We start from the raw sequence: 144,179 nt of genomic DNA on the forward strand, positions 1-144,179 counted from the left end.
CTCAAGAGTCTTCTCCAACACCACAGTTCAAAAGCATCAATTCTTCAGCACTCAGCCTTCTTCACAGTCCAACTCTCACATCCATACATGACCACTGGAAAAACCATAGCCTTGACTAGACGGACCTTTGTGGGCAAAGTAATGTCTCTGCTTTTGAATATGCTTTCTAGGTTGGTCATAACTTTCCTTCCAAGGAATAAGCGTCTTTTAATTTCATGGCTGCAGTCACCATCTGCAGTGATTTTGGAGCCCAAAAAAATAAAGTCTGACACTGTTTCCACTGTTTCGCCATCTATTTGCCATGAAGTGATGGGACCAGATGCCATGATCTTCGTTTTCTGAATGTTGAGCTTTAAGCCAACTTTTTCACTCTCCACTTTCACTTTCATCAAGAGGCTTTTGAGTTCCTCTTCACTTTCTGCCATAAGGGTGGTGTCATCTGCATATCTGAGGTTATTGGTATTTCTCCCGGCAATCTTGATTCCAGCTTGTGCTTCTTCCAGCCCAGCATTTCTCATGATGTACTCTGCATAGAAGTTAAATAAGCAGGGTGACAATATACAACCTTGGCATACTCCTTTTCCCATTTGGAACCAGTCTGTTGTTCCATGTCCAGTTCTAACTGGTGCTTCCTGACCTGCATATAGGTTTCTCAAGAGGCAGATCAGGTAGTCTGGTATTCCCATCTCTTTCAGAATTTTCCACAGTTAATTGTGATCCACACAGTCAAAGGCTTTGGCATAGTCAATAAAGCAAAAATAGATGTTTTTCTGGAACTCTCTTGCTTTTTCTATGATCCAGCGGATGTTGGCAATTTGATCTCGGTCCTTCTGACTTTTCTAAAACCAGCTTAAACATCTGGAAGTTCATGGTTCACCTATTGCTGAAGCCTGGCTTGGAGAATTTTGAGCATTACTTTACTAGCGTGTGAGATGAGTGCAATGGTGTGGTAGTTTGAGCATTCTTTGGCATTGCCTTTCTCTGGGATCGGAATAAAAACTGACTTTTCCCAATCCTGTGGCCACTGCTGAATTTTCCAAATTTGCTGGCATATTGAGTGCAGCACTTTTGCAGCATCATCTTTCAGGATTTGAAATAGCTGAACTGGAATTCCATCACCTCCACTACCTTTGTTCGTAGTGATGCTTTCTAAGGCCCACTTGACTTCACATTCCAGGATGTCTGGCTCTAGGTGAGTGATCACAGCATTGTGATTATCTTGGTCCTGAAGATCTTTTTTGTACTGTTCTTCTGTGTATTCTTGCCACCTGTTCTTAATATCTTCTGTTTCTGTTAGGTCCATACCCTTTCTGTCCTTTATCGAGCCCATCTTTGCATGAAATATTCCCTTGGTATCTCTAATTTTTTGAAGAGATCTCTAGTCTTTTCCAGGTCTGTTAAAACATCGATTGTTGGGCTTCTCCCCCAAAGTTTCTATGTCAGTAGGTCTGGGTACAGCTGGAGAACATGAATTTCTCATAAGTTCCTAAGTGATTCTGATGCTGCTAGTGTGGGAGCCACACTTTAATAACCACCAATGTAAGACTTTAAGATTGCAAGGTCTTATATTTGTAACTAATTCAGAAACCAGCACATAACACATTTGAAAATACCTAGCAATACAAGGTAACATAAGGGTCCAAATAAACTACAGTGTGTGATACTGAGAGAGAGGAACTCTGGGCTGGCAGGATTTGAGCTGAGTCTCAGGTCTGGATAGAATTAAGATCATGAGAGGAAGATGGAGGGCCTTTTAAGAAGGGTAGATTCAGAAGCAAGATAGGTAGAGATAAGACTAGAGGGATAGGTAGGGACCAGTTTGTGAAGAGCGTTCAATGCCATTCTGTAGAGTTCAGATTTTAGAGTTCGGCGAGTAGAATCCAGCCCCCGCCCCGCCCCGCCCCCTCCACACACACAATCCACACATTATTCCTCCTGTGGCAGACAGGCACGAGGATCCAGCATACTGCAAACTTTTAACCTTCCCAAAGACCTGTTCAGCAGAGGTGAGGGGGAGAGTAAAGGTTTTAATTTGTCTTTGGTGTTGGGCGAAGATACGAATTGAGATTGAGAGGTGGATTATTTGCTGTGTTGAGTCAATGTGTTTTTCATAGGTTGCAGGAATGGGAAAGCCGGTAATTTTTGGATGACAAACACAAAGTTAAGCTTGTTTCACTACGAACTTTGGTTGCCGACAGGAAAAGGACAAACCTTGGTTGTCTGGGGCAACTTTGGCTCTCGTTACCAGAGGGTCTGCAGTGGGCAACACTGGAGTTCAGTGCTTTTCAGTCTTCAAGGTGCACGTGTAGGCACCCCTCGTAACCCTTCTTAAAACGCAGATACTGATTCAGCACGCCTGAAATGGCGCGTTTCTAACAGGTTTCCAGAGGACACTGATGCTGGGGACTGTAATTTGAGGCAAGGTACCAGGGACCATCCAGTGTGAGTTACGGGTAGAGAGGCCCGCGGGACAGCCCTTTCGAAGGAAAGAGGATAAAGGCGATCCTTAAAGAAAGGCCCCTCTCCAGTCACTCAGGAGAGTGGGACAATGGTGTGGAAGGAGGAGGGCCTGGGCAAAGCTGGAAAGGTGGCAGTCAGGGAAGGCGGCGGCGCCGAGGTGCAGCAAGTGCTAGCGTTCGGGTAGCGGCGGTCCGGGAGGCACGTGGCCGCGGCGAGTCTGCGCCCGCCCCAAGCGCGATTTCTGGTCTTTGGGCCCTCGGCGGCTCCCATCGCGGCTCCCGGGCGGGCTGTGGGGACAGCGGCGGCAACCGCAACCGGTCACTCCACCGCGCGGGCGGGTGCACCTACCCCGCCGGCCCGGCGCTCTGGCTCCGGAAGCGGAAGGGGAGCGCAGGCCCGGCTGGGCGGCGGCGGCGGGACTAGAGAAGGAGGAGGCGGAGGTGAAGGGGGAAGAGCCGCCTGCAGCCGCGAGAGCAGTAGCGGGGAGAGCGAGCCCCCGGCGCCGGTGAGTGTGTGCAGGCGCGGGAACGCCACGGCAGCCCGGCGCCCGCCCCAGCCCCGCGCCCTGCCCCGCACGCTGTCCCCTGCCCGCACCTGCCTTCACCCCCGGGTCTTCTCCGTGCCCTGCCCCCCTGGGGTCTGGCCTTTCTCCCAGCATCTTCAGCCAGGGAGCTGCAGCCACCCGCCAGCTGCCCCTCCCATTACTGGTAGTTTGGTGGTTTCCTGTTCCAGTGTAGATGGTTTGGGGTAGTTTTTTTGTTTGTGTGGTGTAAAAAATCTGTGCCCTGAGCTTCTCACGTATGAACTCTAGTTTCCCGTCTCTGTACCCACGCCCGGAGACCTGCTAGATATCTGGGATTTGTTCTTGCCATCACAGCTTTTCATTCATTCCCAGATCGCTGGGTTGAGGCTTCAGAGGATTTGCGGGAGGAGAAACAACTTGCTCTTTTGCTGACCTTCTGCCTCCCTCCCTTAGATCCAAGAGTGGTTTTGAGAAAATGGCTTGTGGATGGCAGCAGTTTGCACTTGTTACCATTCAACTATAATAGGCCACTGAATTTTAACCATTTAATGCTGTGGTCTTTTTCAAGCTGTATTTGGGTCATGTATTAAGATCCTTTGTGAGTCAGTGGAGGATGTCTGTACCTCTAGGGCGAAGGGAACCTGACCGGTTATTATTTGAAAATATTTCAGTATAGCCATCTATAAAAGTACAAGAGGAAAAAAAGTCAAGGTCGTTGTGGGCGGGTCATAAATCATAGTGTAAAGTTACAGTATAAAATAAAGACCAGTAAGTATAATTAAGCACGCAGGTTAAAAATATTTGTCAAATGGATCCAAGATCTGTTATGCTAATATGTATACTTTAAATATTCACTACCTTCCTTGAAGTAAAAAGTAATAATGATAATTTTCATTTGATGACTGTTCAGTACGTGCCATTCCTTGACTAAAGGCGTTTTGGTGGAATGTCTTGTTAAATCCTTCCAACTCCTCATTTTTTTTTTAAGAATAAAATCCAGAGAGTTGCTTTATTTTGGTTTAGGTGTGCTGTGTTGTCATGGCAAAAACTACTTTTGAAAAGATGAGAAATCAGTTGGAAAGAAAGAACCAAATAATTTGGTGTTGTGGAAAGAAAAACTCGGTCACTATCTAGCTGTGGTTTCATGGGTAGGTCAGTGACCAATGACATTTTTCATCTACACAACCAGGTGAAGTGAAGTGAAGTCACTCACTCTTTGCGACCCCATGGACTGTAGCCTGCCAGGCTCCTCCATCCATTGGATTTTCCAGGCAAGAATACTGGGGTGGGTTGCCATTTCCTTCTCCAGAGGATCTTCCCGACCCAGGGACTGAACCCTGGTCTCCTGCGTTACAGGCAGACTCCTTAACTTCTGAGCAACCAGGAAGTCGGGCCAAAGTCTTTAAGCCTTATTTTAGCTGTCCCATGGTTATTTGAAATATGCTAAGTTTGTAAATAATTTAAGACCGTTTAACATGTTAAAGATACCCGAAGGAGTACTAGTAAAAGTATATCAAAATAGAACCAAAAATGTATAATTCCATACTTTTAGCATAATATTTGGTGTAGTACTATTCCAGAATTCCTCATTTGGAGATCAAACAATAGGGTTATATTAAGTCCTTTCAAACTGTTGTGATTTCTGTTTAATTTAACATACTTTTGAAGCCATAGTTGGAATAAATGAACTAGCGCGTATTTTAAATGAAATGATAACTGTGTCACATTGCCTACCTCTGGGGTGTTTTGCTTAATGAAAGAAATTTAAGCATTTTAAAATGCAAACATGGAACCATCAGCTTAACAGGTAGGTTCTTAAGAAGTAATCAGTGAGTCATAAAATTTTTTACTTCTTATGTACTCACTGCCTGATTTCTCTAATTCATAGAGATGGATTCAGAGCCTGTGGAAAAGCACATGGGTAAAATAATATCATGTATTAGTGAAGAAATGAATTGAGAAGTCTAGTAATGTCTCCATGGAGCTTTTTTTTCAGGAATTGTAATTGAATGTGAGTCAATAAAATCTTTCTCGGTGTACAAGACTACATAGTGATGTTATCAGTTCTACCAGACATAACAGGGAAGGCAAAGGAAAAGCTATTTGTATTACCAGGCAGTTGTCCCCTAAGCTCAGTTTTACTTTTGTATTAAGAAATGAAGGCATTTTATCTTACTGTAGTGAAACATTAGGACTCAGTTTCAGTTTCTCAAACACATTAAAAATAAATGGCACTTTAGCATTGAGAAAAATCAGTGCATTAATACATCTTATTAAAGTTGAAAATGTTAAAAAATATAGGTGAATGACAAGAAGAAATGGAAAAACACATCTTTTTTATTATTAGAATATTGATTTTTTTTTTTTGTTAAGAACCTGGTAAGTTGAGTTTTCTGAGTGTTGAGCTTTAAGCCATCTTTTTCACTTTCCTCTTTCACTTCATCAAGAGGCTCTTTAGTTCTTCTTCATTTTCTGCCATAAGGGTGGTGTCATCTGCATATCTGAGGTTATTGATATTTCTCCTGTTAATCTTGATTCCAGCTTGTGCTTCTTCCAGCCCAGCGTTTCTCATGATGTACTCTGCATATAAGTTAAATAAGCAGGGTGACAATATACAGCCTTGATGTACTCCTTTTCCTATTTGGAACCAGAAAGTGAAGAAGAACTAAAAAGTCTCATCATGAAAGTGAAAGAGGGGAGTGAAAAAGTTGGCTTAAAGCTCAACATTCAGAAAACTAAGATCATGGCATCTGGTCCCATCACTTCATGGCAAATAGATGGAGAGACGGTGGAAACAGTCGCAGACTTTGTTTTTTGTGGCTCCAAAAATCACTGCAGATGGTGACTGCAGCCATGAAATTAAAAGACGCTTACTCCTTGGGAGAAAAGTTATGACCAACCTAGACATCATATTAAAAAGCAGAGACGTTACTTTGCCAACTAAGATCCGTCTAGTCAAGGCTATGGTTTTTCTGGTAGTCATGCATGAATGTGAGAGTTGGCCTATAAAGAAAGCTGAGTGCTGAAGAATTGATGCTTTTGAACTGTGGTGTTGGAGAAGACTCTTGAGAGTCCTTTGGACTGCAAGGAGATCCAACCAGTCATTCGTAAAGGAGATCAGTCCTGAGTGTTCACTGGAAGGACTGATGTTGAAGCTGAAACTCCAGTACTTTGGCCACCTGATACGAAGAGCTGACTCATTTGAAAAGACCCTGATGCTGGGAAGGACTGAGGGCAGGAGGAAAAGGGGACGACAGAAGATGAGATGGTTGGATGGCATCACGGACTCAATGGACATGAGTTTGAGTAAACTCTGGCAGTCGGTGATGGACAGGGAGGCCTGGTGTGCTGCAGTCCATGGGGTCGCAAAGAGTTGGATGTGACTGAGCAACTGAACTGAATTGAAATTGAGTTAGCCTAGTTTGAAAACCATATCTTAATAGATACAAAATAGTATTACTTGCATTGGTAGCTACCTGTCCCAAAGTAATGTGATGGTAGTTTATTAACTTATTTCCTTCTTTTGATGTACTCTGGCAAAAAAATGTGATATTTGCAAAGTTTGTCTTCTGCCTTTTAGACCCCTGTTTCCTGGTGATTTTTCTCTCAAGTGGGTTAACTTTGTCCATTTAAGAACTGAATAAGTTTCTGCTCTCTGTCTGTTGCTACCACTTCCACAAAAGGGCAGGTTAGGTAAAAATTAGTATTTTTCTACTCACTGATTCATTTAATTTTAATTTTAACTTAACATGCTCCACTGTGGTCTCAACCTGACTTCTGATTTTAAGCCTTTTATCAGTAATTATGGAATAAATACCTTTTTTTTTTTTTTTTAACTGTTGTAGGATTTTCAGCTTCAGCAAGCAAGGAGAGATATTTTTTCTTTCAGTATTATTGGTGTTAAATCATGTCTGCTTTGGTAAAGCCTGGTGTGAAGGAAATGTAATTTAGCCTTTTGGTATTTTTTTTTTTCCCCAATCTGCTCTTGGTGCAGCAGGTACTAGATAGGGGTAAGTAGCTGACTTGCCTTTCCTCATGGAAGAACATGCCTAATTCACATCCAGGAAATGCCAGAGCCTTATTTCTGGCTTTTCTTGTAGCTGAAGGTTTTTTCCTTGTGCTGTTTTTTTGAGTGGAAGTTACCTGTGTTCAAAGGTAGGGAGCTTCTGTCCCTACCCTGCATTTAATACCATTTTTTTCCTGGCCGCCCTGTCCCTCTTCCTAAATGAAGAGTCCCACATAGGCTGTTTGTACTGACTGAAACAATATTAGCTAGTCTTTAATTCATATCATCACACACCTTTTAAGTTATTTTTGTTTTTTTGTTAGGTTTGTTTTTTGTTAGAAGTCACTGTATTGCAATACTTTTAATAATGTTATTAATTTACTTTTTTTTTTCACCTATGAAGCAGATATACAGAAGAGCCTCAGCTTATGTTAAGTTCTGCCCAGAAAATAGTGACTTAAAGACTTGTTCTAGGAAGTGGATTCTTGAAACCATCAGTGGTACAGGTTTGACACTTTGTTCACCCATATTTTCACAGGGTCTTGCTGGAGACCTTAGCAGATGGGCCAGAATTTCCAACTATAATTCTGTATTTTTCCTTAGCTTTTGAAATCAGGTCCTGATTTTCTCTCATGCTTCATTCCTTAACTCACCAGGCCTTGTACTTTTACCTGAAAAAGAGTTAGCTCAGTCACTCTATTTTTAGATCAAATCTCTGGTTTTGGTTTTTTGCTTGAAGAGACCTCATGCATGCCTGCCTGGTGGAAATACAAGCTCCCTACGTGTTTATAGTATGATGCGAGGGAAAAGGCTGAATACTGTCTGAGGTTTTACATCCCTTGAGAAGTAGTTCTCAGACTCTGGTGTTAGAAAAAGTAGATGGCTGGGTATAGTTAAATTGTGTGTGCCTCTAAGTCACTGCAGTCGTGTCCGACTCTTTGCAACCCGATGGACTGTAGTCCGCCAGACTCCTCTGTCCATGGGATTCTCTAGGCAAGAGTACTGGAGTGGGTTGCCATGCCCTCCTCCAGGGGATCTTCCCTACCCAGGGATTGAACTTGCGTCTCTTACCTGCCTCTAGCACCACCTCAAATCACTGCTTTAATGATGGCAACCCAGAAACATTGTTTCATCTTGGAGTTTTTAAGACTAGATGTAAAATTCATCTTTAAGTCCTTCCTTCCCTTTACAAACTCCCATTTAAAATTACCATTGTTGGAGGTGTTTCTTATTTGCCAGGCAATTTCTCCTTTAGGTATGACAGTCACCTTGTGTGTTGATATTTTAATCACCATATTAGAGATGGTTAAACTGAAGCTTGAAAAGAAACTGAAGCTTGAAGAGCTAATAAAAGGCTCTGTCATAATTTGAATGTGACTCTCTTAAACATTTAAGATTAATTTCCTACTCTGTTAAAATAAACTGAATACCTCTGTGATATTTAAAAAATTGCATGACCTATTTGGCTAATTATTAATGACATCTATATCCTGATATTTTAGGTAGAATTACTTGACTAGTTTCTCAGAGTTGATAAAATTGGAATTTAAATAGCTATATAAATATATATAGTTATATATGTTTTTAAGATTCATTTAAAGCTGCAATTATAAGGTTTAAATTTTATATATTTGTATAATATGTTAACCATTTTATTTTGACACTTTGGGGGATGATATTTTTTTTTTTTTTGGTTTGCCATGTAAATCATCAATTGCAGTCTTTCACACATAGCGATGTTAAAAATAATTAACATTTTGTAGTTATAGAACTTTGAGATATTCTTTGCTGTCACAAAATTTCTTGGATTTTTAAGACTAGGATTGCTTTTATGTCACATGGGTGAGATTTGATTCTACAATAATGGCCATGCTGAATAGATAAAATGCTTATCTCATTTTCAGTGCTATGGCTGTGATGTAGTTCTAATACCTGTAAATACAAAGTAGGATTTTTTCCCCTTGATTTTAAGCTGGTGAATGCCTAGGGTTTGACTCATGGATGGTTGACTTGTGCTGTTACCTAATGTTACTGACAGAAACTACTGTTTTGCTATAACGTTAAGAAGCCACCCTGGAGTCGTAGCCCTAGCAGAATTACTGACTTTGGCCATGTTTCAGAGCACTTCCTTGTACCACACGTAATTCTGTTTGAGGTCTTTTCTAGAAGATGAGTTCATTCATTGCTGTTAGAGTAACAGCTCCTTTGCTAAGTCATTCTGTATTTTGTCTCTGAGAAGCAAATACGCAGCCATGGAGACCACTCTAGCAAGCTAGAGTAGAAACAAGTTACATTTCACAATCAAACAATCATGATCCATAGAAAAAGTGACCCTGGGAGAAAAATGCCGTTAAAGTCTATAAAGGGAATGAAAATGCAGTGATAATAATTTTGATATTTTCTTCCACATCCTCTATATGTAATAGGTTCCTATTGCTATGGTAAGCAGCATGCATAGCAAACTCACAACTTGTCTTTTATTCCCTTTCTTGGGGAATGGTACCACCATTCACCTAGACCCTAAGCCAAAACCTTGGGAGTCGTCCTAGAATCTGCCCTATGTGTGATTGACCACCGAGTCCTGTTAGTTTTCCTCTTAAGTTCTTATTCTGCCCTTTTCCAGCATACCTCCTGTCTTAAGTTTTCCATTCTCACCCCTACTCCTTCCTACTTCCTTTAGAAAGTACTGCTTTTGGGGTACTTACCATATGCCCTCATCTCTCAACTGAATAACCAGTAAACCTAGCTTATTTCATATAGTCAGTCTTGGAGCTTTATCCAGCCACCCAAGTTTGTTCTTCAGAGTGTTGCTCTTCTTTCTAAAATGCACATTTCATCATGTCATTCTTTTGCCTATAATCCTTTAGTGTTTTCTAAACTACTGTCTTCAGGGTGAAGTACAAACTCATTGGCATGGTTTAACAGTGTTTTTTACTCTGTCTACTTGTAGGTCATGAAATCAGTCTAGTAGGCTGTGACCAACATTATATATTTTCATTAAAGTGAAATACAATAAAATAGTGCAGTATGTTTCACATATAGTCTGGATAAATATCACTTTATTAAACTTTTTCAGTTATATATTTTATACATATAAAATATATAATCACATATCTTATGTATTTCTGTATATTTACTACTAGATGTTCTGAACTGTATTTCTTAAAGATGATTGTTCTCAAAAGGTTTAACATGTTTTATCCGATTCTTGCATATGAAATGACTCTAGTCATTTCAGTGTATTTAGATTTTCTTTGCCTGCCTTTATACCTTTGCTTACTTTGCTCTTTTATTCAAAAGAGCCTCCGTTTTTCATTTCACAGGTTTCACTTGCTCCAGAAATCTTTTCTTGGTGGCAACACCAAAAGAAATAAAATTTTCACTGTAGCCTGGTGGACACATACATGTTCACATGCCTGAAACAAGTCCCATGAACCAGTACCCTTCCTCTATGAGACACATTCTTGCCCCATTGCCCGCTATCTTACTTTGTCTTGGTTGGTGTTGATCACGCCTGTTTACTAGTTTGTCTCTGTTGAGAATAGGGCTGGTCTCTTTTCTTTTTTAAATCTATATGCAGTGCCAAGGCTTGGTATATAAACAACAAGAAGTGATTGAATTAGTGAACTTCTGAATCACTATGTTTTCTAGAACTCTTTACAGTAACTCTTAAACTCTTACTGTTTAAGCCTGAACTGCAGAAATTAACTTTAATGATTCTCTTAATGATTTCATTATAGGAGGATAACTTTGTTCCTTAAAACATTTAAGTGAATATGTGCTTCTATTTTTAAACTCTTTATTTTACATTTATCAATTGTGGTTAGATAGTCCTAGCCTAACATCTTGATGGATATTACATTGCATTTTGTCAGATCAGTGACCTCAGAATCTACTGTTATTTTGTGATTTGTGGTCTGGAAGTTTGATGAAGCTAAATACTGGACACACAACACTTACTTTGATTTTATGGGAACTGGGTAGTTTCAAAAGAGAAAACTTTAATGTATAATGGCAGTCAGATAAAGATTTTTGGGGGCTGGCGGGATTAGATATGAAGACAGAATTAAGTGGAGTTGGATCATTTTATTTCTAAATTTAAACTTTTGTAATTGGTGATTTTTCAGTTAGAATATTTAGTTGTTTACAGTTTGTATCATTGTTGTGAGATCATTTTTATTAAACCATTAATAGAGTCTCATGGAGAACTGCTATTGAGGAGAGATCCATTTGTTGGGATGCAATTAAAAAAAAAAGAATAATCAAGATAAAACTGCTAAAGCCAAGTACCAGAAAAATTACAACACATCTCGGTGAATTTGCAAGTGGTAAGTGCATTTAATTTTAATGGGAATATGTTTCTTAGTTCTGTGGCATAGTATCCTTAAAGTGTTATGAGTTAGATGAGTTTTAACAGTTTTTCATTTGCAAAAAATTAAAGTTACTTTATGTAAAATTTTTCATATTAAAATTTTACTACACATTTTCTTAAACAAGGCTTTTTCCACAGAGGGAAAAAAAAATCTGTAAATAATACTGAAACATCTTTCTGAATTGTATGTCTTATATGGCTTTATTGCTAATGCTTCTGTGCTACATTTTTAAAGATAGTAATTTGAAAAACATTCCATATAAAGATAATGCGTAGTGATAAAGAGAGGCTAAAATGAAAATTTTTGGTGGGCATGGCAACGCACTCCAGTATTCTTGCCTGAAGTGTCCCATGGACAGAGGAGCCTGGCAAGCTATAGTCCATAGGGTTGTAAAGAGTTGAATACAACTGAAGCGACTGAGCAAAAGCACACTTATTTCTTAATAAGCTTCAGTTCAGTTCAGTTCAGTCGCTCAGTCGTATCTGACTCATTGCGACCCCATGAATTGCAGCACGCCAGGCCCCCCTGTCCATCACCAACTCCCGGAGTTTGACTTACACATAAATATATGCACAAAATGTGATGGCATTCCTTCTCTCTATCCTTTCCTTCCTCAGCCCAGTGATAACCACTGTTAACAGTTTCATAGGTGTATTTTCTTCCACACATACAGAAATAACTTACACATTATTTTTTTTTCTAACAAAGAATCACATTACATAAACTTTTCTGTAACTTTCCCCTCCAGCATTTAATTATGAAAGATTCTAAGCAGAAGAACTGAAAGAATTTCATACTATAATACCTTCATACCCATCACCATAATTCTACAACTAATGTTTTACTGAACTACATCAGAGATGCTCATCCATCTCTGAGTCCATCCATTAATCCGTGTTTTTTGGGATCCATTTGAAAGTAAATTGCAGTCATCTGTGCACTTCCTTCCCCCTCTCCCCAATACTTCAGTGCACATATCATTAACTAGAGTTCAGCATTGGTTTAAAGAATTTTTTTTTTAAAGGTCAATTGACATACCATGAAACGCACCCATATTAGGTGCACATTTGCTGGGTTTCAACAAATTTATAACCTATATATCTCAAATTTGTGTCAAGATAGAGATCTTTATCAGCACCCCAGAAAGTTCCCTTATACCTTTTCCTAGTTCACCTCTATCCTGCCCTCCTTTTAGGAAGATATCCACCCCCCATAGATTTTACCATATAACTCTCTTCTTTTCACTCAGCACTTGTGTGGGTAGCCATATGCAAATCTTGATCAACTTGCTTTTCTTCTTTAAAAATTGCAATAGCTTGGAAATAGTCTATGCTGTGGATGTACTGTGATTTACAGTATATGACCATTTCCCTCTCTCTGTATGGGCATTTGTTGTTGTTTAGTTGCTAAATTGTGTCCAGTGTTCTGCAACCCCATGGACTATAGTCCACCAGATGCCCAGGCAAGAATACTGGAGAAGGTTGCCATTTTCTCCTCCAGGGAACCTTCCCAACTCAGGGATCGAACCCCTCCCTCACTTATGCTTGGCAAGCGGATTCTTTATCACTGAGATCACTTGGGAAGCCCCTATCTGTGTATATAGGTTGTGTCATATTTTTGTGATTATAAAAAGTGCTACATAGAACATCCTTATGTGTATACTTATATGTACATGTATACCTGTACACTCTAGTGAATGATTTTATAGATGTGACTAGAAATAAAACTGCTGGGTCAGAGAGTTTGACATTTTCATAGATAACTGCCAAATTGCCCTCCAAAGATGATTATATCAGTTTACATGCTTATCAGCAATGAATTGCAAGTGTCGTTTTCTCTGTGCCCTTTCAACATTGGGTGTCATCTGTCTTTCTAAAATTTTGTCAATACAAAGGATGAAAAACACAACTAGAGACTTCACATTTTTCTAGTCAGCAGTGATTAACCATTGGATTTTTTTTGTCCTTTGTGAATTGCCTGTCCATGTATTTAATGACTCTTACTAATAATATGGTATATTCTTTTTTCCAAAGATGCTTTGTCTTTTAATTTTGTTTCTGCTGTGTTTTGAGCTTCAGAAATTTTAATCTTCATGTGATCAAACATGGCTGATGGGGTCTTACTAAAAATCTTTCTCATTCTAAGATTATAAAATCACTTACTATATATATTTTTCTGTTAGTTTTTCTTTTTATTTGAAATTTCGAAGAGAAAGAGAAATTCACTGTGAACTTAGGTGCCAGTAAAAAAATTTCATATGGAGAGTGAGATTCAAATTAACCTTGAAGTATGAGTTGAATTTGAATAGAGCAGACAAAATGGCAGGGACATTTTGGACAGAAGGAATGAGAGAGGTATATATATTCTTATTCATGGAACAATAATAAGACCACTGGCTGACATGGTGAGTCGTATAAAACTGTGAATTTAGAGATATTCATTTGGGTCGATTTCTTGTAAATTATTTTGGCTCACTTTTATCATTTTCCAAAATCTGCATTCTGGTGTTACAATTTTCCGTCATAGTTTTCTGTCACTTTTCGTAGTGACTTCAATATTCTTCCTGGAGAAAATACATGGTAAAATTTAGTTGCCTGAAGAAGGCAGAAAAGGAAAGGTGGTTTCCTACCAGAGTAGGTTGAACATTGTAAATATTTACATGGTCTAGTTTATTAGAGTTGAATTATAATTTATTTGAAAAAAAAAGTTGTGCTGTAGTAATTTATATTAATGAAGTATTAATAATTATTACTTATTAATAAATTATATTATTAATGAAGCTCCCAAGTATAGTTACCAGATAGCAATCTTCAAAAATGTTGAAGTACTGGTGTGTCTACTAGTTACATCAAAGAGTTATGAGCTCATCACCTAATACACAAATTAATGCATTGAATTCTCTAGCTGATGAAAGTATTTACAGATGCCACCCTTAAAACCATGTAGCAACATAGTGTTCAATTTGGTTGTTGCTCAGGATGTGTAATAGTTTCTGTTCAGCCGTGAGCCACGCCTGGTAGGTATTAACTGAGAGGCGCCATCCTGCAGCCCTACCGGTTACATGTTTCTGGCTGTAATCTGATTTGGAGCTCTTGGAAGGCTACTGTTTTTGTCTCTACAGTCCAGTTGTAAGGATTAAGTGGCACTAATTTTCACTGATCAGGTATTTTTTAAAAAAATATTCAACATCTTACTTGTTCATTCTTATATATTTCTACCCTTAGCTCACTTTTCCTTGGGGATTCTTGTTCTTTTAGAGCTTGTTGTCTGTGTATGATTATATCCAGGAAAAACAGACACGTTTTAAACTGTGCTGTGGGCTACAATCCATGGGGTCGCAAAGAGTCGGACACGACTGAGCGACTTCTGTGTGTGTTCTGTGTGTGTTGTGAGGAATGTGTTGCAGTGATAAGAAAAATTTGTTATTCTCTGGTAGAGGAGAGTGAAAATAGAGTTTAAAAGTGTTTGATAATTTTGCTACTTGTTTTGCTGGGTTTTATGCATCTCTGTTTCTGATACTAATGTATTTAGAAATAAGTAATGAAATGACTCTGTTCTATATAATTATTGAAATTCACTGTCTGTTTTTTAGTTCTGAATGGAACTAAAACATTAAAAGAAAGAAGATGTGTGAAGTTAATGATACTGATAATGTTGAGAGACAGACTTCTGTCATTTCCTTTAGCACTTGATAGTTGGCAAGATTGTAAAAATACACATTCTTTTTAATGTTTCTCTTTTTTAGGTATGTTGATAGCTTATCATTTGCATTTGAGTTCATTGACTTTTTAAAATAATGATGCCTAGAAAATTAAATAGCATGCTTTATCCTCTGTGGCTTTCCTTACATTGATGATACTGATAGATCTTTTAATTTTTTAGTTAAAAGGTAATGAAGTTCAACCTTTACTTTTTTAAAGGTCTAGGCATTATTTCAATTTTAAAATTCATGCGTAAATACTAAGAGATCAAATCTGATTTAAAGAGTTGGGTGGTGTTGCATTTGAGTTCTTGTCTTTTTTTTTCCCTGCATTTCCAGTGTTTCAAGGTTCTAGGGATAATAGGATAAGAGTGTTCTTTAAGAATTAAGTAATCCTTAATCTTTTTTTTTCTTTGTCCTGGTAGCTTTGTAACTTTAAAGAACATTGGCAAGGCCTCTGAAGGGTAGTTCTGTGAGGCTCTTCAACTGATGATAAATTATTCCTAGAATGAAGTAGTCTGATATATGTTAGAAATCTGGGAGATACCCTCCAAAAGCGTACTGGTTTGATCCTACAACTAATTTCTCCAAAACTAACTTTGACTTTTGTGTTCTCTTAACCCAAATGAGTCGTCGTCTTTAATTTCATCCTCCACACCAGAGCTTTAATAATTTATTTAAAGTATAAACCTCACTGTGTTACCCTGCCCCCATGCTTTAGTAGTTTTCCAGGAATTTGTCTTTGAGTGGCATCTTTGTCTTAGTCTAAGAATGGCATCTTTACACCCACATGATACAGCCCCTTACTTCTTCCCGCTTGCTCTCCCCTAACAGGTTTTAGTCTTAAATGCCTCCTGCACTTCCTTCTGTTTCGAGTGCTGTTGTCACTTTTCTTTGGTCGGATAACTTTTACTCTTCTTTTAAGATTGAACTCTGCTTCGGGGAGTCTTGTCCTGATTTAATTAGTCCCCATTTGTGCCTACAGGAATATATTGTCCACATCCCTGGGTGTATATCATATTAAACCCATTTTATGACTTTTTCTTCCATTAGACTGTTAGTTCCTACAAGCAAAGATCATGTCTTATTCATCATTGTATTTACAGTGTCCAACAAGTGACTGGTGTATGGTGGAGGCTCATTGAATATTTGTTGAACTGAGTTCAACTCATTGCTCTACATTTGAAGTCATAGTGAAGCTCCTGGATTAGTGGTTCCTGGATACCAGTCAGCTGTATCAGAGACACCTGGAGACCATTTTATCAACAGAACATTTTATTGGTTTTTGGGCATTACTCTGTAAAGGATTATGATTCAGTAGATCTAGAATGAGGCCTGGGAATAAGTGTTTTTAAAAAGCTCCTCAACTGATTCCCGCTTGCTTACAGGTTTGAGAAATATTGAACTAGTTTATTACTGTATTATTCCATTGTATTTTATGTAAAAAAGTTGCCACCTAGACCTTACATGTATACTCAGTCGCTCAGTTGTGTCTGACTCTTTGCAACCCTATGGACTGTAGCATGCCAGGCTCCTCTGTCCATGAAAATTTCCAGGTAAAACTACTGGAGTTGGTTGCCATTTCTTACTCTAGGGAATCTTCCTGATTCAGGGATCAAACCCATGTCTCCTGCATTGCAGGCAGATTCTTTACCACTGTGTCACATGGGAAACCCAGACCTTACATAGTAATTTATTATTGAGGGTTTATAAGTTGTATCCACTAAAGGACGTATTTTAAGTCACTTTTTCATACCTGTGTAGAAATATCTTAACTTCAACCATCTCATTGTGAGACGTATTAGCATTTTGTTAACACCGAACTGAAAAAAACCCACATTTTAAGCAGGAGTCTTCTTGAATTGGTAGTATTAATAATATTAGTTGGGCTTCATTCCATGAACTTAAGTATTTCTGGCAATTTGTATTTACTTTTCATTTTTTATTATAATTTTTCAAAATGATTTTTAAGCATTTTATTATGATTTAAGAATTAAATTGAACAAATCTTAAGTGTATTGCTCAGTGAATTTTTACATATATGCATACCATAAAGCAACAGGTCAACATATAGAACATTTCTAGCTCCTCAAACTTTCCCCTGTGTCCCTTTCCAGTCAGTAAACATGCTTCCCACCATGAGATGGGTACTCTTGACTTGGATGACCATCAGCTAGTCTTATGTACAAGATTTTTTTTGTAGTTTTAACAATATCTTTTGGTGAATATATGTACTTATGTCCCTTGAACTTATACATGGAATTGCTGAGCTAAGGACAGACTTGTGTTTAACTTCAGAAGGTAATACCAGTTTACTCTGTGATCTCAATCCATAATGAAAATTGAAATTAAATTATTGGAAGCTTATGGTGAAATTTGAATAGCCTAAAACTTCCCTTTGTTTTCCAAAGGGTTTTATATTGTCAAAAATATATGTACAAAGAAAATTGGTATTATTTTATAGTTGCCAATAAGGTAGTTTTGTTTTAGTCCGATAATCTTTCCTATGTAAGTAATTTTTCTCTTCTTCCCTTTCCTTAGGTTCATCTTCACTTGTGGATTGGTAGGCAGTCGTGGGGCTGCAGAATGGGTCTCCGGATTCACTTTGTTGTTGACCCACATGGTTGGTGCTGCATGGGTTTGATTGTCTTTGTCTGGTTATACAACTTTTTTTTAATTCCTAAGATTGTCCTCTTTCCTCACTATGAAGAAGGACATATTCCAGGCATATTAATAATAAGTAAGTTTCTAAATCTTTATTTTCTTGTATAATTAAAGATTTTTTCTCATTGTGAAAAATTTTGGAGTGTAATACCACTATAATAACCTTCCTTTTAATATTATTCAGTGCTATTAATATGAAATTATTTACTCATTTTAAAAGAATGATCTTTATATTTTTTGCAGGGTAAGGTAATTGGCATATCTTCATATCTAACTCTACAAAATCTACAAATACCATTTTGTTTAAAGCTACACTGGCACAATAGTTCTATTTATGTAGGTGTGTGTATATTTTTAATGTTTCTGTTATACAATTTAAATTTAGATAATTAAAGTACATGTATAAATGTATATAATTTGAAGTTTTATTCATTGTAAAATACAAAAGTTACTAAATTCTGTATTTTCATATTAAGAATCTCAAGATCTATTGAAAAGAGCAATTGAACATCGCTAATCCAATGTAATTTTGAAGCTAGCCAGTTAGAGTTAATGAAAAAGTTTAATTGTAGAATAGTTTAAAAATGCTGCTTTGATTCTATCAAATATAGTATATGTAGTAATTAAAACAAATTAATTTCTGTTAATTAATATACCATTAATTTCTGTTAATAAATAATCTGATTTACAACACGTTTATCAATTGTTATGCAAAATAACTATTTAAAATTAGTATATTTTAGAAAGTCCTCTTGGCAGTATTATTTGATGAATGAAATGAGTTAATTGTTTTTCCATCTTATCTCTGAGAATTTAGGCTGATGCTGTTAATTAAAATATACTTTTAGCCTTTAAACATACTTGTCAAAAAACATTTTGAAGGGTAAATACTAATTTTATTCATTTGTTTATTTTCAAGTATTCTATGGCATTGCCATGTTTTGTCTGGTTGCTTTAGTGAGGGCCTCAATAACTGATCCAGGAAGACTCCCTGAGAACCCAAAGATCCCACATGGAGGTATGGTGCGCTTCAGATTCATCAGTTTTACTATGTCAGAATTATCCTCTTTATTAATGTATATTATTGCCTTTAGTACTTTAATTACATATGTCATCTAAGCACTTTCGTGTGTCTTCTCAAGTGTTTTCTTTCCAGATTTCTCAATTTAAAGCCACAAGTCCCAGCTTACTCCTCGTATCTGCCGTCTCTGGCCCTCCTTTTCAGTTTAGTTCTTTATTTGTCTCTCACTACTCCCACTCTAGATCTGTATCACCTCTGTGAGGGTGTAGATTTTTTGTTTTGTTTTCTTATTTTGTTCAGTACTATATCTTTAGGGCCTAAACAGTCTCTGTCACTTAGTAATAATTGCTGGGTAAATATCTGTTGAATGATATTATCTGAAAAATTACATCTTTATTTAGTAGAGGAGTTTTGATGGTGCCACTTACCTCATGATATTATAATATTGCTTACAATGTATTTACAAATATTTACAAAATAAATATCTGTTGTATTATAATGCTATTGCTTGTATTTCTCCAAGTTGGAACAATTCAGTGAAAAATTTGAAAGCCTTTTGTTCTAGTGTCAATAGAAGTAATTTTTGGTCACCTTATTGCATAGTAACCATTTAGATCACAGAAATAAATTAAAAATGTATTGCTTGCCAGATATAGTAAACCTCCCTTAGCCTCTTTCCTGAGTTTTGCTTTTGAACATTTGCTATGTAATTTTTGAGAACCCTGTACTTTCTTCTAGGAACAAATTTATATGTCTTTTTTATGCATTGTAGAACCAGAGAATTTTTATAGTAATTCAGTAGTTCCTGAACTTGCTGTACATTAGAATCACCTAGGGAGCTTTAAAAAACCTCAATGTCCAAATCACATCCCATATTAATTAAATCAGAATGTCTTGGGGTAAGAGCCAGGTATCCATGCTTTTGAAAGATCCCAGGTGAATCTAATGCATAGAAGGTTGGAAAGCAATGTAGTCATTCTTTGCAAAATTAGTTTAAGTGGCAAGTCATTTAGCCTCCTTAGAGTTCGTGATTGTTTTTTGAGATCCATGATTTTGGGACTTAATAGACCTTGCACATTTAATGATTAAGGGGGAATGACACTAATATTTATGTAGCTGTAGACATTTCTGAAAATAATCTTGAGTATTTAGCTTTTATTAATTTGTAGAACAGTATCACTGTCACTTAACGGTTATTGTGTGTGTGTGTGTACGCCTGTGTTTGGGCAGGGAGGATGGCAGTCTGTAATTTGTATAGAATCTCTCTTCTCAACTAACCTAAAACAAAAGACTGTCTGAAATATTGATACATGTATTTTTCTACTTCAACTCTAAAACCTGATGTTCCCAGAAAATCAAGGAAGCAGGGTTTTCCTAACTCAGGACTCATTTCTGATGAAAACTTCAGTTTGCTGTGGTCAAATATTCAAATGCCTACATCTGTCAGATAGTACAAATCAGTGAAAGGGGCCAGGGAGGAACTATTTCACCTTGAAAATCTCCTATCTTATCTAAAGGAAGTGGCACTCATCAGCTACACTGAAATTGTCAGGCAGGACGGGTGTTTTTAGATCTTGGAATTTTTGAAGAGAAAACACAGAATCTCAATTTTTATGAGACATTTTATGATTTCAAAAAATATTAGCAACAAATTCAAAATTTTAAAAGCATTGTTTTTAATGAATACCAAACAGATTATACCTGAGGGCCAGATTGAATCCACCTGAAGCTGCTGTGTTACCTTTAATTTATAGGCTCCAGTGAGGAGGACACCATGGCATCTTGCCAACCTTTTGATTATCTGCATTATATCTGCTCTCATTGACATTTGGGCTGTTTTTCTTCAGTGGAGAAGTCCCCTTTGCCCAACCCCCCCCCCAAAAAAAAAAAAAAAATCCACACATTTATTTATCACATTTTGATGTTTCTGAAGTCTTTTGGTATCTCCTGTCATATGATCCTCACGGTGGTTGTATGAGGTGGGTAGACTGGATAAATCAGGAGCATGGATTGTCCTTCCCAGGTCATACAGTAGGTTGTTAGAGTTGCTGTGAAGCCCAGATCCTTGTCTCCATCATCTTTTTTACCATGAATCCTCTTACAGATGAATTATCTTACCTCTTTATTCATCTTTACTTTGGTTTGAAGGAAATTAATTAAAACTATCCTGTGCTTTTTGCTCAGTTACTTGATGATTGTTAGATACAGTTTTAACTTAGTTAAAAAAATAAAAATTTAATAGTGAAAAATAATGACTAAGGTGTTGGGGTCTACAAAATAGTGACCTTTATTCAGCATTGTTTTAAGGGTGAGCAGTTTTCCTTAGAAAAGGAAACTTAAACCCTAATGCTTTTATTATTTTAGCTACTTTTAAAAATTTTTACATGCCTTTCTGAAATATTTTACATGCCTTTCTGTATGACCCACCAAGTATGAGGCAATTTGAATATAGGAGAATGCTTCCGTGTGAAGATCCCCAAAATTCGATTTTATAAACTTTGGGATATGTAGATGGAATAGTCAAATGAAACTATTAAATGTCTATTTAAATTACATGTGTGTTTGAAATACAGAAATATTACTTTCTGTAATTTTTGAATTTTATGAAATGATTTTATTTAGTCTCTTAACTTTTAAAAAACAATTTTGAGTGTAATTCACACATCGTATAATTCACCTGTTTAAAGTGTACAATTTAGTGTCTTTTATATATACACAGATTTGTACAACCATTACCACAGTCAGTCTCAGAACATTGTCATCATTAAGCTCTTAACGTGCACGTTAGACTTCCGTTTCTGTCACCACTAGTGCCGCTTTGTTTTTATTTTTTATTGTTGTGTACACCCCCTGTTGTACCCCTGCATCCCTGTGGCTTATTTATTTTATAGCTGAAAATTTGTACTTCTTAGTCCCTTTCACTTATTTTGCCCCACTCCCACCCCTCTCCCTCTGGCAACCACTCGTTTGTTTTTTGTTTCTTGAGTCGGTTTCTGTTTTGTTTGTTCATTTATTTCTTGCATTGCCAACCAGTTCTGCCAGAAAACCTCTAAATAAATAAAGACCCAATCCTTGTATTGATTTTTGTTAGTTTCAGGTTATATTTTTCTCCCCAAAACATTACTTTGTGATCTGAAATATAGTCATTGAAAAAAGTCCCCCTAATATGTGAGTCTTTCGAAAGACTCAAATGGAAGGTGATTTGTTCCTTTTTGAGGGATAAACCAAACCAAACTGTATCTGTCTTTATAGTCTTTCATGCAATTACAGCATTAATAAGTTTCCCTGTTAAACCATATGATACTGTTTGCTGCTGCTGCTGCTAAGTCACTTCAGTCGTGTCCGACTCTGTGCGACCCCATAGACGGCAGCCCACCAGGCTCCCCCATCCCTGGGATTCTCCAGGCAAGAACATTGGAGTGGGTTGCCATTTCCTTCTCCAATGCATGAAAGTGAAGTCGCTCAGTCGTGTCCTACTTTTAGCAACCCCATGGACTGCAGCCTTCCAGGCTCTTCCGTCCATGGGATTTTTTTCCAGCCAAGAGTACTGGAGTGGGGTGCCATTGCCTCCTCCGATGATACTATTTACCTTATATTAAAGAGGATCATTTATAGATTTTACCTTTTTTCTTTTGTTTTATGTTTTGATTTTTCTTTCCTTTAAAAAATGTATCTTAATTTTTAACTTTCTATATAGCTGCCATAAATTAGCAGGTGGATACTGTCTCCCATAGGCTTTTATTTTATTTTGTTAGATGGGTAGTGCAAAAGTCTTATAGGTAATCATCAGACACCAGAATGTATCAGTCACCAAGATCCTATTAGGACTTGAATAAATCCTGAAGAAGAAAAAAGGGAGAAGACTTAGAAATGGTTTCTGGATACATAGGGTAGGTTAAGATGGATGGCTTTTTTCTTGTTCTGCAAAGCAAAAAACATAGATGATACTTTAAATTTCCAAATTTTAAAAATAGTGATTTTTTTTCCTTTCTAAAAACATAAATGTGTGTGCTGTGTGTATAAAATGTGCATCTTCATTTTAGATTTTTGTATCTTAAATTGAGCATTAAGTGACTCAAACTCTTTGTTTGAACAAATTTATGGTCCAGACCATAGGTCAGCAAATTCTACTGTAGCGTTAGTGCAAGATAGATATTTTTAGCTTTATGAACCATATAATCTCTGTCACAACTCCTCCGCTCTGTCATGGTAGCCCCAAAGCCAACATACATAGTATGTAAAAGAATGGGCATGGCTGTGTTTAAATAAAGCTTTCTTTATGGACATGGAATTTAAATTCCAAGATTTTTACAAGCCACAAATTGTTATTGTTATTGTTATTGTTATTGTCAATCATTTAAAATTGTTAAAAATACTCTTAGCTCACGCGTGCATGTTAAGTCGCTTCAGTTGTGTCCGACTCTTTGTAGACTGTAGCCCTCCAGGCTCCTCTGTCCATGGGATTCTCTAGGCTAGAATGCTGGAGTGGGTTGTCATGCCCTTCTCCAGGGAATCTTTCTGACCCAGTCATCTCTTACATCTCTTACATTAGGCAGGTGGGTTCTTTACTACTAACGCCACCTGGGAAGCTCATGGATCACCCCAGAACAGGTGATGGCCTGGGTTTACCTGTGGACTGTAGTTTGCCAACCATAGTTTACACCACAGAATGAATTACAGTCTTTCTCTGACTATAGCCAAATTCTCTCTTTTTTCCTGAGAGTACAGCATTTTAAGTATGAAATAAATGATTTATTCTTTGGAATATTATGCTGAAATTGCCAATAGTGAATACCTCATATTTATTTTTTTAAGGAGCTGGTTTGAGAACATAGTTTTCATGTTGTCTTTCAATGAAAATGGGCTTACCTTCACATATTTCTTGAAATATGTGAATTCAGAGTTTTAACTTTGGGATATTGGGGAACATCTAGTTACGTGGGGAAAAAAAGTGATATGTATGTGACATTGTATTATGCTACATATGAAATGAGTTTCTATTTCACCAACAGTTAAATAACAGTAGTTTAATTGTACCTAAATTAAGCTTCAATATTGTTGCTCTCTCATGTAGTATGTTTTCATTAAAATAAGAATTGTAAGTAAGAAATGGAAGAGAATTTTATTTTAAAATGAAATATTTTAAATGTAAAAAATATCTCAACTTTCATTGAGAGCAATTAATTTGTTATAGCTGTTATTCATGCTTTATTGATTTCTCCAGAGATGTTTGTAGCAGAATGTTTTTCCAACACTTTACTATAAAATTCCAGTATATTGATCTTACTTCTGGTCATTAAACTAGAAATAATGGAATTAAAGTAGGGTATCTTTTTAAAAAATTGAAAACTATATACTCTTCTCTTTTGTTACTTATGTTTAGAATCTTTCATTAAAAAAAAATTAAACTTGTCATGTTTTAGCAAGGATTTAGTGACTATCTAAGGTGTGCTCGGTCACACTTTGCATATACTAATATTCATTTGGAGTATTGAAATTAGGTTGATTTTACTATACCCATAATTTTAGTGAGGTTAGGGTATAGTTGTCCATAAGTGATACAAAGTTTAAGAATTGTTATAAAGGTAAAATTCCATGTCAAGAGATATTAAGATTATATATTCTGTATAACAGTTGTCTTGGTAGATGACAGTCCCGTAGAGTTTTTAATGGCTCTAGCTAGAGCAGTTCTTAATGGAAATAAATTACTTTTTCCTTTATTCCTGTAAACTTCATGTTTTTAGCACCAAGCCTAGTTGTGTGCTCATTCACAGCAGGCTAGAGGAAACTTACTTGGTGGTAGGATAGAGTTTTGTAAAGGACTCCTTTATTTCCATTAAAGAGTAATTTTCTTGTAATCTTCTTCACTTCTGAAACTATTTTAGTACCTCTTAAATGCATCTGAACTGTTTTTCAATCCCTTTGTCATAAATATTCCCAAATAAATCCATTCAAAAAATGGTTTTGTGTGGGAAGTTTGGGGGGATGCTGTCTCTGTTTATGCAGTTGATTTTGACTTACTAATCTATGAAACCAGTACTCAGCATTATCTCTTCTTTAGAACCATTAGATAATAAATTTCTAGAAATTAACTTGTTTCAATAAAATTCTGTTTTAACGTAATAATTTGATTCTAAATAAGAGTTTTGTCATTAGATTTTACTTACAGCAATATACTTAAACCCAAATATGCTGTATTTTTATCCCTTAGTTTGACTGTTAACAGTCTTATTTTATAATGTTTAAAATTATAAATGTACAAAATAAAACATGCAGAGAATAGAGAAGCAATGTTTACGGCAAACATTTACAATAGAGACTTAGGCACATGTCTTGAAGACTTCCTATAACTCTTCTAAACACTTGTTGCTAAATTTCAACATTACTCATGTTCCTTTACTAAATGAATTTTAATTTCCTTGTCTAGAAAGGGAGTTCTGGGAATTGTGTAACAAGTGTAATTTGATGAGACCGAAGCGTTCCCATCACTGCAGCCGCTGCGGCCACTGTGTTAGGAGAATGGATCATCACTGCCCATGGTAAGAAATGAATAATTCACTTTTGAAAAAAAAAATGTAGTAAAAAATAGATCTTGGTACTTAGCAGATTTAAACAAAGGTTATATCAGAGTTATACAGTTTAAGAAAGCCTTTTTATAAGGAGACCTTTAATTGATCATATGGTTCTATCAACTCCCAGGGTCATTTTTTCAGAGATTTTTCTAACAAGGAGATATTTGAGCAGAAAACTGAAAATTAACATGCACCCAAATATACAAAAGAACTAAAGTGGTCTTATTAAATGAGGCAGTATAGGTAAAGCATTTAGTATAGTATAAGACATATAGATAGTACTTAAATTTAAATATAGTAGCTGTTATTGTTTCTAATTGTAATGTAAACCATATACATCTCATTGTTTGTATTTCCCTTCCAATTTAATTAAAGAGTAACATTTCATATACCTTATACCTCATTTCACTTCCTTTCAGCCTTTTTTTCAGTGTTCTGTGTTAGATATAGGGATTAATATTACATGCTAGCTAGAAGCAAAAATGGCAACCCATTCCAGTACTTCTTGCCTGGAAAATCCCATGGATGGAGGAGCCTGATGGGCCACAGTCCATGGGGTCGCTAGGAGTCGGACACGACTGAGTGACTTCACTTTCACTTTTCATTTTCATGCATTGGAGAAGGAAATGGCAACCCACTCCAGTGCTCTTGCCTGGAGAATCCCAGGGACAGAGGAGCCTGGTAGGCTGCCATCTGTGGGGTCACACAAGAGTCGGACACGACTGAAGCGACTTAGCAGCAGCAGCAGCAGAAGCAAAAAAAAAAGTGGGAGTTGATTCTGCTGACTGCCAACATTTTTGGTCAGTAGGGGGCTCTCTTGTAATATTTAAAGAAAATGTTCAGTTGAGAAACAATATTTGAAAACATGCTGTGAGAGTTCTGCATTGTATCTCATTTCAAAGCTGTCACAAAAATCTGTGAAAAGATATTGTATTTAATTCTGTTTTTCTAGCATGGGATCTCTGCATAAATATTTAAACTGGTATGGTGTAGCACTTTATAAATATATCTATATACATGTATATTTATGTTTATACACACATGTATACAAAGTTAGCTGCATAATAATCTTCTTAAATTTATAACTGCATTTATCTGAGGTTGTCTCAAGGGTAAATTTTAGTTTTGTCTAGTAATGCTAATCATTTAGAGCTTCCTTTATTTTTGATAGCACAAGTTATCAGCAAGCTTTTAGTGGGAAGATGGTTTTCACTATAAAATGATTATTTGACTAGAAGATAATTTCTTGAAATTCAGAAAAAATAAGAGCACTGTGTTACTATGTAAAAAGGTTTAAAATTCCATCACAAGATAGTTTAGTATATAACATACAGTTGGTGTTTTAAAAATGTGCCTGGAATTTATTCAGATTAATTCTCAAATGATTTTATAAACTTCAATGATCTGTTTACAGTTACAATAGCAATAGGGTTTGCTTTTAAAAGCTGTGTGAAGTATTCAGGTAAGTGATAATCACTCACACTGAAAAACTCAGTATTATATAATTTTTTGGGTTTTATATATATAATATATATATATAATTTGTAGCTCTAAGAATTTATACATACTTTTGAATATATGTTTATTTTCAGCCACCAAGGGTTAGACTGTAAAAGTGAGAAAAGTTGTGAATGCTTAGCAGTGTGTCAGAATGGCAGGCTTAAGTTACTTTGCTTCGTATCATTCAACTTGATCTCCATAGCTTGAATGCTGCAGTGAAAGAGCAGCGTACAGAAGAGGGTTCTTGTTCTCTTGACCACGGTCTCTCCTAACTGTACATCCTCTGGCAATTGTCCTAACTCCTCTGTTCCTCTTTTGTATCAGTGAAGCAAGGAGATTGCCATCTGTTCTTCCTGCCTCGCTGGCTTGTTGTTGAGTTGAATGGGGAATCATATACGGGACTTCTTTGACAAGTAGAATGTGCTTTACAAATGTGAGATGGCGTGTTTATGTCATGTCTTTTCTTATATACTCTTTGCTTTTAGGTTTGAGTGGATTTGGCTTATCTCTATGAACTTAAGCACTTAAGAAGTTGTTTGTGCTTATTTCTAGTTTTACCATCCTAAACTTAACATCTTATTAAAGTTTGAAATATTTTTTCTTTTTTCTTTTTTTTTCCTTCAGGATTAACAATTGTGTTGGTGAAGATAACCATTGGCTTTTTCTGCAATTGTGTTTCTACACTGAACTTCTTACTTGCTACGCACTGATGTTTTCTTTCTGCCACTATTATTACTTTCTTCCGCTAAAAAAGCGTAATTTGGTAAGAAATGTTTATATCCATTAATGTTAGAACAGCTGTAGTATATAGTTATTAACATGCGGTGCTTTTAAAAGTGTAGAAAATCGAAAACAAGAGTAATGAACATAAACCCTCAAATTGGTGCGTTTTAAAATGTATTGGAATTGAGAAAATGGACCTATTCTGATATTGCCTTTTAACCAAATCTATTTATGATTACTTGCTGGTGTCAAGTTCTTTAAAAAGTGACATATTAGATCTCTCAATGTATACATATTTTCATTTTAAATCTACAGTAATGAAAAGCAAAGTGAAAGAGGTTAGCTTCTTATTTCTTTTCAGGAGTAAAAATAGACTTGTTTAATTCTTAAAAGTTCTCAAAGGAACATTTTAAGAAAAGGATTCGTTCCCCCGCACCCCAACTCCAACGTTTAACATTGGTGATAAGATGAATTTGTAGATGCTTTAAAAAGTTGTTGTTATATATCCGTTTGAGGCAATGCTTTTCCCACTTTGTAGAGGAACTACAATATATGTTAATAAGATTTGCCCAGAACGGTGGTGTTAAAGGTAGTAGTAGTAATAGCATCAACCAGGAGTTTTAAGTCTTGACTGTATTGTCAGCACTGTGCTATGGACATGTGATTTTAATTCTCCCTTAAATGCTCACCACAATCACATGAGCTGGGTATGATTTTTCCTCCACTTTTTATCGATGAGGAAATAGACTAACAGTGGTTAAATAAGGTAGTTACCGAAGGCACAAAGCTAGGAAGTGATTATTCACCTGGTTTTAGTTGTAGACTGGAATTTGAATCTGGGTTTGTGTTTTCTGAATTGTGTCTTTTGTGCTTTGTTTGTAGAACTTGTATTTCAGCCTGATCCTGTGTGCCGTTTTGACTTAGATTGTGTTTTTAGAATGCACTGTGTATGGGTGTGTGTGTGTGTGTGTGAGAGAGAGAGAGTATGTGTGCTTACAGGAAGCAAGATAGGGAAGGAGACAGGGAAGAGGAATAGAATTTCTGATGAAGAAGGGTGTTTTTTTATTTCCTATTTAAGTCATTTTATACTCTTTAAGTCTTTTCCATTAAAAATAACAAGCTTAGTGATGGCACATACAACTAAATTTTGTAATAATGGAACAGTTGAGAGAAGGTCTTTGAGTTCTGTGTATTTAGATCTTTTTTGTACGCATGATCATTTTGTGTAATTAAAAGGATATTTACTGTTGTTGCTTGGTTGCATATATTAGTGGGCCTTGTCAAGGTAATTCTACGTATTAAATGCAGAATGGGCAATTAAAATTAGATGCAAATAACTCAAAAAAGTTTAAGGGGGAGAACTGTAAATATAGGTGTTTGGCATTTATCACACTGAGAATTTAGTGCATACTAATACTATAGTCTTAGAAATGTTTTATCTTACAGATGAATTTCTTTTTTATGCTCTCTTATATTTTAATTTTACTTTCTGATAAAACCAGGTACAAAAAAATGGTCACTCAAAGCATCCAGATCAGAAGCCCTAAAACAACAGCAGTTAATATTTAAAGAGTCATTTAGGGTCAGCAAAGTGCTTTCTGCACGTGTCATTTCTTATAATTCCTACACCATGTGAGGTGGCCTAGATGTGAGTGTGACTTTAAAGCCAGACTCCTTGGGTTTGAATCTCAATAATAGATTAATTTCTGATGTATTTGGTATTGTAGTTAGAACATGTAAAAGGTTATATGTATTTTCCAAGTAACCTGTTTCAAATATTCAATAGATTGAGCCTAATAAGCGCTTTAAAATAAAAATGTAGCTGTAAGATTAAGATCAGAATGTTTTAAGAATGGAGAGAGAGGTAGAATCTAGTGGTATTAATGAAAGGCTAGTAGAGTTTCTCGAGGAGGGAATGCACCGTGGCACTGTGGGGGGATTGGCACAGTATGGGTGCTGGGATAAATTTGACCCGCTACCTGTTTTTATTAATAAAGTTTTGTTTGAAACATAGCTACTCTCATTTGTTTATGTTTTGTTTTCAATTGCCTTTGTAATCAACAGCAGAGCTAAGTAGCTGTGACAGAGGCATATGTCCTGATAAGCCTAAAAGATTAGGTATCGGGCTTTTTATCTTGCATTTACCAGCTTCTGGTAGTGGAAAGATCTTGATTTTATAAATAGACACACCTAGAATTAAGCCTGGCTTTTCTTACTGTGAGTATAAGCTTTGACACATCCTTTAACCTTTCTGAATTATAATATCCACTTGAAAAATGTGAATAGCAATGAGATTTAATGAGATAACACATGTAAAAGTTCTTGGGAGATAAGAGATTTTCAATTTATGTTACATTTGATTTTGGTGAAAGCTCTCAGAAGAAGGGAACAGATTTTCTTTGCCCTTTTAATTTTTATGAACATTTAACAGACTGTTTAACAATATTACTAGGAGATCAATGACAGAATGAAAAAGTTCCAACACTCAAATAAGAATATAATGGTAATATTTAAGTGAAGGATTAAGACATTACAAATTACAAACTGATTTGTCTCTCCAAACGAAAGATAGAAACTCTGGAAAAATTACTATCACTTAGAGGAAAGAGCCCTTTTTTTTTAAAATGGAAAAACTGATTACAGATGATACGATATACTTAGAAACATATACATAGACATGTATTTACATGCATACTGACGAAAGACTAGCAGCGTAGTAAAGGTTTATTAAGAAATGTGAAGTCCAGGATGAAAATATAAAAAGGCAGTACAAGTTGGGTTTTAAAAATTCAAACCTGAGTTTCTTTAGAGCAATCACTTGTAGAAACAATACAGATAATTTAAAAATTCTTAAAAATCAAAATTTTTGTTAGTAGGATTACCAGATGAAAATCAAATAATTAGCTCTATCATATTGGTTGTAATAAAGCTACTTTGGTAATAGCTGTAAATTACAGATAGTTTTAGGGACCTGACAGAGTTTTAGCTAGTAGCGCTGAGCAGGAATTGTTCAAGGTTTATAGTATCCTTGTTGTATTAAGTAGGATGTTTTTATAATTACCTTCATGTTAGATATAATGAAATTGAAACCCAAAGGGTTTATGTTATGATATTTCTGAGAGCACTTGGCATCCTATTGAAGAATCCTTTGTGTTTTAACGCTGTTTATGGTGTATTTTCTGAATGAAGTGATTCATAATATTTTTAAGTTAGGTAATGGAGAGGAGAATTTTACCATAATGTTATCCAGTATAAGAAAAGACTATTTTGTTTGACTACTACTGTTTTTATATAGTATGTTTATTATTGGTGTCTTTAACCTACTTAAACTTACTAGTGTGTTAGTTGCTCAGTCGTCTCCAACTCTTTGCGACCCCATGGACTGTAGCCCACCATGCTCCTCTGTCCATGGGATTTCCTAGGCAAGGATACTGGAGTGAGTTGCCATTTCTTTCTCCAGGGTATCTTCCTGACCCAGGGATTGAACTTTCCCTTCAGATCCTTGGAATATATAGCCCTAAATATTCCAAGGATCTGAAGGCAAATGAATATTCAATAGTACTTAGCATTCATTGAAATGAATTCTAATCATTTCATTGATTAAGATGTTGATAATTTAAAGCTATGTTTCCAGGTACATAGGGCTTCCCAGGTGGCGCTAGTGGTAAAGAACCCACCTGCCAATGCAGGAGACCTAAAAGACTCAGGTTCAATCCCTGGGTCGGGAAGATCCCCTGGAGAAGGGTGTGGCGACCCACTCCAGTATTCTTGCCTGGAGAATCCCATGGACGGAGGAGCCTGGTGGGCTACAGTCCTTTGGGTTGCAAAGAGACACGACTGAAGTGACACACCAGGTATATACAATCTTAGAATTCTAATACTGTTCTAATGAGTTTACTCTGGTATCATTATAAATTATACCTTTTTATCTGTAGTAATTATTCTTGCTTTGTCGTGTTTTCTGTTATTAGTTTGGCTGTATTATTCTTTTGGTTAGTATTTTCAACTCTTTACTTACAACCTTTATCAGTTGTCTTTGTGTCTTGTAGACACCAAATATTTCTCTTGTTTTTGAAGTCTAGTTTGATAATCTTTGTCTTCTAATTGAAATGGTCTATTTCATTTATTTAGACTGATATTAATCCTGTCATTCTACTGTTTATTTTTTACTTTACCCCTCTGTTCTTTGTTTCCATTTTTCTCCGTTTCTTATCTGCTTTGAAATTTTCAAGTAAAAGAAATTTCCAACATATCCCTTCTGAGGCTTTTACTCTTTTAAAAATGGTTTTCCCAGAGATTAAAACATTCTTCCTTGGTTTTCTGAGGTTTAATATAAATTGGTACTTTAAACATTACCAAGATAATAAATGGAGTAGCTTTAGAACCCCTCCTATCATCATCATTTTTGGTATTGTGGGGCATAAAATAGATGTAGAAATAAAACTCATAATGATAAGATTTAATTTTCATTTATAAATTATGTGTTATAATACATATATTATATAAAGTCAGTATTTGTTTAGAATTACTGACATATTGATGCTTTGTTGATCCTTCATGACTTCATAAGTTTTCTAAGCTTCTTTCTGAGAATATTTTTTCCTGCCTTTTGGTGGAAATGTACTGAAACAAATTTTGCCAGTTTCTGGTTCACCTGAAAATGTCTTTATTTCTCTTTCATTTTTGAATGATTTATTTGCTTGGCATAGAATTATAGGTTAGAGTTGTTTTCAGGTTTTAAAAGATACTATTTCCTTGTCTCCTGGTTTCCATCATTTCTGCTGTAAAGTCAGTTGTTTTATAGTTCATTCATTGAAGTAATGTGTCTTTCTCTCTAACTGCTTTTATGATTTAGTTATTTATATTATTTTGGCTTTGTTGAGGCATAATTAATGTATAAATTTATAAGATACTTAAATTGTGCATTATGATAATTTGATGTTTGTATACACTTTGAAGGGCTTCCCTGGTGGCTCAGCCGGTAAAGAATCTGCCTGCAATGCGGGAGACCTGGGTTTGATCCCTGGGTCAGGAAGATCCCCTGGAGGAGGGCATGGCAACCCACTCCAGTTCTCTTGCCTGGAGAATCCCATGGACAGAGGAGCCTGGCAGGCTACAGTCCATGGGGTCGCCAAGAGTTGGCCACGACTGAAGCAGCTTAGCACAGCACATATACTTTAAAAGGATTCCCACATCTAGTTAATACATCTGTCGCCTTACATATTAATCTTTTTTATGAGAACATATAAGTCTTCTCTCTCAGTGAATTTCAGTTGTGCAGTATGGTAATAAAACAGTAGTTACCATGTTTTATATTAGGTCCTTAGACCTTATTCATCTTACACCTAAAATTTGGACCCTTTTACCTATCTCTCCCTTTTACCCCAACTCCAGCCCCTGGGAACTTTTCTACTTTCAGTTTCTAGAGTTAACTTAAAAAAAAAAATCCACAGGTAAGTGATACCGTTTGGCTTATTTCACTTAGTGTAATGCCACCAAGGTATATCCATGTTATCAGAAATAGCAGGATCTCCTCCTTTCTCATGGCTGAATAGTATTCCATCGTGTGTGTGTGTGTGTGTGTGTGTGTGTGTGTGTGTGTCTGTGTGAAACATCTTTTTTATTCATTCGTCCATTAATGGATGCCTCAGTTGCTTCCATATCTTGGCTATTATGAATAATGCTGCAGTGAACATGGAGGTGCAGATATCTCTTTGATATTCTGTTTTTATTTCCTTTGCATATATACCCAGAAGTAAAGTTGCTGGGTCATATGATAGTTCCCTTTTTAATTTTTTGAGAGGTCTGCTTACTGCTTTCCATAGTGGCTAGAGCAGTTTACTTTCCCACCAACAGTGCAAAAGGGTTTCCCTTTCTCCACATCCTTGTTAACACTTACCTTTTACTTTTTGATGATAGCCATTCTAACAGGTGTGAGGTGATATCTCAGGGTTTTGATTTGGATTTCCCAGATGATTAGTGATATTGAGTACCTCTTCATTTCCCTGTTGGCTATCAGTATATCTTTGGAAAAGTGTCTATTCAAGTACTCTGCCATTTTTTTTAATCTTTTTTTTTTTTTTTTTCTGTTGAGTTATATGAGTTCTTTATGTATTTTGAATATTAACCCCATATTAGAGAGATGATTTGCAAATATTTTTACACATCACATAGGTTGCCTTTTCATTTTGTTGGTAGCTTCCTATGCTGTGCAAAAGGTTTTTAGTTTGATGTAGCCACACTAGTTCATTTTGCTTTGGTAACTTTGTTTTTGGTGTCAAATCCAAAAAATCATTGCCAAGACCAGTGTAATGGAGCTTACCCAAAACCCTTTCTTCCATGAATTTTATGGTTTCAGGTTTTACATTCAAGTCTTTGATTCATTTTGAATTGATTTTTGTGTGTAGTATAAAGTCTGGGTCCAGTTTCATTCTTTTACATGTTACTGTCCAGTTTCCCGAGGACCGTTTATTGAAGGGACTGTCCTTTCCCTGTTGACTCTTCCTGGCTTCTTCATCATAAGTTAATTGACCATGTAAGAATGTTTTTTGTCTTCTTTTTCTGAGCTGCCTGTTCAGTTCTATTGATCTCAGTGTCTTTTTATGTCAGTATCATACCATTTTGATTGTCATAGCTTTGTAATGTATTTTCAAATCAGGAAATGAGATGCCTCCAGCTTGGATTTTCTTAAGATGACTTTGGTCATTTGAGACATTTTGTGGTTCTATACACAGAATTATTTGTTCTATTTCTGTGAAAAAAGTGAAATCAAAATTGTGATAGGGATTGCATTGACTCTGTAGACTGCTTGAGTATTATGGCCATTTTAAGAGTATTTAATTTTTCCAATCTGTGAGCCTTGAAGAGCTTTCCATGTATTAGTTGTCTTCAATTTCTTTCATAAGTTTCATCAACAAACAGATCTTTCACCTTGTTGTTTAAATTTATTCCTAAGTATTTTATTCTTTTTGATATGGTTATCACAGGATTATTTTCTTAACTTTCTGATAGTTTATTATTAGTTGATGGAAATGTGAATGATATTTGTATATTAATTTTGTATTCTGCAACTTTATGGATTTATTTAATAGTTCTAACACTTTTTTGGTGGTCTCTAGGTTTTCTATATGTAATACTATGTTCAGTTCAGTCCAGTTGCTCAGTCATGTCCGACTCTCTGCGACCCATGAATTGCAGCACGCCAGGCCTCCCTGTCCATCACCAACTCCTGGAGTTCACTCAGACTCATGTCCATCGAGTCAGTGATGCCATCCAGCCATCTCATCCTCTGTCGTCCCCTTCTCCTCCTGCCCCCAATCCCTCCCAGCATCAGAGTCTTTCCCAGTGAGTCAACACTTTGCATGAGGTGGCCGAAGTACTGGAGTTTCAGCTTTAGCATCATTCCTTCCAAAGAAATCCCAGGGCTGATCTCCTTCAGAATGGACTGATTCATTTTGATATTTGGCAAAACTAATACAATTATGTAAAGTTTAAAAAAAAATAAAAAAAAAAGAATGGACTGGTTGGATTTCCTTGCAGTCCAAGGGACTCTCAAGAGTCTTCTCCAACACCACAGTTCAAAAGCGTCAATTCTAAGGCACTCAGCCTTCTTCACAGTCCAACTCTCACGTCCATACATGACCACAGGAAAAACAATAGCCTTGACTAGACGGACCTTTGTTGGCGGAGTAATGTCTCTGCTTTGAATATGCCATCTAGGTTGGTCATAACTTTCCTTCCAAGGAGTAAGCGTCTTTTAATTTCATGGCTGCAGTCACCGTCTGCAGTGATTTTGGAGCCCCAAAAAATAAAGTCTGACACTGTTTCCCCATCTATTTCCCATGAAGTGGTGAGACCGGATGCCATGATCTTCGTTTTCTGAATGTTGAGCTTTAAGCCAACTTTTTCACTCTCCTCTTTCACTTTCATCAAGAGGCTTTTGAGTTCCTCTTCACTTTCTGCCATAAGGGTGGTGTCATCTGCATATCTGAGGTTATTGATATTTCTCCCGGCAATCTTGATTCCAGCTTGTGTTTCTTCCAGTCCAGCATTTCTCATGATGTACTCTGCATATAAGTTAAATGAACAGGGTGACAATATACAGCCTTGACGAACTCCTTTTCCTATTTGGAACCAGTCTGTTGTTCCATGTCCAGTTCTAACTGTTGCTTCCTGACCTGCATACAGATTTCTCAAGAGGCAGATCAGGTGGTCTGGTATTCCCATCTATTGAAGAATTTTCCACAGTTTATTGTGATCCACACAGTCAAAGGCTTTGGCATAGTCAATAAAGCAGAAATAGATGTTTTTCTGGACCTCTCTTGCTTTTTCGATGATCCAGCGGGTGTTGGCCATTTGATCTCTGGTTCCTCTGCTTTTTCTAAAACCAGCTTGAACACCAGGAAGTTCACGGTTCACATATTGCTGAAGCCTGGCTTGGAGAATTTTGAGTATTACTTTACTAGCGTGTGAGATGAGTGCAATTGTGCGGGAGTTTGAGCATTCTTTGGCATTGCCTTTCTTTGGGATTGGAATGAAAACTGACCTTTTCCAGTCCTGTGGCCACTGCTGAGTTTTCCAAATTTGCTGGCATATTGAGTGCAGCACTTTCACAGCATCATCTTTCAGGATTTGGAATAGCTCAACTGGAATTCCATCACCTCCACTTGCTTTGTTCATAGTGATACTTTCTAAGGCCCACTTGACTTCACATTCCAGGATGTCTGGCTCTAGGTCACTGATCACACCATCGTGATTATCTGGGTCGTGATGATCTTTTTTGTACAGTTCTTCTGTGTATTCTTGCCACCTCTTCTTAATATCTTCTACTTCTATTAGGTCCATACCATTTCTGTCTTTTATCGAGCCCATCTTTGCATGAAATGTTCCCTTGGTATCTCTAATTTTCTTGAAGAGATCTCTAGTGTTTCCCATTCTGTTGTTTTCCTCTATTTCTTTGCATTGAACGCTGAAGAAGGCTTTCTTATCTCTTCTTGCTATTCTTTGGAACTCTGCATTCAGATGCTTATATCTTTCCTTTTGTCCTTTGCTTTTCGCTTCTCTTCTTTTCACAGCTATTTGGATGGCCTCCCCAGACAGCCATTTTGCTTTTTTGCATTTCTTTTCCATGGGGATGGTCTTGATCCCTGTCTCCTGTACAATGTCACAAACCTCATTCCATAGTTCATCAGGCACTCTATCTATCAGATCTAGGCCCTTAAATCTATTTCTCACTTCCACTGTATAATCATAAGGGATTTGATTTAGGACATACCTGAGGGTCTAGTGGTTTTCCCTACTTTCTTCAATTTAAGTCTGAATTTGGTAATAAGGAGTTTACGATCTGAGCCACAGTCAGCTCCCGGTCTTACTACTATGTAATCTGCCAATAATTTTACTTATAATTACAAAAATTTATAATAATTTACAGTTTTACTTCTTCCTTTCTAATTGAATATCTTATTTATTTTGCTTGCCTAATTATTTTGATATCCAGTGTTGAATATTCATGATGAGAATGGTTGTTCTTATCTCATTCTTGCTCTTAGAGGAAAATCTTTCAGCTTTTTATTGAGTGTGATGTTTCTGTGGGCTTGTCATATATGGCCTTTATTATATTGAAATACGTTCCCCCCTATACCTGGCTTGTTGAGTTTTTATTGTGAATGGATATTGAATTTTGTCAAGTGCTTTTCTGTGTCCTTGGAGAAGATCAACCATTCCCATAGAAAAGACATGCAAAAAAGCAAAATGGCTGTCTGGGGAGGCCTTACAAATAGCTGTGAAAAGAAGAGAAGCAAAAAGCAAAGGAGAAAAGGAAAGATATAAGCATCTGAATGCAGAGTTCCAAAGAATAGCAAGAAGAGATAAGAAAGCCTTCTTCAGCGATCAATGCAAAGACATAGAGGAAAACAACAGAATGGGAAACACTAGGGATCTCTTCAAGAAAATCAGAGATACCAAAGGAACATTTCATGCAAAGATGAGCTCGATAAAGGACAGAAATGGTATGGACCTAACAGAAGCAGAAGATATTAAGAAGAGGTGGCAAGAATACACAGAAGAACTGTACAAAAAAGATCTTCATGACCCAGATAATCACGATGGTGTGGTCACTGACCTAGAGCCAGACATCCTGGAATGTGAAGTCAAGTGGGCCTTAGAAAGCATCACTACGAACAAAGCTAGTGGAGGTGATGGAATTCCAGTTGAGCTATTCCAAATCCTGAAAGATGATGCTGTGAAAGTGCTGCACTCAATATGCCAGCAAATTTGGAAAACTCAGCAGTGGCCACAGGACTGGAAAAGGTCAGTTTTCATTCCAATCCCAAAGAAAGGCAATGCCAAAGAATGCTCAAACTCCCGCACAATTGCACTCATCTCACACGCTAGTAAAGTAATACTCAAAATTCTCCAAGCCAGGCTTCAGCAATATGTGAACCGTGAACTTCCTGGTGTTCAAGCTGGTTTTAGAAAAAGCAGAGGAACCAGAGATCAAATGGCCAACACCCGCTGGATCATCGAAAAAGCAAGAGAGGTCCAGAAAAACATCTATTTCTGCTTTATTGACTATGCCAAAGCCTTTGACTGTGTGGATCACAATAAACTGTGGAAAATTCTTCAATAGATGGGAATACCAGACCACCTGATCTGCCTCTTGAGAAATTTGTATGCAGGTCAGGGAGCAACAGTTAGAACTGGACATGGAACAACAGACTGGTTCCAAATAGGAAAAAGAGTTCGTCAAGGCTGTATATTGTCACCCTGTTTATGTAACTTATATGCAGAGTACATCATGAGAAATGCTGGACTGGAAGAAACACAAGCTGGAATCAAGATTGCCGGGAGAAATATCAATAACCTCAGATATGCAGATGACACCACCCTTATGGCAGAAAGTGAAGAGGAACTCAAAAACCTCTTGATGAAAGTGAAAGAAGAGAGTGAAAAAGTTGGCTTAAAGCTCAACATTCAGAAAACGAAGATCATGGCATCCGGTCCCACCACTTCATGGGAAATAGATGGGAAACAGTGGAAACAGTGTCAGACTTTATTTTTTGGGGCTCCAAAATCACTACAGATGGTGACTGTAGCCATGAAATTAAAAGACGCTTACTCCTTGGAAGGAAAGTTATGACCAACTTAAATAGCATATTCAAAAGCAGAGACATTACTTTGCCAACAAAGGTCCGTCTAGTCAAGGCTATGGTTTTTCCTATGGTCATGTATGGATGTGAGAGTTGGACTGTGAAGAAGGCTGAGCGCTGAAGAATTGATGCTTTTGAACTGTGGTGTTGGAGAAGATTCTTGAGAGTCCCTTGGACTGCAAGGAGATCCAACCAGTCCATTCTGAAGGAGATCAGCCCTGGGATTTCTTTGGAAGGAATGATGCTAAAGCTGAAACTCCAGTACTTCAGCCACCTCATGCGAAGAGTTGACTCATTGGAAAAGACTCTGAAGCTGGGAGGGATTGGGGGCAGGAGGAGAAGGGGACGACAGAGGATGAGATGGCTTGATGGCATCACTGACTCGATGGATGTAGTCTGAGTGAACTCCGGGAGTTGGTGATGGACAGGGAGGCCTGGCGTGCTGCGATTCATGGGGTCGCAAAGAGTCGGACACGACTGAGGGACTGATCTGGTCTGATCTGATTAATGTAGTGTATTGATACAATCAGTCATTGATTGATTTGCAGATGCTGAAGCATCTTTCATCCCTGGAATTAAATCCCACTTGATCATGGTGTGTGATCCTATTAACATATTGTTGAATTTGGCTTGCTAATATTTTGTTGAGGAACTTTACATCTTTGTTCATCAGATATATGGGTCTATACTTTTAGTGTTACTGGTTTTTACATCTGGTTAATACTGGCTTTGTACAATATTTCTCAATGTTAGAATTTCTGTTTTTTCATAGATCACTTCTCTGGTGAAATTCTTCTTTTGGCATTAAATTTTGAACATTTTAATGCAAGTTCTTTTAATGTTTGTGTCTGATATCTTCAGTGTTGAAATCCAATTATGAGTCTGTTACTGTTGACTTTGTTCTTCTCTCTTTTAGTTTCAGATATTTGTCCTTTTTTCTGATACATCTGATAAGTTTTGTTAGATACTAGGCATTTGGTTGATGAAAGCACCTGGTTGATGCTTTCTTTTTCAAGTTATGATTTACTTGTCTTTGTGGGCAGTCAGTAAGAGAGGACTCATCTTGATCCAGCCAAAAACTTGTGTAATAAATATTTCTAAGGCTAAGTAACAGAACAGTGGTCTTAATACAGCAGTTATTTTGAAGATGAAATTTACAACATTTGTTGAGACTTTGTAAGGGCTTACGATTTGGGTTTTGTCTTCATGAAGAACTAGTTTCCGTTTCTACGTTCTCTTATGTTGTAGCCCTTCAGGGCTTCTTCAGCTGGAAACTTCACTGTGTACAGTGGCTTCCGCCGTGCTGTTTCCCAGCGCTGGGGGAGTGTAGACGGCTCTGAGCCTCCACTTCTGCTTGACCTTTTGTACAGTCCTGTTTATGAGTTGACAGTTACCTTTAGGTAAAAAACTGTGGGATGTAGGACTCACCTTAGTGCATTTCTACCTTTTCTGGGATGTTGGTCGTTTATGTCCTGGCTAATTTGGCTGCTTCTCAGTGTCTTCAGTCAGCTGCTTATTTGCCAATTAATTGGGTCTTATCTGATTTTTAGTAGTGTTCTTATTGGTAGGGTTATTCTCATACAATCTCCTCTTTCATAAGTATCATTGGCATACAGTTTTGTTTAAAAATTTCTTCCCTAGTGATTTTATCATTGCTTCCTAACTGCACAACTCCAGGAGACAGCCCTCATATCGTAATCTGTGTAAACAGTATCCTTTGGAGTTGTACAAAAGAATGCTCTTGTAACTGTAAGGTTTGAGAGCTGTTATTGTACTGTAGAGAATTAAGCTGGTGATGGACTTTATAGTATCAGTAGAGTTAAACCAGATGGAGAAATGAAGGAAATTGTTGCTGGACAAGAGAATAACAAAAGGCTAAAAGGCTTGAGGCAGTTAATTGGAAATTGGTTTTAAGGTCACATTTGTTCTAAGATACTGATAAACTCTATAGAAAATATTCTTAAGTCTAAATAATAGAAAACTCTCCTTACTATAGCAGGTTATTATTATTATTATTTTGGTAATGACATTTATCGTATTTTCTATAAAGGTAGAAAACTACCAGTAATTTCAGTACAAAAATCACTGTTGGTGTTTTTTATAAAGTAGTGTTTTGTCGTGGAATATTCTTCAAACAATCCTGCCCCGTCCATTTTTTCCTAAGCCCTTGCCTGACTCATTTTTCTCTAAAACAAACAAAAAAGGTATATCCAGCTCTTTGTTTTGTATGTAAAGTTGTTTTGATGGTATCAGAAACCTTCTTCATAAAACTTGCTGTTCTTTCTGTTATTTGGGCTGTGGTATAAAGATCCCCAGATATCCCTAATTATCTTTGGAGATCGTGTTACTGGTTACTGTGCTTCTTTCTTGTGGAGAAAAAGTACAAAGTATGCCATGGTCTTTGACCCTGTATTCTGTCAGCCAGAGGAAGTGAAAGCTTTAGTCTGTATTTTCTTTATGCCCCTTCAGGTAGATAGATGGCAGCATATATCTTTTCTAGACCATCTTCAGTTCTAAAGCTGAGTGCTTATTCTCTAGGTGGGAAAAGAAAGTGTTAACAACTCTTGCTTAGGTTTTTGTTTCTTTTTTTCTTTTTCTTAAATGTGAAAGTATTCATTAAACAAGAGAAAAAGACTCACTTTTAAACTTGTGGTGATGTTACTTAACCTGTATTTAGGAGAAAACTGGTAGATTATCGGTTAAATGCACAGGAAAGAAAGAATTGAGAGAAAGCAGGCCGGTTCACAAACTCTGGGAAGTAAAGGGTTTGGAACCTGATTTTCTTCCATTTCTCTCTTTTCTTGGCTTTGCCTTTTGAGGAAAGTACATTCTCTGCTGGATTGTTTTAATAGCTTTGCAATAACCCCTTTGTTTTTGAGAGTAACTTAATGCTTTTTAGATTTCTTCTTAATCTTTACTTTTAAAATATCCACCTATCATGGGCTTCAAGGATTTATGTGTTTTTACTATGTGAAGTTTTAAGGAAATGCTTTAATATATCCCTTAGTTAGAGAAAGGGGTAATAAGAAAAAAGGAAGACAAGAAATTTATTCACCGTGAATTAGTGCCCCAAATCAGGATTTATTTTTGTGTTGTAAATATTGATTTATAGCCTAAGTCTTATACTAAAGAAGGCCTACAAACCCAAGAAGAATTAGTATTACCATCTTCTTTGTGAATAGTAACTAAAAAATCTCTAAATTCTCAGGTAATATTAAGACAAAAATTCATATTTAGAAAATTGCAGAAACATAAGTAATAGGTGTCTTTCTAAATAAATGGGGATAAATAAAATATTTTCAGTTAGAATCATAGAATCCAAAATTAATAAAAATTATAAACTTGGAGATATTTGTAGGAGTTTTTCAAATGTTAGATGTCAGATTAATTCAACCATCATTTGTATTTATCATGTGACTATAATGTTTTTATTTAAAATCCTTTTGAAAATAATGTCTTCCTTTAAGTATGATTGGAATGAAAATCATCTTAAAGATTTTAAAACTTCTACATTGGGGAGCAATTTGGCATTTTAAATTAATAAAATGGACAGATATTAAAGAAAATAAATTTTCTTTGGTCAGAGTCTGTATTTGACTATTTTTTACATTTTAAATAAATTTTAAATGTTTATAAGCAAATGTCTGGTCATTTGGCATCTTGTTAAATTATAAAAATGTAGTTTAACTATTTACAGAATAAATTACAAAAATGTAGTTGATCTTATTGTATGCTAATTGTTTACCAAAACCGTTATTAGAAAATTATAACATTTTAATTAAATATGAGGGAAAATATCACTATAATTAGGGAGTATGCTTTCTATAGTTCATTATTTATTGATCCATGAATATTTCATTCATTTATTTCAGAAATTTTACTTTATATTTTTCTTGGTTTGTAACAATTGAAGTAGTGGAAAATGTCAACTCTCTTAAAATACCATGAGAGGATAAGTAGTGTGGTTCCCATTGTACAGAAAAGGTACTGAGATTCAGAGAGGTCCAGTAACTTGTCTAAGCAGAGAATTATCCCACCTGGCAGAGGTGTGTTTGGGTCCATTTCTGTCTGTCCCTGAGTGAGTATTCTTTCTGTACTTATCAAGTTACTATTTCACTGTTTGCACTTTACCCTGAGGAAGATTTTTCAGCAGTTTAAAAAATAGTCAAACATCCACAAAATCTCCAGAGAAATCTTATTGAATCTCCTGATTGGTAAATTCATACTTGGCTGTTTTCATTTTTAATTGAATCAGCACATTTTTAGTAGTTAATCTAATGTAAAGATTGTCAAAATACATGTTATAAAAGCATTATAGAAAGTTAAAAATATTTTAAAAAATATGTACATGCTGACAATCACACATTGTAGGCAGTACTATCTCTATACTTTCTATGTGAGAAAATAAGAGATTATTTTCTTTCTTCAATAATTTGTAACTATTAGCATAGAGTTTATGCAACTAATCATTTCTGAAGTAACATCTTTTAAATTGTTTTTAGATGAAGTAGATTCAGATAATTTCTAGTTGATTCTTTTGTATCTATTTTTATATGAAGGGCAAAAACTAATATATTAACTGCATTTAAGGCTATGGGGTAAGTGGCAGAAGTGGGAAAGGATGGGAGAGAATTTCAATAAAGGACATGTTGCCAGTATTCAGGAGAGGAAAATAAATAATGTTTAACAGTCCAGCCAACTCTTCTGCTAGGAAGATGCTTTATTATTATTCCAATTAGCTCCTATCTAATAGTGTTGCTAGGGATTGATGTCAGATAGAACCTTGCCATGGAGTTATTTGCATAGATTTTTGGCTAACAAAGAATAGAAGTAGCTAGAGGACTTGGTTGCAGGTAGCTTTGAGTATTAATAAATCTCTTTATAATTTAGTTTAATCTTCTTATATAATCAATCTTAAAGTATACTGAGTACTTCAATTATTTATTGCTATTTTAAAAAATGATTTAGGCTTTACTCTATATTTATATAGAGTCATTTAGTGTGGAAATTTTAGAATGAATACAATTTCTGGAAATATGTATTTAGTTTATTTTTGGCAAGAATAGCCAAGAATAGTGTGAAATTGAGATAAATATGAAATGAAAATTATTTCATTAACAAGTATAGAGATAATTTGGGGTTTTTTTTGTCTCTTTCTTGAAATGCTAGTCGAAGTAGCATCTCTTGGTAAATTTTTCTTTCCTTGTTTTTTTTTTTTGCTTGGAAGGTATGGTGTCAGATGTGTAATTAGTTAATATATGTAAAAAACAACTATATAAGAATACCCTACTGTTCTAACAGTTGTCAGTTCTGTGTGTCGTATATCCTTGTGCTTTTACCGATAGGTGGAACAAAGAAACCTTATACTAAATCTTGACCTTGCCTTGCAGTGCCAGGTGTCCTGAATGTATGTCCTCATTAAATTCTATATAGCTAATTACTTATGAATATTATTACACTTAGTGTAAAAACTTAGCAGTTTTATTTCTCTGTGAGAATATTTCAGTCACTGTGAGTTTAAGTGGTTAAATGCTGACGGCAATTTTATAATCTCACTCATCTCTCGTTTTTTATCAAACACATATAGCAAGAAAGTATGGTATCCTGCTTTCTTACCAATTTGCTCTAACTTTTCTAGAGTTTTTCCTGCTAAAAGATAGGAAGGCAGACAAAATTATTTTTCTGAGATATTTTACCCTCAGTCATGAACCTGGCAGTCAGGTGCCAGTGAAATTTGCTCCCTGAGAAAGCGGCATTTATATCTGTATCCAAATATATAATGTATGATTCTGATCACTCAGCAAGAGCCTTGAGAGTGATTTTTTTTTTCCATTCAGATATTAATTTCCACTAGGATTTAACAAAACTGAAAAGTACATTTTACCTGGGGACTGGAGGTGAGAGTACTGTACAGTATAATCCTGTAACTTCTTTGTGTGTGATTTTGAATGTAATGATAAAATTGAAGCTGAAGCCCATTGCAGAAAGTGCTGCTAACTGTACATATATGGTAGGATTTTACTTTATGCAAAAGCAAGTGCCACATGAACCTAACCTCAGCATGTGAAGTTGCTTATTTAGCCATTTTCAAAATTAAATCTGTATATTTTAGATATCTTAGTTGTGATCTTAGCTATTTTCATTTTTGAAAAACAGAGAAAACAAACCCCTGCCAGGAGTACAGTGGGGAAAGAAGGGAGAGTTTGATAAGGATATCTGGAGACACTTGTGATTGTCACAACTGGGAGAGTGCTACGGGCATTTAGCCGGGATGCTGCTAAATGTCCTGCATAGTGCCATCCCTTATAAAAGAGGATGATTTGGCACAAAGTGTAGTAATGTGGAGGCTGACAAACCCCTTCACAGTAGCAGAAAGATCACAGATACCTCTCATGTTAATTTTCAGGCTAGTCTCATAAAAACACAGAAAATGGGGACTTCTGTGGTGGTCCAGTGGTTAAGACTATGTGCTTCCACTGCACGGGGCACAGGTTTGATCCTTGGTTGGGGAACTAAGATCCCACATGCTAGGCCAGCAAAAAAAAAAAAACCCCAAAAACAGAAAATAACTTACAAATAATCAAATCAGATCAGTTGCTCAGTCGTGTCCGACTCTTTGCGACCCCATGAATCGCAGCACGCCAGGCCTCCCTGTCCATCACCAACTCCCGCAGTTCACTCAGACTCACATCCATCGAGTCAGTGATGCTATCCAGCCATCTCATCCTCTGTCGTCCCCTTCTCCTCCTGCCCCCAATCCCTCCCAGCATCAGAGTCTTTTCCAATGAGTCAACTCTTTGCATGAGGTGGCCAGAGTACTGGAGTTTCAGCTTTAGCATCATTCCTTCCAAAGAAATCCCAGAGCTGATCTCCTTCAGAATGGACTGGTTGGATCTCCTTGCAGTCCAAGGGACTCTCAAGAGTCTTCTCCAACACCACAGTTCAAAAGCATCAATTCTTCAGCACTCAGCCTTCTTCACAGTCCAACTCTCACATCCATACATGACCATAGGAAAAACCATAGCCTTGACTAGACGGACCTTTGTTGGCAAAGTAATGTCTCTGCTTTTGAATATGCTATCTAGGTTGGTCATAACTTTCCTTCCAAGGAGTAAGCGTCTTTTAATTTCATGACTGCAGTCACCATCTGCAGTGATTTGGAGCCCCAAAAAATAAAGTCTGACACTGTTTCCACTGTTTCCCCATCTATTTCCCATGAAGTGATGGAACCGGATGCCATGATCTTCGTTTTCTGAATGTTGAGCTTTAAGCCAACTTTTTCACTCTCCACTTTCACTTTCATCAAGAGGCTTTTTAGTTCCTCTTCATTTTCTGCCATAAGGGTGGTGTCATCTGCATATCTGAGGTTATTGATATTTCTCCCGGCAATCTTGATTCCAGCTTGTGCTTCTTCCAGCCCAGCATTTCTCACGATGTACTCTGCATATAAGTTAAATAAACAGGGTGACAATATACAGCCTTGACGTACTCCTTTTCCTATTTGGAACCAGTCTGTTGTTCCATGTCCAGTTCTAACTGTTGCTCCCTGACCTGCATACAAATTTCTCAAGAGGCAGATCAGGTGGTCTGGTATTCCCATCTCTTGAAGAATTGTCCACAGTTTATTGTGATCCACACAGTCAAAGGCTTTGGCATAGTCAATAAAGCAGAAATAGATGTTTTTCTGGAACTCTCTTGCTTTTTCCACAATAGTTATAAATAAAATTGCTTTCTACTGATTAAGACTATTACCACTTTGGATGTAAAGTTTTCTTTGTAAAACAGTTTTTTATTTTCAAAAATTTTGAAGAACGCTCATGAATCATTTAAAAAATATTTGTCGAGTGTCTTCTCTGTGCACAGTGCCTCTTCTAGGCTCTGAAGATGCAGCAGAGACCACAATAAAGTTCCTGAATTAAGGAGCCTACATCCTAATTGGAGGAGCCAGGTGATAAGCAAATATATGGTATACAAGGTTAGTATTACGAAGTACATAATAAAGGTGGGTAAGGGATAGAAAGTAATGCTGATACAGTCATAGGCGGCCTTTCCCATATTGACACTAGAGCAGAGATCTGAAACTCAAGCATGTCACTGATACTGGGAGGAAGAGCATTCCAGAGAGAGGAAAGCACCCATGCCAAGAATGTGAGGTGGGAGCATGCTTGATATTTTCAAGGTACGGTAAGGAGGCCAGTGTATCTTGAGTGGAGAGAGATAGGACAGCAGTAGTAGGAGATAACTGAGAGCAGTGAGAGCTGGGGTTGGAGGCTTTGTTTTTTCAGGAGGTTTAATTTAAAGATTGGGACTTTGGAATCTATTGAAGGATTTTTAGCAAAATTACACAAACTCATATACATTTTAGAAGGAAAACTGATTGCTAGGAAGAATAAATTTAGGGACAATGATGGCAGCAAAAAGATCAGTTACTAGACTATTAAAATACAGTCCCAACAAGGTGACAGTGGATAGGGTAATCGTGAAAGTGTTGAAAAGTGGTGCCTTATAGTTTAAGAGCTAACAGGATTTGGAGATGATTGGGATGTGGGATATGAGATAGAAAGTGACAAGCTAAGTATGATTGCAAGGTTTTATGTCCTGAACTGGAAGAATAGAGATACCATTTACTGAGAGGGAGGAGCCTGGAGGAAGACTAAATTTTAGGAAAAAGTTAAATTTTGTATCTGTTGAAGTACCAATTCAGTATCCAAGAACAGATGTTAAGTAGACAGATATAGAAGTCTGGATTTCAGTAGAGTGGTGTGAGCTAGATATATAAGTTTGGGGCCTTTAGGTATAAAGATGGCATTTAAAGCCATGGAAACTGATAGGAGATTTTCTAGGGAGTGAGTATAGATAGACAAGAAAAGAGATCTTAAGACTAAGCTCTGTGTGTGTTAGTTGCTCAGTCATGTCTGACTCTGCAGCCCCATGGACTGCAGCATGCCAGGTTTCCCCATCCTATGCTATCTCCCGGAGTTTGCTCAAACTCATGTCCATTAGGTCTGTGATGCCATCCAGCCATCTCATCCTCTGTCATCCTTTTCTCTTCCTACCTTCAATCTTTACCAGCATCAGGATCTTTTTCAATGAGGCGGCTCTTCACAATAGGTGGCCATCGTATTGGAACTTCAGCATCAGTTCTTCCAGTGGATATTCAGGGTTGATTTCCTTTAGCATTGACTGGTTTGATCTCCTTGCTGTCCAAGGGACTCTCGGAGAGTGTTTTGCCTGTGTTCTCCTCTAGGAGTTTTATAGTTTCTGGTCTTAAATGTTTAGATCTTTAATCCATTTTGAGTTTATTTTTGTGTATGGTGTTAGAAAGTGTTCTAGTTTCAGTCTTCTCCAGCATCACAGTTCGAAAGCTTCAGTTCTTTAGCACTCGGCCTTCTTTATGGTCCAACTGTCACAGCCATATGTGACTACTGGAAAAACCATAGCTTTGACTACACAGACCTTTGTAGGCCAAGTGATATCTCTGCTTTTCAATACACTGCCTAGTTTTGTCATAACTTTCCTTTCAAGGAGTGAGCGTCTTTTAACTTTGTGGTTGTAGTCATCATCCACAGTGATTTTGGAGCCCAGGAAAATAAAATTTGTCACTGTTTCCACTTTTTCCTCTTCTGTTTGCCATGAAGTGATGGAACTGGATGCCATGATCTTAGTCTTTTGAATGTTGAGTTTTAAGCCAGTTTTTTCACTCTCCTCTTTCACCATCATCAAGAGACTCTTTAGTTCTTCTTTGCTTTCTGCCTTTGGAGTGGTGTCATCTGCATATCTGAGATTGTTGATAGTTCTCCCTGCAATCTTGATTCTAGTTTGTGAGTCATCCAGCCCGGGATTCCAAGTGATGTACTCTGCATGTAAGTTAAATAAGCAGGGTGACAATATACTGCCTTGATGTACTCCTTTCCCAGTTTTGATCCAGTCCATTCATTGTTCCACGTCTGGTTCTAACTGTTGCTTCTTGACCTGCATACAGGTTTCTCGGGAGACAGGTAAGATGGTCTGGTATTTCCATCTCTTTTAAGAATTTTGCACAGTTTGTTGTGATCCACACAGTTAAAGGCTTTCACATAGTTAGTGAAGCCAAACTAGATGTTTTCTTGGAAGTACCTTGCTTTTGTCTATGACCTTGAAGATCATAGATGTTGGCAATTTGATCTCTGGTTCCTCTGCCTTTTCAAAATCCAGCTTGTACATCTGGAATTTCTCAGTTCATGTAATGTTAAAGCCTAGCTTGAAGGGTTTTGAGCATTACCTTGCTAGCATGTGAAATGAGTACAATTGTATGATAGTTTTAACATTCTTTGGCATTGCCCTTCTTTGGGATTGGAATGAAAACTGACGTTTTCCAGCCCTGTGGACACTGCTGAGTTTTCCAAATTTGGTGGCATATTGAGTGTAGCACTTAACAGCATCATCTTTTAGGATTTGCAGTAGCTCAGCTGGAATTCCATCACCTCCACTAGCTTTGTTTGTACTGATGCTTCCTAAGGCCCACTTAACTTCGCAGTCTGGGATGTTTGGCTCTAGGTGAGTGATCACACCATTGTGGTTGTCTGGGTCACTAAGATCTTTTTTGTATAGTTCTTCTGTGTATTCTTGCCCCCTCTTGTTAATATCTTCTGCTTCTGTTAAGTCCATACTGTTTGTGTCCTTTATTGTGCCCATCCTTGAATGAAATGTTCTCTTGGTAGCTACAATTTTCTGAAAGAGATCTCTAGTCTTTCCTATTCTGTAGTTTTCCTCTATTTCTTTGCATTATTCACTTAAGAAGGCTTTCTTTTTTTTCCTTGCTGTTCTCTAGAACTCTGCATTCAGGTGGGTATATCTTTCCCTTTCTCCTTTGCCTTTGACTTCTCTTCTTTTCTCAGCTATTTGTAAGGCCTCCTCAGAGAACCCCTTTGCCTTATTGCATTTCTTTTTCTTGGGGATGGTTTTGGTCACCACCTCATGTACAATGTTATGTGTTACAACTTTTTTTTTTAGGGCTTTTTAAAATATAAAATATGTATTTTTGGCTACACTGGGTCTTTGTTGGTGTGCACAGGCTTTCTCTAGTTGTGGTGAGTAGGGGCCACTCTGGAGCTGCTGTGTGTGGGCTTTTCATTGCGGTGGCCTATCTTGTTGCAGAGCACAGGCTCTAAGAGCATGGGCTGCGGTAGTAGTGGCTTGTGGACCCCGAGCAAGGGCTTGTGGTTGTGACACATCGGGTAGTTGCTCCATGGCACATGGAATCTTCCTGGATCAGGGATGGAATCAGGTGGATTCTTATCCACTGCGCTCCCGGGAAAATCGACAACTGTTGTTTTATAATAAATCTTGTTATATAGTATAGGAGTGTTTCTCAGCCTTTTTATTTCCATTATTTCTGTTCCCCTCAGGAGCCTTTTTAGACGCTTTCTCTTTTTCTCTCTGTGAAGTTAAATACTAAAGGAATAAGATTTTATCAGGTAGGACTGATTTTGCTGCTGCTGCTGCTAAGTCACTTCAGTTGTGTCTGACTCTGTGCGACCCCATAGACTGCAGCCCACTAGGCTCCCCCGTCCCTGGGATTCTCCAGGCAAGAACACTGGAGTGGGTTGCCATTTCCTTCTCCAATGCATGAAGGTGAAAAGTGAAAGTGAAGTCTCTCAGTCGTGCCTGACTCTTAGCGACCCCATGGACTGCAGCCTACCAGGCTCCTCCGTCCATAGGATTTTCCAGGCAAGAGTACTGGAGTGGGGTGCCATTGCCTTCTAGGACTGATTTTGGCCACAAATCACTGTAATAGCTAAGATTTTTTATCCTCCAGGAACCAATTTTCTCTCTCCTGGGGGCAGTACTGCCCCTACTGAGAATGCACGCAGTAGAACAAATCCTCCCCTTGTTCTTTTTATATAGGAGTGCTGTGCTGTCCTTTGCCTTTATTTTTCCAATGAAATTTGGAAACTGCTTACTTGGCAGTTTACAAATCAAAAGAAAGTGAAAAACTCCTACCAGTAGGACTCTACTGGTGGAGGACGTTTATTGGGATTGTATTAATTCTCTACGTCAGTTTGGATAACTGACATCTGTGCATTACTGAGTTTCCTGATCGTTAACACAGTATAGCAGCAGGAACAATCTGGAAACATGGGTAATCCCATGATGATGAGTGAGTAGTTAAAACTTTTTCTGAAAAGAATATCCACACATTTACTAGTGAGTTCTAACTCTGTCATGTATGAAAGGGAACGATAATTCCAGTCTTATGCCGACTTATTAAAATAATAGGTAAAGGGAACTCTCCCCAACTCATTTTATGTGTATAACATATGTTGGATATATAACCTATCAAAGATAATAAGAAAAAGAAAGAAAATTAGACTAGTCTGATTATGAACATAGATAAACAACCCCTAAACAAAATTTTAGCCAACTGTATCTGGTTATATATAACCAGCCTAGACAAGTTAAGTTTATCTTAGGAATGAAAGGTTATTTTTAAACTAAAAAATCAATCAGTATACTTTATCACACTAGCAGATTAGGGAAGATCCCCAGGTGTATGAAGACTACATGTATCAGTGTATGAAGACAAAGATACAATTCAGCCTCTATTCATGTATAAACTCTTAGCAAACTAGAACTAGAGAGCTTTTTGAGTGAGATAAATGGTTCCAAAACAAACCAACAACCAAAAACCACACACAGAACACAACACAGCAGCTGTAGCTTGTTTAATGATAAAATGTTGACCTCCAAGTTGTGGGACAAAGTATTGATGCCTCTGTGCCCCCGTAACCATTGTTATGAAACACGGTGCTAGGAATTCTAGTCTATACAGTGAAGCAAGAAGAAGAAACAGTAAAACTGCTGAAATAAATAAGCCCATCGTTACTCTTGTGTAAATATAATGTAAAAGTCATGATGGCATGATTGTGTAAATAATTTATTCATAGATTCTTTGGGATTTTTAAAGAAAGTTTAAGAAGTGTGACTCTAGTAAAATATTTTAAAAAATCAGTTTTACTTCTGAATGCCAGCAAGCAGTGCTTTAGACAGTGAAATTAATAGCAGAACTGTTTATAATTGAATCAAGAAATAGGAAGTTCCTGAATTAAATCTGACCAGAAGACGCACAAGACCTCTAGTGGAAAATTGTGACTCTTAGTGGAGAGAATATGTCAGGTGTGTATGTATCTGAGTGTGTATGTCATAACTTGAAATATGATTCAAAAGTTATTATGGAAATATAAATTATAGTTGACCGTTGAACAACACAGATTGGAACTATGCAGCACTGCTTACCTGTGTGTATTTCCAGTAGTAACTACTCCAGCGGTTGGTTGAATCTCCTGATGCTGAGGAACTGTGGGTATTGATTGCCTACTATGAATTACATACAGATTAACCCCCGTGTTGTTCAATGGTCAGCTGTATTTAGAATAGCCAATATTCCTTTTTTAATTGAAGTATACTTAATTTACCATTATATCTTATTTTCAGATGTAGCACACTTAGTGATTCAATATTTTATAATATTTAAATATTTAAATTTATTACAATACAAAGGCTGAATTTCCCTATCCTGAACAATATATCCTTGTTGCTTATCTATTTAACACTTCGTAGTTTGTGTCTCTTAACCCCATAACAAGATATTCTTGAAAAAGAACAAGTTGGGATAATTTGGCCACCTAGATATGGAGAGTTAGTACAAAGCCAGGGTAACAAAGATGTGCTGACAAGTATGGGGGTAAATAAACCAAGAAAACTGAATGGAAGAGCCCACATCTGACTCATGCATGTATGGAGACTTGACCTCTGATCACTGAGGAAAGGCCAGGTTTTTAAATAAACCATCTTGGAACTATTGAATATCCATACAATAAAAGTAAATTCAGAACCATGTATTTCTCTGTGTACAAAAATGAGTTCCAAGTGGATTAGTGACCCAAATATGAAAGGCAAAATTATAAAGCTTTTAAAAGCTTTAGAAGATGATGTAGAATGTCATTATTACCTCAGGATTGGGAAAGATTTCCTAAATATGAAACAAAAAGCACTAAAAGAAAAGATTGATAAATTGGACTACATTAAGAATGTGGGGTTATCAAAAGTTGCCATAAAGAGAATGAAAAAGTAGACTCAGAGTATGAAAAGATATTGTAATAAGCAGTAGAAACATAGCATCGAAAATGTCTGAAGAACCTATCAGTGACCTTTCCCTTAAGTTAGGGATGAGGGATTGGATATGACGGGGAAGAAATGCAGTGAGGAGAGCCTGTGTATGTTCTCAGATGTCCAGGTTCTTTTCTCTAAACTGAACTTGTGTTTTCCGTGTTCATCTATGTATAAACTCATTTCTTAACAAAAATGGGAAGAAATGAAAACTATAAACACAGTTACTGTATTATTAGTTTTCTAGGGCTGATACAGTTTACCACAGACTGGGGACACCAACAACAGAAAGACATTTTCTCATAATTCCAGAGCCTGGGAGCCCACGATTGGGACGTCAGCAGTTCTGGCTCCGCTGGAGGCCTTTCTGCAGGTGGCCCCTCGTCGCAATGCCCTCGTGTGGTCTCGCCTGTGGGCTTCAACATGCATGTGTCTCTCTGTGTTTCTCAGTTTCCTCCTAATAAGGGTACTCGTCGGATTGGATTAGTGCCCACCCTAAGCGTCGCATTTAACTTCATCTGCTCTCTAAAGGCCTTTTCTCCAAATATGGTAACATTCTGAAGTACTGAAGATGGGGTGGGATGAGGACTTCAACATACAAGTTTTTGGAGAGCCATAATTCAGGCTTAACACTGATTATGTAGTAAAGCTTCGAATAGCAAATGGGTACTTGTGATTTAGATAAAATTTCCCAAGCCAATTTTTGGATTCAAAAGTACTGTATCTAAAAAAAAAAATAAAGAAAAATCGAAGGTAGAAGTAAAGATGTTGTGCTCTGGAGATGTGTGTTAAATGCCTCAAAATATGGATTTAGTACTAATGTTAATTATGTGTGTATAAAATTGAAATACATTTTTTGAAAAAGTGATAAAAAGCAACTTTTGAATTATTTTACTATTTTACACAAATACTCTTAATAATAAATGTATATCTAAGTGGATAAATGTAATTTTACATAGATCTTTTCATCCCTAAGAGGTATAAATTCTAGTTGGCAAAGAGTTTTTTAATCTTTTCACTGGGGAAAAAGAGGATGCATTTTATTTGGTCACATGTGTCACAGATTTTCCTTGGCTTACAGTGGGATGCATCATGATAAACCCATCCTAAATTGAAAATATCTGAAGTTGCACTATCTTAAAGTCAAAAAATCATAAGGTGAACCATTGTAAATTGGGGACCATATGTTTTTTTATTAGTGTGAGCTCTACATAGCACAGTGTGTGAATTCCTAAAATTTGCCCCACTGTGCAAAATCATTCAAAGAAAACCATAGGGGTTATGCAGAGAAATGAAAATATTCAAAAACTTTGTCAGTGACACTTAAAAAGGACACCTAATAAAAACAGCAGCATGGTTTTACATGTTAACTAGTTAAGATATGCTATAAGGAACATAGCGTTTTACCTTAGAAGAGACCTAAAATTTTCTCGTGGAAGTGAGTATCCAGAAGGGTTGCCTTATGTGAGTTATTACAAGTGATGGGAGGAGAGTCATGTGAAATTGGAGGGGCAATTTAATACCAGATGTGGATGAATGTGACTTATAACACTTATGACAAGTTGAGGTAGTGGGTAGATGTTTGACAGTGTGTATTTTGAGTATTCCAGGATGGCTTGGGTGAAGATTTTATTGTTCATCTTGGGTTTCTTGCAGATAAAATCACGTATAAACAAACACAAGAGCCTCGCTATGGTCAAATTGTTACTTAATATATCAGTCATATTGGAACATATTTGTGCTTTGAAAAAGCATCGTAGAAGAGCTTACTGTACTGAATTCGTGGTGGCATTTATAGTCCCATCTTTTCCTCCTTACATGTTTTGTAGGGATTCTCTATTCTGTTTTTACTCAAGTTTTGAAATGACTGCCTAATATGTGACTATTATGTAACATCGTAAGTGTCTTGGTGAATTTTAATTTCTTCCCGGCTAATAAACTGGGTGGTTTGAGTGTGGACTCAGAGTTGTGCTTGAGCCTGGTGGATGATCCCTGTGGTACACAGAAGAGCATCAGTTCTTTTGTTTCTAACAAGATCATTATGTTCAGTGACCTCCCTGTTGCTGGTATTGCTACCAGAGTACTGTTAAGCCTTAACCTGAATCAGTATTAAAAAAAAGCATGTGGATGGTTATGTTTTGGGGTCCTTCCCATTCCTTTGTTGCTTTTTATCCACCATGACTTTTTTACTCCAAAGCTTCGCAGCAACAGGCTTCCAGAAGTCTTTGTTCTTCCGCTTTGTCTCCCTTGACTGGACTAGTCTATCCAGAGGAGGGAGAGAGAATGAAAGAACTGTGAGGGTAATTGAAATGGCTTCTCCTTGTTTTCCTGACCTCCTGCCACAGTTTCTTTGGATCACTTTCAAGATTCTCTTCTTCATGCCCTGGGCTGGAAAATCAGCTTCCCCTCACATCTTTTCTCTTTCTAACCTTCCAGTCCAGGCATTCCTCTGTGTTTCTCCTGCCCTCTGTGCACACATTCCTGTTAAATTCCATATATAGATTCCATATAGCTCATTGTTCTGGGGTTTTGCGAAGTTGGCTTCTCTCTGTGAATAAATTGCACACTTTTTGAGGGCACAAACATAACTTTATCATTTTTACATTTCTCCTACATAGCTCAGTGCTTGGCAGTGGTAGCTGGATGAGTGAATGAATGAATGAATGAGGGGGAATTGAGGAGAGCTGTTCATGTGATCCTATTGTTTGTGTGTCCCTCTCATTTTGACCAAAATACATAATCTCCAGGTATCTTGGCCATTTGAACTTTAATATTATGAATCAGACTTGTACATTCAAGCTTTTTAGCAGTGCCATAATAAAACTTTTGTTTGATGAACCAGAAATTGTGCACCATCTTTTTTTTTTTTTTTTTGGAAGAATGTTTTGTTTTTGCTCCAAATGAGCATGGGTAATTTGCAACTTTAGGATTGAGTTTTTATTTGATAATACAGTAGTAAAATCCTGTTTTTCAGCTTGCTACTGTGAACTACAAACAATTAGTTTTGATAATTTCAGATATTTATATATTTTCTAAAAGTGGAATAAACTCATAAAAGGGAAGTATAGTTCTTTTAAGATAATAAGGGAAATTGTTATGGCTCAGTTCTTGATTATTATTGCAATTGTAAGTAATTTTTGAATTGTTTTTAAGACTTTCTTTTTCTTATAGGACCTCTTTGTTGTCAGACATGAATTGGCCATAATGAGACTAGCTGCCTTTATGGGCATTACAATGTTAGTTGGAATAACTGGACTGTTTTATACTCAACTAATTGGCATCATCACAGTAAGTATGTTTTTAATGTAATGTATTTATGAACATATGTCCTAATTATGAACTTAATTCTAAAAAGTTACAGAAAGTTTAGAAATATAAAGAGAAACTTACCCATAGTCATTTATATAGTACCATTTTTGTATGCCTGTGTAATTATAAAGTAGTTATAATCAATGTACAGAATGTACATGTAATTTGGTATCCTGCTTTTAAAATTAGCTTAAAGTAGTTTTATATGGCTTCAAACTTCATGTTTATAGTTTTTGATAGTTTGATGTACTTTTTAGTGACTACATCATATTTTAATTAATCATTTTTCTCTTGATCAGTATCTACTATGCAGTTTTTTTTCTATATTACAAATAGCTCTTTGAACATCTCTACTTTTCTCTTTTAACTACTGATTTAAGGTAAATTCCAAAAAATAGAGTTGCAGGTATAAACATTTTATTAGTAAGTAAAGGGCTTTTTTTTTTTTTTTTTTTGCATGTGTTTATTAGCCAAAGTGGACTTGTCACAACAGAAAAGATTTTAAAAATGTGAAAAATAACACTGAGAAAAACAAAACAAGAAAAAAAAAACTTCCAAAAAAAGTTTGGAAATACACTGCATTTCAGATGTAAATAGGCTTTCTCATTTGTTATTGGTGGGGGTGCTGCTACTGCTGCTAAGTCGCTTCAGTCGTGTCTGACTCTTTGTGACCCCATAGACGGCAGCTCACCAGTCATGTCCGGGGGGGGGAGAGAACACTTCTTCTCCAGGCAAGAACACTGGAGTGGGTTGCCATTTCCTTCTCCAATGCATGAAAGTGAAAAAATAAAGTGAAGTCGCTTAGTCATGTCCAACTCCTAGTGACCCCATGGACCGCAGCCCACCAGGCCCCTCCGTCCATGGGATTTTCCAGGCAAGAGTACTGGAGTGGGGTGCCATTGCCTTCTCCAGGGGATCTTCCTGACCCAGGGATTAAACCTGCATCTGCTATATTGGCAGGTGGATTCTTTACCACTGAGCCACCAGGGAAGTTCTCTCATACCCACTGCTGCTGCTAAGTCACTTCAGTCGTGTCCAACTCTGTGCGACCCCATAGACGGAAGCCTACCAGGCTCCCCCGTCCCTGGGATTCTCCAGGCAAGAACACTGGAGTGGGTTGCCATTTCCTTCTCCAATGCATGAAAGTGAAAAAATAAAGTGAAGTCGCTTAGTCGTGTCCAACTCCTAGTGACCCCATGGACCGCAGCCCACCAGGCCCCTCCGTCCATGGGATTTTCCAGGCAAGAGTACTGGAGTGGGGTGCCATTGCCTTCTCCAGGAGGGTATAATAAAGATAATATCAGAGGTGAGAATGCAGAGGCATCAGAACCCTCATACACTGCTAGTGGGAATGTAAAATGGTGCGTATACGTTAGAAACTATTCTGACAGTTCTTTAAAAAGTTAAACATAAATTATCTTTTATTCAGCAATTCCACTCTTAGGTATATTCCCAAGAAAATTGAAACATATGTTCACACAAAAATTTGTATATGAATATTTATAGCAGCATTAGTCATAATAGGCCAAAAGTGAAAGCAGTCCACATATCTATCAGCTAAATGGATACATGAAATGTGGTGTGTCCATAAAACGGAATATTATTTGGCTTTGAAAAGAAGTGAAGTATGATGCATGCAACAACATGGATGAACCCAGAGAGCCTTATGCTGAGTGAAAGAAACCAGTCACAAAAGGTTACAGATTTGTATGACTCCATTTATATGAGTACCGATACGGGATTTGTATCTAGAACAGATATTCAATGGGGGAAGGAAAAGTCAACAAATGCTGCTGAGACAACTAGGTATCCACATGCAAAAGAATGAAGTTGAGCCCTTAACTCATACATTTATGTAAATTTACTCCAAATGTATCATAGACAAGATTTACATACAATGGCATAAATGCATACATGCACATCCCAACCCTCTTTCACAGTAGAGCTGCTACCGTTACCCTAGAACGTTCTCTCATGCCTCTTGTCAGATCTATGTGCTATGAAGAAGCAGCATTGATCTGGTTTTTTTTTTTTTATCATAGATCAGAATTGGTTACAGAACTTGATTCGTATCCATTTATCTAGGTCTTCTTTCTTTCAGCATAATGTTTTTTGATTTATCCATGTTTTACATGTACTGATAATTTCTTTTTATTACCGAATATATTCCATTATACTATACCACAATTTGTTTATATATTCTATTAATAGACAACTGGTCTGGTTCCAGAATTTGGTAATTATCAATAAAAATGCTATGAACGTTCTTGTTCAAGTATTTTGTGGAAACATGTTTTCATATCCTTGGGTAAATATCTAGGAGAAGAATTGCTGGTCAAGTGAAGAGGAACTAAAAAGGCTCTTGATGAAAGTGAAAGTGGAGAGTGAAAAAGTTGGCTTAAAGATCAGCATTCAGAAAACGAAGATCATGGCATCTGGTCCCATCACTTCATGGCAAATAGATGGGGAAACAGTGGAAACAGTGTCAGACTTTATTTTTCTGGGCTCCAAGATCACTGCAGATGGTGACTGCAGCCATGAAATTAAAAGACGCTTACTCCTTGGAAGGAAAGTTTTGACCAACCTAGATAGCATATTCAAAAGCAGAGACATTACTTTGCCAACAAAGGTCCGTCTAGTCAAGGCTATGGTTTTTCCAGTGGTCATGTATGGATGTGAGAGTTGGACTGTGAAGAAAGCTGAGCACTAAAGAATTGATGCTTTTGAACTGTGGTGTTGGAGAAGACTCTTGAGAGTCCCTTGGACTGCAAGGAGATCCAACCAGTCCATTCTGAAGGAGATCAGCCCTGGGATTTCTTTGGAAGGAATGATGCTAAAGCTGAAACTCCAGTACTTTGGCCGACTCATGCGAAGAGTTGACTCATTGGGAAAGACTCTGATGCTGGGAGGGATTGGGGGCAGGAGGAGAAGGGGACGACAGAGGATGAGATGGCTGGATGGCATCACTGACTCGATGGACACGATTCTGGGTGAACTCCGGGAGTTGGTGATGGACAGGGAGGCCTGGCATGCTGCGATTCATGGGATCGCAAGGATTCGACACGACTGAGTGACTGAACTGTACTGAACTAAGATAGGTTTATCTTTTATTTCATAAGAAACTGCCCGGCCTCTTCCCCAAGTGATTGTACCATTTTGCAATCTCACCAACAGTGTATGAGAATTCTGGTTACTTTACATACTCATCAATATTTATTGTTGCCAGTCTTTTTAATTGCAGCTGTTCAGTTCAGTTCAGTCGTTCAGTTTTGTCTGACTCTCTGCGACCCCAATAACCGCAGCATGCCAAGCCTCCCTGTCCATCACCAACTCCCGGACTCCACCCAAACCCATGTCCATCGAGTCGGTGATACCATACAACCATCTCATCCTCTGTCGTCCCCCTCTCCTCCTGCCCTCAATCTTTCCCAGAATCAGGGTCTTTTCAAATAAGTCAGCACTTGTCATGAGGTGGCCAAAGTATTGGAGTTTCAGCTTCAACATCAGTCCCTCCAATGAACACCCAGGACTGATCTCCTTTAGGATGGACTGGTTGGATTTCCTTGCAGTCCAAGGGACTCTCAGGAGTCTTCTCCAATACCACAGTTCAAAAGCATCAATTCTTTGGTGCTCAGCTTTCTTTATAGTCCAACTGTCACATCCATACATGACCACTGGAAAAACCATAGCCTTGACTAGACAGACCTTTGTTGACAAAGTAATGTCTCTGCTTTTGAATATGCTGTCTATGTTGGTCATAACTTTCCTTCATAGGAGCAAATGTCTTTTAATTTCATGGCTGCAGTCACCATCTGCAGTGATTTTGGAGCCCAGAAAAATAAAGTCAGCCACTGTGTCCACTGTTTCCCCATCTATTTGCCATGAAGTGATGGGACCAGATGCCATGATCTTTGTTTTCTGAATGTTGAGCTTTAAGCCAACTTTTTCACTCTCCTCTTTCACTTTCACTGTTCTATAGGTTTTAATAATAAACAGTTGTTTTAATTTACATTTCCTTGATGACTAATGATATTTAACACTTCTTCATGTGTTTATTGGTCATTCATGGATTGGATGATATCTGTTTAGATATACCTTTGTTATTATTCAGTGGCTTGATTTATTTTCTAATATCTCTTGTGATATCTAATGGTGTTGATAAATAATATATTGATCATATTCCTGTGGACGAGGATAGATCTTCCCCTAAAATCTTTTTTCTCTGCTTTTATACCCATTCATAATTATCACTTTATAGTCCATTCATAAGTTGAGTCTAAATTGCCAGATTATGCTTGCATTTAAAAATTTCTACTTTTGAGTTTTTCCAAATCATATTTATATTTCCTGAAATGAAGTTTCTCTGATTTCCCTAATTTCCTATGGTTAATGACTGGAAATGGACATTTGATAGCATTGCTGTTAAGACTACAAGTTACTTCTGAGGGTCGTCAGGCTTATAGCTGACAGTAACAATTTCCTTCTCACCTAAGCAGTCCTAGTAGCTTCAGAAAATGGGGTTTGGCAGCGTAGGCTTCAAGATCATTTAAGAATGTCTGCTCTCAAATTTTTGTATCACTTCTGAGTTGGATATAAAACTACTTATCATATCTGATTCACTTCTGAGTTGGACCTAAAGTTATTTATAGTATAGTTATATAATTTATATATATATAGTTATTTATGCTTTTTCAAGGATATACAGTATTAGGTTCCCTTCTGTGTTTCAGACTACCAGTACATTAATATTAATTTTCAAATTGTATGTTCTCTTTTGCTATAATATTGAACCACATTTCATTGTCTTTCTTAAGATAGGGATATTGGTTTTAAGGTTGTGACATTTCTAAACCTGAGTGTGTGTTTGTTGCTCAGTCGTGCCAGACTCTTTGCAACCCTGTACTCTGCAGCCTGCCTGGCTCTTCTGTCCATGGTATTTTCCAGGCAAGGATACTGGAGTGGTTTGCCATTTCCTTCTCCAGGGGATCTTCCCGACCCAGGGATCAAACCCAGGTCTCCTGCTCTGCAGGCAGATTCTTTATCGGCTGAGCTACCCGGGAAGCCCCTGAGTAGAAATTAAAGTTGTTAATAAAGCTCTCTCCCAAAGTTTCATCTCTTTCTGTATACATACAGTATAGTAGACAGGTCTCATGTCTATAGAAATTAAACATTTGTGAAACATTTGAAAAAGAATGCAAGTATTAAGAGACAGAATACATTCTGTTAGTTCAGCCTTTAGTCACTGCACTTCCTCTCGAATCTAAATCCCTAAAAAAAAAAAAGTAAATTTCAATTGCATTTACCTGGGCATTCATGGTGTACTTCAAGTACCACTCTTTGAAGAAAAAAAATTTTTTTCATTTCCAGAATGCACTACTAGCCACACTGATATAAGATTCTTTAGGGCTTAATTATATAAAGTTGTTATATATTCATTGTTTAATTTTAAATATAATGAATTGATTAGTATTTTAAATAGTATTTAGTGTTAAAATTAAAGTTTAAAATGAAGATTTTTTTGCTTCCTTTCTTTATAAAATTTACCTGCTGTTTATATATTCCATTTGCTAGTCCAACCTTTAGTTACTGTACTTCCTCTTGAATCTAAATCCCTAAAAATTATAGTAAATTTCAATTGCATTTACCAGGGTTCTCATAAGGTACTTCAAGTACCACTCTTTTTAATGAAAAAAAGTTGGTTTTTTTTTTAAAGTTTCCAGAATGCACTACTTCCCACATTGATTTAAGGTTCTTTAGGGCTTAATTATATAAAGTCGTTAATGTATTCAATATTTAATTTTAAATCTAGTGAATTATTCATATTTAAAATAGATTTAATGTTAAAGTTTAAAATATAGATTTTGCTTCCTTTCTTTATAACATATGCCTCCTGTTTAATTTAATGAAAAAAATTGATACTACCTATAGGATATTTCACATCTGGACATCTTTTTGTCACTGTCAAAATCCATGGATCTCTCTTTACAATGTGAAAGTAGTGACAAATTTGTCAGGTAGCCTAAAAAAGAAAAGGAGGAGAAGGAATCATGGTAAATTTAATCCTTCCATTGATGTGTTTCTCCTTCCCCTACTCCTGCACCTCAAAGACCAAGATACATTTTTGGAAAACATTGGTAGGAATATCATTTCATTATAGAAATTATGTAATTATATAGTTTGAAATAGACAACAAACAAGCAGAGCAAATGCTGTCTCTATTTAGGTTTAGATTGAAGTTTTGAGGAAGCTACATGTTCATTTTTGGTAATTTTTTCCCATCATCTGCCCTTACTTGGAAAAATAAACCATTTCCTTCCTGTAGAAGAGGGAAAATCCCATCTTTTTACTGATAGTAGAAGGTAACAGGATAATCATAGTTAATGATAATCCAGTGTCATTTTAGACCTGGTAAGACAAATTACTGTGACCCAGATAAAATAATTAGAAATTACTTAAATTTAAAAATATTCGATTTGTGATCCCATTTCCAAGGTTAAAAGATTTCAACCCAGCCAGATGTTCCTATGAAATAGACTAATCTTAAACCCAGTTTTTCAGGATTACCTTTGATTATTTTAGACTTAATTTTAAAAAACAAGGTTTAAATATATATTCTTTCTCCTTTTGACTAAAATTAATATTGAGGTTAAAAGTGTTTTCAAAGTCTGCTTTGAAACATTCTTTATTTAGGGAACAGATTATTCTAATTATTCCTCACTTAGACTATTTAGCCTTTTTGTTTGTTCCTGAATGAAATGGATAGTGATGTTATTAGTGTAATTGCTGTTGTCAGTATTTCTTATCATGCAGTAGTTCACACACAGCCAAGAATAATGTCCATTCTGATGAGCGCCAATACTAATAGTGCTGGGTGATTGTATCAGTCATGTTTTCAGTCACTGGGCTTGGAGAGAGTTAATCAAGAAGCCTGTAACAGCTGGTACAGCGCCTTCTGGTGAGGGTCTGACAGTGAGCTATTGTATACCATGACACTGTTCTGACAGTTTATCTCAGTTTTGTATACATGCATTTTTATTTTCAGGGCACCGTGGAGTTTGTGTAAAAGCTGAAGCTTTTGATGGCGTCTCTGGAGCTCAGTGCTTTTCTCAGTTGTGGTGAGGTTGAGGGTAGGCTGAGGAAGATATATTTAGTTGCAATTTTGTAAAAGGCTTTAAGTTCCCAAAGAAAAAAATTTTGAGCTTTTTATATTTGGTCTCACAGGTACTATTTTTGGACCACTACTTAAATTACTGAGGATAGCTTAGAGCAAAGCTTTTCAAAATAAAAGGAGAAAATGTTTTCCTCCCTAAATTCTCACTCATGATCACCTAAATAAACATAGACAGACTCACAGATGCAGGAGTGACTTTAATTTTAACTTGATTATGTTTTACAGTGAAGAGTGTCTTATGTTCAAAATGTTAAATTAGCTTAAATGAGATTATCTATTAAATAGCATTCTTACTAATCAGAGTTAGTGAACTTACCTGCCTTTTAGACATGTACCCAAAAATGTAGCCCTAAGACTTATCATGAAATTTTGCTAAGTATCCCCTGAATCAATGTGATGAATTAAGTGTTCAGTACAATCTCTGTACAAATTGTTTGGTTTACTTAGCTCCAAATCAGCATTGCAAATATGGATATCATTGCCAATTATGCCGAACCTAGCTCACTTACATTTCTATAAAGGGAGTTCTGTGCAACATTTTGTTTTCCTTTCTAAATTATATTTTCATTTAATAAAAACAAAATATGTTTCTAATACAGCATTTCTAATTATAATATTACAGGAAGTATTTGTGTAGCTTTTTAAAACCTAGAAAAATCATTAAAATTTAAAATGTTACTTTTTATATGTTTTCAGTGTCATATTCTAATATTGGCTATAATATTTCTTTGAATTTTGGATACAATAGAGACCTGTATGGAAACTAGGTTCACTCTAGCAAAAGAATTAGTTTAAATACATGCTAAGTTACATTGCCTAGTAATAGAAAAGCTTTCTTTCTAAAAATGCCTCCTAGCATCATGATTATTATGTGTGGAATTGGATTGCTCTTTAGCATAAAACTGTTCCTGTGTGTAAATGTATTTATACTACATCCTCTCTCTTTATTCAGTGTAATTAATTAACTATTTCTGATAAGATTAAAAGTCATTTAAAACAACTTAGGTCTATTTCTGTACTTTTAAAAATAGGAATAGTGCATTTTAATTTTCTTTAGGCATGACTAATTGCTTCAGTGATTAAGTAGATGCTTTTTTTTTTTTTTTTGGTAAGGAAGCTAAACATTTATGAGTTTCCCTTTTAATTGTGATTTTCCCTACTTTATTGTTTCATGTTCTGAATCCACATGAATTTTTACTCTGACTTTACAACTTACAGGATTGGAGAAAACAGTGAACTTGATATTTACAGTTAACTTTGTAGATCTTTTTCCACAGTGATTCTTACGTTTTTCTCTGTCACATTCTGTCCCTATATTACTTACTCCTCAAATCCAAGCCAAAGGGGCACATTAGCCCATCTTCTACTGATAACAAAAAATCTTCTTAAAAGTATAGTTTTGTATTAAAAATGTAAGGATAATTGACCTTGAGTTGATTGTTGATTGCAAACATAAGTTTTCAGCTGTTTTAGAATAGTGTATGGCTTACTTATATGTTGTTATACATGATCGTCCTCTCTGATATCTTCTGTATATTTCTCTATAATTATTTCTTATATATTTAACTGTCACTAGCCTGTAAGCTATTTGTTACTGTATAGTATGTACTTATTAAATTTTTGATAGAGGAATAAATGAGTAAATGAATCATGGTTTATGTATAATACTTACTACTTATTTTTTCAACCAGATTATAAGTCCCTTGTGGACATTATATTTTATCTGTGTAGTCTTCCACAGTCCATGTCATTTTAATTATGAAAACCTCTTTTGTTTAAACATAATTTTGTCTAGTTACAATCTAATATAACTGAGATATCTCTAAGTCCTACAGTAAAAACTTAGGTTTGCCATTTATTGAGTTATTAAGGGCTCTAACATATTAATTCATTTGATTCCTACAAAAACCCAGTAGTAGTATTTGAACAGCCAGAAAAAGGCTGATTAAAAACCTGAGTAGCTCAGCTGGTAAAGAATCCACCTGCAATGAAGGAGACCCTGGTTCGATTCCTGGGTTGGGAAGTTCCCCTGAAGAAGGAATAGGCTACCCACTCCAGTATTCTTGGACTTCCCTGGTGGCTCAGATGGTAAAGAATCCACCTACAATGCAGGAGACCTGGGTTTGATCCCTGGGTTGGGGAGATGCCCTGGAGACGGACGTGGCTACCCACTCCAGTGTTCTTGCCTGGAGAATCCATATGGACAGAAGAGGCTGGCAGGCTACAGCCCACGGGGTCACAAAGAGTCGGACACGACTGAGCGACTAAGCACACACACAAAAGGAGTATAGAAATTCTTTTGGAAAGAAATTTTCAGTGGCTATAAATGTAAGATCTACTGCCTTATCAGTTTGGTTTCATGATTGATTAAATGTTTATATGAACTTAAGGTCTCTAATAAAAGATATAGCTGATCCTTTGTGAAAGATGGATTTTTAAAGAACTTTCTCTTCCAAGTGAGTAATATAGTGAGTTTGACTTTAAAGGATAAGAGAGGTCTAAGGTTAGGAGGAAGTTTTCTCTCTCTGGATTGAAAAAAAAAAAAAGATAAATAATGTTATTTCTGTCCATGTTCGATTAGTTTAGTGCTGCAAACATTTATTGAGTATCCACTTTCTGTGTGGTTTGGTGCTATGAAAGATACAAAGTGAAATGAGTTGCTCTCTGTATGTTGATCAGAAATTATAGGAAGTCAACTAATGTCTGTTTTAGAATTACAGAAATTATTAGTAGACACAACAGGTATGTCATCTTTAGTTGAAATAAACTTTCCTTAAAAGTGTTTTTTACTCCAGGTTAAATCAGCAGTTATTGAGTCAGGTTTGTGCAGCAGAGTAAAAACTATCAAGAAGACCTATACTAAGATGAATGAGAGCAGGCAGTTAGGTTGAACTGTCTTCTTTCTGATAGAACGTTCTTATTTCCCTCTGACCTTTGTTTTGATAGATTTGAAAACTCCATTTTGAAAATGTTTCCAGGGTTAATCAGGCCTAGAAGTAGTAACTCTCACTTCTAGGTGCAAAAGTGATAGTCATATAAGCCAGGGTGACTATTTATTCCCTTATGTACGACTGTCAGGTACCAAAGGACTCTGCAGTACACTCTCCTGTACAGCTATGTACACAGCAAAGTGTTGCTTGGTGAGGATGAACTCAAGGCAGAGTGAGTTAGTTGGATGAATTGTATCATCAAGCAGTCTATCCCAAGAGGACTAGATTCTCAGATCTGTTAACCAGGAAATGTTTGGTGATAAATACTTGCTCTTCGCCTCTCTCACCCCCAGTTTTTCCCATAGGCAATAATACCTCCCTCTCCCTTCCTATTAGAAACTTTTTTAAAATTTCAGTTATAATCTTAATTAGTTGAGAGATACATCGTTCTTTTATAGTCAAACATATTTCCTTAGACTCAAACTGAAAAATCATTTCTTAGAGTAAGGTCAGCCATCAGGAGAAGACAAAGTATATTTGATAAAAATACATGAGGACTATATTTCTGTAAGTCTTGCTTGTTTCTAGTTTATTCTTTTTTTTTTTTTTTAGAAAACTTCTGGTTTTTAAACTAGGAAAGGATTTTCATTTATCTCAGTTATACAGACTGACACAAGTCTTGGCTATTTTGATCATTAGACCATAAACAAGACATAAATATTTCATTGGAAATAAGGTATTTTGATTGTAGACAACACACAATAAAAATGTGTTTCTTATCATTCCTTGAGGAATTTTATTTTTTCTAGATAGCTGTCCTACATATAGCAGGAGTTTAAAAGATTGTATTATTTATTACTCCTTGAAGATAGTAATTATCTTGGTGGTCCTTCTGTGATAGTCACTAAAGGTATTGAGTCTTTTATGTTCAATAGAATTATTTGCAACAAAATCTATTTAAATTATTTTTAGTTTTTCTGTGAAATATTCCACAATTCCCTGCTTAAATAAATCAAAACAAAAAGTATACTGAACGTAGTTTGGCACTTGAAAATAACTTGTAATTGTCACCGTTCCTTCACTAGTAATCTCTCTTCTAGTTTACTGTTTCTCTTGTGTGTATGAATGTGATAGCTGATAACTTTTGTTGCCCTGAGTATGTTGTATAAAGGCCAGTGCAAAAACTTCGTGACATGTTTGGCCATTTATTGTTCTTATAATAGTATTTTGGATAGCTGAGAGCTAAGCATTTGCCCTTTCTAGAAGGAAAAAAATAGTCCTTTATAGGTTGCCTCACAAATCCTGTTCATAAAGTCATGGTAAACCACTACATCCTTTGATAGAATAACTGTTTATGATGACTTGAAAGGTAGTATTCCTGCTATTTCTTGAACCAGATTCTAGAAAGATATCAACAAAAGCACTTGAAAGTAAGAGCTTTCCCCATAGGAAGTCTAAATACAAAGTCTTTTAAGTTGATCTTTTACTGTCACAAACACATTCCTCAAAATTATAATCAAGTTGTGAGTTTAGGCATGGTAAAAAATTTCCCGTACTGTTAGCTAGTTATAATAGTCTAACCTTATAATTGCTTTCCTTATCCTGAAATAGTTTTTAGTTTCAAATATTATCCACACCTGTGATTCAGGGCCATTTATACACCTTTCCTCATAACACTTTTAAATTTCTTTTCTGTTTCTTCCTTCATATTTTTTTGCACGCTGTCTTAATTGTTTCATAATAACCTGTCGCCATCAATTCTAAGAAACTATTTAAATTACTTTCTTCACTTTTTTTTCAGATACAGAACCAGAGCCCCAACTTTCCTCTGAGTCTCTAATCAATGTTTACATGTATTTGCAGACTATGTTTTCACAAAGTAAAACATTATTTTGAGCAAATTATGCAATAGAACTAGGAAAGGTTAATTATGAGTAGAATTGTCATTGGATATCATGAATTTCAGAAAATGCTAGGGAAATTAGTGAATATAGAGTAACTAATCTATAACCTCCTCACACATTCCTGACAAATCTGCAAGTGAAACTCTGTTATTGGTTACTAGTCATCTAAAAAAACCATAGATTTGTTTTCCTGTGTGTGGGCCAACTGAAGTTAGACAGCTGTTCATATGTAAGAATTTACTATTATGAGCCATTCATGTAACTTCTTTTAAAGAATTTTTTGAAGCAAAGATATTTTTTAGTAGTAGTATTGGAAGACAATCACATGTAAAGAAGTTCTTGGAATTGGAGTTGCAGTTAGAAATATTTGCATGAATAGTACTGCTTAATAATAGTGCAGCCCACCTGCTGTATATGAGAAAGCTAATAAATAGGGTAAAGGGAGGAAAACTCTTAACTTTTTTGTATATTTAAAAAGAATAAATTTCTTTTGTACTATTTAAAAGTATTTTTAAAATGTAAATATATATATAAAATAAGATTATGTAACTTGTGTTTTTAATGATTTCTATATTCCTTATCCATCCCAGTTTCTCAGACTAATGATAAGTCTTCCATTAACATGAATTAGACTAGTATGTCTAGAAACTTTATTCTCTTTATTGAGTTCTTTTTCTTATATATTTGTGTTAACAGCCTTTTAGAAAACACATAATGAGAAATTGCATTATTATGAAGGGACTGTTTTTTCTTTTGAAGCAGTTTTTACTAAATACTAATCAGTTAGCTTTACTTTTCAAGTAATAGTGTGGTAGCATGGTAAATGCATACACTGCATTGTTGAATTTTGTGTTGGTTTACAGAAATCCATAACCAGTAGCAATTTTTGACTCTTTAAAGTTTTCTGTTCACTAGTGTCTTTAATTTAATATTTTGATATTTAATTTTGAATGCATGTGACAGTTGAATTAACTATAGGCTTTAAAAGAATTATCAACAAGGAAAATGTAATAAAAGGTATTTTTTAATGAAATGAGACTCCTACAATTTGGGGAATGGGGTTTGTAATTGAATTTTTTTTTTTTTTTTAGCACAAGGTAATATTGATTCTGTTTTTCCAAGGGAATTTCAGCAATGTACATAGATAATTTAGAGTTCTTAGTACCGACTGTTTATTTCTTCAGAATATTCTCTTAATATGATTAAAAACATCATAAAGTAGATATAGAATAAAGCCCATAAAATAGATATAGAATAAAGCCTTGAAAACTTTGTTATACCTGAGTATAATTTTTTAAATTTTTGATAGGATACAACATCTATTGAAAAGATGTCAAACTGTTGTGAAGAAATGTAAGTATAAAAGTGAACTCTGTAATGTTCTTATTTAAAAATGTGAACAACTGGTTACATTTGAAAAATGTGTGCATGTAGTGAAAAGATAATATAATGATGGCTTTTTCTCGGTACCTTGTCTAAGGTCTGAGCTAGACAAGCATGACCCAGTCTTACAGTAGGGGTCTTCTAGCTGTAATAGTTTTCAAACAAAATAAGTACTGATCATTCTTGTCCCTTGTCTAACTAAAGTAAGTTAAATTATTTGTCCTGAAAGTACATCAAAAGAGATTTGCTACTGTGTTGTTGACACACATTCTGTTAATCCTGAGATTCTCCTCTGCTTCAAAAGTTGCCTAGGTTGATTGACGACACAGATACAATATCTGCTATCCAGAGTTAAAACTCAGCTGCATGCCATAATGAAAGAAAAGCTGTATTTGTGATGCTGGGACACAATTCATCAGAGTCCAGTAATGGATCCCCAGCCAACCTGTATTGTTTTAGCTGACTGAAGTGCACCATGGGAGTGCTGTCTTTCACTAATAATGCTGTCTTCTGTAGATCGAGGCCCCGAAAGCCATGGCAGCAGACCTTCTCAGAAGTTTTTGGCACTCGTTGGAAGATCCTGTGGTTTATTCCTTTCAGGCGGAGGCAACCACTGCGAGTTCCCTACCACTTTGCCAATCACGTCTAAACAGATGGATGGTGGGCACAGATGGGTCCTCCATGCTGGAAATGCGTTACAGGTTTTCTGATAATAGAACTATGACAGTCTTCAAGTCAATTAAAATCCACCCACCAATCTTAAGCATCATAATGTGCCCCAGGCTTTATTTTAATAGTGATCTTGATCCTGTTGTGGGACTAATAAAAGATCTATATTTAAGTTTTAAAGCATGTTTACTTTCAAATTAGCTTTCCACAGGGATTTCTTTAAATGCTTTTGTTATTAAACTCAAAAGGCACTGATTGGGATGAAATAATTGTACATAGTTTCTTTTAGTACTAACAGTGTTACAGATTTCAATTTATGGGAAACTTCAGATGTTTATTTAAAATTTTCACTCTTAAGCAGTACTAACCAAATCTGAATTTAATTCTTCAAATTTTACAAAAGTTGATGTACCTTTTATGTAAATTTTCTTTTTCAAATACAGTTTAAAATATGATATACTCCCTTTTATATGTGCTGCAAGATTTTTTTAAAATGCAGCATATAAGATTGAACAGCAACAAAAACCAAAAGCAGCAGCACAAAAAAAGGACTGTGTTTTCTTAGAAGTAGCTTTTTGATTTTTTTCTCTTCACCAAAAACTAAATAAAAACACCACTAAAGTAAAATACCAACTACCTACCTTATTTCAAAGTAAAAATTAATTTTTTTCCACATTAACTTTCCCATTTTTTCTCCCTCTGCTGTTGTAATTATTGGTTTTTGTTGAGATGTTTGCTCCAAGGAAGAATTTTTGACTAAAGAGACGTGTTCCTATTTTACCCTAAGATTTTGATGAGCAAAAGGGTAAAGAATTTGCAATAATTCCACTGATACCTTTTTTCTTGTAGTTATATTAGAATGTGTTATGTTTTTTAAATGCTAGTAAACTAGATAATATGTATGTATAGTATAAAGAGGAGTATTGTGCTTTTGAAAAAAATGTATACTTTATACTTGTACCTATTAGATCTAAAATGACACCTTTAAGATTTTTATGTAATAAATATTGGCCAACTAATATTGAAACTTTATAGAAAGTTACTAGTAAAAGTAAGTAACTTTTGTGTACCTGTAATCACCCAAATTAAAATTAAATTTTAATTGCCCATATGTAATCTGGATGGAGAGACCTTCGTTGGAGCTAATGTTAGGAAATGACCTTAAAATAAGAAAATATAATTTTATTTTATTTTTAAACTTTACATAATTGTATTAGTTTTGCCAAATATCAAAATGAATCCACCACAAAAAAAAAAAAGAAAATATAGTGATCTGTATTCATGATTAGCCTTATAAAAATTTGAATTGCTGATAGTGATGGTCTCTTGGAAAGTAAAGAACATTTGTGTGAAAAAAATATTTAGTATATTTTGAAAAAAAATTCAGTTAAAAATTTTTTTCCATTAGAATACTGCAAAATCCATATATCTTTTCTAAAGAAATTATGTACTCAGTCTTTCTCTTGAAGAGAAGATTGAAGGGGTGTCTAGTGTTCTTGGAGCATAGCAATATTTTCTTTTTAGTTAATTTTGATAGTAAGGAGTCATACCTGAGAAATCATGGAACAGAAGGTTAACCATTGTCAGCTAGTTAACTCTGCTGTGTTTAGTTTTTAGAAACTGTAAATAGTCTTCTAAAGTGATAGAATAAGGTCTTCTCAGAGATTTAAGTGCCAAGTCTCTTATGTTCTGATTACAATGCTTTATTATTTAAAAACTTAGATGTGGCAGATAAAAATATTTATTGGTGCTGATAAGTTGCATAGTAAATTTAATATAAGAAATATATTTATAGAGCTTAATGAACCACAGAATTAGTATATTCATGCCAGGCAAGTAAATGGGTAGGGTTTTGTGCAAGCTAACATATTGACCAAATTTGGCCTGGTGACAGAAGTTATAAGGAGTATAGATAATGTAGATAGATATCAGTCAAATGCCTTATGCTGTGTACATTCCTTTCAAATGAGGACCCTGAGAAAACAGCGTAGCCAAGTGAGGACTCCTAAAGAGCTTTTTGGATGTATTTATACTTCATGTAGTAGCAGTAGCTACCTTGAAAGGTACTGGGGAGGTCAGTGCCAACCTCTGCCTCAGTGATGAGAACCAGAGGTGGTCTCTTTCCTACTCTAAGGGTCTCTGTTTCTGGCTTTCTTAGCTTTCCCAATTATAGGGCACATTCTTTTTGCTTCTTTCTCTTTACTTTCCCTGATCCTGATCCCATTGTAGCTGATTGTTCTAAGTTACTGAAATGCAAACTAATACACTAGGCAAGGCATATATTTATTTTTCTTTGAATGGCAGAAATGCTACATATCAATATATTTATATAAGAATCTATATAAAGTATAGCTGTATATACTTATGCTGTAACTTTAAGTGTTTTCAAGTTAGCACACATGACTGGGTTTTGTGATTCTTGGTAGACCACGTGAGAGAAGCCACCTGGCACTTTCCTAGGGAGTGCATAAACTCTAGTGTTCTCTCTGCGCCCTCTTTTGGCTAATTGATGTAATTATACTGGCTTTAGAGATTTATTGCCCCACAAGTGAATTGTATAGTCAAATTCTGAACATTTCAAAGGTACAAATTTAAGGGAAGTCTGTGTAAAAAATATAAGGGTTTATGAAAATGAATGTGTTCCTATTTATGATTTTGATGTCTAGTTCATCCAGGTATGACCTCTTTTCTTCATTTATGTGTATTCATATTGTATTTTTTTTACTGTCAGATTTATATCAGATGAGGATAAATACATATGAAACCATTTCATGAATTTTATTTTGAACCTTATTTTGGCATATTAAACCTTAGAATTGAAAAAACCATTACCTTAAAATTACCAATTTACTACAAAAAAATTTATTGTAGTTTATAGCAAGCAAGCATCTAGTGTGTTTTACTGAATATATAAAAAAATACATTTAGTTTTTAATCCCAGTTTTGGAATGACTTTGTTTTTTTACTGATTCAATTGCATTAAAATAGTGAGATTACTAATTCTTTCTATAATTTTCTTCATTCCTTTTAATTATCCTACTGTGAGTTAGAACTGTACCTTTAGTAGCCGATTTATTACGTATTCTGGATAACCATGAAAATAACTAATGATGTTGAACATTAGAAAATAATTATGAGCAGTGAGATTATTGATGTAATCTATATATTGAATGAAGTATTTCCTTATAAACATTCCATTTCATTTTAAGTGAAATGTATGTTAAAGGATGTTCTTAATTGGGCTTCTGGAAATGAAAGATTTTTAAGTGATTGTTAGAACTTACATCTCTTGAACAGTTATGTTTGTTGCTATTTATTTATGCAAACAAAAATATTTTATAGGCTCAAGATTGTGGGCAAAAATTGACTGAGTTCAAAATTTTAAAAATATTAAATCAGCTGATGTTCCATTGTAAGAAAAATAACTATTTTGCTTAAGAATTGTATTAAAAATATTTGTGGTTAACTTAAGAAATAGGTATATTTAAAATAGTAATATATTAATCTCTTTAAGCAGAAGAAAACATAGTTTTAAATAATAGAAATAGAAAACATAAGCATAGGTAAAGTTTAGTATAACAGCTAAGTTAAAATTTCTGTCAGAATGGGCATTAGTGATTGTTTGCTAAAGCTTAGGGGTATTTTTCTCTAGGATCGTGGCTAATTTTAACTATTCTTCATCAGGCTTTTTCAGGCCACTTTTGTACAAATAATAAATTGAAGGTATGTTTCACCCCAAAGGGTGTTTTGATGCTAATCATGAAGACTTGAGTTAGGAGAACACCTCCACCCAAGACGTATGAAGTAATTTTGACTTTTAAGCATGTAGCCTTCTATGTGTTAGATAATGGAGTGGTTTGAATATTCTCACTTATGTTGGTATAAAATCACAATGTATGCAGCTGTAGTTTACAAAAGCGTTAATATTAACAGAGCTGCTAGTCTTTCCCTGGACATTTCTCTACTGTCTACTTCCCTTAGTGCTTCCTGTATGAGTAGACTACTTAACTCAAGTTTACTAAACTATTGCTGCTTTATTAAATACGTTTTTGACATGACCTCTATATATGTAGATATATCTAGAATTTATTTGGTACAGTTTATACTTATAAACATTAAATAATTTATTATTAGATATGAGATTTTTTTACCCAATTCTCCTACTGTTGCTTTAAAAAAATAAGTATTAGCAAATGTAGTTAGTAAGTCATACACATTTAGTATGTTCTACTTGCTAGTGTTAGTAGCCATATAACTAATAAATGAATGAATGTAGTATTTAATGTCCACATTTATTACTTTAGATCCTAAGAATCCTCTGAATTTCTCTGTAAATCACTAAATTCATTGAACTCTGAATTTAGCCATTCTCAATTGAATCCTAGAATATTCTTCAGTAGAACATGAAAAAGTAATAGAACCAACTTGCTTGAAGTATTGTGAACCAATGCTGTTGTTCTGTATATCAGTCAGTATTTAACATTTCTGCTGTGTTTGGGATGGTGATGGTTTAACTTCAGGAAAGTTTTCTCTTATGTCTCCTTTCATTATCATTGTGCAATTTTTAACAACTAAATTTAGTGCATTTTTGTCTGTTCTTCAGATGTTATAGTATGCTGCCTGCTATGCTAATTTGAAACAGAAATAATAGTGATCTTTATTCTTATGTTGTTAGTATTTTCGGTATTTTCCATTATCTTTTTTTTTTTTTTGCTATATTATTTCCTTTTTCCTTTTACTACCATAGAGTACAGGTATAAATGAGGAGTGAGTAGCCAAAACTGGATAGAGTAGAGGACCATAATGAGAGAGAGAGAGGGCTAGACAGACTATGTATAATCAGCATCTTAACAGCAGGGTTTACTGGACACAGAATTTCCCTGCTACAATCACTTTAGCCTTATCTCTTGTTGATACCGTTTTACTGTAAGAGTTGTTAATGCATGTAAGCATTTAGTTTGAGTTATTTTACCTAAGGAGTTTATATTGCTGATTCTTGTCAGCTAGTCAGATGCCTTTGAGAAATTCTTTTTAATTTTAAACATCATAATCGTATAGTATCTGCCGTCAGGAAGTTCCAAGAATTATGTGGTAGTATAGCTATTTAATGCCAAGGAGAAGTGAATAGGTTGCCTAAAGTTTGACTGAAAAAACTAGGACCTTATTATAGGTCTCCTATTATGGAGAAAGGATACCATGTATTAAAGTAGAATTTGTCAACAGAGAGAAAATCAACTGTTTGTATATGAAGGGTGATTTTTCACTTTAAAGTTTGGACTACTTCAGATATTTTGAGATCTTGAGGGTCTCCATAGCTATTGGTATTGTGAATTCCTGCAACATGTAATACGGTGCCTACCACAGTCGTGCAGCGCTCTGATCTTTTTGGTGTTGATAGCTTTATATATAAACAGAGATGTGGACAAAACAGTAGCAACAAAAGGTGTGTTTCTTTTTGTGGCTTTGCTTGTCTGTTGACTAAGTACAGGGTTTAATTGCGTAGGCTGTTAACTAAAGGGAAAGCTTGCCTGCATATTGCAAGCTCATTCTTGCCAGTATGTGTTGGGTGGTATTTGCACTACTGGTGCCTGAAGTTAGTGTTTTACAACCTCAATAACTAAAACATCCTGGTGCTACTCACTTTAGCCTTGAGTGACATTTTTAACTCCCGTACCAAAGAGTTAATTTTCTTTTCAGTTCCCTGAGGGTTTTCTTCTCACATCCTTGTGTTTATAAAGGAGAATTTGATGTTACTAAGAACAATTCTGATTAATAGATGTTAGTTTTTGCACACTACTGCCTCAATTTATTTGGCTTTAAATGTCTCTCATTTGGACTTTCTGTTTTTTAGTTAGGAAGATTAGTATGACATTTAATTTTGTATTTTCATATAGATTGGCCACTTTAAAATGTAGTATGGTAGGTTGAACTTACAGAAGTTAATTAAAACACTTTTCACAAGATTTTTTTTTTTGTCTTAATCTGCAGGAATAAATGAGAAATAATAAGAACTCTACTAGTCCTACAAATGAACTGTATGGCTTGTTGGGCCCTTTTAATAAATTCTGAAGCAAAATGCTAAAAGGAAAAGTTAAGGGCCCATTCTGATAACAGATGAAGGTTTCTGCATCTCTGTGTGTGTATTAGTGGTATTAAAGAATGATATTGCCATTTTTCTATTTTGCAAATAAAGATAAAATTAAAGGAAATGGTAAAATATACACATGTATATGTGTGTACACACACACCACATGCACGCACACACACATATGCTTCTCTAAGAGGAAATGCAAAACTTTGATTTAAACAAAACTAATAAGAAATTGAACTTTACGTCCCCCCAAAAAACCTAGATGTTGTTACTCACTTCACGTAAGTTATAGTTAGGAGTATTTTAAAAACTAATTCTGCTTAGTGATTCATTTTGTAAAAAATGAAAGACAACATCCTTTAGAAGTAGTTGTAATCATCCAAATGTAATACTGTTATGTTTACTATCCTATTTCCCTGTTCTTTTCCCCACAAACCTTGAAAGCATTCATTTAATGTCCCTAAAAAATGTAGCTGAATTGATTAAAAATTCTGGCAAGAAGATAACTGAGTGTGCGTATTAGGAGAGTAGACAATCACATTTGAGAATGTTCCGCATAGTTTTCAATCAACTAAAATCGTTCTGTCTTTGAATGTAGATATAATATATGGTTTTGCAGTGAATTCTGAATGGAAAAAAATCATGCCTAAAACTAATGTGAAATGTGACTTAGGATCACGTGAATGATATATTGAAATACAGATGTATATATTATTAGGGGGAAAGACAAAATTTAAACGCAAACTGGGAAGAAACAACATTGTCTCTAATTATCCAAATATATTTTCCAGATCTTGTTGCTGCAGTATCAGTTCTGAGTTACTCAGATTGTTTATGTGTTACTTAATTTAATGTGGCTAAATGCAGTCATTTATTTAAGTTATTGGGTAGTAGAAGATTCACAACTGTTGTCCTCTAGAGTATTAAAAAGAAATGTCTGCTTTAGCATAGGTAGAATAAAGTGACTAAATGATATCATAGGAAGAATTTTCTCTACAACTGGAGATACTCAGGCAAGTGAGTTGTAAGTTTAACCTGAGGGAATAAAATAGACTTTTGCAGGAACTGAGTGTAGATGATCTTGCTTGTATGGGCTTTGTGTCCCTAGAATTAGTCTTTTAAAATGCGACTGGCAAGTTTAATGAATAGGCAAAATTTGTGATATTTTGAGGCTCTTAAAATTTTGTGTCAACCTCGTGATGTTTAATATCATATCCTCCTTAAAATAAAAGACTTTTATTTTGATAGTGGTATGTTCCAAGTGCCATGTGAAGATTCTGTTCTTAAATTTGTTGGGCATTTTTACATTCAGTGCATCTCTTTAAATCTGAGTGTTATTTTGCTGCATGTCCGCTGTGTTACCTTGTCAGTTCCCCTAACAGCATTTAAAGAAAAATTGTCACTGACGTTTCTTGTGCTAAAGGTAATAAAGAAAATATTGTTGAGGGATATGAAACTAGATTGAGAAGAGGGAGGAAAATGATAAGTGGGAGCCATGTATCCGAGATACACTTGTTGAAAAGTCTACACTGGTTTTTGAATGGAAAACAAACCATGTATCTATCTACCTTAAGAACGATGTTTTGTTTTGTTTTTAATTTATTTTACTTAGTTTTATTCATGTAATATTTCTATTTTCTTTGCAGATTGTTTTTTAATTTCAATTGTGAAGTTTTTACTTCTCTCAAAATGTATTATGTACTGTATTTTTAGATATCTTATTTTTAAATAAATATTTTTTAAAAACATAGGACTATTTTTCTTTCACACCTCTGTATTTATTAAAATAAACCCAAATTCTAGAATTTAGGACTCTCAGTATGACTGGCCACTTTGTCTAGTTTTATATAATTTGGATAATTATTCGTACTTAGTACCCTTAGGATTTTGTTCTTTCATAATCTCAGAATTGTTTACATATTCAAGAAAAACTCAGTATACACAGTGGAGTTGAAATTGACAGAGTATTTCTAGTTAGGCATATTTGTGTAGAGATGACCTAGCTGACTATATTCAGTCATCCCTTTAGCATTTATTGTGTCAGACATTATTTTATGGAAATATTTTCTCTTTGTGGAGTAGTCTATGTAAGGTAAAATGCAGAGAGTATATGTCTAGGCATTGTTTATTTTCTAGGGGTATTACTTAGAGCTTCTGCTCTTACCTAGTTATGTTCTAAAAATACCTTCCTAAGTCTCGACTAGTTACTTTACATGTATATGCAAGAAATCAGAACAGAGACATATTAATGAGTATAAATGGGTCAAAAATATCATCTGAAAACACAAATCAGTGTGTGTTAGGAAGAAAGAAGTAGAAGAAACTGCCCTGAGATTGAAAGATAGGGGCTTAACTCTTATTTTTAAAACCCCTTCTTAAATTTTTATTACCAGAAAAATAATTTGATAAATACTTTGAATTAATAGATAAATAAGTTAGTAGGATTTCAGGTCAGACTATAAACTTTGCTGCGTTGGTAATTCAAAGCAAATTGTTGCCTGCTGACAAGTCTTAAAGGATTGTAAAACTTTACTCTTGTTCCTTCTTCAGTTTCCTTTGCTCTGATTCTAAGCAGCGTATACGATAATTGTGCTTTCTCAGTGATGATAAATTGTAATTCTCAAGTTTTTGGTCTCAGAACTTCTTTATTTTCATAAAAATTATTACATGCCCCTAAGAGTCTTTGCTTATATAGAATGTCTTTATCAATATTGACTATATTAGAAATTAAAACTGAGAAGTATTTTAAATGCTTATTTATTCATTTAAACATATAATAAACCTATTGCTTGTTAACGTAAATAATGATTTTTACTTAGAGAGTCATGATTCTAAATTTTTTTTCAAAGCTCTAATATCTGGCTTTAAAAAAGAAAGTTGGATCTTCATAGAACACTCAATCCATTGCATTGTTATTTTGGCTGAAGTATCTGGAAAAATCTCATCTCATTCAAGTAATGGAATTGGAACAAGGAATAATATTTTAATAGTCTTTTCAATTGTCTGTGTATATTCTTCTTTGATAATATAAAAATCTTAACAAGTTATTGTTCCTTAAAGTTTAGTTACATTGTAGAACCAGAAACAATACCAAGGACTTTTCCAACTCTGTTACATTAAAAGCCACTGGTCTCTTTTTCACTTTGGAAAGTTCTCTTAACCCATACATGATTCTGTGACATCGTTCATTAGTCATTTAGAAGCTACTGGAGTAACACAGATCTTTCAAGTGTTGACACGTTCATTCTATAAAAATAAAAATTAGATTAAATTAAAATTTAAAACTAATATCACCACTGATCTTGTTCAGGAAAAGTAAGTATTAGAACACTGTTCAGCTCATGCATTACATTTGGTAAAATCCTAATTTTCATGTGAAAACTTGAGTTTTATTATTGGTAACCACAGATTCAGTGATTTCCCTTAATGTGGCAGGTTCACTTCACTCATCTTGAGAAAATATTTGCCATATATCCTTGTCTGAAAAATGAAAGTTTGCCAGTTATTCTTTCAAGTAAAAAATGCTATCCATGAAAAATGTGGTTAGTTCAGCTTGCAACTCAAAAGTTACACCAGTGCTTTTTTCCCTCAAGAATGAAGAGTCATACTTGGGAATACAGGTAGAGTGCCTCGTGTTTACTTCCAATGCTGTCAAAGAAATTATTGAAAATGTACTCAAAGGCTGAGATTTAGTAAAATTATTATTTTTACTGATTCATCAAGGGCATATTAAGTGAAACTGGCTTGTCATTTTCTTTTTTAAGCTGAAGTTTGTTTGAATCTACTTAATTTAAGATCCCCTGGAGAAGGGCATGGCTATCCACTCCAGTTTTCTTGCCTGAAAAATCCCATGGACAGAAGAGCCTAGCAGGCTTTTGTACATAGGGTTGTGGAATCGGACATGACTGAAGCAACTGAGCACACATACACAGGGAGGAAAGCAATGAGGGAAGGTAAGACAGAACATTATCCATTTGAGACTCCAGTTCATTTACTCTTCATTTGATAAGTGAAAAGGAACATGAGCTGCTTAAAAAGAGAATTTGTATTTCTATATGCCTGCTTTTGAAACACTTAAAATATAGCATTCTTAAGGATTCACCTCTATTTAGCTAGTTATAAAGAGACAAAAACTAAAAACACATGACAGTATTATAATACTGCAAAATCATTTGAGAAGCTGCCAGATACTGTAAGTGAACAAATGCATAGAAATGCTGCTCTAGGCTGACCAATTACCCATATGAGCAGCAATTATATTAGCGTGCAAGGGCAATTGGAGGGAAAATTGGACCCTGTGGACATCCAGCTGAGCAAACAGGACTGAGGAAGGATAGAGGATGTGTGTTGCTTTGGAAAAAAAATACATCTAAGCTTACTTAAAAAAATACTTGTATCAGTCACAGCACATTCTTTATATGTCCTCTGGTTGCCTAGTATTTTTCAAATTAGTCCTTTTCTCCAAACAAAAACGTGCCTCTGCTTAAAGATCAAACACCCAAATAGTAATGTGTTTTGCATGTAAAAAAGCCAGAATAATTCAAGAAATAGAGAAACTTGGATTATACAAATCCAAACATTCAGATGGTGCTGTGCGTAAGTGCTTATGTGTGTTGTTAGTAGTAAACTGTGGAATGGTTCAGGTGAAACTTAGCCTTCTTAATACTGAAGTTTATTATTTTTGTAACTACAAGTGGGCCCTCTAGCTAGTGCTGATTCTTGGCATACGTTGAATGATTGAGGATCTATTACAATGTGGAGTTTTTATAGTTCAGCCTTGAAACTATGGGTGAGTAATCTTGATGAATAAGGAATGACCATCAAGTTAATAAATTTCATTCTATAAATTATGTAAGCTGTGTAGCAGTTGGGCCAAATAACCCTCATTCCATTTAATAGATCCATGTTTTAATGGTAGCTAAAAATAAGAAATATCAAAAATTTGGGGTGGTCTATTACACTATAAGTTGATGTCTGATTTAGGGAGTTCTTAAGTGTTTCAAAGTATTTCAAATCTTCTCAATATGGAAAACCTACCCACAATATGGAAAATACCAATCCATACAAAGTGCTATAATTTTTGCCATTCATTTTCTGTATGTATTTTTTGATATTTGAAAATAATTTCAGTAATTTGGGTGATCTCTGTGGTAGATAATCTCTAAGAGGGCCTCAGGTATCCACATCTCCTGGCTTTAAAACTCTTAAAGGATTTTCCCCTTTTCCTTCCATTGAAGTAAACACTATTCTAAATTTGGCATGTATTATTTCCAAAGATGTTCTTGTAATTTCATGTGTGTAAAGATGAGAAATATATTTTGATTAATAAACCTCCTCACTAGCATTTCTTTTTTTTTTTTTTCCACTTTTTTTTTTAAAAAATTGAAGGGTATTTGCTTTACAGAATTTTGTGGTTTTCTGTCGTACCTCAACAAGAATCAGCCATACGTGAACCCATGTCCCCTCCCTCCTGAACCTCCCTTCCATCTCCCTCCCCACCCTTCTAGATTGTCACAGAGCCCCTGTTTGACTTCTCTGAGTGATACAGCAAATTCCCATTGGCTACTTTACATATGGTGGTGTAAGTTTCCATGTTACTCTCTCCATACATCTCACCCTCACCCCCCTCCCCTCCCCCCATGTCCATAAGTCTGTTCTCTATGTCTATTTCTCCATTGCTGCCCTGAAAATAAATTCATCAGTACAATCTTTCTAGACTCCATATTTATGCATCAGTATTTGATATTTATATTTCTCTTTCTGACTTACTTCACTCTGAATAATAGGCTCTAGGTTTGTCCACTTCATTAGAACTGACTCACATGCGTTTCTTACATTTATGTACCACAGCTTCTTTATCTGTTCATGTGTTGATGGACAGCTAGGTTGCGTCCGTGTTCTAGCTTTTGTAAATAGTGCTGCAGTGAGCATTGGGGTACATGTGTCTTTTTCAGTTTTGGTACCAGCATTTATCTTTTGTTCCTGCTATTTTTTTTTCTCCAAGCACTTAACACCATTTAGAACAAAATGTGAAAAATCCCCACTTCTACTGTGTTCCCCAGAGGCAGCTACTGACAGTAGCTTCAGTTCGGTTCAGTTGGTCAGTCGTGTCCAACTCTTTGCAACCTCATGAATCGCAGCATGCCAGGCCTCCCTGTCCATCACCAACTCCCAGACTTCACTCAAACTCATGTCCATCGAGTTGGTGATGCCATCCAGCCATCTTATCCTCTGTCGTCCCCTTCTCCTCCTGCCCCCAATCCCTCCCAGCATCAGAGTCTTTTCCAATGAGTCAACTCTTCGAATGAGGTGGCCAAAGTACTGGAGTTTCAGCTTTAGCATCAGTCCTTCCAATGAGCACCCAGGACTGATTTCCTTCAGAATGGAGTGGTTGGATCTCCTTGCAGTCCAAGGGACTCTCGAGAGTCTTCTCTAATACCACAGTTCAAAAGCATCAATTCTTTGGTGCTCAGCTTTCTTCACAGTCCAACTCTCACATCCATACATGACCACAGGAAAAACCATAGCCTTGACTAGATGGACCTTTGTTGGCAAAGTAATGTTTCTGCTTTTGAATATGCTATCTAGGTTGGTCAAAACTTTCCTTCCAAGGAGTAAGTGTCTTTTAATTTCATGGCTGCAGTCACCGTCTGCAGTGATTTTGGAGCCCCCCAAAATAAAGTCTGACACTGTTTCCACTGTTTCCCCATCTATTTGCCATGAAGTGATGGGACCAGATGCCATGATCTTAAGTTTTCTGAATGTTGAGCTTTAAGCCAACTTTTTCAGTCTCCTCTTTCACTTTCATCAAGAGGCTTTTGAGTTCCTCTTCACTTTCTGCCATAAGGATGGTGTCATCTGCATATCTGAGGTTATTGATCTTTCTCCCAGCAATCTTGATTCCAGCTTGTGCTTCTTCCAGCCCAGCGTTTCTCATGATGTACTCTGCATAGAAGTTACATAAGCAGGGTGACAATATCCAGCCTTGACAAACTCCTTTTCCTATTTGGAACCAGTCTGTTGTTCCATGTCGTTCTAACTGTTGCTTCCTGACCTGCATACAGGTTTCTCAAGAGGCAGATCAGGTGGTCTGGTATTCCCATCTCTTGAAGAATTTTCCACAGTTTATTGTGATCCACACAGACAGTAGCTTAGTATCCATCATTTCTCTTCCTTATCTTCACATATCTCATATCTACCTACCTACCCAACAACCTATTTTCACATGCACAATTGTTTGGCTTTCAGGGAAGACCAAACTAATTTTTCTGTGGTTTTCATTGTTAACAATGTATTTTAGTGATCATCCATATCAAGGCATAGTAGTCTCCCCCATTCTTTCAACCTTTAGTGTCGATTTTATGATATCAGTATCCTATAATATATTTACCTATACCTCTACAATGAACATCAAATATACTATTTTTTGCTATTAGGAGCAATGTTACAGTAAACACTTGTACAAAAATCTTTACATTCATTTGCTAGTATTTCTGTAAGTAGATTTCTAGAAGTGAAATTGACAAGTCAAAGGATGTACATATTTTAAATCTTGATAGAAAATACCAAATTGCCTTCCAAACTTCTTTAGTGTTTACACACAGCCTCACTTGGTACTATTAATCTTTAAAATTTGTGTCAGTCTAATAGAGGTGAGCATCTGCTCTTTTTTTCTTCTCCAAGTTCCTTGTGTATGGCATTTGAATATTTGACTGGACTCTGCTTTTCCTTATTGAGTGTTAATAACTCTGTATTTTCTGGATATTATTTTTGAACTTATTCAACATGTTTCTATATTTTAGCCTAGGCTCTTTTTTTCTCTATGGTTTTTCTTTACTGCTGTGTAACAAATAACCCCAAGCTTAGTGGTACAAAACAAACAACCATTTCCTTATGGTCACAGATTCTGTGGGTCAGGAATTTAGAAAGGGCACAGCAGTTTTTCTCTGTTCCATAGTGTGTCAGGCCTCAGCCAGAAAGTTTTGAAGACTATGAAGGGATGTATTACTGGAAACTACAGTCATCCAAAGCCTCATTTGCTCACATGTCTGATGGTTGATGCTGATTCTCAGCTGGGACTGCAACTGGGCTGTCATTGAGGACCTCCACATGGTTCTTTCCATAAGTCTGTTTGGGCTTCATCACTTCATGATGGCTGAGTTCCAGAAGAGAGAGTGGCCCAAGAGAACCAGGTAAGAGCTGTATCACCTTTTGTGACCTATTTCAGAAGTCATAAGCCTACCCAGATTCAGTGAAAGAAGAGTGTCAAGTTCACATTTAACAGGAAAATCATTTTAAAAGGAAGATATTGGTGAGGACAAATATGGATAATAAAATTTGCCACAATCATTATGGTTTATGGAAGTATTAAATTAACTTGAAATTTAAGCATTATACGATATCTGGGGTTTTATATTATTAAAAAAAGTCTTTCCTAAATCAACATTATGTATTTTCTTTTATTTCTCAGAAAACTTTGATAATGTTACTCATTTGTATTAGGCTGCTGAACCTATTTACTATTACAAACTCCAGTGTAACTTTAATTTTTTAAAACTTCAGTGTTTTTGTGTGTTTCTATAAGCCTTTGTTTTTGTAATAAGTATATATTAGAAAGGTGGCGCTAGTGGTGAAGAGTTTGCCTGCAATGCAGGAGATGCAGGTTTGATCCCTGGGTGGGGAAGATCCCTTGGAGGAGGGCATGGCTACCCACTCTAGTATTCTTGCCTGGAAATCACATGGACAGAGGAGCCTGGGGGGGTACAGTTTATGGGGCCACAGAAAGTCAGACGTGACCGAGTGCCGGAGCACACATACACACACAGAAGACTAACTTTAAATTTGTTTACATATACAGCATATCACCAACACAATTTTTTGCACAGTTCACTTTTTCATATATGATATATAATGTTAATTATATTCTTGAAGATATGTAGTGTGCATTTAATGCTTCTAATAATTATTGATTAAAATTTCAGAAGCATTCACCTGTATTTTCCTCACTGTGACTTTCATTTAAAACATAGTATTTTTAACACCTCTACCCATTTGAAGCAAGAAACTTTTTATTTTTTCATTCCATATTTCCACTTACTTTATAATGAATATAATTTAAAATTTTAAAGTCAGATAATATTTTATATCTTTCATTTTAGAATCAGTTTTACTGAGGTAAGTTGCATGAAATATAAAGTAACCTTTTACATGTGCATTTTAGCTGTGTATGTGTGTGAAAGTGTTCGTCAGTCGTGTCCGACTCTTTATGGCCCTATGGACTGTAGCCTGACAGGCTCCTCTGTCCATGGAATTCTCCAGGCAAGAATACTGAAGTAGGCAGCCTTTCCCTTCTCCAGGGGATCTTCCTGACCCAGGGATCAAATCTGGACATCCTGCATTGCAGGTGGATTCTTTGCTGTCTGAGCCACCAGGGAAGCCCACATTTCGGTTAGTGCCATACCTTGTGACGACCAGCACAGTCAAGACGCAGAATATTCAGTCACCACAGAAAGTCCCCTGGGGAAGCTCACTCCCAGTTCCAGAAAACAGTGGTCAGCTTTCTCTCGCTATAGGTCTGCCTTTTCTAAAACTTCATATAGATGGAATTATATAGTATGTCCTTTTTTTGGACAGGTTTCTGGTCAGCATTATATTTTTGAGATTCATTCATGTTGTGAGTATCAATTTGTTTCCTTTTCTTACAGTGGTATTTTGTTTTATAAATAATCCTAATTTTTAATATACTTGCTGAAATAGTTAGGAAGTATTGATATTATTTATTCAAATGTTTGATAGATTTCACCAGTGAAACTAACTGGACCTAAGCTTTTCTCTGCTAGAAAATTTTTGCTTATTCAATTTGTTACTTTGTTAGAGATCTACTCAGGTTTTCTATTTCTTCTTTTTTTTTTAATTTTTAACCATTTTTAATTGAAATAGTTAATTTACAATGTTGTTAGTTTCAGTTATACAGCAAAAGCAAAATTATTCAGTAACACATATGTACATATTATATAGTATATAAATATATCTTTTTTCATATTCTTTTCCATTATATATTGTTATAAGCTATTGCATATAGTTCCCTGTGCTATACAGTATGTCCTTGCTGTTTATATATTTTATGTATAGTAGTGTGTTTATGTTAATCCCAGATTCCTAATTTACTTCTTCCTGTGCTCCCCTCCTCTTCTTTGGTAAATATGTGTGTTTTCTATATTTGTGCATCTGTTTCTGTTTTGTAAATAAGTTCACTTGTATCATTTTTTTAGATCCCACGTATAAGTTATATCACATGATATTTGCCTTTCTCTTTCTGACTCACTTCACTTATATGATGATCTCTAGATCCACCCTTGTCGCTGCAAATGGCTCTATTTCATTATTTTTATGGTTGAGTGATATTCAGTTGTATATACGTACCACATCTTCTTTATCCATTCTTCTGCTGATGGGCATTTAGACTGCTTCCGTGTCTTGACTATTCTAAACACTACTGCAGTGAACATTGGGGTGTATATATCTTTTCAAATTATGGCTTTCTCCAAATGTATGCCCAAGAGTGGAATCGCAGGATCATATAACTCTGTTTTTAGATTTTTAAGGAACCCCCATACTGTTCTCCATAGTGGCTATGCCAATTCAGATCACTACCAACAGCATGGGAGGGTTCCTTTTTCTCCACACTCTCTCCAGCATTTATTATTTGGAGACATTTTAATGATGGCTATTCTGACTGGTGTGAGGTGACACCTCACTGTAGTTTTGATTTGCCTTTCTCTAATAATTAGTGATAGGGCTTCCTTCATGGCTCAGTGGTAAAGAATCCACCTGCAATGCAGGAGATGTTGGTTCAATACCTGGGTTGGGAAGATCTCCTGGAGAAGGAAATGGCAACCCACTCCAGTAATCTTGCCTGGGGAATCCCATGGATGGAGCAGCCTGGCAGGCTACAGTCTATGGGGTTGCAAAAGAGTTGGACACAGCTTAGTGACTAAACAACAATAATTAATGATACTAGGCATCTTTTCATGTGACTGTTGGCCATCTATTTATCTTCTTTGGAGAGATGTCTGGTTAAGTCTTCTGCTCATTTTTGATTGGGTTGTTTGTGTTTTTTTATATTAAACTAAATGAGCTGTTTATATATTTTGAAAATAAATCCCTTGTCAATAGCATCATTTACAAATATGTTTCCCAGTCCATAGGTTGTCTTTTCAATTTGTTTATGGCTTCTTTTGCAGTGCAAAAGCAGGAAGAAATAGAAAATATAAACAGACCAGTTATCAGTACTAAAATGAAATCATTAATTTAAAAACTGCCAACAAACAAAAGCCCAAGACCAGATAGCTTCACAGGTGAATACTACCAAACATTTAGAGATGAGTTAACATCTGTCCTTCTGAAACTATTCCAAAAAATCTGCAGAGGAAGAAACATTTCTGAACTTATTCTATGAGGCCAGCATCACTCTGATACCAAAACCAAAGATATCACAAAAAAGAAAATTGTAAGGGCAATATCACTGATGAACATAGATGCAAAATTCCTCAAATACTAGCAAACCAACTTCAACAATACATGTGTTTTGGCTATTTGGGGTCTTTTGTGTTTCCATATGGAGAAGGCAATGGCACCCCACTCCAGTACTTTTGCCTGGAAAATCCTGTGGATGGAGGAGCCTGGTGGGCTGCAGTCCATGAGGTCGATAGAGTCGGACACGACTGAGCGACTTCACTTTCACTTTTCACTTTCACGCACTGGAGAAGGAAATGGCAACCCACTCCAGTGTTCTTGCCTGGAGAATCCCAGGGATGGGGGAGCCTGGTGGGCTGCCGTCTCTGGGGTCTCACAGAGTCGGACACGACTGAAGCGACTTAGCAGCAGCAGCAGCAGTGTTTCCATATATATTTAAATTTTTTTGTCTTGAAGAATGCCATTGATACTTTGATAGGGATTGCATTGAGTCTGTGGACTGCCTTGAGTAGTTTGAGATTTATTTCTGTGAAGCAGGGAATTTTCAAAATCTTGCAAATGAGTGTGATACACCACATTAAATAACTATAGAATAGAAATCATATCATCTCAAAAGATGCAGAAAAAGCTTTTGATAAAATTCAATATCCATTTATGATAAAAACTCTTAAGAAAGTGAGCATAGAGGGAAAATACCTCAACATAATAATGGCTATATATGACAAACCCACAGCTAACATCATACTCAATGGTGAAAAGCTGAAAGCATTTCCTCTAAGGTCAGGAATAAGACAAGGATGCTCACTGTTACGACTTTTATTCAACATAGTTTTGGAAGTCCTAGCCCCAGCAATTGGAGAAGAAAAAGGGAATCTAAATTGGAGAAGAAGAGGTAAAATTGTCACTGTTCACATATGAGATCATAATATACGTGTGTGTGTGTGTTAGTCACTTAGTCGTGTCCAACTCTTTGCGACTCTGGACTATAGCCCATCAGATTCCTCTGTCCATGGAATTCTCCAGGCAAGAATACTGGAGTGGGTTACCGTTTCCTTCTCCAGGGAATAATATACATAGAAAATCTTAAATACGCTTCCAAATTAGAGTCCACCAGTGAATTTCATAAGATTGCTAGAATTAATATACAGAAATCTGTTGTATTTCTATATACTAACAATGACTATCTTAAAGAGAAATTAAGGAAACAATTTCATATACCATTGCATCAAAAAGAGTAAAATATCTAGAAATAAATCTACCTAAGGGGCAAAAAGAGCTGTACTCAAAAAACTATAAGACACTGAAAAATGAAATTGAAGGTGACACAAACGGAAAGATATATGTGTTCTTGGATTGGAAGAATCAATATTGTTAAAATGACCATACTACTCAAGGCAATGTACAGATTCAATGCAATTCCTATTAAATTAGCAATGGCATTTTTCATGAACTAAGACAAAAAATTTTTAATGTATATGGAAAAACAAAAGACCCCAAATAGCCAAAACAATCTTGAGAAAGAAGAACAGAGCTGGAGGAATCACACTTCCTGACTTCTAACTATACAACAAAGCTACAGTAGTAAAAATAGTGTGGAATTGGCAAAAAACAGATGTTTACTGTATAGTACAAGCAAGTCTGCTCATTATTATGTAACAACATAAATGGGAAAAGAATTTGAACAAGAATGGATCCATTATATGTATAATTGAATCCTTTTGCTGTACATCCAAAATTAACACATTGTCAACAAGCATACTCCAATATAAAATTAAAAGTTAAAACAACAAACAAACAAAATGCAGACTTCTAGATCAACGGAACACAATAGAAAGCCCAGAAATAAACCCACACAATTATGGTCAATCAGTCTACAACAAAGGAGGCAAGAATATATAATGGAGAAAAGATAAGTCTCTTGAATTAATGGTGCTGGGAAAACTGGACAGATGTGTGTAAAAGAATAAAATTACAACATTCTCTAATACCATATATAAAAATAAACTCAAAATGAATTAAAGACCTAAATGTAATACCCAATACTGTAAAACTCCTGAAGGGAAACAGGCAGAACACTCTAGACGTGAATTGCAGCAGTATTTTTCTTAATCTCCTAGAGTAATCAAAACAAAACAAAAAAACACAAATAGAATCTGTTTCTTCTTATGTCTGTTTTGGGAATTTCTATCTTTCTAGAAATTTGTCTTTTTCATCCAACTTGTCTAATTTGTTGACACAAAGTCGTTGATAGTATTCCCTTAGATGTCTTTTCATTTCAGTAGTTTAAGTAGCAATGTCCCCTCTTTTATTCTTAATTTTGAAAACCAATTTTTCTTTTTTGTAAATTTTCTGATTTTTGTAAAAGACATATTTTTTTCAGAATTTTCCTTTTTCCTATTTCATTGATTTGTACTATAACTTTTTATTTCCACTCTATTTCTTTTCTTCTGCTTATCCTGAGTTTAGTTTGCTTTTCTTTTTCTAGTTTCTTAAGGTGAAAGCTTAAATTGCTGATTTGAAGCCATTATTCTTTTTTAACATGGATTTTTCAAAGCTATGAATTGCCTTCTTAGTATTGTTTAGCTGTATCCCATAATTTTGATATGCTGTAGTTTTTCATTAAATTTTAAATACTTTTAATTTCTCTGATGACATATTTTTTGACCAAAGATTATTGAGAAGTATGTTGTTTAATTTGAAGAATTTAGGAATTTCTCAAATTTATTTCAACTATTGATTTCTAATTTAATTTCATTATGGTTGAAAAGTACACTTTTTCAACTTTTACAAAATGTCTTGAGATTTATTTTATGGTCTAGCATATTGGACCTCTTGAAGAATGTTCCAAGTAAGTTTGAAAAGCATGTATATTCTGCTGGTTTTGGATGCAGCAGTCTACAAGTGTCAGTTATGGGATGTTGATTAATATGTTTGTTCAAGTCTCTATCCCTGATGGCTTTTTGTTTAGTTACTTTGCCAGTTATTGAGAGTAGACTATTGAAGTGATCAGATACATTGTTGAACTGTGAGTTCTCCTTTCAATTCTTTTAGTTTTTGCACCATTTTATTTTAAGGTTTTGTTGTTAGATGAGACTGGACTTGTAATTGCTATATCTTCCTAACTGTAAATATAACCATATCAATTACTGTTTTATTATAAATTGAATAACAACTATCAAAAGGCACAGAAGGTCAGACTGGATAAAAAAAGCAAGATCCAACTATTTGCTGCCTACAAGGGACAAAATTTATGTCCAAAAACATAAATAGATTAAAAATAAAAGGATTACACAAGATATACCATGCAGGCAGTAATCATAAGAAAGATAATATAGCTATAATGATGTCAGACAAAATAGATTTTATGCCGTGAAATATTACAAAAGACAAAGAGGCGGGAATATTTTATAAAAGAGGTACTTAATGGTCATGATTTAATAATGTCAATAATTTGTACTGCTACATGAAACATTTTCTTAAGTGAGACTGACTCTTTTCTCTGTGCATTTAATGATAATGAACAGTACAGTGATTGCCAGTACAGTTTGATGTTCTATGTTGATTTCTGTTAAGGGACAAGTAGACCACAGTTTTAGAGCTACTCACTTAGGTCATTTACACTTAATGTAATTGCTTTTATGAGTGAAAGTGAGTGAATCACACTGTTGTGTCCACCTCTTTGAGACCCCATGGACTGTAGACCCCTAGTGGACTGTAGCCCACTAGGCTGTTCTGTCCATGGAATTCTCCAGGCACAAATACTGGAGCTGGTTACCATGCCCTTCTCCAGGGGATCTTCCCAACCTAGGGGTCAAACCCAGGCCTCCCATATTGCTGGCAGATTCTTTACCATTTGAGCTACCCAGGGAACCCTTTTATAGTTTTATAGTTGTGTTTAAATCTGTCATCTTGCTATTTATTTACTGTTTGTCCTATCCTTTGTTCTGTTTTCTTACCTTTTTGGATTAATTTAGTGTTTTCTTAGTATTTCATTTTATCCCCACTATTGGTTTACTAACTGTACCTCTTTTTAATTTTAATGGTTTCTTTCAAAATTATAATATGCCCTTTTAAATTTATTAGTCTAATTTTAAATATTATTCTATTTCATGTATAATATAAAAATCATATATTGTTTTGCTTTTTTTTTCCCCTTCTGGATCTCGTTGGAATATATTTTACTGATACATGTGTTATAAACCTCACTATGTTGTTACTACCTTTCTTTTACTAGTCAATAGTCTTTTAAAAAATCGTAAAGTAGGAAAAATATTTTAAAGATTTGCTCATCTCTTTACCACTTCTGGTGCTTTTCTTTTTTTCATTTATAGATCTTGATGTAAGTAAATCTTTTTCCTTCTACTTGAGAATTTCTTTTCGTATTTATTATGATTCAGGCCTACTGGTAATGAATTTACTGAACTTTTGTTTGTCTGGTTAAGTTTTATTTCACTTTAATTTTTGAAGGATGTTTTTGTTGAATATAGAATTCTAAGTATAGGGTTTCTGTACCCCCCACCTCACCCCACAAGACACACATTCAGCCCCTTCCATTCCCTTGTTTTCTGGCATGCCTATTTTCTGGTGAGAATTGTGTTATAATTTTTTTACCCGTTTGTTTGCAGCAGTTTAATTACAGTGTGTCTTGGTGTGGTTTTCTTTGTGTTTATGCTGCTTACATTTATTAAATACCCTAAATCTATGGGTTTATTATTTTTATCAAATTTGGAAACTTTGGCCATTATATCTTCAAAAGATTTTGTCTGCCCCATCACTTTTAAACATACACTGTAACACTCTGTGTTGTTTCACAGGTTACTAAGACTTTTTCCAGTCTTCCTCTGTCTTTCTGTTTGAATAGTTTCTATTTTGATGTTTCAAGTTCAGCACTTTCTCTTGTGCAGTGTCTAATCTACTACTAATCCCATACAGTGAATTTTTCATTTTAGATGTTGTGTTTTTCATTTATAGAAACTTTGACCTAGTGAACCTCTGCCCTCAACAGATGCTGCCTCTTTTCCTGTGTGATTCTCTGGTATTCTGAGCCAAGAAAAGGAATGGAGAAGTATAGTGATCAGGGTACACTGTCGAGGCTCCCTCCATGTACCAGCGCTTTGTGATGCGGGCTCTAGATTTCAGACAGCACCACGGTTTGTCCTTAAATTTCTGAGCAAGGTCTTTTGTGTGTGTCTGTTACTTGCTTGGTTACAAGAAGATGCTGATGAGGACTACTGCGGAAAAAACGTTTTCACAGAGCATTCCTAGTGGATAGAGAAGGGTAGTAGCCCTGTTTTCTGGTTTGTGTCAGCTTGATCATCTCGGTCAGTAGGCTCATGGTAGAACGATTGGCATCGTTTATGCCTTTTCTCAGACAATTTCTGTTTCATGATTTAAAGCCAGCAGTTCTCTTTTTAAATCTTGCCCCATCAGCCTTATAACTAGTAATAATAATAACATATATTTGGCCACCTCATGCGAAGAGTTGACTCATTGGGAAAGACTCTGATGCTGGGAGGGATTGGGGGCAGGAGGAGAAGGGGACGACAGAGGATGAGGTGGATGGATGGCATCACTGACTCGATGGACGTGAGTCTGGATGAACTCCGGGAGTTGGTGATGGACAGGGAGGCCTGGCGTGCTGCAATTCATGGGGTCGCAAAGAGTCGGACACGACTGAGCGACTGAACTGAACTGAACTGATACTTTATTGAGAAATCTCACATAATGAATCAAAAATATGAAAGTTTTTCTAAATATGTGCTGTTAACTGCCATTTCCACCACTGGGTGATGGTTCCCTTGTTGGTATTTTGCTCAGATTCTGCAGTGTTTTCAGTCACTTTTGATTATTAGAACAGATTAATAAGCCTCATTCATAATGAGTTTTAAGTGTCAGTCTTACATGCAATTCGAAGCTCGTTCTCTCCCCATCCCTACTGCAAAGATGGCACTACAGAGCTGTCTCCTCTCAAGGGATTTAAGTAGGAAAGAAGGACAGGACAGAGGACAAGAAGCAGGTCCTTTCACTGTTCATTGTCTCCGCTTCTCTGACTGCAGCTAGTGGATCGTTGACACTTCTGTGTGGCCAGTTTCCCCTTGCTGGCTCTGGCTTTCTGATGGTCTCTTTGGAGGAGCTGGGAGACAAAGGATCCTGGACTCTGTAGAGCCCTTGATTTGAGGGATTGGGTTTCTCTCCCCACTTTTGATTCCAACAGCCTCTTGCTTTTACATGGTAGATGGGGCTGCTTGTTGAGACATAGATGAAATGAAAAAAGGCCAGCCATCTCAAGGTGGTGTCCACCCAACCATGGAACATTCGTTTAGCCTTGCTGTGAATGCAGTGGAAATCTAAGCTGCCTCTCAGTCACTTCTTCCATCAACTCTACCATCTCTTTCCTGTCTTTTTTCCAAGACCAAGGAACACATTGGATACTCAGCAGACCTATTGCCTCACCAACCTTCAGGGGAAGGATAGTCATTAAGTCTTTTAGTTAATGAAAAATGGGGTGTTGTAAACCCCAAAACTTAGAACTTTTCTTAGGATCTCCCTCCCTTAACCTCTTAGAGAAGAAACATCAGGTGTCTTCCCCCATGGGGAAGGGGAGATTATTATAGTCTCTTTTTCCAAATACTCACCCAGAGGACACACTTCTCTGCCAGTTTCTCCTTTATATTAGTTGCAGATAGGACTGGGACTAGGAATAGGAGCACCTCTAAAATGAGCACGTCTCAGTAAATCTAGAACATTCTTTGCCATTACTTTCTCCATTTGCTACAATTTCAGGACGACAGAGGAAATCCTGTTTTATAATGACAACATTAATAACCATGAAGCTATGCTACTCATGCTAACATTTACTAAGTATTTACTTGGTGTCATGCATAGTGGTGAAGGCTTTACAGGCATATCTTCTCCAATCCTCATAACCAGCCTATGAAAATGTCCCCATCATCTCTACTCTGCAGATGAGAAAAAGTTACGCAACTATTAAATAGGAGAGCCAAAGTTCAGAATGCGTCTGCATTTTTAGCCATTTTCCCCATATTGTGCATTGGACTGGTCATCTTTGATGCTATTGAAAGTTTCTATCTTTGGGTTTATCTTTATAGGTATGGACTGGAGAAATTGCAAGGGAAGCAGTAGTCCTGTTAGAAGCCATTCTCAACCAGAAGTCTCATTTTTCCCTTTTATAACTTTAGGATTCTGTGATTCAGATGTAAATAATAAACATGGTTTGGCAAAGGTTAATAAAATACTCATTGACTTACTGCCAACTTCACTCCAGGGTCCAGTTTTTTTGTTTGTTTTTAGGGTTGTTTTTTTTTTTTTAAGGGAATAACTACCTCTTTGGCAATTAATTTTCCCATGTGGGTTTGAATGAATTCCCTCAGGCCATAGAATTGTAATCTGGAAGAGTTCATTTAGCAAATGGCACCCAGCTTATCTCACCCTGGTTTGCCAAAGACACTGGGAGGCTTTGTTTGAACACAGGCAACAGTACTGGACGACAGATGTTTGCAAATACCATTTGTTTAATTGCTCGGGCACTTTATAATGTATTTTTCTCCTAAGCTGAAACATATCCTTTTATCAGCTTTAAAACAGAGTGCAACTTTTCAGAGCCATTCTGTCTGCCTTTTTCCCTTGTGCATTGGTCCAAACAGATCAAGTGAACAAAAAGAAGAGAAAGGAGTAGCCTTTGGCAGTTACCCTCAACTTTGCCTTTTAGTAGCCGCAACAGTATAGAAATGAGTACCTTTTCCCATCATGCTCCCCGTCCCCTAAAACATACAAAACCAACCAACAGAAAAGAACTCCTGACTATCAAGCTGAAAGGGTGAACAGATAGTCAAGGAGAAGGAGGTTCACATGGCAATAGCCCTTCCTAGCAGCCCATCTGACAGCATCTATAGTTAGTGTCTGAATTTTGGCAACTTCACAGGGATCCGGCCCTGCCTCGTGGCTGGTGCATGTGTGCTAATGAGAGGTTCTCATGGGCTCAGTGAGTGCCCAGCCTGCCCTGTCAATCTAAACGCCGTCACTTCAGTCTCTTAAGCATGCAAAAGAGCCCCTGACAGTTGTACCTTAGAGGATGTGGGTATGTGTTGAGTTTATCTAGGTTTCAGGAGACTTGGAGGGAAAAAAAAAAAAAGCATTAGGACTCAACATGAAGGAGACCTCTAAGGCAGTTACTCTAAAGAAAATGGATAAAAAATACAATACCTCAGGCTGGCAATGAACTTGTAACCTAATAAAAGATCACAACTTTGGCCTTTATACCACATTCCACTAATAATTAGAAAACCAAAGCCTCTGGGGGAAGAGATACTCAGGTCATTTCCAACCCAGACACCAAGTTTCTGGAAAGAGTTAGCAATGCACCTGGCAACACAGGCTCTTATCTTGTAGATTAAACAAGACTGCTTCCTCCTAGTGACACAGTATTCAGTGTTCTCCTGTTAAATGCTTCGTTTCAAAGCATTCGTCACCTCTCTTCCAACGGATTACAATAAAAGGACAACATTCTTTTGTTTTCCTTTGATACTTTTTTTGCATGCTGCTGTCTCAGTAATGCATTATAGTGATGGTCAGGTTTAAATGGGCCCTTTCAGAAACCCCCAGTTGACACTGGCATATTTGAAGAGGATTCACAAACTTCCAGTTCATAAGCTGTGTGGATGTGGTAATACTGTTGTGTGCTCTGGAATCAAACCAGGTTATGCAAAGAAGAGACTCATCCCAGATGGTCCAGACTTACCTCTGACCTTGAAAGACACACACACACACACACACACACACTAAAATAGCAGTTAACGGATCAAACCTCACTTCTCTCATTGAGATATCAAGATCTCTCCTTCTTGGGGGATATGGGAATCTCAGTTTTTTATGCCTTTGGCATATGGCTTCCTTTAGATGGGTTTGTCTTCTCTCTTCCTGTACCTAGCCAGGAAAGATTCAGGAAACCAACAAAATGCTCATTGCTTACTGATTCAACTTCCCTGCTTCAGGCCCCTACAGCTAAAGAGACCCCTGTTTGCCCTATTCTTAAGTGTTCTTTTATTTAGACTATTGTAGGATGTGAAAGAGTTAATTCATTTTTAATGTTATTTTTAAAAAATTATTTATTTGTAATTGAAGGATAATTGCTTTACAATGTTTATTGGTTTCTGCCATACATGAACATGAACCAACCGTAGGTATATAGCTGGTCCCTCCCTCTTGAACCTCCCTCCCCATTTTTAATAAAACTGCTTATAGAAAACCCCAAAACAAGAAAAAAATGTCTATAACTGCATTCTAAGAGAGACCACAGCCTTTATTTTGATGTATTCCCATCCAGTCTTTTCATGCTATGCGTATTTATTACTTAATTGTACTCACTGTCTAATACAGTTTTATATGGTTTTCATTTTAGTTTTATGTCTGAAGCACCCATTCGCTCTCCAGGCCTCGTCCTAAGGAGTGACACAAAGGTTTCATACATTGTCACATAGTTATTGGGAATCGGGTGTTGACCAGCTCTTCTCTCTTGAGGGAAATGCACTGGTTGGTTAGGTTGTGTTTATTTATTTGGGCTACACTGGATCTTCATCACTGTGTGGGCTTTCTCTAGTTGCAGCGAGTAGGGGCTACTCTCTAGTTGAGGTGCTTGGGCTTCTCATTGCAGTGACTCCTTGCCAACCTCCACTGGATCATAGAAAAAGAATTTCAGAAAATCATCTACTTCTGCTTCTTTGACTACATGAAAGCCTTTCACTGTGTAGATCACAACAAACTGTGGAAAATTCTTAAAGAGATGGGAACACCAGACCACCTTACCTGCCTCCTGCAAAACCTGTATGCAGGTCAAGAAGCAACAGTTGGAACTGGACATGGAACAACGGACTGGTTCCAAACTGGAAAAGGACTACATCAAAGCTGTATATTGAACACCCTGCTTATTTAACTTATATGCAGAGTACCTCATGCTAAATACCAGGCTGGATGAAGCACAAGCTGGAATCAAGATTGTCAGGAGAAATATCAATAATCTCAGATATGCAGATGATACTACCCTTATGGCAGAAACCAAAGAGAAATTAAAGAGCCTCTTGATGAAGGTGAATGAGGAGTGTGAAAAAGCTGGCTTAAAACTCAACTTTCAAAAAACAAAGATCATGGCATTTGGTCCCATCACTTCATGGCAAATACATGGGGAAACAATGGAAACAGTGACAGACTTTATTTTCTTGGGCTCCAAAATCACTGCCAAAGGTGACTGCAGCCATGAAATTTAAAGACACTTGCTCCATGAAAGAAAAGCAATGACAAACCTACACAGTGTATTAAAAAGCAGAGACATTACTTTGCCTACAAAGGTCCATATAGTCAAAGCTGTGGTTTTTCCAGTAGTCATCTATGGATGTGAGAGCCAGTCAGTAAAAAAGGCTGAGCACTGAATAATTGATGCCTTTGAACTGCGGTGCTGGTGGAGACTCTTGAGAGTCCCTGGGACAGCAAGGAGACCAGACCAGTCAATCCTAAATGAAATCAACCCTGAATATTCATTGGAAGGACAGATGCTGAAGCCGAAGCTCCAATACTTTGGCCACCTGATGGGAAGAGCTGACTCATTGGAAAAGACCCTGGTGCTGGGAAGAATTGAAGGCAGGAGGAGAAGGGGACAAGAGAGGATGAGATGGTTGGATGGCATCACTGACTCAATGGATCTGAGTTTAAGCAAACTCTGGGATACAGTGAGAGACAGGGAAGCCTGGTGTGCTGCAGTCCATGGAGTCTCAAAGAGTCAGACATGATTGAGTAACTGAACAACAACTCTTGTTGTGGAGCATGGGCTCTAGGGCATTCGAGCTTCAGTAGTTGTGGCATGTGGGCTCAGTAGTTGTGGCTCATTGGTTTACTTACCCCATGGCATGTGGAATCTCCCTGGAGCAGAGATTGAACCCATGTCCCCTGCATTGGCAGGGAGACTCCCAACCACTGGACCACCAGGGAAGTCTGATATGTTAGATCTTAATCCAGCTGTAACCTGTTTACATTTCTTCTGGTTTCTTAGAATCAGAGACTGCATTATCATCCAGAAGGACTTCCTGCCTCTCCTTCCATAGTGTGATAGTTCTTGCATCTTCAGGAAATCTGAAGAGAAGTATGTTCTCATTTTCTATACCATCTAATGCAAGCTGACTAGACTTGCTATCCTATACTTGTTAAAATCTTGTTTGGAATTGGGATCATCACTCGTTTCAGCCTTAGCCTACACTCACATCCTAAGTTGCATGATGTGTACTGAGGGTGACAAATAAGGTGTGTGTTTCCATTTCTCTTCAGTTGATGGTGGCTGAATAGCAGCCTAGGTCTGTTTTATGCCAGTGGGTGCATGCAGCAGGCATGCTAAGTCTCTTCAGTTGTGTCTGGCTCTTTGTGACCCTATGAACTGCAGCCTTCCAGGTCCATGGGATTTTCTAGGCAAGAAGACTGGAGTAGCCACACCCTCCTCCAGGGGATCTTCCTGACCCAGGGATCTAACCCATATCTCCTGCTGCATCTCCTGCATTGCAGGCGTGTTCTTTACCACTGAGCCACCAGGGAAACCTGGTGGTTTAGGTTAATATAGTAAAGTATGATTGCTTAGCAATGTTTGCCTCAGATACAAGGGGAAGAAGTTGCATGCCTAAAGTTTGCCATACCTGGAAAGAAATACTTACTGTAAGTCTAAAATGTGCTATGTATAGTACTGTTATATGAATATACTATATGCTATTTTCCTCATAGTGATACAAGGAAATGGTTTCATTTTCCCATATGAGCAGTGCAGTAGAGCAAAAATTTCATTTGAACTCAAAAATTAGAAAAATTACTCAAGAGTTAATCTATGAAATCAACACAAAATGAAATACAGAGAAAGGACTTACAACTTTATGCTAAACAAACTGGTCAGAATGGCTCCCAGGATAGTAATATTCAGTTCCTAAGTTGTGTCCAACTCTTTGCAACCCCATGAACTGCAGCACACCAACCTTCCCTGTCCTTCACCATCTCCCATAGTCTGCTTAAACTCATGTCAATTAAGTCAGTGATGCCATCCAGCCATCTCATCCTTTGTCATACCCTTCTTCTCCTGCCCTCAATCTTTCCCAGCATCAGGGTCTTTTCCAGTGAGTCACTCTTCACATTAGGTGGCCAAAGTATTGGAGCTTCAGCATTTGTCCAATGAATATTGGACAATCCAATGAATATTCAGGGTTGATTTCGTTTAGGATTGAATGGTTTGATCTCCTTGATGTCCAAAGGACTATCAAGAATCTTGAGAGCACAATCAACAGCACAATTGGGGAGCATCAATTCTTTGGCAATCGCATTCTTTATGGTACAGCTCTCACATCCATACATGACTACTGGAAAAACCATAACTTTGACTATACAGACTTTTGTTGGCAAAGCAATGTCTCTGCTTTTTAATACACTGTCTAGTTTGTCATTGCTTTTCTTCCAAGGAGCAAGCGTTTTTTAATTTCATGGCTGCAGTCACCATCTGCAGTGATTTTGGAAGTTTGTCACTGTTTCCATTGTTTCCCTATGTATTTGCCATGAAGTAATTTTACAAAAGGCAGAGGAACCAGAGATCAAATTGCCAACATGCGCTGGATCATCAAAAAAGCAAGAGAGTTCCAGAAAAACATCTATTTCTGCTTTATTGACTATGCCAAAGCCTTTGACTGTGTGGGTCACAATAAACTGTGGAAAATTCTGAAAGAGATGGGAATACCAGACCACCTGACCTGCCTCTTGAGAAACCTATATGCAGGTCAGGAAGCAACAGGTAAAACTCGACATGGAACAACAGACTGGTTCCAAATAGGAAAAGGAGTACATCAAGGCTGGATATTGTCACTGTGCTTATTTAACTTCTATGCAGAGTACATCATGAGAAATGCTGGGCTGGATGAAGCACAAGCTGGAATCAAGATTGCTGGGAGAAATATCAATAACCTCAGATATGCAGATGACACCACCCTGACAGAAAGTGAAGAGGAACTCAGAAACCTCTTGAAAGTGAAAGAGGAGAGTGAAAAAGTTGGCTTAAAGCTCAACATTCAGAAAACAAAGATCATGGCATCCGGTCCCATCACTTCATGGCAAATAGATGGGGAAACAGTGGAAACAGTGTCAGACTTTATTTTTTTGGGCTCCAAAATCACTGCAGATGGTGACTGCAGCCATGAAATTAAAAGACACTTACTCCTTGGAAGGAAAGTTATGACCAACCTAGATAGCATATTCAAAAGCAGAGACATTACTTTGCCAACAAAGGTCCATCTAGTCAAGGCTATGGTTTTTCCAGTGGTCATGTATTGATGTGAGAGTTGGACTGTGAAGAAGGCTGAGCGCTGAAGAATTGATGCTTTTGAACTGCGGTGTTGGAGAAGACTCTTGAGAGTCCCTTTGACTGCACGGAGGTCCAACCAGTCCATTCTAAAGGAGATCAGTCCTGGGTGTTCATTGGAAGGACTGATGCTAAAGCTGAAACTCCAATACTTTGGCCACCTCATGCGAAGAGTTGACTCATTGGAAAAGACTCTGATGCTGGGAGGGATTGGGGGCAGGAGGAGAAGGGGATGACAGGGGATGACAGAGGATGAGATGTCTGGATGGCATCACCGACTCGATGGACATGAGTTTGAGTAGACTCTGGGATTTGGTGATGGACAGGGAGGCCCGGCGTTCTGCGATTCATGGGGTCGCAAAGAGTCAGACACGACTGAGTGACTGAACTGAACTGAACTGAACTAAATGGGACCAGATGCCATGATTTTTGGTTTTTGTAAGTTGAGTTTTACGCCAACTTTTTCACTCTCCTCTTTCACCTTCATCAAGAGGCTCTTTTATTCCTCTTCCTTTGTGCCATTTGGGTGGTGTCATCTGCATTATTGATATTTCTCCCTGCAATCTTGATTCCAGCTTATGAATCATCCAGCTCAGTATTTCACACGATGTATTCTACATATAAATTGAAAAAGCTGGGTGATACTATACAGCCTTGGCAATCTTCTTTCCCAATTTGGAACCAGTCCATTTTTCCATGTCCAGTTCTAACTGTTGCTTGACCTGCATACAGCTTTTGCAGGAGGCAGGTAAGGTGGTCTGGTATTCCCATCTCTTTCAGAATTTTCCAGTTTATTGTAATCCACACAGTCAAAGGCATTAGCATAGTCAATGAAGCAGGAGTAGATGTTTTTGGAATTCTCTTTCTTTTTCTATTATTCAACAGATGTTGGGAATTTGATCTCCGATTCTTCTGCCTTTTCTAAATCCAGCTTGTACATCTGTAAGTTCTTGGTTCACATACTGATGGAGCCTTGCTTGAAGGATTTTGAGTTCTATCTTGCTAGCACGTGAAATGAGTTGTTCAAAAGTTTGAACATTCTTTGGTATTGCCCTTCTTTGGGATTGAAATGAAAACACCTTTTCCAGTCCTATGGCCACTGCTGAGTTTTCCAGTGTGCAGCACTTTAACAGTGTCATCTTTTAGGATTTGAAATAGCTCAGCTGGAATTCCATCACCTCCACTAGCTTTATTTATAGTAATGCTTCCCAAGGGCCACTTGACTTCACACTCCAGGATGTCTGGCTCCAGGTGAGTAACCATACCATGGTGGTTATCCAGGTCATTAAGACCTTTTTTGTACAGTTCTTCTATATACTCTTGCACCATCTTCTTAAACTCTTCTGTTCTGTTAAGTCCTTACTGTTTCTGTCCTTTATTGTGCTCATCTTTGCATGAAATGTTACCGTGGTATCTCCAATTTTCTTGAAGAGATATCTAGTCTTTCCCGTTGTGTTGTTTTCCTCTATTTCTTTGCATTGTTCACTTAAGAAGCCTTTCTTATCTTTTTATTCTATTCTTTGGAGCTCTGCATTCAGTGTGATATATCTTTCCCTTTCTCCTTTCCTTTTCATTTCTCTCCTTTTCTCAGCTATTTTTAAGGCCTTCTCAGACAACAGTTTTGCCTTCTTGCATTTATTTTTCTTTCGGATGGTCTTGGTCACTGGCTCCTATACAGTGTTATTAATCTCGATCCATAGTTCTTTAGGCAGTTTGCCTATCAGATCTAATCTAATAGCTGTCTAATAATTAAACATATTTTAAAGAAAGATTGTCAGTTAGAAGATGATTTGATTAATAGTGGAAACTTAGATAAGCAGGTACTACTGAATCCCATATTGGCCATGTATACCCAAGCAAGACTGCTCAGTTTCTTATATTCAGCAAACATTTATTAAACATCCGCTGTGGGCTTTTTCCTTGATGCAAAGATAACTAAGATATGGTGATATACTGCTTGCCCTCAAGAAGCTCACAGTTGTTGGAGGAAATAGTTACAAACGGATACTTGAACTGCACAAAGTCAGAAACTTGCTTGGCTTTGTGAAAGTATAGCCAAGGAGAAGCACTCTCCCTGAACCTGAGAGAAAATAGTAAGGCTTCCTGGAGGAGGTGATATCTGAAAGGAGTCTTAAAGTAGCTTTTCAAACTATACTAAAGGGCTAATGCTTTTCTCTTTTTAATTTTCAGTCTACCTTGCAGATACAATAAAATGATTGACTAGGAAAGTAAAATTTTTTAAAAATCAAGCCCAACTTTGTTATTAGAGTACAAAGATATGAAATTAACATATTATAACATATCTAAATGCTCTCTTTCAACTTGCAGGCTTACCTCAATTAAGTGGTTTAAAATAGCTAATGGGAAGCTGCCGTGCATAGCACAGGAAGTTCAACTGGGTGCTCTGTGATAACAGAGGGTTGGAATGGGGGGTCAAAGGGAGGTACAAGAGGGAGGGAGGGCGTATACTTGTACATACAACTGATTCACTTCATTGTACAGCAGAAACAACATTGTAAAGCAATTATACCCCAATTTAAAAACAATGCAGAAAACAGACAGGTACACATCCACGGACTACACCTTGACTGGCCTGGTCTCATAGAATGAGTCGGTACCAGCCATTGGCCAATGGAAAGGACTGGTTAGTGCGAAGGACAGACAGCCTGAGCGAAGAGCTGGCTGTGAAATTTCCAGAGTGGATGGTGGGGCGGATATGAAGTGCAAGCATTGGGCAAATTCTTTTGGCCATTTGAGTGAATTAAATGTCCTTCCTTCCTGCTGTCCTGCTTGTGTTTCTCATCCCTTCCTCCCCAGTCCTTCCTTCTTTCTTGTTTTAAATAGTATGTTGGTGTAAGTTTTTAAAGACAGGCTTCCCATGCGCCCTGATTTCTTCACTGTTTTTTTTTTTTTTTTTAATACCTGGATATGTTTTAACAAGTCAGTGTAGATTCCTTTTAGGAACAAGACTAATTACAAATTGATAAATTAAAAATAAAATAGAAAATGAATTAAAGGGAGAAAATTTTGCCTTATGAAGTGGATGTAATTTAATCTCCATTCCCTACCCCTCATATGTAGGGAACATCTTCTGAATGCCCAATGCTAAATTAAGGCTTAGCTCTGACTTCAAAAAGCATGCTGCTGCTGCTAAGTTGCTTCAGTCGTGTCTAACTCTGTGCGACCCCATAGATGGCAGCCCACCAGGCTCCGCTGTCCCTGGGATTCTCTAGGCAAGATCACTGGAATGGGTTACCATTTCCTTCTCCAATGCATGAAACTGAAAAGTGAAAGTGAAGTCACTCAGTCATGTCCGACCCTCAGCGACGCCATGGACTGCAGCCCACCAGGCTCCTCCGTCCATGGGGTTTTCCAGGCAAGAGTACTGGAGTTGGGTGCTATCGCCTTCTCCGCATAAAGCCTAGTAAAAAGGTAAGCAGTCAAACAGATATATTACAGATAAAACATGGTTAAAAGTATGACTGTATTTTCCTCAGTGTATTCATTTATGACTTTCAATAAACTATGAACATAGTCCTTTGAATGTAGTCACAGGAAAACACATAAAATATAGCCATGGGCTTGCTTGGGAGACTGGGAAGTCTTTTCAGAAGACAGGATGTTTAAGTAGGTGTTGTTTATTTAAAAAAACAATATTTTTTTCTCCTGACAAAGTAATGCATGTACAGAGTTGAGTCCATCTAATAGTTTTATGACTTTTCATGAAATCAGCCAAGCCCTCTTTTTCCTCCTTAGAAACAATGATTTCCAGCACTTTCCAGTTTTAATTCTGCTACCAATATATTTCTAACTAATATGCTTATGATGCTACTGCTTAATATTTTCAGAGATAAGTAGTGTATATTGACTTTTGTTTATACAAACTTAGCCTTGCCTTTCTTATTACCTGACTTCTGCCACCCACCTCCCCATCTCTTTGGTTATTGTTGGTTTTATTGCTGTCTGTCATAGTAGAGGCTTTGTTCGAATGTCTCTTGACCTTGGCAAATAGTTCCAGTTTCAAGCTGCCTGGAACAACCTGTATGGAAGAGCTAGCTAGGCCTGTTCCTGGAGGCCTCCCTATGGGGGAATCAGGCAGCTATCTTGATATTTTATTGAGCAGCTCACAAATGTCAGTATTTTTACATCTTCTTTTTGAGTTGGTCTGTTTCCCTAAAGAGGAATCTTCTGGGCTCTTGCTCAGGATGTATAAAGCTGGTTGCCAGCTTTTCCAGAGCCAGGCTGGGCATGCAGCTAAAAGTTTCACCCTCTCATGCAAAGACATCTCCTTAATCTCTCTTTTCAGAATGGCGCCATAAGCTATGCCTGCTCTTCCCAACTCCAGAGTTCCTCAGGCTAAGCCTCTTGAGGATGAAACCTATGAGCCTCTGGGTGAAGAAGGCTATTCACCTGCCTGTGTGGGAAGGATGGGAAGATCCAGGGATCAGTGGCTTCCTGTACGTGCAACAAATGCACAGTTCAGCGCCTCCTACCCTGCCTTGCCGGGCACCCAGCCCCTGGTTCCTGGATGCTCGGGTTCTGCAGGAGATTGATCGCTTGACTGCCATTCCTTTGGGCACACATCCCTTTCTGGTCTGCTCAGTTAGGCACGATGCATCTGATTTCCACATCCCTGCATTTTGTTGAAATACTTTACCAGCTGTCAGTTTCTCTTCTCTTTGCCTTTGTGGGTTTATGCATCTTTATAAAAAGTCCCCTTTATATCCTTTTCCTAGGTTTTCAAGAAGGAGTAGAGGAGGATACATCTTCAATCAGCTCCTTTAAATCTGGATTTGTAAGTTACCCTTTCAAAGACAGTTTAAGTAAGGGTGAAGGCATGAGGGGATGAAAAAGGCAGTTTAGGTCAAAGAAACAACAAGTCCAAGCAAGAACAGAGATGTCTGAAAGTGTTTGGCATCGTGTTTGGGAAGTGAGGATTACAGTTTGGCTGGAGTCTAGGCTATAATGGACAAGGGATAACCAAGGGAAGTAGACAGCCCCTGTGATAGATTGGTTTTTAAAAATGAACCGAATTTTCCCTCCCTTGAGGCATAGTTCTTACCATATGACTCTGAAGCTTCCTCCGTCAGGAAGGAGAGTCTGTTCCTCAGCCCCTGGAATCTGGACTGGCCTGGTGATGGCTCTGGTCGACAGAATGTGGCAGGAGGAACGGTGTATGGCTCTGACTAGGCCACAGGGGCCTTGCACCTTCTACTTGCCATTTTGGAACCTGTCCACGTGCCACGAGCTCAAGTATGCTGCTGGAGAATGAGAGACATGCGACCCAGTATTCTCTGTTCCCCTCGCTGATAGCCTGTCAGTCCCCAGAAGCAGCCATTGGGGTGACTTACAGATGACCACACACACAGGGAGCTTAAGTGAGACCCGACAAGATACCCCTTCCTAGGACAAACCCAGGGTGGGTGCTGGGTTTGTCTCCACTCTCCACGCCAGGCTGGGTGCTGGGACCACAGTGTGAATCAGACATGAGGGACACAAGCACAGAGAGGGAGACAGGCTGCTTTGGCGCTCTAGGAATGAGCTTCGTCAAATCAGGAGCTGCAGGGCTCGGGGCCATAAGCACATTCTTGACTCGATGTGTCCCTGCCTCTTAATCTCTCCTTTATCCAATACCCCAGAGAAAATCAGTTCAGAATGTCAGAGCCATTCTGGCTGAGCATTCTGCAAGGTAGCACAGCCCGAAGGAAATATAATGTGAACCATATATACCATTTAAAAATTTCTAGCAGTCACCATATTAAAAAGTAAAACGATGCAGGTAAATCAATCATATGTTTTATTTAACTTGGTATATCCTCTCATAACAATTCAAAAGCTCAAAACCAATTGTAAAATTATTGAGACATTTCACAGCTCCTTATTTTGAGCTCATTTTCTTGGAATTGCCTTTAGATTTTCAGCACACTTCATCTCAGAGCAGCCACTTTTTCAGCCCTCAGTGGGGGCCTTTGGCCAGTGGCTGCGTGGTGGACGGTGTGGTCCACTGCGCTCGGAAGTGCCTCAGAGAACAGACTGCCAAGCAGAAGGCTTGTCTCTCATCACCTGCACCTCCCTGCTGGGCACCCAGACCTGGGGAGGCCTGCACAGGGACCTGCTGAACTCCTGCCTGCTCCGACTATGTTTTCAGGAGAGGCTGCGTTGCCCTTGGGCCATGGGGAAACCTTTGCCTCCCTCAGGCCTGGCTCCCTGCAGGCCTCCTCTCCTTACGATGAAACACGACCGCTGGCCCAGCTGGGCCTGCAGGCGCACCTCAGAGCCAGGTCCTGTGTGCAGCTCTCGTGAATCGCTCTTTCTTTTCCCGGGCACACAGAAAACATTCCCTGACTCCTCTCCTCCCCTTGCAGCTTGAGAACCACCTGTGGAGGGAGCCACACAAGGCGCCCTTTGTCTCTCAGCTTGGGTTGAACAGTGTACCTGCTTTGGATAAAAGTCTTACCCCGAAAAGCCACATTTTTGTCCCTTTTCTTCCTTTTCCATTTTTGCAGAGCCAGCGATCAAATCCACTTTCAACATTTAACCTTATAAAACGGGGGCAGGTCTTGGCTTTGGAAATGGATTTTAGAGTTCCCCATGCCCGACCCGGGTCTGGCTTTCTGAGAGGAAGGCTAAGAACTGAGCATTAGTTCTGAAGGCTCCAGAAATTTTTTAGATGCTCCTTGATAATGTGATTCTGTGTCGTTTCCACTTCTCAGTAAAATCTTTTCCAAACTTGAGGGGAGGTGTACTTTAAAGAAATGGGTTTAATAGAACAACTGTGCCCATAGGTAGTTCAGAGAGAATGGGGAAGCATGGGCTTAAGTGGAGGACATGAATGCTGTCCCTGAGGTGGCAGCTTCCAGGGTTTATGCGTGAGGAAACCAAGCCACCTCCTTGTCACCCATTCCCCCCTCGGGTAACATGGCGCCAAGAGAATGCATATGATGTGGGTCTTCAGGCCACTGGTGATGACTTTGTTCTCTTATTTTAAACCTAGATACCTTGCATTTACAGTACAGCAGGAGAGTTGGAAATCCTCCCAAAAGATTTTCTGACATGGCCTTGCTACTGCTGCTGCTAAGTCACTTCAGTCGTGTCTGACTCTGTGCGACCCCATGGACTGCAGCCTACCAGGCTCCTCCATCTATGGGATTTTCCAGGCAAGAGTTCTGGAGTGGGTTGCCATTGCCTTCTCCTGTAACTGCATAGTGATTCAACTTACTGCTATGGGGGAAAAACACCATTTAATGCAATGAACACAGAAAAGAAAGCAGCTCTGTACAGGAGACAGACATGGTGGCTTTTCAGAGGCTTATTACAGGATCCCTGGACACGGGATACCTTTAATGTGGGTGATTGGAACTTTTAATTTTGGGGGAGATCCTCGGTGTTACTGAAACCAGTTTTCCTCCAATGGAAATGATGTTTGTTACTCCTTCCCTTCTTTCCCTCCCTGTTTGATTCACTCCAGACTCAACCCTCTCCACGAGTTTGCTGTTTAGGAACTACAGTTCATTCATCAGATGTGTCCTGAGTGTCTGTGATTGACCACCCACACAGATTCAGAGAGGCCTCCAAAATGCCCTGCTTCCACAGCGCTCACCAGCTCTTAACACGAAAGTTTTCTTTCTATTCTTTGATTATCATCACCCCCAACCTCAGACCGGGGTTGGCAAACTATGGCCCAAGGCATAAATTTGGCCATTGACCCGTTTGACTGCTTTAAAAACATTTTTTTTAATTGTGGCAAAATATTTGTAACATATAGTCTACCATCTTACCTATTTCTGAGTGCACAGAGAGCAGCCCCAGAACAGGAGCCAAGGGCGCAAGTGGTTTCTTCCCTGAGGAGTGGCATGGGTCTTCCGTGGAGCATAGATCTGATGTGCCTGTAACAATGGCGCCCATTTCTCCACTGCTTATAACTTGCCAGGTGCCAACTGAGTGGTGTGCTTGCCTCCTCGCACTTCATCTACACAACAGCCCTGTGAGTCTGAACCATGAGGGTTCCAATTTGGCAGAGGAGGAAACCCGGTAGCTTGCCTGAAGTCACACGACTAGACTAGTATTTGTGGGACTCGAGAGTTGAGCTTAGGAAGTCCAGACTTCCTAAGGTGCTGTCCTGCCCTTGATCTTAGAAGTGATGCACAGCATGTGGCACCCACTGATAGAGCAACGGATGATTGAAGTGAATATTGAAAGCGTGTGGAAGAACACTGTGCCACTGCGTTGCAAACATTGGACCATGGGAATCTTTTTATGTTCATCTCCATGTCCTCAGGATAGCCCTGGGCATATTTGCTGAATTTAATTGAGTGGAACACACCCTTTCCACAGATATGTCAGCATAGGCCTCTCTGAAGAAGGGAGGAAGGACGCTCACGTTTAGCAATCCCTACAAGGTGCTGCAAAATGAGAGCTAGCGTCTTGTTGTGGTCTCACCTCCAGACATAACATGATGGTTCCAGGTCATTAAACCTTGTTGTTTCCTCACCTGTCCTTGCCTTTCTCACCTCTGTGCTTCTCCTACTGCTGTTCCACCACCACGAATCCCTTTCTGTTTCTCTCCACCTACAAAACACTCATCATTGTGACAGTTCGGATGTCACCTCCTCCAGAGACACTCTCTATGAACGTCTCAGAGGATTTCCTTCTCTGTGTCCTGCAGGGACACACTTTACCTTGCCTCCAGGAGAGCACACCTTCTACATCAGTCTCTAGCCCAGCACTTGGCTCTCTGAAGGATGTAGTAAAAGTTGATTTAATGAGCAAAGGAATGTATGGGTGAATGTTCTTAAGAAGTTCTTCATGCACAAAGAACCTTTTAAATTCTCCAGAACCACTTTCCCTGAATAAGAAAACTTTCCCAAGCTGTTTCCCCATCGCGATTTACCTCCTCTTATCTTTATTTTTTATTTATTAAAAATAGTACTTAATGGAAAGTGACTGACTCTTAATTTCCGACTGTTTTTATTATGCCCAACTGAGTGCAAATAATCCCTTTCACTACTTTGTTACTTTTTTTTCAATATTCAACACACATATTACTCATAAAAATGTGACTTCCTGCTTTATTTCCAGTGTAACACATGAGGGTTCCATAAAATCCACTGGAGAAAATGAAATGAGTGCAGACAGGAGATTTTATCTATTCACTGTGGCTCCCCACTGTCGACTCATATCGTGTAATTCTACTTAGCACTTCTGGGCCCATTTCCTCCAGAGTACTTTCCAAGCATTACCTAAGTGATGTGGTGAATGTGAGCGGATGGGATGCCAGGAACTTGAGCTGTAAATGTTGAACTGTTAAACACAGTTCTGAGGAAATTAGATTTTAGAGTTGGAAAAGAAATATGGTCCTGACACTTACACCCTGTCTCAATTCAAATGACCAAACCTCTACCTTCCTCCAACATCTCCTCTGTGGGGACAAGGGGATATTATATTAAATGCAAGGGCAACCACGAAGTGGTGTTCCAAAGATTATGGAAAGCTGTAATCCCCAATGGGCAGCCACATGAAAAGACGATTTTTTTCCAGGATTGTTGGAAAAAGAACTGCCATCACTCCATAATCAGGACATAGAACGCTAAAGAGCTGGTACATTTTAAGAACAACAAATATTTTAAATTATAATAATGGCAGTCAACATTTATTAAGTGTCTACTGTATGCCGGATGTTTTGTATACAGTACCTTCAGTTCTTTTCACGAATCTTAGAACAAGGTAATGATTCTACAAAATTGAAGAGTTTTGGCCAGTCTCTATGATTCCTTGTAGTTTCAATCCAGGAAGATTCTCTCATAGAAGAAGGAATCCTTTTAGAAAATGTCACTGAGGGGAGAAGAAGGCAAGAGACTAAGGAATTCTGCACACGATCAATTTGTTCAGTGCTTTCTGATCTCATGGAAAAGTCCGTAAGGTTCAAGTTAGCACAGTTGTGACTCTTGAAGAGTTGGATTAGAGGGCACTAGCTTACAGTTATTGCTTTACAGACATCGTATCACTTGCAAGTTCTAAACAATAAATGTAGTTGATTTAGGAATTTTAAAATATTACAATGAGAAAAAAATGTAAGGATTCTTTATAATCCAGGTCCTGTTTTCCTGTGTTGCTCCCCTGCCCCAACCCTGTGTCAGCTGCAAATCCCAGCATCCCCAGTTCAGTTCATCCTGCAGGTGGGCGCGTGCTCGGTGTAGTTCGCCAGTGTACCTACAGCATCTCGTTCATCCTGCAGGTGGGCGCATGCTCGGTGTAGCTCACCAGTGTACCTACAGTATCTCGTTCATCCTGCAGGTGGGCGCGTGCTCGGTGTAGCTCACCAGTGTACCTACAGCATCTCGTTCATCCTGCAGATGGGCGCGTGCTCGGTGTAGTTCGTCAGTGTACCTACAGCATCTCGTTCATCCTGCTGGTGGGACCGTGCTCGGTGTAGTTCGTCAGTGTACCTACAGCATCTCGTTCATCCTGCAGATGGGCGCGTGCTCGGTGTAGTTCGTCAGTGTACCTACAGCATCTCGTTCATCCTGCTGGTGGGACCGTGCTCGGTGTAGTTCGTCAGTGTACCTACAGCATCTCGTTCATCCTGCTGGTGGGAGCGTGCTCGGTGTAGTTCCTCAGTGTACCTACAGCATCTCGCAGCTGCCCAGCACCTTGTTGGTGCTCAGCCGTTCTTGTTTGAATGAGTTCTCTATAGGAATCTGAAACTTTCTGCTTTCTTTTCAATGAACATATAAAAAAATGAAAGCTCTAGTTGTCTTGAGACCAATGTGGTATTTGGTGCATGAGTTTGTGTTTAAGACTGCCCTTGTAACAAGTGGTCCAGGCTGATGAGAAAAGAAAATTAGGCAATTAGGTGTGTGTGTGCCAAGCTGAACTGAGGCTGACTACACTGCCTCGGGCTATGTGGAAAGATGACTCACAGACATCCCCAAACCCTTCCAGGATTACCTTGCTGAGCTCGAAAGCACCCACTGCCACTGTCAGGACCATGTGACCTAAACCAGTGATTTCATGTCAGCCAGGGAATATCACCTGTCATGTTAATGCCATTCACTTGACTTTCATGGGGTTTGCATTTTATTTTTAACTTTTAGCTCTGGAGTTATATAAAAGCCATCAGCAACATTGAATCTTATTTGTGTCTATATTTAAGTAATATTAAAATAATTTAAATCAAACACTGCATGTGTGTGTGTGCTAAGTTGCTTCAGTTGTGTCCAACTCTTTGTGACCCAATGGGCTGTAGCCCATTAGGCTCCTCTGTCCATGGAATTCTCTAGGAAAGAATACTAGAGTGGGTTGCCATGCCCTTCTCCAAAGGATCTTCCCAACCCAGGGATTGAACCTGTGTCTCTAACGTCTCCCACCTTGGCAGGCAGTTTCTTTACCACTAGCACCATGAGGGTCTGGCAAAAAATTTTTTTAAAAAGAAATCACTTTGGAGAAATAAAATTTCAGATTGTTTGTGAATGTATTAAACCAGAAAAAAACAAAGGCAGAGCCCTTTGACATATACCCTGAACTATTAATCCATAGTATGGCTGCCTTTGGTCAATCAGGTAAAAATACACATAATAGAGCTCTTACCCACCCCACATAGTGCCCTTAGCACAGGATATACTCACAGACTTTCATCTGCTGTTTGTCAAAATCAAGACACACAGTGTCCTGAGCAGTCTCCTCCCCTGTCTAGTAACCCTATTAGATGTTCATGTGACATATTTACTGAAGGTTCACTGGGTACCAGCCCCTGTTCTGTAGCCTCGGAATCCCAACTGCTGGGACCGTTAGCACAACCCTTCCAGACTCTTCCTTAGACTCCCACCCAGTAAGACCCTACCTTGTATACCACTTACTCAACTGCATACAATTTCTATCATTATATGTTAAATATAGTGATATATATATATATATCAATATTATATGTTAAATAAAGTGATACACAGGCAACTGGAAATGGGATGTAGGCAGTTTCCGCCTTCCCCGAGACTTGAACTCCACTCAGTTAAGCTCCCATTGTGTCCTTCTGGCTTCAGACCTGAGGCAAGGCACTGCCCACTTTGCTGGGCTTTCTCTTCCTGCTCAGCTGCTTTCTCTGCTGGGTCCAGGAGACCTGAGTGATTTTGCCTGAACTTAGCCATGTGAAGGAGTCCAGGACAGCCCCCTGGAAGATGAGAAGCCGTGTGAAGAGAGGCCCCAGCTGTGTCACCTGTGACAGCTCCTGTGGTTTCCTCAAAGACTGTTAGCTGAAAAAATGGTTGTTTTAATTTTTATTTTATGTTGGAGCATGATTGCTTAATAATGTGTTAGTTTCAGGTGTACAGCAAAGTGATTCAGTTATACATGTATCTATTCTTTTTCAAATTCTTTTCTTATTTAGGTTATTACATAATATTGAGCAGAATTTCCTATGCTATACAGTAGGTCCTTGTTGGTTATCTGTTTTTTAATATAACAGCATGTACATGTCCATCTCAACTCCCCAATTTATCCCTTTCCTCCACGTTTCCTCCTGGTAATCATAAATTCATTCTTTGAGTCTATGACTCTGTTTGTTTTCTAAAGAAGTTCATTTGTATCATTTCAGATTCTACATATAAGCGCTATATGACGCTTGTCTTTCTCAATCTGACTTACTTCACTTAGTATCTCCAGGTCCATCTATGTTGCTGCAGGTGGTGTTATTCCATTCTTTTCAATGACTGACATTCTGCTGCATGTATGTGCCGCATCTTCTTTATCCAGTCTCTGTCCGTGACACTTAGGTTGCTTCCATGTCTTGGCTATTGTAAACAGTGCTGCAGTGAACACTGGGGTGCATGTATCCTTTTGACCCTTGTTTTTCTCTGAACATGTACCCAGGAGTGGGATTGTTGGATCATAATAGTAACTCTATTTTTGGTGTTTTAAGGAACCTCCATACTGTTTTCCTTAAGTGTGATACCAATTCACATTCCCAAAAACAGTGTAGGAGGGTTCTCTTTTCTCCACGCCTTCTCCAGCATTTATTGTTTGTAGACTTTTTGATGCTGGCCATTCTGACTGATATGATGTGATATGGTAGTTTCGTTTGTATTCCTCTAATAATTATCAATGTTGAGATCTTTTCATGTGCCTCTTGGCCATCTGTATGTCTTCTTTGGGGAAATACGTATTTAAGTCTTCTGCCCGTTTTTTTTTTTTATTGGGTTGTTTGCTTTTTCTGATGTTGAGCCACAAGAACTGTTTTTAAATTTTGGAGGCTAATCCTGTGTTGGTTACATCGTTTTCAAATATTTTCTCCAACTCTATGGGTTGTCTTTTTGTTTTGTCTGTGGTTTCCTTTGCTGTGCAAAAGCTTTTGAGTTGAATTAGGTCCCCCAAAATGGTTGTTATTTTAAACTGTGAAGTTTTGGGGTGGTTTTGTATCCGGTGAAAGCTAATTGATAAGGCACTATTTGTAATTGCCAAAAACCAGTCCACTTGTGTGTCCAACAGGAGACTGGTTAAATGAAACTTCATTCATTCACGCATTGAAAAATGAGATAACCATCAAGAATAATGACATTGATATATGTTTACTGACATGGGGAGCTAGTTTTGATGTGCTGTTAAATCAAAAAAGAAAATTATAAAACATCATATAAAATATTTTCTTTTGCATAAAAGTCAAAACCTAAATAAACAAGCTATGAATATGTCTGGCAGGTTATACTCTGATGTGAACATTAGATTATTTCTAATGTTTTTTTTCTGATCATTTTAAAAAGGTTTTAACATTAATTCTTTGGGTATCTCTTTTACCTTGTTTTTCTACTTGAAGGAAAAGAAATTTTGTTTTATGTGGAAGAGATAGTGAGTGCAGTTTGATTTCTATAGGTAATATTTTAATTAACTAACTTTTTAAAAAAGCCATTGTCTATATATCTACACCCTGGCCCCCCAAAACATGCTCATTCCTTCTCCTCTGCTTTGTGTCTTTTGCATCCCTGCTCTCGGGCTCTCTTTTGTGTTTCTCTGCTTTTCCAGTTTCCTCCCTGAGGTTATTAGCCTCCATGAAAGCATTCATTTTAATTTTATTCTTTGCTTCCATCAAGCACCTTTCTATCTTGGGTTCCTGTGCCAGATCTCTGTGGATGAAACCTAACCACACTTGGCTACAGACAGACTTTTGTCTGAAAGCAAAGTAACATGAGAAGACTGAGGACAAGGCTGATACTACCAAGTGCATGCGGATGGCACTGATGGGGAGGCAGGGGCTGGCAGAGCTAGTGGATGGGAAAAATGCATTCAGGTTCAGTGTCAAAAAATAAGTGCAATGATGGCACACTGCAGTACGTGCTGTCCCCGATACCGGTTTAGTATTTATACTGTGGCTTTGACTAACAAGCTGAATTTCCTTTTTTAAGTTCTAATCTTGAGGTAGTCAGGCAGTCCCTTTTTTACTGATGGAAATACTGAGTACCAAAAATGACTGAATGACATATCTTAGGGTAAATGTAGTGTCAAACTCCATCGTCTGATCACCACCAGTGGTCTGTGTACTTTTGTACAAATAGACACTCTGAAAGAAACAGTGTGGTTACACTGCTGCATATTTCTACAAGCAAAATGACAATTTGCTATTTAAAATGTAAAACGGCAATGAAAATTATTAAACACCAAAAATAATAATTGATGGAGTTGGATTGGGGAAATAGCAATAGTATCTGTCCCTACATTTCTATTCATCTTCCTCTCTCTGCATTCATCTTTGCCTAGAGTTTACATAAGTAAAAGTATCACCATGTTTGTGATGCATTTTGGGGCAATTTCTGAGTCTTTGTATCAGGTTTTTCAAACACTCAATCAAAATGCTAAGTGATTCAGTTTAATTATGTGGTTTTGTGAGCTCCGGGATGGTTTTTATTTTTTAAATTGGTTCAGCCTCACATTTTCCCTACTGAGGCTTGGAGCTATGAAATCTGCTTAGTGGAAGGTAATCCAGCACAGGGAGTCATTCACTGTGCCTGAGGAGAGGAAAAAGGAGGGTTTCGTACATTATCAGTCTAAATGGCTGTGCTGATGCTAAATTGTAAGGACTATTAAATGTGTATTTCTCCATAATCACAGATGAACTGCTTTCCTGGCATAACCAAAGATTTATCTATTTTGGGTCCTTTAGTACCATGTGATAAGTATGGAAATAAATTCCTCAAGCTATATAAAATCAGACTTAAAGCATATCTCCCTTAAATGTGCTAAAATCTGTGCCTAACTTTCTGTCTTTTATTGGAAACCACATCTCATTGAGTTATGCATTTTTCTGGCTGTGTTTCCTTATAACTTATTACCTTTAAGTCTAAATATATTGAAGGAGCAGATAGCAATGATACTAAAATAATGTTGGTTAAACTAAACATTTTATTTTTCATCACATGGAAATTATCTCATACCTTTGGTGAACTCTACATATTGTTCCTCACCCCTCCCCATGAGTGAAGGTTGGAGGCTAAAGCACCACTCTGGGAGAATGGTGGGTGGGAGAGCTTAAATTCAAAGGAAGAATGGTGCGCAGTTAGTTACTAAGTCAAATTAGTGCTTTCAGATATGATGTGCAGAAGCTGTTTGCTGATTCATGATGTCCTCAGTAGCTATTATGTACCAAGAATTGTGCTAGGACAGAATCTTAGGAAGACATAATTCCAAATGTTCAAGCTGGTTTTATTTATTTTTTTTTTAATTTTATTTTATTTTTAAACTTTACAATATTGTATTAGTTTTGCCAAATATCGAAATGAATCCACCACAGGTATACCTGTGTTCCCCATCCTGAACCCTCCTCCCTCCTCCCTCCCCATACCCTCCCTCTGGGTCGTCCCAGTGCACCAGCCCCAAGCATCCAGTATCGTGCATCGAACCTGGACTGGCGACTCGTTTCATACATGATATTATACATGTTTCAATGCCATTCTCCCAAATCTCCCCACCCTCTCCCTCTCCCACAGAGTCCATAAGACTGATCTATACATCAGTGTCTCTTTTGCTGTCTCGTACACAGGGTTATTGTTACCATCTTTCTAAATTCCATATATATGCGTTAATATACTGTATTGGTGTTTTTCTTTCTGGCTTACTTCACTCTGTGTAATAGGTTCCTGCTTCATCCATCTCATTAGAACTGATTCAAATGTATTCTTTTTAATGGCTGAGTCATACTCCATTGTGTATATGTACCACAGCTTTCTTATCCATTCATCTGCTGATGGGCATCTAGGTTGCTTCCACGTCCTGGCTATTATAAACAGTGCTGTGATGAACATTGGGGTACACGTGTCTCTTTCCCTTATGGTTTCCTCAGTGTGTATGCCCAGCAGTGGGATTGCTGGATCATAAGGCAAGCTGGTTTTAGAAAAGGCAGAGCAACCAGAGATCAAATTGCTAACATGCACTGGATCATTGAAAAAGCAAGAGAGTTCCAGAAAAACATCTATTTCTGCTTTATTGACTATGCCAAAGCCTTTGACTGTGTGGATCACAATAAACTGTGGACAATTCTAAAACAGATGGGAATACCAGACCACCTGACCTGCCTCTTGAGACATCTGTATGCAGGTCAGGAAGCAACAGTTAGAACTGGAACAACAGACTGGTTCCAAATAGAAAACGGAGCACATCAAGGCTGTATATTGTCACCCTGCTTATTTAACTTCTGTGCAGAGTATATCATGAGAAACGCTGGGCTGGAAGAAGCACAAGCTGGAATTAAGATTGCCAGGAGAAATATCAATAACCTCAGGTATGCAGATGACACGACCCTTATGGCAGAAAGTGAAGAGGAACTCAGAAGCCTCTTGATGAAAGTGAAAGAGGAGAGTGAAAAAGTTGGCTTAAAGCTCAACATTCAGAAAACGTAGATCATGGCATCTGGTCCCATCACTTCATGAGAAATAGATGGGGAAACAGTGGAAACAGTGTCAGACTTTATGTTTTGGGGCTCCAAAATCACTGCAGATAGTGATTGCAGCCATGAAATTAAAAGACGCTTACTCCTTGTAAGGAAGAGTATGACCAATCTAGATAGCACATTAAAAAGCAGAGATATTACTTTGCCAACAAAGGTCCGTCTAGTCAAGGCTATGGTTTTTCCAGTGGTCATGTATGGATGTGAGAGTTGGACTGTGAAGAAAGCTGAGTGCCGAAGAATTGATGCCTTTGAACTGTGGTGTTGGAGAAGACTCTTGAGAGTCCCTTGGACTGCAAGGAGATCCAACCAGTCCATCCTAAAGGAGACCAGTCCTGGGTGTTCATTGGAAGGACTGATGCTGAGGCTGAAACTCCAATACTTTGGCCACCTCATGTGAAGATTTGACTCATTGAAAAAGACCCTAATGCTGGGAGGGATTGGGGGCAGGAGGAGAAGGGGATGACAGAGGATGAGATGGCTGGATGGCATCACTGTCTTCGATGGACATGAGTTTGAGTAGGCTCCGGGAGTTGGCGATGGACAGGGAGGCCTGGCATGCTGCGATTCATGAGGTTGCAAAGAATTGGACACGACTGAACTGACTGATGGAGAAGGCAATGGCACCCCACTCCAGTACTCTTGCCTGGAAAATCCATGGACAGAGGAGCCTGGTAGGCTGCAGTCCATGGGGTCGCTAAGAGTCGGGAACAACTGAGCGACTTCACTTTCACTTTTCACTTTCATGCATTGGAGAAGGAAATGGCAACCCACTCCAGTGTTCTTGCCTGGAGAATCCCAGGGACGGGGAAGCCTGGTGGGCTGCCGTCTCTGGGGTAGCACATGACTGAAGCGACTTAGCAGCAGCAGCAGCAGAACTGACTGAACTGAATGGGAGATACAGGCCCTCAAACTTCTCTGCATTGCAGTGTGATAAGTGAAAGTAATAGAGTAAAATATGCATTATAATTATTTGGTCAACAAAGAAGTCTTCAGAGAAGAAATAATGATTGTACACACAGAGGTCCCCAACACAGACAGTGGAACAGCCTGGATGTAAATCACACTTCTACAGAGAAAATAACTCCAGGACCTTGGGCAGATTTCCTTATCCATAGAAATGTGATAAATAATACTAGTGAGGAAATTCGTGTAAAAAGCTTAGCACATTCCTGGTTCATAGTAAATTCTCATTAGATGATAGTAACATCATCATTACTCACCATTGTTACTTTATAGATAAGGAGACTAGGTGAAGGCCTATGGAGAAGTGAGTTAACCCAGTTCATACAGCTGATTGTAGACATTCTAGGAGCAGAAGGAACTGCAGACTCTCACTTCATGTTTCTTCCATTATACAGTGACATCTGCGAAGATGAGACCACCGAGAAGCCAGCCTTCTGGTATCTTCCAGGCTTGATCCAGGCTCTGCCCTACTGAGTAACAACAAACTAATGACCACATTCCCTTTGTAGTTGTGGAAGTGACATTCCCCTGGGAGGGCAGGAAGCTGCTATTCTTTATCTGTGAATGTGGTCTGATATAAGTCAAGTGGGGAAATTAGAGGAGGAGATAGAGGAGAGAGAAGGGTGGACTGCATAAGGACAGTAGTACCAGAGAAAAGGCCGTCTATCTCAAGTGATAGATGTTAAAAAACCCAGTGCAAAACTGTCTGTTGTCTCCAAAGTGCCTAAAACAAAGCAGTATTGAGTCATCTTTCTTCTCCATCATGTCTTTGCATTTAGGGGAGAACAGGCAGAGAAAATGGGTCCCTTCTGAAACACTGACCTTAACAGTTAATGGGGGTGGGTGGTGCCCAGATAGGATTTATGAGTGGGTTTGGCCTTGGGGGAATAGCAGAGAGAGGGAGGGAAGAGGATTTTTTCCCAAGTGTTGCTTCATTTGCAGAAAGTATAGGAAAATGCATAAATCAAAAGCAAAATAGGTTTCTGTTGGCCCAAAGATTTGTGGGCTTCTTTGATCAGAGATTCTTGCACCTGTCCAAGGTTTCTGAGTCCCCTGTGAGGCAGCAGGAATGAGGGGGTGATTGGGGTTCAGTTTCTTGGTGATGTAAGGAGAAGGAAGCAAAGAAAGACCCTGTACCTCCTAAATCATCTAAGAACTCCAAGAGCTGAACTGTAGCTGGCAACACCCATGTCTCTCTGTCACAGTTGAGCCAAACTGACCTCATTCAAATTCCATCCTCCCAGGAAATTTATATTGGTGCTGCACTCCACAGTTTCTTATCTGAACCTCCAAAGAATCCATGCAACTATCAGGCATGGAACACTACCCTACAGGCGAGAGGACTTGGCAGTCCAGAGAAGTTGAATGATACATGTGGTTGATAAGGCTTTTACGGGTGAGCCAGGGCTTGACCTTAACGTTTTCCACTTCCACGCTCAGTTCCTTTCCCCACTGTGGTCTGCTCTACAATCATTCGTGTTTCTGTAAATGTGGATTAGCTCATGCGCACTTGGTCAAAGAGAAATGATGTTGGTTTAATGAGGAAATTGTGCTGGTTCATATACACACAGTTTATCCTTAGCAAAGGAATCTGGAATAGTGAGAATAGAATTTTAATCTTTAAGTGGGAGAGGGAAAGAAGCCTTAGCTTGTTGTAATGCCCGCAGGAGCCCCTGTTGGTTGTAGTTTTAAATATTCAAGATGGACACTGACCCTGGGGCTCCAACCCCAGGCTTGCAAGGCCTCCAGGTGGTACTCCTCCCATGCCCACCCTCATGGCCCATTCCCTGGCTATACCCTCCACTTCTGACCGCACTGTTACATCTTCTTTTAGCCTTGCTCTAACTTCCAGCATTTCCACTCTATTATTTTTGTGCATTTTTTTTTAATATCTAAGATGACAGCCTCCAGCCATAGTAACCTGGCTACTGTGCAGTCCAATTTCTCTCCCAGCTACCACTGATCATCAGGTTTGTTGGTACTCTGGTTATAAAATTGATAAAGTTTGAATGGACTGTCCCCAACTTGATGTTTCCCATTAATCCTGTTACTTAATCTCTCAGCTTCTGAGAAGGAATGTGTATTTAGTGTATTAAACACTTTATTCACATTATCACATGAAGTCATAACAAGAACCGGTAATGTAAAGTGAGTTCTATTTTTGAGTTCTATTACTACTCCCACTTTTCAGAGGAAAAAACATGAAGACTCTACTGGTTAAGTAGCATTTCCAAGTGGCAGAATTGAAATTAAAGCAAAGAGTTGCCTGACCATTCAGATGTGTGGCTTGTGGCTGCCATGGTGGATAGCATGGTTCTAGACTCCTGTGCTGTGCTGTCTGGTGTCAGTTCTCTGGATTTAATGGTATTCTGAACTTGCAATTTGTGAAATTTTAAAATAATACCAAATGACCTGCCAATCAGAGATGGAGGATCAACGCTCAGAGTCACAGAAAAGAAGTCTTATAAGGGACCCTTTGTTTTGTTCACTTTATTAAGAAGTATGGTATTAGGATTTAAACGAGTATTTGATTACCTTTTTTTTTTTCCCCTCCCAAGGTCACATAGGTATGGTTAGCCTGAGAAGGAGAAAATTGGGAGCTATTATTCAGCAAAATATCTGAAAGGCAATTTTATGAGAAAGCACTAGGTTTCTATATGACAAAAGGGTCATGGCTGGGAACAGTGGATATGACCACACGGATAACAATGGATTAAAAAACAGCTCTGTGGGAAGAGAGAGAAGGCCAGCATCGAAGACAGAGGACCCCTGGAACTAGAGCTGTTGATGCAGAGTACACAGTAACTTGGTGGGCACATTGTAAAGTCAACCCATGCCTGGGCAAATTATTGGCTTACACGTCTACATCCCTAAGAATCTGTGAGTTGAAATGACAAAGTATGTTTTTAAACTTTGCATGATTCCCTTCTAAATCTAAATTTAGACCTCAGTATATGGATTTTGGCACCATTGTGAAGATGTCTGTCTAGTCTAAATGTCCAGCATTCAACAGATAAACTCCCTTGTGTGATGCCTATGAGTAGATAGAGGTTGGAGCTCTGCAAAAGAAAATAACATATGCTCTTGTTTTATTTTGGAAGCATCCAATAAGGATCCTTAAACCATACTACCAAAAAAAAAAATCTGCATTTCAGAGCTGTGTCATTGATTTCTTATCAACCCTTGGAAGCAGAATAAGGGGGCAATCTGAGGATTACTTATTTCAAAAACTGATGGGAAGTTAAGTCTAAATGATGAAAAAACACCCAAAGTCAGGAAGGAACCTTGTAGTTATGTTAAATTAAGCACAAATCAGACCACAGTAGTCATTGTATAGTCTCAGGATGACATTTTGCTATTCATTTGGCTAGATTAGGTCAGTGTTCCTAATATATATGAATTGTTAGGGAAAATTTGTGTTCCCCCAAAATTCATATGTTGATACTCTAGACACCCAAATAAACACCCAATTCATATGTTGATACCTAAACACCCACTCAGAATGTAACTGTATTTAAAGAGGTAATTAAGTTAAAATGAGGCCACCAGGGAGGGCCCTAATCCAATCTGCCTGGTGGCCTTATAAGAAGGGGAGATTAGGATAACACCATGAGTGCATGCACACAGAGGAAAGGCCACGTGAGGACACAAGACGGCTGCCGGCCATGAAAGCCAGGAAGAGAAGCCTCAAGGGAAGTCAATTATTGTGACATCTTGACTTGGGACTTCAGAACTGTGAGAAATCATTTTCTGTAGTTTAAGCCACCTTTTCTGTGTGTGTGTGTGTGTGTGTGTGTTTTGATATGGCAGTCCCAGAAAACTAATATATAAATTGTCCAGAGATCTTCTTAAAAGGCACATTCTGATTCAAGAGGTCCAACGTAGAGACTGAGCTTACCTCAGTCTCCAAGTGATGCTGATGCTGGTCCAGGGATGATGCTTTGAGTCAGAAGGAGCTAGGTTGGGTTGCAGCAACAATTTTATCCTGAAACCACAATGGCTTAACAAAATAAAGGTTTTACATATTGATGTATATCTAAAGTAAGTCGGGTTGGTGATGCCATCCACATAGCCATTCAGGAACTTAAACTGACAATGACTTTCCTACCTGGAATATCATTCGTTGCCAAGTCAGGAAAATAAGATGTTGAAAGGATGCCTGTGTGCTATTTATTACCTTAACCTGAGTGATGAGTGAGTTGCTCAGTCGTGTCTGACTCTGGGTGGCCCCATGGACTGTAGCCTGCCATGCTCCTCTGTCCATGGAATTCTCCAGGCAGGAATACTGGAATGGGTTGCCATTTCCTTCTCCAACCATAACATGAAGTGACTCACATAATTTCTGTTTATATCCCATTGGCCAGAACTAGTCATGTGATCTTGTTTAGATGTGGGAAGTCTGGGAAGTATAGTCTTCTTTGTGCCCAGAAATGAGAGGCTTCCTGGAGTGAACATAATACCAGTGAACGTAATTGCTCAGCACTAGTCATTTCCACTCTACTTCCGTTTTGATTTTACCCTTTCACACATCTTACTGCTACCCAGCAATAGTGCTAAGTGGCTACAGGAACATACTTGAGTTTCCATTTGAGAAACAATGGCAGTGTCTTCTCCTTTCCACTAAACATGGCTAAACAGATGTTTGGGGGTGGTGAATACAACCCACACCTTCAAGATACTAATATTAGGCTATCTTTCCCTTGTGATGATCTCGTTTCAGATACTATTTAAGATGTAAATCACTGGAGGAAATGTTAAAGAGTTCATTATTGTTATTTTATTACTGTTGTTATTCTCAGTTCATGTATTTCTCTATGATATTTAAAAACATAAACTTAATTCCCAGATTTCCATTTTCTTAGAGGTTTGGAATATATTCCTAAGTGCTATCTTTCAAAGAATCAGTCTGATTGCAAGTCTTTGAAAAAAAATCTGAAGTCTAGTTTACATAAAAAGAAGAGACGCTTGTAAGGAAGACAAGGCTGTGAGTCTGGCCCTTGACAGGTGTTTCAGCAAAATGAGAAGCTTAAAGATCAGAGTGTGGAAAAGGGTGGGAACATGAAGACATGAGCAAGAGATTCAGAGGACCACTTTTTAAGGGTCTAAAAGCAAGGAATAATAGTATCATAGTCTAGGCCATAAAACAAATCTCAATAAATTTAAAGGAAAGAAATTATATAGCAGATGTTCTCTGGCCACCCAATATGAAATTAGAACTCAACATAAGTAAACTGTCTGTAAAATATCCAAATATTTGCAAAAGTAAAAATACGCTGGAACATAATCTATGAACCAAAAAAAAAAGACATTAGAAAATATTTTGAAATAAATGATAATAAAAGATAATATATTGAAGTTTGTTGGATGCAGCTAAAGCAGTGGTTAGAGGGAAACTAGTAGGTTTCAGTGACTATATAACAAAAAAAAGAATGTATAAAATCAGTGATCTATGGTCAATCTTAAGTAAATAGGAAAAGAGAAAATTAAACCCAAAGGCAATTTTTAAAAAGGAAATTATAAAACTAAGAGTGGAAATAAATGAAACAGAAAACATGAGCAATAGAGGAAACAAATTCAAAGCTAGTTCTTTGAGAAGATGAGTAAAATTAATTAAACCTTAGCTAGGCTGATTATGCGGTTACAAAGAGTCAGGCACAACTGAGTGACTGAGCACACACGCAGGCTGAGCAAAGGAAGAGAGAAAAAGAATGACCAATTCTGAGAATGAAAGAAGAGTTATTGTGATATATTCTGCAGATATGAAGATAATAATAAGAGAACACTGTAAATAATTTAAAGAATTACCAATTTCATGAGTGAACTATATCATGATATTTTCTACAGACATGAAAACAATAATGAGAATATTATAAATAATTTTCTACTAATTAATTTGGAAACTTAGATAAAATGAATGTATTTCTTTAGAATATGATTTGTCACAATTGACACAATAATAAATAGGAAGTCTGAATAGCCTGTAGCTGTTAAAAACATTAAATTTAGTTTAAAACTTTTCCAGAAAACTCCAGGCTCAGATGGCTTCACTGGTGAATTCTACCAAATATTTAAGGAAGAAATAACACCACTCTCTTTCAGAAAATAGAGGTACAGAACAGTTCCCAGTTCATTTAATGAGGCTTGGTTGCAATGATATCAAAAACAGACAAAGAGCTTACAATAAAATTACAGAAAATGCCCCTTATGACTACAGATACAAAATATTAAAATATTAGCAAGTCAAATTTGGCAATGTATAAAAAGAATAATATTTCACCAAATGGGATTTATTACAAGAATGCAAGATTGGCTTAACATTCCAAAATTGATTATTAGTCCACAATATTATGAGATTAAAGGAGAAGAATTTTATGATTTTCTCAGTAGTTGCAGAAAAGCATTTGACAAAATTCAACTCACATTCATGATTTTTTTAAAAAAATGTATACTCTTATCCATCTAGGAATAGAAAGGAATTTCCTCAATCTAGGTCACTTGGGAAAAATTATAGTTTCCATCATATTAATGATGAAATATTGAAGCCTTTTCTTTCAAGGATGGGAACAAGAAGGTATTTTCTCACCACTATTATTCAACATTGTACATGGAGGCTATGGTCACTGAAATAGTGGAAGAAAAAGAAGTAAAAAACATACAGTTTGAAAAGAAGAAAGTACAACTCTCTTCACAGATAACATGATTGCATATAAAGAAAATTCTAAGAAATGTTCCAAAACACACACACATACTAACACCACCAACAACAAGAAGTTATGAGCAAATTTAGCAAGGTTTCTGAAAATTGGAAGTCAATATATAAAAATCAATTGTATTTTTACAGTCTAGCAATGAACAGTTGGAAAGGAAAATATAAAATTCCATTGGCAATGGCATCCCAAAATTTGAAATAAATTTAAAGAAAGACATGTGACTCCTCTACAGAGAAAACTATGAAATATTGCTGAGAAAAATAAAATAAAATCTAAATAAAGGGAAATGTATAACATATTCATATATAGGAAGACTCAAAATTGTTAAGATGTCAGTTCTCCCTGAAGTGACATGAACAGTCAGTGCCATCCCAGTAAAAAATCTAAGCAGATATTGACAGGACAATTATAAAGTGCATATGGAAATGCAACAGACCTACAATTGCCAAGATATTTTTGAAAAAGAAAAACAAAGTTAATAGGCTTACACTTTTCAAAAGTGACCATAATCAAGACAATGTGTGTCTTTTGTTAGAGGATAGACAAATCTAGCAATGGAACAAATAAAGTCCAGCCATTGATCCACATGTATAAGACCAAATGCTTTCTGTCAAAAGTACAAAAGCATTGCAACTATTTTCAATAAATTATTCTGAAATATTAGGGTATTCATATGAAAAACAAAAACACCTCTGCATATGAAGATGTATTTATATCTCTACCTTACCCCAAACAGAAAAGTTAACCTTAGATGGATCATAAACTTAAATATAAAAACTAATATTATGATGCATCTAGACGACAGAAGACAAACATCTTCATGACCTTTGGTAAGTAAAAATTTCTTCAATAGGAAATAGAAAGCACTAGTCATAAAATGAAAAAAAAAAGATAAATTGGACTTCATCAGAATGAAAATAAAGACGCTCTGGACTGTGAGAAATATTCATAATACAAATATTTAACAAATGACTTGTATCTAGAATTGACAAAGGACTTCCACAGCTCAATAATAAAAAGTTGAAGATTGACATTAGAGTTTAGTAGACTCTTCACAAACGATGAGATACAAATGGCTGGGTGAAAAAGGTCTCCAAACTATTAGTCATCAGGTAAATGCGTGTTGAACCACAATAAGATGCCTTCACACTCACCAAAAAGTCTAAAGTTAAAAAGTCTGACAACACAAGGAGTTGACAAGGATTTGGAATGATAGGAACTTTTTTTTTTTTTTAAACTTTACAATATCGTGTTAGTTTTGCCAAATATTGAAATGAATCCACCACAGGTATACATATGTTCCCCATCCTGAACCCTCCTCCCTCCTCCCTCCCCATACCCTCCCTCTGGGTCGTCCCAGTGCACCAGCCCAAAGCATCCAGTATCGTGCATCGAACCTGGACTGGCGACTTGTTTCATACATGATAGTATACATGCTTCAATGCCATTCTCCCAAATCTTCCCACCCTCTCCCTCTCCCACAGAGTCCATAAGACTGATCTATACATCAGTGTCTCTTTTGCTGTCTCGTACACAGGGTTATTGTTACCATCTTTCTAAATTCCATATATATATGCGTTAGTATACTGTATTGGTGTTTTTCTTTCTGGCTTATTTCACTCTGTATAATAGGCTCCAGTTTCATCCACCTCATTAGAACTGATTCAAATGTATTCTTTTTAATGGCCGAGTCATACTCCATTGCGTATATGTACCACAGCTTTCTTATTCATTCATCTGCTGAGTTGCTTGTATATTTTTGAGATTAGTTGTTTGTCAGTTGCTTCATTTGCTATTATTTTCTCCCATTCTAAAGGCTGCCTTTTCACCTTGCTAATAGTTTCCTTTGTTAAAAGCAGAAGCTTTTAAGTTTAATTAGGTCCAATTTTTTATTTTTGCTTTTATTTCCAATATTCTGGGAGGTGGGTCATAAAGGATCCTGCTGTGATGTATGTCAGAGAGTGTTTTGCCTATGTTCTCCTCTAGGAGTTTTATAGTTTTTGGTCTTACGTTTAGATCTTTAATCCATTTTGAGTTTATTTTTGTGTATGGTGTTAGAAAGTGTTCTAGTTTCATTCTTTTACAAGTGGTTGACCAGTTTTCCCAGCACCACTTGTTAAAGAGATTGTCTTTAATCCATTGTATATTCTTGCCTCCTTTGTCAAAGATAAGGTGTCCATATGTGCGTGGATTTATCTCTGGGCTTTCTATTTTGTTCCATTGATCTATATTTCTGTCTTTGTGCCAGTACCATACTGTCAAAAATATACAAGCAACTGCTACAGCTCAACTCCAGAAAAATAAATGATAGGAGCTTTTGTACATCCCCCAAAGTTGTGTAAAATGATACAACTCTTCTTGAAAGCTGTACGGCAGTTTGTTATTAAGTATACATTTATCTTATGCCCCAAAATGTCATTGTTTATTTACTCAAGAAAAGTAAAAACATGCCCAGAAAAAGATTTGTCCATGAATGTTCATAACATTTCTCATGATAGTCAAAACCTGGAAGCAACTCAAATGTCCATCAACAGGAGACTGGATGAGCAAATTGTGGTAAAATCATACAATAGAATAAGATTCAGCAGTAAAAAGTAACAAACCAGTGTTGTACAATAATGCAGATAAATCTCAAAAACATTATGTTGAGGGGAAGAAGCCAGACACATAAGAATTGATACTGAATCATTCCATGTATACAGATGCCTAGAAAAGGTATACATAAATGATGATAGAAATCAGAACAGTAGCCATGTATGGCTTGGGGGGAGTGGGTATACCTTGGAGAGGGCAACAGGGAGTTTTTCAGGGCATTGGAAATGTTCTGTATCTTAATAGGAATGTGGATTATCCAGGTGAATATGTTTGCAAAAACTCATCACTTAAGATTTGTACAGAATGTTGTATGTAAATGGTACCTCAGAGGAACTTTGTGCGTGTGTGTGTGTGTGTTAGTCGCTCAGTCATGTCCAACTCTTTGTGACCCCACGGGGTATAGCCCACCAGGCTCCTCTGCCCATGGGATTTTCCAGGCAAGAGTACTGGAGTGGGTTCCCATTTATTAAGATGATAAATGGCAGCAGGAATCCTGTCTTTATGGCTTGCAGTCCTCCTGGGTGCATTGTAAAAGGAGGAGCTTGGGAGGACCCTGAAAGCAGAACTTTCAGTTCTAATCTTCATTTCCTCAAGACAGAACTGCCCCTCGAACATGGTGAATCAAAGATGCTTTCATCCCAGCTTCTAGTTCCAGGAGGTGATCACCCTGTCAGCTTGTTTTAAGGAATACCAGAACCTGAAACTCAGTTTTCATTCCAATCCCAAAGAAAGGCAATGCCAAAGAATGCCCAAACTACCGCACAATTGCACTCATCTCACACGCTAGTAAAGTAATGCTCAAAATTCTCTAAGCCAGGCTTCAGTAATATGTGAACCGTGAACTTCCTGATGTTCAAGCTGGTTTTACAAAAGGCAGAGGAACCAGAGATCAAATTGCTAACGTCTGCTGGATCATGGAAAAAGCAAGAGACTTCCAGAAAAACATCTATTTCTGCTTTATTGACTATGCCAAAGCCTTTGACTGTGTGGATCACAATAAACTGTGGAAAATTCTGAAAGAGATGGGAATACCAGACCACCTGATCTGCCTCTTGAGAAATTTGTATGCAGGTCAGGAAGCAACAGTTAGAACTGGACATGGAACAACAGACTGGTTCCAAATAGGAAAAGGAGTACGTCAAGGCTGTATATTGTCACCCTGCTTATTTAACTTCTATGTAAAGTACATCATGAAAAACGCTGAGCTGGAAGAAGCACAAGCTGGAATCAAGATTGTTGGGAGAAATATCAATAACCTCAGATATGCAGATGACACCACCCTTATGGCAGAAAGTGAAGAGGAACTCAGAAGCCTCTTGATGAAAGTGAAAGAGGAGAGTGAAAAAGTTGGCTTAAAGCTCAACATTCAGGAAACGAAGATCATGGCATCCAGTCCCATCACTTCATGGGAAATAGATGGGGAAACAGTGTCAGACTTTATTTTTGGGGGCTCCAAAATCACTGCAGATGGTGACTGCAGCCATGAAATTAAAAGACGCTTACTCCTTGGAAGGAAAGTTATGTCCAACCTAGATAGCATATTCAAAAGCAGAGACACTACTTTGCCAACAAAGGTTCGTCTAGTCAAGGCTATGGTTTTTCCTGTGGTCATGTATGCATGTGAGAATTGGACTGTGAAGAAGGCTGAGCGCTGAAGAATTGATACTTTTGAACTGTGGTGTTGGAGAAGACTCTTGAGAGTCCCTTGGACTGCAAGGAGATCCAACCAGTCCATTCTGAAGGAGATCAGCCCTGGGATTTTTTTGGAGGGAATGATGCTGAAGCTGAAACTCCAGTACTTTGGCCACCTCATGTGAAGAGTTGACTCATTGGAAAAGACTCTGATGCTGGGAGGGATTGGAGGTAGGAGGAGAAGGGGACGACAGAGGATGAGATGGCTTGATGGCATCACTGACTCGAAGGATGTGAGTCTGAGTGAACTCCGGGAGTTGGTGATGGAAAGGGAGGCCTGGAGTGCTGCGATTCATGAGGTTGCAAAGAGTCCGACACGACTGAGCGACTGAACTGAACTGAACTGAACTGAAAACCTGAAACATAGTATCAGCTTCTGAGATAAAAGCCCTGTGAACTTCAGGAACAATGATTAGTTTTAGAGTGTGACAGACCCCGTTTGCATTCCAAATTTTAGAATGTACTCTGGGACACATGACTTAATTTTTCCTGAGCCTCCAGTTCTGTACAGGGAAGAGAATTATCCTTGCCTTGAATGTCATTGTGAGGAATAGTGTTCAGCTCTCTCCTTTGGTCACTTCTGGAAAGATTTTCCCCATTTCCCTGACTCTTGCAAACCCACCGCCTTCCCATTTACAACTGTTCGTGGTACTTCTCTGGCAAAGCACCCATATCATAAATGTCACTTTGTATGATGGACAGGGAGGCCTGGCGTGCTGTGATTCATGGGGTCGCAAAGAGTCGGACACGCCTGAGCGACTGATCTGATCTGATCTGATTCTTGTATTTGACAGCACGCCTTGACCCCAGCCCTAGATGATAAACAGCTCCAGGGAGAGCAGCATGTAGTACTTTTACTCACTAGCACATGGCACAGTGCCTGGCGCAATAAATATTTGCTGGATAAACTGTGTCTGGGAAAAGGAGGGGAAACAGTGAAGCTCTGCCATCCACCCATCACTCCCTTCTGAGATTCCAAATACATATATGCTCCCCCAGACTGCCTTGGGGGCTTTCTTTTCCCCTTGGCCCTTCCCCTAAGTTGGTTAGTACCAGCCTTTACTTGTCTATAGCATGTAGAGAAGAGTGTAGGGGGTGGATGTTGGGGAGGTCAGGCATGTGTGTTGTGTTAGTTCCTCAGTTGTGTCTGACTCTCTGCAACCTCATAGACCGTAGCCCACCAGGCCCCTCTGCCCATGGGATTTTCCAGGCAAGAACACTGAAGTGGGTTGCCGTTTCCTTCTCTGAAAGGAACTATGGAAAGAAAGAAAGTGAAGTCACTCAGTAGTGTCCGACTCTTTGCAACCCCATGGACTGTATGTAGCCTGAGATTTGTCTTAATGGCAGCCTGGGAGCGAGAACCCTGCCTTGAGGATCTTTGCAGGGGGAGGCTTTGACACAGCGATTAAGAAACCAGCAGTCACCTTTATTCCCTGTTAAGAACTTTCTCACTGGAGGGCACTCCAGGCCGCCTATCGCTGCTTTCCATCAGGACTTGGGGGTTTCATGTTTACCTGTGTTATTCATACGCTGAACTTGCACAGCCTGCCTGAGTGTTCTTAGGAATCTTAGCTGTGAAACTCTCCTATCTTTTGGCAAGGTTTGCCTTGTTCAAAAGGGGCAACATGGCAATATATTGTTACTCTGCCTTCACTGCCTCTTTATCTTATTCTTTGCCTTCCAAAGCACAAAAGCAAAGTACCATGCCATGGACTCGTGATGCTTATAGCAACAGACAGTTCTCTATAGAGCATCCATCCCTGGCTTAGGGGTCACAAGTTTAAATATTTAGTTGGAAGTGTATTTACTTATTTTCTTTTACCAAAATTTTCTTTTGAAGTAATTGTACATTCCCAATAAGTTGCAAAAAAAAAAAAAAGTACAGAAAGGTCCCATGCACTTTTCACCTTACTTTTTATTTTTATTTATAAATGTAATGTAATATATGAGTATTATAAAATTTCAGAGTACAAACATATATACAGTGCAAGTTCCTCCTGTTAATTATTGTGTCAATATGCATAAATGAATATGCTAATACAATAGGAACTGTTGATCAAAAATGGAATCATGCTATCCAGCAAACCCTCTTTTCTTTACCAGCATCTAAGTCAAAAGTCTTCCTGGGTTAGCGGCCAGAGGTGCTGCATATTCTCGAAAATGGGTACATAAAACAAAATATTTCAAACTGTTATGTTCAGAAAAAGTGTCATTTGTGGGGAAACTTACTTGAGAAAAGCTAGTAAGAATGAGCACACTTCAATTCCAGAGTCACTTATTTTTAAAAAGGAATGTTTATAAGGGAAGCTAAGACTGTTTGTGATTTCAGTCAAATCACCCTCTGGAAACTAACACCTGTCTGTAGGAGAAGCTGCAGGTGGGTCATTACTGCGATGGCTCCAACTTCAAGAACCGGCTGTTTCCATTCAAGCCTCCCTCTCCTTGTTTGGACAGGTAAGAAGTCTGCCTCTCACTTCAAAAACGGCCTTTTGTCCGGCTTGCTGGACAGGGCTCAGGGAGTTCCTTTGGGACTCATTAGGGAGGAATGAGACCAGTTAAGCTCAGGTCAGGACGACACAGTGGGAAGGCAGCTGGAAGCCACGGCAGCATGGGGTGGGGAGTGGCGCCCTCTGAGTGGGTGGGCATGGGATTGGCTCAGTCTGGGCTTCCTGCGAAAGGAGATGCCCAGGGGCCATGACCCCCTTCTGACACCCTCACCAGGAGGGTCAGCAACGTGTAACATTGTGGATTACAACTGACTGTTTTGATGGGCTCAGGTACTGGAGAGGCAGCCCCTGGGGCAGGAAGCCTTCTCGGTCCACCCTTTGGAGTATTCCCTTCTTCCCTGAGCTCAGATCGCGAGGGCTCTGACTTGAGGGGGTTGCAATGTATGATGACAGCACCCAAGGAAGAAGGGAAGTAGAAAAAGACCACTGTCTCTCCCAGAATCCTCACAGAGGCTGCAAAGTGGGACTGCTTCCCTGGGAGGAGAATCATCATGATGTAGATCCCTTGGCGTCATTCCCTGTCACACGCCTCTCATTCCCTTCTCTGATAGCCTTACCTGACCTGGTCCCAGTGGGAGGCTCACTGAACGTTCCTGACCCCAGCCTGGCTTCTTCTGCCAGGTCTAGGTAAATGATCAGAGAATGTGTCTGACTCTTCCAAACAGGTTCTTCATGGAAAATGATCACTTCCTATTATTAGCCGGACTTGCCATGCTCCCACGTTTTTCCATTTGGATCCCAAGCCTGGACCCTGGGAGGCATTGTAGGCCCCCTCTCTCCCTCAGCCCACACACAGAAGACCTGCCATTCTCTTCTCTGTAATAACTCTCCACAGGCATCACCACTGTCTGAACTCAGTCATTCATTTGACAAGTATTTGAGTGTTTGTGTGCCAGCCTCTGGGCATGGGTGATGTGCAGACTCAGTCATCACCCTCCTGCCCTCCTCAAGCAGAGAGTTTAGGAAATTAAAATCGTCATCGGTCTTACCCAGACCTTCTCACTGGGCTTCTCTGTTCCTTCTCACCTTTGCTGACCATTTCATTCTCCAGTGTAGTGTCCAGCACATTAAAAGCAAAACAAATAAAATAACCAGCAAAGTAACAAATAAACTCTCCAAACTACATCTTCATCCTGTCTCTCTTCTTGGTGGTAGGAAAGGGAAGAGGCACTAGATGAAGGAGTCAGAAAGCAAAGACTGAATTTTAGCTCCTCCCTTTCAGTGTGACTTCTGGGACGTGTCAGTTCCCTAACCTTGAGAATGGAGCTGGAGCAGATAACACAACACTGTAATTTGTCCTGATTTTAAAAATAACTCCGTCTTGTGATGGAGCTTTACACGGTCTTACTTGATCCTCATAATGACCCTAGAAAGGATACTATTTATTGAGCACAAGGCTAACATACTCAGCTTTAGATTAGAATTGAATATCAGGGCCAGAAACCTAAAAATTAAATAAGTCACAAGAGTTTAAGGAAATGAGTCTTCAAACAACATCTAAACTTGTAGCCTTCATGGGTCAAGAGCCCTCAGTAGTAACACCGCCCATCCATGGGTCCCATAGGAGTTAGGAGTTAGGTGCTGTGCAGTGTCTGGACCACTGACCAGCAGGGACCCTGTGGAGGGTCTGTGCCAGCGGAGTGGACTTCAGAGCCCCTACCAGGGGCTATGGGGGCACCAGAAGGGCTTCAGTTTTGCTTCTCATTCTCTGTCTGTCCTTCTGTCTTTTTATCTCTGTATCCCTTTATTTCTCTCTCTTTTTTTCAATTATCTTTATAGCTCTTTTTTTATATGTTGTTTTAAAAACATCTCTCTTTTTTAGGGAGGGAGGGTATTGTTTCTTCCTTTCTCATTTCCCCTTAATTTTTTATCTATGTGCTTTTGGTCAATTTATGGGCCTCTGCTTATTTATCTGTAAATAAAGTCTAATGGCAACCACCACACACATAGATCTGGTCCACTGGGCATGAGGTTAAGCCCTGTACTTACACTAATTGATGGAAATTTTCATGTCAATTATAAGGTCTTTCTTATTAAAAACTCCATTCTCCAGATGAGAACACTGAGGCAATGAGGTTTGACTGACTTGCCTCAGGTTACACAGCTAGCAGGTAACAAAACTGTGATTTGAATCCCAGGCTCGTGGCTTCAGGATCCTTGACCTCACCCCAGACTGCTTCTCAAAGAGGAGACGATGAATACCCCAATGCAGTGCTGGGCATTGTTGTTGTATGGTCACTCCAAGAGTCCTGTCCAACTCTTTTCGTGACCCCACAGACTATAGGTCTTCCCTGGTGGCTCAGCAGTAAAGAATCTGCCTGCAATATGGGAGACTCAGCTTCGATCCCTGGGTCTGGAAGATCCCCTGGAGAAGGAAATGGCAACCCACACCAGTATTCTTGTCTGGAAAGTGCCCTGGGCAGAGGAGCCTGGTGGGCTACAGTCCATGGGGTCACAAAAAGTCAGACAGTACTGAGCGACTGACATTAACATTAACTAGACTGTAGCCCGCCAGGCTCCTCTGTCCATGGCATTTCCCAGACAAGAATACTGGAGTGGGTTGCCAATTCCTTCTCCAGGAGATCTTCCAGACTCAGGGATCAAACCCTCATCTCCTGCATTGGCAGGCAGATTCTTTATACCTGAACCACTAGGGAAGCCTTGCTGGGCATAGTAGCCTGTCTGCAAATGTTAGGGTCCTCCACCTGAGCTCTGGGCTGATCTCTAGGTTATTTGTCTGTGAGAAAGAATCCAACCTCCCACCCCAGCCCCCAGGACATAATTGGTCATTGCTTAGGGCTAAAGGTCTGGCTTTTTTGGAGCTTTTCTTTTACTGAGTGAAATGAAGAAACTGTGGGAGGTGGCTACAGGCAGCATGGCTGGAAACAGAGGATGGGAGACTAGGGGTTGGGGAGAGAACTGGGTAGGGATTAAGGCTTTGGAAAGAGGAATTTAAGGGGGAATAGCCCAAGATTGGAGGAATGTTATGGAATTAAGCCAGGTGGGATAGAACTCTCACCTCCCCATAAGCCTTCCTCATTGGTCATTAGTGCTTTGGGAGCGTAGTTCATTATTTTGTAACATGGAGGAAACTTTTGACCTGAGTCAGGTGAGGTTAGTTCAGCTAATGAATCCAGTCACACTGGCTTCTACTCGTGAGCCTGCTGGGCTGGTCTCTCTGTGTGTGGACTACATGGGCACACTCAGAAGCTCCCCGTTGGTGAAAGACATCCTCCAGGCGCGCAAATGGTGAGTGATCAGCCCTAGGTGTGCGTCTTCTGACTATGACCCCAATTCTGAGTTTACCCCCTTTCTAGCTCTGCCAGGGACCGCCCCCTCCTCCCCCGCCAGTCTCCTGTTCCCTGGCGTTTTCCAGCCGAGCAAGTGAGACACACAGATTTGTTATTTCTGCCCCCATGGCTGTGTTCCCCACGGGTCACACATTTGTAGAGAAGCGCCGCAGCCTCTGCCCCACCGGCTTCTGCTACCCCGTCATCTCATTATTTCCCACGTGCAGTTGTTAACTTACTGACAGAGGTGTCCCCACAAAATGACAGTGTCAGCGGACACTCTCAGCAGACAGACCTGAGCATTAGCCAGCCCAGGATTCCTCAAGGACTCTGAGGCAGGCAGCAAAGGGCTGGCGGCTGAAGAGTGTTCTCAAACCAGCACCCCACCATCGGGCTCTGCCCCTACAGAGCCCCTCGAAGGCAGCGCAGCAGAAAAAGGAGGATGCGGGTCCTCCATCCACTCAGGGCAGCTGAGACGGGTGACAGGGCCATGGCAGGGTCTGATTGCAGGGAAGAGGGAGGAAGTGTGCAAGCCACACTAGCCTCATATCCAGCCCCACAAGCTGGCCCCCAAGAAGGCCCTGGAAATGCATGTAGAGCAAGGTCTTGGGTACAGGGAGATGTTGGCCCTGAGCAGCAGGACGAAATACCTTCCTGGGCCCATCCCCTCCCCTCAGCCCGCCTGTCGCAACTTTGGGTAAAGACGGCTGTGAGAGGAATGGGACATGGACTATATCTCATAAACCTCTGCAGCCCCAGTGTCCCCTGCGGGCTGCCGGACACACAGGAGGCGTTCGGCCGAGCTGCTGTTCGCTGAGAAAATTAAAACAGAAAAGCATGATTTCCATTCCTGGACTTATTATACAATCATTGCTCAAAATTTAAAAAATAATAATAAGACGTGAAGAAGCAGGTGGAGAAAGAGAAAGGAGGAAAAAAGGAGGCTTTGGGGTCATGGGATACTTCAAAGGCAGAGGCCTGGGTGGGCATTCCTGTCCCCTGCCCCCACCCACTCGTCTGAGAATAAACACACCAACGACGTGAGGAGGGAGAGGCCAGGAGAGGATCCACCAGGGCTGTGAAGGGCAGATTATTTCGCTGCCAGCCCAGAGGCAGGCCTCTGTGAGCTCCTGTCCCGCATGAGACCGTGGCTGACAGGCCTCCCCCGTGAATGTAAAAATGGGCTCCTCACAGCAGTTACTTTTCCTCTTTGAAGTTCCCAGGCTGAAACAAGTTGCCTTTGCAACCTCACACGCATCGCATGCAGAGAAAAGAAAACGCCGGTAATACAGGAATTTTTTTTTTGCTCCCTTCACTCTATCTGAATCAAGTAGGAATTTGTCCTTTTAAATTGTCTGTAGCAAATGTAAATTCTAAGCCTAAAAGTCATTTGGAGAATTTTAGTGCACACTGAAGGAAAAAAAGATGATGGAATGCCTTAAAAAGTGTGGCTTGGTTTTGGGGGTGGACTGTAGAGGCCCAGAAAATCAGTACCACCACTCACAGAGGTTATCTTTGCTTTTTTGTATTTTAAAAGGAAGAGCAGGAGTGTATTTTCTTGGCCTGGATTTCTAATTGTATGATTCCTTCTCCCTGAAATATTCAGATTTTCTTTTTACTCTTTAGAAAGGAAGAAAAGCTATTCAGGGCAAGTGGTTTTCTGAGCAAAGGCTGGTTCCTGTTTTCTGTGCATGCTGATTGGAAGAACTCATTCTAAGTCCAGGATGAAGAAAAAATGATCAGTTGGGAAAATAAAGGAATCCCTTTCTACAAGAAGGACAGAGAGGGACTGAGTGAGGAATTAAGTCCAGAGCTGAGATTACAGGCAAACCTGCCCTTCTCCTCTCATTTTTTATCAGCTTTTCCTAGATGAAGGAAATAATATTTCCAGGCTATCCTCACATGGGAGAGAGCCCTGAACCTGATGCCTCTTGATTGAGAAAGTGTTCTCAAAGCTGATTTATCTCTGCAGACGGCAGGGCTCTTCTTGAATAGAGATTTCAAAGAGTTAAACTGCTTCCATATGTCCAGCATGAGAGTGGAGTTTGTAGCCTTTGGCAACCTCGGCTGAATCCAGCTGCAGCTGCTACCTGTGTGTTCCACTGTGTGTGTGTGTGTGTGTGTTCGGGCACACACACCCGCACGCCCGTGTGCGCACTGACATCTGAACCATGTTCCGACTGTGTCAATGAAACTGTTATGTCTTTGTTGGGGGAGATATTAATTCTGAGCAATTACGGCTCCCTCTCCCCTCCCTCCCTCCCACCCCCTTCCCCTCCCTTCATCTGCTCAGCAAGGACCATGGACCATGTCAAACAATATACAACAGAGAAGAATGCAAATAAACTTTAGTCTGCATAGCCCAGCAAAGCAGTTAGCCGCCCACTTGCAAGATACTTAACTCTTGTACACATGATACACAAAGAACGCTAGCTACTTTCACCAATCCCTTTAGACCAAAAAAAAAAAAAAAAAGGAAAGAACTGATCCTTGTCTTTCTATCTGTGAGGTTGCAGTAGTTCCTCCTGCTAATAAAGGAGCTTTTCCCATGATGCAGTGTGATAAGGATTGGCCTACATGTAGTCCAGAAAGCCACCGCCGATGTTTCCTTGATTAGGTGTCTTATCTTCCAATGAGCTGCATCTGATGAAGACCGCTGACAGCATAATGGCTGGGAAAACGTCGGACAGCTCCATAAAATGGCAGCTATGTTATGACATGTCGGCCAGGACCTGGTGGATGGTAAGTTTGATGTGATCCCATTATTTTTCACCCAACCCCCCCCCACCACCAAACTTTTCACCTCCCTGTTTTGTTGTTCAATGCACGTGTTATAAAGTTCCCTTGCCTGGGGAAAGTTCAGGCTGAAGTTGTGAGAGCCTGGCGTGGCTCCGCACACCAGTGTGTAAGATAGGATTTCCCTGCTATTGTGGCCAGGGACATAGGCCTTCTTTAAAAAAAAAAAAAAAAAGACAGTGTGAGTTTTTGTTCACTTTTTGAAAAAAAAAAAATGCAAATGGTGCAGTCGGGCCCAGGCTGGCTGGTGTGAAATGTATGGAGGTGGGACAGTCAGTGGGGGACTGGAGCCTTCTTGGCTAATTGTTCCTGCATTAGTCTTAGAACAGGGTAATGTACTTCTTTCTGCAGCGTCTGTGAATAATGATTTAGATAGCGTATTGTATCATGTTGTGTGCGGTTCTCTCATCAGTATGCGACTGTCCCCCATGCTTCGCCTTAATTTGGAATCCACCTCCCTTTCAGTGAATACTGTAACTGGAGCAACCACTGATTACTATGCCACTCAGCGTAATTAAATTTAGTTAATGAGGATATGCATATTCAGTTCATTATTTTTCTTTGCTCGGGCAAATGTGTGTGGGTTTGTTGTTGCTGGGTTTTTTTTATCTCCATATTTGTCCAGCTGCAAATTTGGGGAAGAGGAAAAACAACATAAAAATTCAGGACATTGAAAAATCCGGTGATTCAACTTTAAAAATAATACTGAGACGAGAGAAGTTGTAATGTTCTTTAATCAGGATGCTGGGATTCAAGGCTATGGCTTTGGGAAAGGAAACTTTTCAGATCAAAAAATTGCTACACGAAAAACTTCAATCTACTGATTTCTGTTGTGTGGACAATGGTCTCTTGTATGCAATAGTCGTGACATGAATGGGCAAACGTTCTGCAGGAAAGCATTCCAGTATGAATATTAAATTCATCCTTGGGTTAATTCATCTGAGCATTATTGTTTGTCTTTTCTTTCTTTCCTTCCTTTCTTCCATTTCTTTCTTTCTTCCTCTCCTCTCCTTCTGCCCCTTTCATTTACATCTTGACTGCTTTTGCTTGCTGGCTTTGATAATTATTATGCTTACTGCAAGGGCTGTTTTCCCTCAATTAGTACAGTGTGAGACAATGGGCACTTTATTCTAGAAGGGGAGGGTATGGCCAGCCTAGCCCCAGTGGTCAGATGGAGGAGAAAGCCTTCCGATGAGTCTGGGCTTCTGGTTCTGCTGGGCAAGAGGGTTTCTTATTAACATGTTTGAATTTCCTGGAAGGTGAATGCTGTGCTCTTGCTTCTGGGCTCTTCCTGGGAGCTCAGTGTGCAGAAGTTTCTCTGACACGGCAACTCTTCCCTGTACTTTCTCACCAATGTGAAATGTGGGAGCCTGCAGGAAAATTTCTCTGCCGCTGCTACTTGTTGCTGTTTTGAGTTTCAGAAAGAAAGGCCAGTTCCTCAAGGAGAGACAAAAGCCTCTCTGCATTTCTCTCTCTCTCTCTTCCCATTTCTCTATCTCTCCTCTCCCTCAACCGTTTTACTCCAGTTGGAGTACATTTTACAAGGGATAAAAGCTCTGCGGTGGCACATGTCCATGGATGGTTGTATCTCATTAGACTTTAGCCCTGGCATGTGCATGGGCACAGTGAACTCTTAAAATAACTGGCAGATATTTGGAGAAAGACATTACAAAATGAGTATTTAAAAGCTTTGCTGGGTGTGACTGTACCAAGAATTGGAAGCGTTATTTGAATAGTTACTGTGTCTCTTCACTATCATTTAAGAATGTTTCCAGAAGCAAGTTTTAAAATCAATATTTTTTAATAAATGAAACATTTTTTTCTGTTGGGGAAAAAAAGTCAAAGGTCTTACTCTATTTTTTTTTTTTTTTTTTTTACTTAAAAACTGAGATTCATATGGGTATGCTGAGATAATCACTGTAAATATTTTGCCATTAAGTTTCATTTTTCTAATTCTGGACAGAGAGATTTTAGCATCCCAAGAGACGTATGTTGTGAGTACTATTGTCAAAGGTGTGTGTAAGCTGATTATTCATTTAAAAAAAAAATCTTTTTCTTATTGCCTGAGAAGATGCAGAATTTGTTTAGGGACAGGTTCAGAGATAAAATATTAAATGAAAAATGTTTGCATGAAGTATTTTCATATTTAATCTTTGTTAGGTTACATGGATAGTATGTAAGTTTCTTACTAAGGACAATTCAGTTTTTAAAAAGTTGGTTAATTTTGGAAAAAATATCTAAGCAATTAACATATAATGTGTCATTGAAAAGTTGGAATGACAGATGTTTTGTGGAAAACCTAATTAATTAAATGAAATTATTGCTTATCACTAGCAGAAGGGGGAGAAAGTGCATGTGAATTACTTCTACAATGATTCCCTGTTTGGGGTTTAAGGAATAATTTTTAAAGGTGTTTTAAGATTCTTACAAAGGAGTTTATTGTGATTCTTCTCTCACCATGACACTGCTTCTTTTATTTTTACAATTACTCTGAGGCTTTTGTGTAAGAAAGGATATTGTATCCTTGTTTGGCTTAATCAAATGAAGTTTTAGTAACCAAATCCTGAATTCCAAAGCTACAGTGTTCAAGTATCCAGCAATTGCTTCCTGACTTATTGTCCGTTTCACTTAGATTCTCTTATTGTGTGACAATGATCATAAATTCTACTTGACAGGGAAAAAACCCAAACAAGACGTGGTTGTCCAATTCTACATCTGTTTCCCTTCCTAGATAGGCATGTTTTAGTAAAACAGAGGATGGAAAAACATTTTATTGAGACAGCTAAAAATAAACAAGCACAAGAAGAACGAGTTTGTGTGTGTGTGTGTGTGTGTGTGTGTGTGTGTGTGTATGTGTGTAGAAAATCTGCATATATGCAGTTTTAAAAATAAGGCATCCATGTATGTTTTACTTCTTTACAGTATTTTGCATGGAAGTTCTTTCAAAGAGAAAGCTCATGTAAGCAGTTTAAATTACAGTTGGTTGGCTATATTTAGAGTTCTGCTGATGACCTTTCACATTATTTAAAAAGAAATAACACTTGAAATGTTTTAAAGATGTGTATCATAAATAGCGCTATTTCATTAATGGTTACTGATGATGCTATATGTTTCCTTTTGAACTACTGAAAAAATGAAACTAACAAAAAGCAATGTTGGGACTTTCCATTCTATTTTGTACTGCTTATTTAAAGTTCTCTGTGAGACTTAGGACTTATTTGTTAGCTATTTAGAACTTCAGGGTAACAATATGCACCAGACATTATTTTTTTCTAAATTTCATAAGTCTAATCCTTTGATCCCGCAGAATTGGACTAGAACACTTGTAATTTTCCTTAATCATGAAAGACAATTATATAAATATTAATCCATAAGATTAATTTAAAAACTAATTGCTAGTTTATGAGACTTGAAATTCTCATGGTCCTATAAATTTAATCAAAGAAAACAGGCAAGTGAACATGAAAGTTTAACCAGTTTTTACGTTATCAAAGGCACAAAGGTGATTCTTGGTTGAACACCAATGAATCTACCCAGGTTAATATACTTCTAATTTTTCTTGAAAGAATCTAATTTACTTTTTGAAAAGTTGATATATTAAAATATGGTATTTTATATAATTTTGTCACTTGGTTTAAGACCATTTTAGTAGGGTGATAAACTCATCACTTTATTGTTCTAAAAATCTAATCCTATTCTGATCTGATTCTCAATACATATTTTAATTAAGTGACTTGATAACAAATATCAGTATAGATACAACAACATTGAAGAGACTATTTTTCACAGCAAATATTTCTCTAAAGTCTTTGAGAAGTTGAACTTTGGTTTACTATTATTTTTAACTAAAAATTATAAAGTTAATGTGTCTTCTTACAAATGCTAGAACTAGTATAAGTTAGTCTGCATTTTATTTTACTTCACTACAAGAGTTCCTAAACAATCTAATTAACATGCTAAAATTATTTATGAGAAACTTCATACCTAGCCTACTGATACATTCACACTGTTTTGTAAGCTACCAGCCATGCAAATGTATACCTGAAAATCAAAATTTAATTTTGAATTTTATTATATTCCTTTAGAGATGGAATAGAAACTAATACACACAATATAGATAACAACCATGTCAACTAGTTACATGAAGATATTATGTCTATACATTTATTTCCAGAATTAAAAGCTATAAAACTTATGTTTCATTCAACAAATATTTAAGAACTTACTATATTCCAGACAGTGTTCTAGGTGGAGAGGCAAGCAAGACTCTTTCTCCATATTGGAATCAAACCTAGGTCCCAATGTTATAAGCGGGGGATACCTATATTAGTGAAAGCTTCAGAATGATTTCTGTTTCTTTTATTACATCGGTAAACATGTAGATATTACATTTGCAGAATTGTCACTCACTGTCCAAGGTAGGTAATATATCTTTCCAATACTTTCTCTTAGTCTTGTGGGTGAATGTTAACATGTTAACATTACCATTACCTTATCCATCTCCTGTGCAATAAATGATGTGGATAAAGACTAAGAATTTATTAAACATCAGTTTCTGAGTCAAAAAACAAAATGATGATAATGATGATGGTGATGTCTGAGTGAAAAACATGATTTCAACATCTGTAAATAATGTTCATACTTTGTTAATATTTCAAATTTTGTCAAAGGTAGATTTGGATTTTTATTATACATCTTCCATACCTATATTCTTTAGTGGTATATTTTCTTTTGTGATACCACTTTAGTATTAAATAAAAATAAACTGTACAGAAGATGTAATTAAATACAAATATGTTAATGTTCTTCCAAAACACTTTTCCGTCAGAATGATTTTTATCTCATTTTTCATGGTTTCTTTTCACTTATGTGCTTGCATAACAAATTCAACATATGCACTTTGCATAAGGAAAATATCTTTTGGATCCTATCTTAATAAATAGTGATTAGATGGTTATTAATTTAATCAGTGAGTAAGGAAACAAAGTGCTTGTCTATCCTTTTTTTCAGTTTGTTTTTGGAAGCAAAAGGTCATGTTCTCAAGAAGTGTTATCTCTTCAATCTATGGGAAAGCTGGTATTGATTTTCCAGTTTAGAGACTAGTGAAAAAAAAAAACAACAAAAAACCCAGATATCTGATGCTTACAACGTCATTGAAACTACAGTGTATTTCTGGAAGATGATGAATGGTGTCAAGCACTATCTTGTAGGCATTTTTTAATTCTGAGATTATTTTGTGACATTTTTCTATACTATGGTTTATAATATATATTTTGAGGGGCTGAGAAAATGAACTTGGATATAGGAAAATTATACCAGTGAAAATATACCAGCCCAGTGAAAGAGAATTATCTTCCTCTGTCTCAATGTGCAAAATAGGGTAGTGCACTTCAGTGCAAAAGTTCTTTTCACAAGAACTTCTCTTAAGGCATATGTATATCTATATTATGTGTTTTACTAACACAGCATTTAAAATCTTGTTGGATTTTAAGTGCTTAGCAAAGAGTAAGCAGAAAAAGCTCAGTAAATGTTAGTTATGATCATTA

At 37.8% G+C, this 144,179-nt stretch overlaps 1 protein-coding gene across 8 annotated transcripts; it reads left to right on the forward strand.

The window, feature by feature from the left end:
- Positions 1-2,754: 2,754 nt before the first annotated feature.
- ZDHHC21 (zinc finger DHHC-type palmitoyltransferase 21) lies at positions 2,755-78,044 on the forward strand. 8 transcript variants are annotated; one of them, XM_070794537.1, is made up of 10 exons: positions 2,763-2,965; positions 11,184-11,317; positions 16,169-16,450; positions 17,604-17,802; positions 18,646-18,744; positions 25,175-25,286; positions 27,444-27,582; positions 56,009-56,125; positions 69,461-69,504; positions 70,051-78,044. In XM_070794537.1, exons 4-10 carry the CDS (start codon positions 17,649-17,651, stop codon positions 70,181-70,183), a joined length of 798 nt encoding a protein of 265 aa, XP_070650638.1. In that variant the 5' UTR covers positions 2,763-2,965; positions 11,184-11,317; positions 16,169-16,450; positions 17,604-17,648; the 3' UTR covers positions 70,184-78,044. The 8 variants fall into 8 exon arrangements, with proteins under 8 accessions (XP_070650640.1, XP_070650639.1, XP_070650641.1 ...); XM_019965914.2 differs by lacking the exon at positions 16,169-16,450; XM_070794536.1 differs by lacking the exons at positions 2,763-2,965; positions 16,169-16,450 and adding an exon at positions 4,193-4,268.
- The last annotated feature ends 66,135 nt before the right edge of the window (positions 78,045-144,179 follow it).

Source organism: Bos indicus, chromosome 8, assembly GCF_029378745.1.
Source record: "Bos indicus isolate NIAB-ARS_2022 breed Sahiwal x Tharparkar chromosome 8, NIAB-ARS_B.indTharparkar_mat_pri_1.0, whole genome shotgun sequence".
NCBI lineage: Eukaryota > Metazoa > Chordata > Mammalia > Artiodactyla > Bovidae > Bos > Bos indicus.

What these genes read in the sequence shown, in the direction of transcription:
- ZDHHC21 (XM_070794538.1), top strand. Translation starts at nt 17,649, where the DNA reads ATGGGTCTCCGGATTCACTTTGTTGTTGACCCACATGGTTGGTGCTGC. An exon ending in CCCAAAGATCCCACATGGAG is followed by an intron (nt 18,745 to 25,174) that starts GTATGGTGCGCT and finishes TTCCTTGTCTAG; the next exon opens with AAAGGGAGTTCTGGGAATTG. An exon ending in CGCTAAAAAAGCGTAATTTG is followed by an intron (nt 27,583 to 56,008) that starts GTAAGAAATGTT and finishes TTTTTCTTATAG; the next exon opens with GACCTCTTTGTTGTCAGACA.